The following is a 127565-nucleotide window of genomic DNA, read 5'->3' as shown; positions in this document are numbered from 1 at the left end:
TTTCTACAAGCCTAGGCCAAACTCCTCCAGTCACTGCACAGTCTGGGAGTGCAGAGAACGTACCTCCCTTTTAGGATGAACCTGTTGAAAATCACTGGTCACTCACAACAAACAAATGTAGCAGCACCTGTACTGACAAGGAACCGGGGTCTTTCGTCACCTTTCAGCTGATCCAGCCTCGCCCTGGGTGACCTATTTCTGCCATCATCATCTGATGAGAAATTCTTCCCTTTCCAAAACAAACACAGATCCAGGCTCAGCTCTTTGGACTGTGCCCCAAGCTGACACAGAACACACAGGTAACACCTCCTCACAAAGACTCAGGCAAACCTGTGCCCATTAGCACACACACACTCATGTTCTCCTTCCAGAGGCTAACCAGATGCTCCAAGGAAATGCAGTCCCAGTATCAACATCAGTTTGTGCATGTTCCAAAATCAGTGTAGGGTATAAACTATGAAAATTCAGCTGAGTGTCTTACAAACAGATGAAGTGTCATTTGGGCAAGTGGCTTCATATGAATTGGTAGATTTACTTGGGGAAACAATGTCTAAGACCAACCAAGACAGTTTGGAAAATAAGACCTGGAAAAGTTTTTGGGTATTTCAAAATAAACAGCCCTCTTCTGTTTCTGAATAGACCCTCTGGACACCCAAGTTTCCAATTCCTTTCGCTCAGCTTTGCCTACATCAGTCTCCCAGCACAAGTTTAGAGGTGTGTCCAAACTGTAGTTTCTGGGTAACAGCCAAGGAAGGAAAATCTGCTTAAGTTGCAACAGGCATGACTTCCAGGCCCAGTTTTTTCTGGGATTGAGTATAACGATGATTAGTAAATTGTTGTTACAGCTTGCTAGAAAAAGCATGTGGGTTTGTGGCTGTCAAACATGAACACTGGGTTCTACAGTGCTGTCTCATACTCTAGAGTGTACAAACCAAGTCAAAGAAAAAGCATCAGAGCCCCAAAAGCTCGCAGCTGAGGTTTTTTTTTTTTTCATTTTTGTAGTCTATTAAAAGATACTCTTTTATTTTTCCCTATATCCTACTATACATTACTGTCAGTAGCCAGAGCTCTGCCTGCCTTTCTGCAGTCTGCAGTCTCAGCTTTTCTGTACAGTAAAGGCCATAAGAAGAAGCATCCCAAAGTCCTGTTTAATAAAGGTTTTATTGTGAATATTTTATTTTATTAGCGCATTCCTTATTGGGCTTTTCTGTAGGACATCAAAACTCAAACATTAAATTTTAAGTAATATGTCATTTCAATAACTTTGGAATTTAAAATTATGCCCTTTAGAAATTTACAACAGGACAGTAACATACTAATTTTGTTATATTATGTTTTTTAAGTAGCAGAGTAGCACAGCACTGACTCATTTTTGTGTGGAAAGGCCACTGACTGAGAATAGGAGTTAGTTATTCAATGCCCAAATCCATAAGCAGATGACCTGCTGTGAACAGGTCTGAAGCACAGAACTTGTGTTTCTGGGTTTGATACCCAGAGGCATCCATACATTAAGGTAAGGTCTTTTGCATTTTCAGTGGGATCAATAGTTATCTCCAATATTCCAGCAAGATATCTATCACTTCACCCAAATTATTATTTTTCTTAAAAATGGGGAAACATAAACCAGTATATGTTTTTTAACAAACATTCTGTTCTTATGTTAGATATATAACTCCAGCATTTAATATTTTATGGTGTTATGCTGTTACAAAATATTAGTGGAAGGGAGCTCTTCTGAAAGCCAATAATTGATTTTCAGTTGCAGAGAATAACCTGAATTTGGATCATATAAGTGCAATGGAACATTTTATATATCCATACCATTAAAAATCTGCTAATATTTTATTTCATTAGTCCATCCCAATAGTGAGTTCTTATCTAGTAACAAATTTGACTTCTCTTGCAATCTAAATTAACTTTCAGTCCCATGAAAGATCAAAAATTTACAAAGTTTTAAAAAAATTCCATCTCTAAGCTGAAGGCATTCATCCTGATAGATCCAATTTGTGGTTTGAATTTTATATACATTTATGATAATATGGTTTGTGTCTTTATCATAAATGCTTTTCCTAGGCCAAAGAGGATCTGTACACCACAATACTGAATTACTTTGAAAAAACCCAACAAAGCAGTGTTTGCTTTTAAAGGAGGAAATTATGTGGATAAAGGACATTTGTTGCAGAATTCCAAAGGATTATCACAATAGCCTTTCATATAGTGATGGTTAAGTGATAAAAGCTAGGACATCAAGTAACACCAAAGTATGTTTTAACTTATTAAGTGTAGGATACACTTTTGCTACAGAGGACTTTAAATCAAACTGGATACATCATCTTTGCTGGTCTTCCTTTAAACTAAAGGAATAGAAGTAATTTTAACTGCAACTAAACAAAACAAAACAATAAAAAACCCAACAAACAAACAAACAAAAAAACCCAACAAACCACCCCCCAAAAAGACAAACAAAAAATCCAACAACAACAAAAAAACCCAAATCAAAACAAAAAACCAGATGCAAATGGCAGAAACAGATTTTTGTCCTATTGTCTTTTGTTCTACTGAGTCATACAATAGAAAATGTTATGAACCACTCACAACGTGACAGTGACAGGTAAATGGAAAACTGTGTACAACAGGGAATTAATAGAAAAATTATATTGCTCATGAGTCATTGCTATGACTAAGAGAAGTAAACACCTATTGGCATCCTAATAATCTCAATTTCTTTACTATTAAGGCAATGTCTCAGAAAAGAGACTAAAGCAGAGATGTAGTTAAGAGCACAAGACTTAACACTCTTGTTGGCTTTACTGTTAAATGCAGGCTAGATCCTGGCAATTAATACTGATTTCAAACACCATGACAACGAGATGCAAAACTGATCCAAACATGAAGGCTTGTATTTTGTAAGCTTACTTCAGTCTGGTAGTCACTCCAGGCTGGCAGCTGTTTCTGCATTGCATTGTAACTGGGCTGATTTTGGCTCATTTGCAGGTTTTCATCAGCCCCTTCCTGCTCCTTTTCACTCTCAGTTCTCCGAAGTCACAGGTTCTGTTTTCCTCAGCTTTTCCTCTTTCCCTTAAAAGCAAACATATCCTTGTTTGCATACATGTGCTTTCTGCGTTGCCTGAAGCCAAGGCACTGCCTCCAGCAGTCTCAAGCCCTAGAGCTCTACTTGCTCCTGCAGGATGACAGCGAGGTGTGACCATCACCCACGGACACACCAGATGTCAACCAGAAATTCTCTGCTCAAGTAGCTCCTTTCCAAGGCAACCAGCAGACAAAATTTAACACTGCTTTCCAAGCGTGGGCCTGTGTTCCCCAGGCACCAACACCTGCTCTGGGCCAGCTCCCTTCTTCCCTCCTCCCAGGAAAGATGCTGAGCTCTCCAGCTCTCACAGGGTAGAAGAGAAAGATATAGAAAATGTTTTTCCTAATTTTTGTGACTTGTATAACAGTTTACAAGCAATTTCTTTTGGAAATATCTCTGTCTTGATGAGCAAACCTGCATAGTAGGAAGAGCAACTATAGTGGAGGTGGAATATCATACTCATTTTGTGCATATGCATTTGAATGAAATGGTAAACACTTATCTGAATCACCACCACTCAGATGTCATCTTTTTCTCTCTATTTTCAGCTTGAGGGGGAGGAGACCTGCCAGAACAGAAACCTTGAAATGATGAGCTCCAGTCAACTGCTCCCAGATTAATTATCCACCAGTGATCCCATGTTTAACACACTACTTATGGATATTTTTGCTAACAGCTCAACTCATCACAATGTTAGAAAAGTAAGAACTTTCCAGGGATTACATATTTGGGCTTTTCTTCTTTAAATACCTTGAGAGTATCCTTTTCCATATGTGTATGAAGTAGTATGTGCTATATCCTCTTTGCCAATGCCTAAAACATTGCTAAGACCAGGAGAAGCTGAAGTGGTCTGATATGACGTGTGACTGAGCATCACTAATGCACTCCCATCTTCCCACATCTCAGTTTCACACAAGACACTCCTTATAGTGTTTCTCTCTCATTTCATTAGGAAAATGGGGATAGTAAATAATTGCTGTTATTAGTTAGTTTGAATTACTTCTGAGGTGTTTTTAATGTTCAAATACTTTTGAGTACACAGATTTTCAGTGTGTTATCCTTGGTCCACTGATTGGCTTTCAATGATCTTGAAAGTTTTGTCTCTGGGAATTAATTACTGATAATACCAAACTACACTTAATAGCACACCATCCAAGAAACGTACACATATCTTCAGGTCTGGCTGGCATAGAAAGTAATCCCACAAGAAGTTACTTCTAAAAACCAGGTTGATTGACAAGAATGTAGGGCTTTGTGCATGCTGTAATGATATTTATTAATGATTAGAGTATTACCTCTGCCAAAAGCAAAGGGAAATGCAAATATCCTTCTATTATTATACAGCTACTGTTTTTGATAAAAAGCTAACCTCAGATAATTCCTAAAGCACTGAAGTAAAGTTATGTGCAGCATAACAGGTCTCCAGGGTTTCCTTATTAGTAAGCACTGAGATATGCTATTTTGCTTTTTCAGAGACAGCCATTTTAGGCCCCTGGGTTAGTTTTGCTGTCCACAATTAATCCTTGTCAGAGCAGATTTTAGTTATGCTTTTGGTGCACAAACCAAGAACCTTTGAGCAGGGCCTCTTAGACACAGGCACTTCATCACCATTCTCATCTATACATATGTAGCAGGAAAGATGGTTTTAATTTTTCAAAGCAATTTGAAATAGAATCAAGGATAATTTTTTTTCCAGTCAGAATTAATCACTGCTTATACACAGCTTTTTAAACAACACATTTCAAAATGCCTCTTCTTGTCTCAGAGCAAGGAGGATTTGGGCATGATCCCTCTGGGAAATGATTATCATAGCCCTTGGAACAAGTGTCCTTTTGAAGTACTGACACAGAGCAGGCAAATAGAACACCCAAGGGTATTGTTGATAGGGAAAGGAGATGACCAAGTCCTTATCAGTTAATTTATAATGTAGGATAAGTTACAGTGCTGTGTTTTCCCATCCATACTAGAAACAAAAGAAGAGTATTTGCAAAAAGACAGCCCAATAGCTCTCTAAAGTAAGTATGTTGAGAAGTACTGATTGGAAGCCATAGGTAGGTTGGCTACCTGAGGAAGGCTGCAGGGACAGCTTCCCTTGATTCCCACTAGCTACCTCCTCCACAGTGCTTCAAAAACCTGAAGCTACAGATGGACTCAGCTCCAGCAGCAGTCAGGTAAATGCCCTGTTCTGTTTAGTCATCACAAAAATCCACTACCAACAAGTTAATAAGTGAACACAAGGCTATCAACCCCTGAAGAAATAAAAATGTATTTTCAGCTTCTTCCTACCTTCACCACATATGAAGGCTTTAAAAGCACATTTAGCTTATTTGGTATAATATATATATATATAATTTAAAAATAGTTTCATCAAAAAGTGGCCCCTTGTATGAATAGGTAGGTTAAAATGAAGCCCACAAGCTGCTGAGACTCATTTCAGTCCTTGGGCCAATTTTTCAAGTACAATTTTAACATTTGACTCAAAACCCCCCTACAAACAGCAGCGTATGCTTTGGATCAGTAGCATACTGCTAACATTATCTGAACCAGCAGCTTGACATCCACAGAAAATTTTATTCTAATAGGCATCATCTAATTAGGTAGAGTGGATAGGCAAAGTTCCAATGATACATAACTTATCACAATCCACATAAAAGCAGTTTATTTAAAAGGAAGCTGACAGCAGAGAAAAGATGAGCCACAGGGACAAAAATGGAGCCTTTAATGATTTCAGAACTGAGGTATTACCAGATATAGAAAATGGGTAGGCAGGCCCAGGAAGAACAGACTCAGGAGGAGGCACGACAAAGCCATTGGAGAATAGATATGCAAATGTTCCAACACATTTCAAGTATTTACATCACTAGTAGGATATTTCCTATGTATCCAGAGCACATGGCAGAAATGTTATGACCTATCACGAACTGTAATAACTCAGTTATGTATTCTGTATTATAGTCAAGATAGTCCTTTATTTTGGGTATTTAAACACTGTGATCTGCAGGAAACAGCTGTCTTTTTAGCACAGAATGCTTTCTAAACAATTTTTCCATGTCCTTAGTTCACGTCTGACTTATTAATCTGGTTTTCCTGAGTTTGTATTTCATCCCTTTCTCTTTTTTTAACAAGTTAGTTAGGAAAAGCAAAAAAAAACTGGAAGATTTGCAGTTTCATCAGGTAATGTTAACTACGCACTAGAAGCTGTTGGTTTGTTAAAAAAGCAATGACAAAGGCACTCAGATCCTGTGAAGTAATGCTTAAAATGCCATTTGCTGGAGTGAGCCCTACAAAGACACAACAGTTCAGACTTTCCCTTCAGATCCCCCAACTGTGCAGCACAGAATGGGCCTCCAATCCACACACACATCTTGCCTGTGGAAGGCCAGCTTATTTGAGTTTTTACAGGATTTTCCAACCAGAAAACAACTCTGCTCACTACTTCAAAGGTCAAGCAGAAAGGATGTTCACATGAGAACTTCCAGCTGCACTTGCAGATAAAAGGCAAGGACACACAAGTGGCATCATTGCCAGCACTGAGTGGGAGCTGCCTGCAGGCTCCTCTGTTATGGCTACCTGGCCAAGGTTTCCCTGCAGCCAGAGGACAAACACAGCACAGCACAAGGACAGCACAGCCCAGGCCTGGGCACATTCAGGTTAATTGTTAACTATTTTGTGGATCCCAACTCAGAAACATCTTAAGCATACAGTCAGGTCCCTGCTCCTTTCTTAAGTTTGGAATACCTTCCCAGTGCTTCTCCAATTTGTAAGCCTCACTATATATTTTTCTTCAATTTTGTCTCCTTATCCAAGCTTATCTTGTACCATTTTTATGAGAGGGAGGAGAGCAGCAAGATCCAAGCATTGCTTAACTCTGACTGGCTTCAGATGGAGCTTCTGTCTCTTGAGTCTAGAACAGTTTGCAAAGAGGCCATTTATTCTGTGACCACATAATAATGCAGGTCTCCTCTAGGGAAAAGTTGCCAGAGACACTGTATGAACCACCACATGAACCACTGCCTCATTTGACACAGCAATCCCTAACCCCAGGGGTGGAATTCTGTTTACTGGAATACCAGCTGCATTCACACAGACTGATTTGTATTTCTGGAGATGTAAAAGTATTTCAAAGCAATTATTAAGGACTTACTCTGGATGTCTTTATTAAGCACATAAGCATTTAATAACTTGAAACCTACAAAGCTCGTGACTTCAGTTCCAAGATTTCTACATTCTTAAATCTCTCCTGTTAGGACATTTCCATTCCAGATTTGTTTGTTCTTTTGATCCTTTTTACTAACCATTAAGACAAATTCTTTCAAATTTACAGCTGAGAGGTTCCAATTAAAACCCATTATTACTTCAGGTGAATCAGCTTCTGTTATCTCCTACATTATAGTCCATCTTATACCTTGGGAGTTTTTTATTTCATTTTTTATGACTGTGAAACATAAAGGGTGTCTGTCAATTGTTTGCTGAGAATGCTTTGTAAAGCATGTTTAGAATTCAGTGAGATATATTAATAGTATTTCCTCCCATGATATGTTAAATTCATATATTTCTGATTCTCTTTCATTATGTTGTCTTATGTCTCTGTGATAATTCTTCTTTGTTGAAGAGCCTAAAGCATTTTGTGCAAACATCAAATCTTGTCACCTGCCAGCTCATCTCAGCACCTCTATAGTCTGGGATGCAGTCTAAGTCTGAACTCTTTGGCATGAAAACATGAATATCTATCCTCTCTCATTTTTCTGTAGCCAGTTCCTGCTCTGTGGCAAAGCCTTTCCATCCTGTTCACACAGACTGCACTAGGCACACTGATGGGTTTACATGCAATTTTACCATCCAAATACAGGACTCCACAGATGAAAGCACACATTTCCCCTTTGTGTCAGCAACTGAAGCCACACTAACACTATCTTGTTCAAGAGTGCCCTACAGATATGGGAAAGCAAAACCAGGCAAGCACCAATACAGTGGATGGCAACACCAGCAATGGGATGTTGTATGTCACAAGAGCAAGAGCTGGCACCCAGGCATGAAACCAGCACTTGGGCTAAGTCTGACCAAGGCACCCCAGCGAGGAAGATTCAGCTGCACACTCAGCTTTACTGGGCTCAGCAAGTGCAGCAAGCTTCAACTGGGCAGCTGTCATCACACAAAGTTCGGTATTTTAGGCCAGCCCTAAAGCACATTTTCCATATAAAGAAAAAACTCCAGAGATAATTTTAATACAAAATGTTTTTATTGTTTTTGAAAACATTTAAAAAACAATTTTTGAGCACTTTCAATAAAAAAAATAACTGAAATGCTACTGCAATATTCAACTACTGTAGTTTCAGCAGTACAACAGACAACAAAACACCGGGGAAGAGGGGAGAAACTGGATTTCCTGCACTAAATGAAAATGTGGAACAGGGATTTTTTTTTTCCTTATGGTGCAGTAAATAAAGCACAGTATAGTACAAGACTATTATATGATCCTCAGATGCACTGCACAAGAAACGCTTTCCTTCTTTTCAGTTCGGAAGTCAGTGCTTATTGCAATTATTTGCAAATTATTTACTTCATGAATTCTTATCATGATAAAATGATGCAAAAATGTTTTTCAACACCAGAACAATAAAAAATAATCCAAGAAAGGAACATATTCAACAATAACTAAGCTGAATTAGTTAACATAAAAAAGTAAATAACTTGTGAATAACTATGCTCACCTGGTTAACACTGAACCAGCTTCAATACAGCAAAAGAATAAAAAAAATAAAAGTGGTTACAGGAATATATCTAGTACTGTACAAGATTAAGTCATTAACACTCATGCACGTTTTGTGATCATGTATTAACATGGTGAAGCAAACTAAACTTAATTTTTCCTGCTGCAATATTCTCATGTAAGAGAATCAAAAATAGAAATATCTCATTGAGATCAATGCACATTGCTACATAAGACAATTTCACCTGTCACTTTTAATGACATTTTGCCTTTTAATAATGAAACACATTAAAAAGTTTTTTTTTTTCATTTTGCCTTTTTTTAAATCTGTGGGCCGTATTTGTTGCATTTATCCTAAGGAATGTGCCTGCCACAGGTTCAACAGAATTTTAGTGCAATATATGAACCCAGAAAGTTTGCTGGACTAACCAAGCAATCAAATTTAAAGTGTTTGCTGCAATACTGTACACAGGGTACAAATTCACTAGTTTGTATACTTTAGCAAAAACTGCTATCAAAATAATTTATTTCTTATGTTAGAAGGAAGCCAATAATGTAAACAAGGGGTCAGAACTGTCTCAAATTCAAAGTTTTGGAGTATCTGACAAAGACAGGCTTCCATTTGTTAGGATCACAGAATTTTCCTTTGGGTATTGCATACTTTGGTGTGCAGTAGTGCTCTGTCTCAATGTATCATAAAGAACTAACTAGCACTAAGTACAGGGACCTAACATTAATTATAACACCAACACACAAACATCTCTAAAATGATACATACCAATGTACAAAGCTGTGCCTGTGCCTTGGATTTTACTTGAAACAATTCTTAGCAAATTTAATACTTTTAAAATTAAACATATATTTGCTTTAAACCCACTGATTATAGAATATTTCTGCTAATTAAGTCACATGTTAGGCCCAATGTAATGCTTGCATTTAAAGAGAATTTTAAACGCACTTTTAAAAACCTTTGGTGATGGCTGCATAATTTAGAATGCATCAACTTTAAATCTACTTTTGCTTTTGTGAGAAATCTTCTTAAAAAAACGAGCAGTTAGGCTAAACCTTCCTTCCCCCAAGCACTCCTCAGTGTCAGTGTCTGTGAGCCGAGGTGAGGCCAGCCCACCATGCGACACGGGCTGCAGCAGCAGCCGGGCAGCTCCTCCCCAGCTGGCTCCCAGTCAGAGTCACACAAGAGCTGAGCTGAAGGCTCCCTCCCCCTCCTCCAAGCAGGTTTCACCTATTCACAGTAGGGCTGGCACTTCACACAGGGCCAGGAAACAGAAACAAAAAGGTGCTGAGTGTCTCTCAGACCCATCCTCCTACCAGGGTGAGAGGATGTTCACCACATCCTCTCAAAAGGCCATGGGCAAGTACAGGATTCCAGCCCTGCCTTCTGCAACTTTAGTCTACAAGAAAAATGGTTCAAGTCTTACTGACAGACCTGGCAGGACAAGCAAAGGTTACTGTGCAGCTTTTAGTCTCCTCCCCATCGCCTTGGAAGAGTCACTTGGTCTTAAAGCAGACCACATTATCACAACATCCTTGTGCTTCAAGGAGGGATCAGAACTCTCCAGGCTCACTCCTGATGAAGTGGCAAAACTTCTGATGCAAGCACAGTGAAATCAGGCCCCTGTAAGGTGCTATTACTTGGCACACCTGTTTGTCCTTGCAGAACAATCAATAAACTGGTGATGAATTGGGGCAAGGGCAAGAGAAGCCATGATATACCAGCACCTCCAGTGCCAATGCAGCAGCACAAGTTGAATCAGCACTGCCAAAAAAACTGACCAGTACTGGGATCTCGAGTCATTTACAAAAACTGAACAAACAGAAGACCACCAAGTCACTTAAAGAAAAACACTAATCACGTGAAAAATCTGAGCATTTTCCCCTTAGAGAAATCTAGGGGGGGTTTACTGAACCTTCCCCTTTGTAAATTTATGACCACTCATCAAAGAAATGCAAAAGAAGAAAATTTTTCCTGCTCTATATTCTGCTTTGTGTCAGGTCACAGGAAAAGTAATCCATTTTATACTACGCTTAAGGGATAGTATTGTAGCATACTCAATGCACCACTTCTTTTGTAGAAATCTGCCTCTGCAAGTCCTCTTTCTAGCATCAAGACCACAGCTGGGTAAATACCTCTCTTTTGAACATTAGAGATCCAGTTATGCCATGCTGATAAAATAAAAGGTCTTTTTGGTTTGAGTGAACCAGTGAGACAGGAGTCTTATTCTAATTTTCCAGAGGAGCAGCATTTTTTTCCTTTAAAAAAAACCAAAAAACAGATTCATGAACCCTGTCAAATCACTTTTGAAAACTGAATTCAGGCTTCTAAAACAGTAAGTACTTTTAAAAGAAGTTTTACCAAAAGAATGATCACATGTCTTACTGTGTATCTGTAAAGTGCCTGGCAGTATTATGGCTCTATGAAATATTTTTAGATTAACCACATTTTCTAATATTTTAATAGTCTTTTGTTTGAGAGAAAGAGGGTGAGCAAGAAAGACAGAAAGGCTCAACCTACTGAAATAGAGAAAAAATAACATCTTCCTGTGCCCTCCACTAGGTTAAGAAAGAGCAAACATTAAAAAAAAGGAACTTTTAGAAACAGTATTTTAATGAGCTCCAGCAGCTCTCTATTAAAAAAAAAGGGAAAATATCATGTTCCTTCTCTAGCACTGATACACAGTACCTATTCACTTTAAAATACAGGGGTTATGCCTAGATTAAATCTCAGTGCTCAAAATCTTTTTGCATTAATTTTACCTAATATAAAAACATTGACATGAGAACTAAAATATCAAGTATGTAATGAATATCAATGGATAAAATAACTACATAGATTTATTTATCTTAAATAAAAAAATTTAGTGCATCTTTTTCCTTGATCATTCCTGTTAGCTTTTCCCACCTCTGTGTTTTACTGGAGATGCCAATGGCACCAATGCTACAGAGATTTCCTGAAGTTCACCATCGAGCAGTGCTCCAGACAGCTACACAATGATCAGGCATCTGCATGTCCCCTGGTCCACTTGTACCCACTCCCACCACCTTACCTACCTGCAGGCACCCTGCATTTCAAACCTGGATGACAAAGGTCAGTAAAGATCACCTACTAAGAAGTAACAACCAATACAAAGTATGGAAAGCCTACTAACAAGCTTGAATTAAAACCCTCCCAAAGCATCAACCATAGCTGTCATCACTGGCTGCCATTAACTACTTCTTTATTTGCTAAAACAAGAAATGTTGAATGGGAAACACTCCAAAATTCAAATTTTAATACTGGCTCTTTGATAGCCCATCACCTTCAGAGATTTGTTTAAAATTGGTAAGACTGCCTTTTCCTTACTGAAGAATGAGCAACAGGTACAGCAAACTTTTTTTAAAAATGCCACAATACATAGCAAGTGTTTCTGCTGCGGGAGGCACTTCCATTAAGACAAATACAATACGTCTGTCTTTTAGATACAGTGTGCTACATACATATTATAAAACAAGATTAACCCAACATTTCAACAGCAGGATGATCCTTACTCTCCATCCACTCAAAACCTGATGCAGTCATTGAGTTAATGGATTCATTGCAGATTTGTTGAAACAAGGGGTCATTTTTTAATTCCTCCAGTGTAGCATCATCATCTTGTCCCTGCTGACGACCTGGATCAAACAGTAGATTTGTGTCTAAAGTGTTCAGATCGTTAATGCTGCCTGAGAGCTCGGAAGACAACCTGATGTCGCTGGGAAAGACAGATGCAACGTTATTGAGATCTGATGCCACCTGATTCACCAGCTGCTGGTTTGTTGGCAGACTGTCCTCCCCTAAAAGGTCTTTTACAGTGCTGCTAAAATCTAATTGCTGCTCTCCGATGTCTGATTGTGCTTGGTTATCTCCAGAAGAAAAACTGATCTGATCGGTGCTGCTATTTTTTGTGAGGTAATTTGGTGTTTGGAATTCATAAACTGAAGTGCTGGAATTGATCATACTTTGCGGGTTGGCACTAGGAAAAGCGGTGGATGTCTCCAAAATTTGAGTGAGATTCATCCTGGCTGTGTAATTGGAGGGCATGTTGTTCATTCCCAAACCTCTCACTGCATCATCACTATCAGAATCAAGTTTGTTTAACAACACACTGGTTATTTTTTTAGTGTTTGTTTGTTTCTGAAGAGACGGGAAGGCCGTCTGCATCATCACAGTCAACGGGACTGACTGGCTTCTCTGTGCTATGTTATTGGCACTGGTGTCTGCATGGATATTAGCAAATACATTGTGAACTTCAGGAGTCACTGGACTTCCAAAAGGTGTCAGATTAGAACGTGGTATATTTGACACAGGGTAAACAGTGCTTCCACTGAGATTACGCTGGCGATGGACAGCAGGGCTCACACTCCGGCATCTCAGACTGCTGTTGAGAGATGAACCAGTTCCTTTGCTGTCCAAAGGAGCAGGAACAGCAAAGCCCTCCTGCTTGGTAGTGCTACTGACAGGGGCTGCCTGGTGCTGCACGGGTGAAACAGGAGTCACGCGACCAAAGTGAGTGTCGTGGTGGCGCGGCTGAGACTGGTACGACTGGCCAGGAACTGCAAAAGCATGAGGTTTCCTGAAGCGATCTTCCACCAGCTCCTGGTAGCTTGTAAGGATGCCATGGTTTGCAACTGAGGAATTCCCAACCCCACTGTAGCCATTATTCATCCACTCGAGCTTGGTTTTGTCAGGATGGGTAGCCATAGGCCGCTGCATTGGCTTCACAGGGCTACTTGATATGATGCTGGCATCGTGGTAAGCCATACTAGAGCTGATGGGAGTAAATGCAAACGGGTTTCGGCATTCCACAGGACTTGGAGGGACACTGCTGCTGCAGTTGGAATGGGGTGTGCCAATGGGCGTGTGCCGGCTGCTTCCTAGGGCACTGTCTACAGGAGTCGTCTGAGCCAGCCTTGAACAAGGGCTCTCTCGAGACATGTTCTGAGATCCAGCAATCATTTCGGAGGTGGGTGTTGGAGTCGGGGTGGGAGTGGGAGTCGGGGTGGGAGTGGGGGTGGGAGTGTGAATTGGAGTGCTGTTGTTATGGATCGAATGGTAAAAGTGCGTGCTGCTTGGATGAGATGATACGGGAGCTCCTTGAGCTGCAGCCTGACTCTGAAGTGCCATTCCTAGACAACCACTATAAGGATGGGAATTATTCATGGACATTTGCTCTTCCATGAGCACCAGCTCCTCCACAATGCTGTCCTGGGTAAGGTCGTCATCAAATGAAAAGAAGTTTTCATTTGACTGAGGGACTGTATGCTCAAACTCTTTCAGCTCAGACTGCAGAGGTAACTGATTTGAAGACTGTGCTTGTATTTGATCCAGGGAGTCCTGGATCTGGCTCTGTAACTGCTGGCTGTACACATCCTGCTGTATACCCTCGCAGTGCACCGGCTCCCACGCGGACTCCTGTAAGTCGCTAGAGCCAGAGTGCCCAGCAATAGCCACAACACTGATATCTTGCTGCTGGTCACAATTCACAGATGCAAAGTCAGAGGTTTTGGTGATATGGTGCCACGTATTTGGGTTAAAGCTGCCATCAGATTTTGAATCATTTTCTATGATAAACAAGTTTCCCTCCAATTTTACTTTTATATCTGGAGATGATGCTGATGCAAGCTGCTGTTCTAAAGCAGGATCACAGGTATTTAAATTGGTGCTCAAAGAAAGGTCTGTTGCTAAGTTTGCGGCAGCTGTAGGAGGTACAGGTACTGTCACGGGTACCTTGATGGGAACTTGAGCAAGCGTTGCTGTATTGTCACTGTTAGCTAATGATCCAACCTTCACAGCCTTCTTAACGTTGTTAGCTTTTTGACCCTCCACAGCATTACCAGCTGCAAACTGCTCCACTAGTGGCTTCTTTACAGGTGGTAACTGGGAATCCTGAAGTGTGGAAGGCTGTCGCTTTCTTGGACTTTTAGTGCATGTTTTGTCTTTAATCATAGACTCACCAGTAGGAGGTGAATTGATGCTGGTGCTGGACAAGTTTTGACTGGCAACTGTGAGCTTAAGAGTGCTTTGATTATTGCCTGCTGAAGAAACTGGTGTGATTTCATCAGACTGTGTCTTATATTTGGTCCCCGCTTCTTCAGCTTCCTGATCACAGCCCTTACCTGGTTTTAGCTCCATGACATCATCCGTTGAAACCTTCAAGGCTGCAACCTCAAAATCAATTAGCTGTGCAGGAGGCAGGTCAGGGGTTGCCTTTATGGATTTAGACACGTCAGAACTCTCTTGGCCCTGTGCAGAGTTCTCATCCAGCAATGCTTCTGGTTCTGTTTTGATCTTGACTGCAGGTGTAGCTGCAGCAGTGCTAGGCTTGGATCCTGGAGACTGAAGTGAGACAACAGACCCATTTTTGATCTGTGGACCAGTCCTCCCTTCTTCCACTGCTCCTGCACTAGTGCTAACTGAAGGCGTCTGTTTGACGGGCACACTACTGCTGCTCGGGGCAAGAGATATTGCTGTCATTTTTACCACGTTTAAGGAATTCACATGTGGAGCTGGCACAACAGTCTTGATTGGGCTACTGGTAAATAGCACCGTGGTGGGAGAGCGGATGGTGAGAGCACTGGTGTTTGCTGGCTTGGGTAAAATCTGCGGGTAGCGATGCCGGGCAGAGCGGTCACCAACGGGGCTAGCGGGAACGTTCTGGGGAGTCTTTGGTGGCTGCTTGACTGATTGCATGTGCTGAGTGACCACCTGAACATTGAGTGGCAGGACCTTGCTATCAGACGATCCCATAGGACTTGGAGAAGTCACCAACTGCCTGGTTCTTGGCACCTGTAAAGAGAGAAAATGAAAAGGTGTGGTAACAAAGCGAGAGGTCCCCAAGGCCACACATGACCTCAGCCCCAAGCATTTTAAAGGTGAAAGACAACATAGCTCAATACACCAAAGCCAGTGAATCAGTCTAAAACACAATAAGCTCTTCTACTTGTCCAAGACAATTTCTATTTCTCTGTCTAAGGATTGGTAGACAGACACATGCCTTCTATTTTTAAGGCATGAGGCACTGGGGTATACACTAGTCTGCTCTTCGGCTAATGAAAGGGTCATTCTCTTACAATCCTTCACCACCTGGGACAAAAAGACTGACACACAAAGGCTAAAGAGGAGAGGATGTGTTCAAAATACTGCTCATTATTAAGGTTTCAAAAGTGAGTTAAACACAAACTCACTATCCAGCAGAAAAACTGGCTTACCTATCAAAATGAACAGCACAGTGAACATCTTAACACCAAATAACCTTTCTGTACTCCCTAGCCCAATTTCATAAGGCTGAAAGACAAAAATATTCTGTGCTACAGACATTAATTCAAAATAAAATTGTACCTGTCACTAAATGCACTGGGCCAACAAAAAGCAATTTAGATTCCATATTAGGGCCTCAGTGACCCACACATCCGGTGTCAGCTCTCTCATCTGGTTAAACTTCATGTCAAGGCTCACTTTAATGACTTCAAAGATGAACTTGGCCTATGCTACATGATCAGAATTCTGCTGCCTCTGTATCAACCCTGTAACTAATGTGCTATAGCACAACCCAGACAGAAAAGCACCGAGGCACCCAAGCCTTTAATGGAAACTGTTCTAATCCACTGACACCACTGCTCAGTTCCTGGCAATGTACAACCATTCATAGGGTGGAATCTCTAGAGAATTGCTGCAGAGCATTACCGGTATGGGGCTGGGGACAGCAGCCACAACAATGCCAATAGGTGGAGGGGACAGAATGGCAGGACTTCCATTAGATATACTGGTCACACCGTTGGTTGCAGCGCCTTCTGTTTTCTTTACTGGAGACTCTCCTGGCAAAGGAGATTGCAGTTTCTGTTCCTGCTGCTTCTTCTGGATCTTACGCTGCAGCTGCTGCTTAGCATCAACAGGAGATGGCAGAGTTTTCACTTGTGGTTGAAAAGAATTACTTTCAGCAGTAGGTATAAAAGCTGAGGGCTGGGGGATCCCTTTTATTCCTGAAAACAAAAGAAAGATAATGAATTACAACCAAACATATCCTGTCTGCTGTGGTGCTACTTCTACATCTAAAAGAGAATATCTGGCAGGCATCTCCAAAACAATTCTGCGAACACCTCCTCCATGAGTTGCTCCCATCCACTTCATGTTTAAATCTATTCAGCTTCAGTTTATTCTCATATTTGTGGCAAAATCTCTGTCTTTTAGACAAGCTGGGCATTAGTTGCTAAAATACTCTGTATGGGCCTCTTGTTTCTAATAACGTGAAATGGCAACTTGTGTGTCAGCACAATCTCAGCCCCGTGCACTTCACTGGACTGGCAGCAGAGGGCGGTGGGCACGTTTCAGATGAGCCTTTAAAATCCAGCACCTGCTGTGGTTTTGCTACCTGTTCTAAGGCAGCTTTAAATGAAAAATGTTTCCAGAAAGCTGTGGGTCTGTGTAGCAGAGGAACAGCTTTGAGTAGATGACATTATCTAATGGCCAAGGCATTAAATATAGTGCATCTAATATCAGAATGGATCAAAACCTCTGTGTGATCAGGGCTAATGGGGGAAAACAGCAAAAGGATAAGTGTTCATGAAAAAAAGAAGAAAAAGTTCAAAAAACAATGGAAATTAGATTGGAAGAACATTTTTTTCTGGAGAAATTACTTTTCTGATTACAAAGCAGGCAAGTGCCGCTTTCATGGAGAAAACAGACTTTGTGTGTTCTGTGCAGCTACTACTAATTTCCCTTATAAAATCACATCACATTTATGATCTTCTGTTTATTAACAGTCAAGAGGATTAGCATGCTCTTTAGAGACCAAATAACCTTGCTGAACTACCCCTTTAGAAATGCTTTAATATTGTTTCATTTACACTTTGAGGTTACAGAGTTTTAAGATTACCCCTAATTACAAATTAATCAACACCATTTTACTACATTACTAGTTTTACTGACACTAATTTTACAATACTAAACCCAAGTATTTGATGGCCAGCACAAGCTTAGGAACTGTGATCTGGAAGCAGCACTCAGCATATACCACGAGAGGTTGAACATCACAACATGCCTCCACTTCCACAATTTCTTCTTCCCAGAGCAGTGAAATGCCCAAATATACTGCAATTACTGGCACACACTTCTCATATATGGGCAAGTAATACTGACAAGAAAAAAAACCCTCAAATTTTTCTTTGAGGGTAAAAGTTGTTTTTTTCTCAGTTAATGCACAGAGACACTGTAGTTCCCTGCAAGAAGAATGGAATTATTTTTGTCATGCTAGGAAGAACCTCTTTTAAATGATCATCCAAGCCATAAAGGCATGCGCTAGAAGTATCTGCCCTTTTCCTTGAAGGAAACCATCTTCCTTGAAGGAAGTGAGAAGGGGAAACTACAAGAGTTGAAGAGCTGTCCATACACTGAGTGTCCCTTCTAGCAGCATGGCAAGCAGAACCAATGCAGCCAAGGGGTTAGGTCACAATGGAGCACACAAGCAGCAAAACCCACCACTGCCACCTGTCAGGTCCAAGCTGGAATAAAGGAAAGAGAGCTGGAAGGAAAAAGAACATGATCCAGAAGGGGATCACTTGAACACCACTTTCCATTTAAAACTGTCTCAAGAGGTTGGCCTTGATCTGAAGACAAGCCTATTTAGCTTGATAGGCCTAGTCAGAACTCAGAGGCATGTTGTTCACCTGCATTTTCCCTCTCATCTTCATTTTTGTAATTTACTTTATCCACCAAAACACACTAAATGATTAAGTGACTGATTTTGAGCATGCAAAAGGAAACAAACCACACCAAAAAATCTGCTCTTGACAGAAAATTGTTTCCAAACTAGGGCAAGTTAGCATATAGAAACACAGCTACACCAGCACTCTATCTACAAACCAGCACTGCAGCAGCACCAAACTCCTGTTCTAGCCAAATATGTAAGTTCAGCATGATTACTCACACACCCTGAAGCTCACACACCCTAAAGTGCTTTAAAAGACCAGGATCCATATCAGAGGAATGGGAGGGTCACCATCTAAACACTGAGACCGGTGCTTGATTTTCAGATCTTTACCCAGACTACCAGCAAGAACAGTAATTTTCAGCAATGTGACTAAAATCACATAAATGAATGCTGAATGCTCAGAGTCAGTGTTAGTTTGCCCTGAAGAGAAGTGCTTTCTCAAACCAAGCTGTTACTGCTCCCCGCAGGAAGATCCCCATTTCAACATTCAGCATTATCCCATTACCTGCTGGTGCCCCTGCCATTACTGTTAAAGCTGCCATTGACTTGGTACCAATATAGTGACTTTTGACAAGGAAACGAGCCAGTTCCAAGACTGTATCAAAAGGCTGGCTCAGCACTTTCTGGGCCCATTCACACACAAGCCGGCAGGCTGCAGAGACGACTTCCTCATCGGCACTTTGCAGCTGCCCCGATGGCTCTGCTCCATCCAACTAAACCAAACAAACACAGGAGGAAAGGTTACTTTCATTAATAAGGGTCATTAAGGCATGAAAACAAAAATAGAAAGCAAATCATTATCTGAATCACACCAGAAGATGGAGTAGTGTGTTCACAGTTTTACATGAAATTATGAGAATGAGATCATCAGTATCTTTCAAAATTAAATGTCTTAATGATAATCTGTGGGTTCTTCCCAAAGGCATTATATGGAATTGACATTTCTGGAAGAAAATCACAGACAGAATCCCAATATTTGGAGCACCAACAATTGATTTCCCCTGTATCCAGCGTCTTGTCAACTTAGTAGTCACTATTACCCAGGAACTGCTTCTTTCACTGGGGTATCTCTTCCTAAGCACTGACTTAAAAAATACAGTAAAAGCAAAACAGACTCAGAGTTTAAAATATGTATACAGCCAACAGGAACACTGTGGACATCCACTTCACTTCCTAAATTAGTTTAAGAGTATTGCAATTCATTGTGAACTTTACAGAAAAAAACATTAAACAAAGATTCAGAATATAAGAATCATAAAGAAAAATCTTAAAAGCTGCACAGATCTTCACTTTGTTTTGAAAATTCCCAACAGAAAAACAGCATAATAAATGCTAGCTTGCAGAAATATATATAAATAAGCAAACATATATCATACCCCATCTCCAGTTTTATGAAAGTCAAGGTTGGGCAGTGTTGGCATATGCACAAAAGCCTTCTTCCTCAGTCCACTGTAGCAATATGTGAACAACAATTAAGGTCTATATTGTCTGCTTGTTAGCTGAGGGATAGGAGAGAAGAGCAGTAATTCCTCTGATAACCCTCATAAGCTTCAAAAGCAAACTCAACACAGAACTAAGAACTCCTGTCATTAGCATGATCTCGCAGCCAGTCAGAATCAAAGGTCTGTCAATGGCTGCATTCTTGGCCAGGTCATTGGGTTTTTCAATCCATGCAGAGATACTGGGTATGATTAATTTCATTTAATGACTTAGAACAAGCACTAAACCATTCCAGGCAGCTTCAATTAGCTACTCAACATTAAAATCATTAACATAAATTTTTATTAAACTCTCTTCTAAAACAAGATGGAAAATTAACAAAAAAAAAAAAGTTAATCACTTTTAAAAAATGCATTCTTAAACTTAGGTTCTACTTTGTTTCCTTCTCCTGAAAGACTTCCTCAAACTGAAGATTCCCAGGACAAGATAAAGAGCCCGATGAGTGCATTTCTTCCTAAGATTTCACACTATTTTTGAAGCACTCTCTCCTCATTCATGATAATTTTTCTGTAAAAATATAAAGACACAGACTTTTTCTTACACCGATCTCATCAAATCGGTACACAAAAATATGCTCCCTTTATTATTTGTACTCATTTGTTTATAGTTCTAAAAATCAAATCAGCCTCTTTTTTTTTGTCTCCACTGCATCAGCCTGGGAGCTCAGACACAGTGTCTTTTCTCCATGATAAACAAATCCTCTCCAGGATCACTAATTTTTCACATTCTGTAAACATGTCTGTATTCTTTCCTAGGCCATGTAGTTTGCAATTGCTTGCATTAACCTGGCTGGAGTATAGTTACAGTACAAGAAATCTAAGGAGCCTGGGAATTACGGAAGGTGTGAGACAAGGTCACATTTTGATCATTCTGAATTAGAAACATTGGAAATAGAGCTTAAAGAGATCCCCTGGGTCAAGCTACAATTACAACGTATAAGTTCTTCCTTAACACTTCTAGAGCTCTATCCATACATGAGCACTAAGTTTCAGATTTCACTGCTAGATAATCCAACACTGTATTTTACGAAACAGTTTAACTGACACATAACTTCTCCATTTACTACAGCATGGAAGGTTTTTTCCCTCAGTGGAAGACAAGCAATTCTGGGCTGCCTGCTAGCATTTAATTCTCTAAGTGCATGCTTCAAGTGAGACCTGGCAAAGGCCAGTACCACAGCACATCCCTATCATTACTGTTACTTCTTTTGAGTGGCTTTTAATTAGGGCCTGTGAACCTCAATGCCTTTTCATGCTCTCCCTCCCCCGCTTACTGCAGGAGCTTTGCCTTCCCAGCACGTCAGGATGCAGTGAGAGCCAGCCCTGGGGAATGCAGCAGGTAGGACATTACTTCACCATAGCATCTAAGGGCTCTCATGGGAAGGTAAAATTCTCAGCTCAGAAAAGAAAAAATTCTGACTGACAAAAAAACTGGTCTGAAAATCACTAACAGTTTTGGTTCCTTTATTCCAATATCTCTCTTTGCACTAAATTACAAAACTTTTTTGATGCCTTGCTGTTGTGACAACTAAGTGTCAGAACCTAAATTTAAATACTTGTTTCCAAAGTTATATCTTGCAACCTAACACTACTGCAACTAATAATTTTTAAAGAACATTGGAAAAGCATCGGCATTTTTTATTCAACATTACTTCTACATTTAGCTGATAGTTAAGCCACAACGACAGATGTTCTCCAGGCAAGAGCAGAACAAGCTACTGAGAAGCGTTCTAGCAAAGGATATTTTGATTTGCCTCTTGTGCCTAGACGACGGGCCTTCATATTTGGAAAGACATTTTTCATGATCTTTCCAAAATCAGCAGCACTTAATGGGTGGTAGCCAAGATTGTCACAATAGCTCCTGCAACAAAGAGAAAGAAAGCGTGAATGGAATCGTAGTTAATACCAGAGGCCAGCCTGCATGCTAGACTCCAAAGGCTTTCAAAAGAAAACACTTATCCTCGTCCATATTTAGAACCACATTTAACATTAATGAAGCTATCCACAACGAATTGAATGCATTAAAAATGTATAAACAGAGCTATTAATATCATAGTTTTTGCCTTGTTCTCTACAGAGTTCAAAGACAAGTCATGTGGAGACATAACAAGCAGTGGCACTATCTAGAGCACAGTTGAGATTTACTCCATGTCTCAGTTTGAAGCATATGTTTCGATTCACATTATTTCAGGACACAATAAAGCAGAGACCCTGCTCTAGCCAGAAGCACAGCTTGAGTGTGCTAAGTCCTGCAGGAATATTTGAAAAGCAGTAGGTAAGAAATGTGTTAGTGTCCAGAGAAAGATTTTGCATATATAACCTCTATTTCATAGACTTCAACAGAACTAAACTTAAAAGATGCCTTCCCAGGGAACCAGCTTTAGAGGTGTAACATAAGCACATATTGAGGACCCAGTCCTCCTGCCACTGAGGCTCTATTGAACTGTGAGAGCTGCTTGATTACAGACAACCCTATTTAACAGTCCTAAAGTCAACAACCCTATTCCAGTCCTAGAGTAACAGAGATTTGCTGCTGCAGATGAAGATCATCATGCAGCTCAGTATACAACCTGATGATATAGGGGAATAAAGAAACAAAACGTAATTATTTTGTCATCTTTACTTGTTCTAGTAAAATGGGCACTGTTACCTGTCTTCAGTTCTCAAAAACAGCAAAAGGAATTCTGTTCTGGCATATGAGACACTTAAAAAAATACATTCTTGAGGCAGAGAACAAGAATTGTTGATTTTGCTGCAAAAGGTGAATATTCTGGAAAATCAGAAACACAAAGCAAAAGGAGAAAAAAAACAGGACCTGCTCTGGAAGTGTGTAAGGCTGCACAAAGACAGCAACTCCTGCACTGTTGCACAGACACTGATGTGCTGTGGCCTAAAATGTACCAGTACAAAACCTTCCCAGTGAGACTCCCAACAGCCACAGCATGAACACGAGATAGCAGCGACCTCCTTTCCTGTGAGAAGTCCTCTCAGCAATACACAAAACCAACCTGCCTCTGAAAAGGTGACTGTGCATGATCAGTGTGGTTATCAGCAAGAGCACAGAGAAACAATGACTGCACACCCCACAGCAGCCTCCACTCTAATCAGGTACACACACACACAGCCCCAGAAACTCAGGCAGCTGCAAAGAAAAAGCAGCAGTGTGGAACAGATGCTTCACCCAGAGCATCACCCAGTAACAATCTGCATCCAAGCAGGCCAATCAAAATGTCTGCTCTTCCAGATGTAGCTCTGTAGAAGGCTGTATGTATTTCTTGAGATATTTCCACTACCTTTACTTTCTCAGTAAAAATATTGGTTACTACAGAGCAAGTATCTGCTGCTTTTACCCTGGCTGTATGTTGGAAAGCACCACCACAGATTTAATGATTTTGATGAAGACAAACAGCAACATTTATGCTCTTTGGTGCTGACACTCCCCTGCAGAGCCTCCCTACCACATCCACACCAGGAGACATTGGTACACAGGTACATTGCACAACTGGTACACAGTCAGGCATCAGTCTAATTTCTATGTGGAACATCAAGAAGCTTTATATCCAATTTATACACCAACACATTTCATTTCAATGTATGTCACTCACAGAAGCTGGTTTCTAGATATGTCCCTTTGAAATTACTACAAAGGAATTCTTTGCTGCCTCACTGTACCCTCATAGGAATCAGACATTGCTCCATGTTTAGTAAATAGATCTCTGTGTGCTTTTTGTCCCTTGCATCTTGCCAGACCTCCATGGATTCAAACTTTAGTCTGAAAATTCCTGAATGGAGGGTCTTTGTTGCTTACTGATGCTGATTACAAGACTTTAAATCTCAAATACCATTCAAAGGAGGACTCTCTGAATTTCTCTGCCATAGACAGCAGAAACTCAACAATGTCAGCAAAATAAAGTAAAAAACCCCAAAAAAAACAAGCTAGCAAAACACCAGGATTAGGGGCCTACTATTAACTTCAAAGTTAAAATTATTTCCCCCTTAAGAGAAACTAAATAAAGGCAATAAAATTATCCATTCCTCAAGTCTAACACATCTGCTGTAAGACGATCACTCGCTAGCAGCAAAACCATACAATCTAAATGGTCCCCTCGTATCCCCAGTGGAAGCTCCTGCAAGCCTGTAAATTCTGAGCTATCAGTATTATCATGGAATTTCAGGCTCCAGACAGATCATCCTGCATGGCCCCTCCTCCTCCTGGCTTGGAGGAGAAGCCTCCATGTCCATCTGTGGTCTCTCATTGACTTGACAGGACATACCAGGAGTCTCTCCCCTGAAGCTCTTCTCTCTGCTGCTTGCACTCTTGGCACATTGCTGAGCCCAGGAGCTGTTTTGCTCTTTGAAGGGAGGGTGGGAAACAGACGGGGGGAGGGAAGGTCTGAGCAGAGACAGGAATGACAACGGACACGCGGTTGCTTTGTTCCTTTGTACAAAGCTCCCCTACATGATAAGCAGAAAAGGCTTTTTTTTCTGGGGGGGGTAAGATCTTTGAATTGAATGTACTCCAGACATAAAATACACTGCCAGTGCACCTGAATTAAAACACACACAAAAAAATTAACCAAAAAGCTGATGAAGAGAGGCTGTGCAGCCCAGCTCACACAGCTTCCTGGGCAGAAAAAACCAGCACGAATAGCACATGATAAAGAACCTACAGAATGAAACAAAATAGAGTTCTGGGTTTGTCCAACCCCAAAACAACCGGTCTCCCAAAATCGGTTAGAGTCAAGAACCTCAGAAAGACATAGGCTCTCATTAGGCTGACAAATAATGCTGGCACATAAATGAGTCCTTATAATCAGGTAGGATGGAAACCAGATGTCTGAAAACCACTAGAGAAATGAAATTGCAGGTCAGACTCCCAGGAGCAGCAGCAGAGGTGAGAAACAACTGCTCTAAGTGGAGTTTGATTGGCTTTCAAAGGAATTACATAGGTAGTTGCTTATGACATGGGACTAGACTTTGCAACACAATAGGTCCCATCCTATTTCTATCAGGGAATTTTATATAAAAACCCTGGGTAAGCACTACCCAACAAGATTAGTATGTACCTTGTGTCCCTTATGTGTTCAACAGACATGGCATACCTATACCTACTGCCCTCTTCTGTGTTAACTTCTGAATATTCTTCTAACTTGTTGGTTAATATTCTTAACACTTAGTGCATATAATCTATGCATCAGGTGGCACCAAGTGGCCTAGCAGCCAGTAAAGCAAGGATTAATGATTTACAGACTAAAGGAAAGAGATACAGGAAGACTCAAAGACCTCCTAATCCATATTAAGCGTATCAAGTGAATCTTCAGGACACCAAACTTAAATATGAATGACTTCTGTCCCTTGCATCACGGCAGTAGAAGATGAGAGAACTCAAGTGTTTACTGAAGGCTCAACAAATCATTTTGTGGGCAAGTAAGGATTTTGCCTGCATAACTACTGCAGGACTGCATTTAGATGAGAAATCCTAATTCTCTAAACTCAGCTAAATCTACACATGGCTGTGTGCAGAAGGATGTTTTCTAATAGGGACAAGACATTGAAAGGATCTAATGGGAAGCAGCATCCACTCACTACAGACTAGATAACGTGCTGGTCACCACCCCTTGAGCTCCCACACTTTCCAGCCTGTATTCCCACATAACTCCCAGAGGAAGATGGCAGAAGAACTTTGAGCACCCAACAGAAACCCAGCCTCTTACAACTCCATGTATTCTGTCAGTACAAGGAGCATCACAGCACCAACAAGAGGTGAACCAGCTCCCATCTACCTCCTTTCTAAAATTCACCTGCAAGCTCTCAGCCTTCCCAAGTGCTACTGCCTTATATTGTGATGCATTTTTAATTTATTTAATCCTTTTCAAAAGAAAGATGAATCCACTCACTTTTATCCAGTTAGAAACATGAATTCACACTTAAATTGAAGGGTAACAATACAGAAAGAAGAGCCACTGTATTGAATAAGCCCAGTGAGAAGGGGCTACTGAAATGTGGACGAGCTGAAAACACTATCAGCACTTGCCAATGGTGAACTTGTGTGGATTGCAAGCTTCTGCCTTTTCCTCTTCATAGAAAAAAAATGGAAGGTGATGCAGAAGGCTGGTAGTTTTGCAAGATTTATTTTGACCAAAATTTATGGCAGTAATGAAGATGCTGGTATGATGCAGCAGTCTTCTGAAGCCTTGTACTTTTGATTTATACATGCAAAGTGCATAAGCTTGCTTATGTGAGCTCATGTAAAATCCATCTCTGCACACAGAAGAAAGCAATGGTAACTGGTTAATATAACAGAACTGAGCTTTGTGAGGTCTTAGCACCCTTAGGTAAAGAAAAAGGACATATCTAAACTAACTCACATATTTATATGCCTGTTCCCCACGTCCCACTCCAAGACTACTTCTCTTTTTGTGTGTAAGAATAGCTCATGAAAATATTCAAAGAAACTGAATGTTTTAAAAACAGAACAGAAGCTTTCAAAGGAGAACAGATTCCAAACATTTGATATTTTCCTGAATATTTGCTTACCACCCTTATTTTGTTAGGGGGAAAAAAATACAATACACAAATACTTGATGCAGCTACATACAAAGCCATCCAAATTTCACACTCCACAATCTGTAGATGATGATATTTCCGGGCATCTGCAGCTTGGCACAGCATGGAAGCCAAGCAGATTTGTTGCTGAAGCAGGCCATAAATTATTAAATAAGAAATATATTTAAGAATAAGGCTCCCATCTCTCTCGTGCACAGCAGCTGCCGCTGTTGCTGTGTCTGCGCGGGCGCTGCTGCACGGGGATTGGCCGCGCCGCCGTGCCGGTGCCATTGGCTGCACTGCCAGGCTGCGTCAGCGCCGCGGCCCTGCAGGAGCTCACAAATAGGTGTGTGCATGTTTAGCAACCCCAGGCAAGCCAGTGCCATCATGCTTCAGCTCAATCACAGTAAAACACTTCAGCAGAGAGAGTTAATTAAAAGGAGGTATTTGCGGAAAGCAGCCCTGCAATAACAATTACTATTGGGGTGAATCCTGTAGGCACTTAGGAGGTGAAGGGATTCGGCTCTCTGCAAATTACAGTAATCGTTCAGATTATGGAAATATTCATACTAGATCATAAATCTGTTATTCATCTTCAGGCAACTGGGCTGAGGATGATTATTTCTTTCCCCCTCCCCCATGGGGTATGTTCTGTAAATGAATTCAAATCCAACTTTCATCAGACAGCTCTTTCTCCCTTGCTTCTAATCGCTTTCTCATTACACGGTAGCTTTGAGACTTGACAACACAGACTCACAGTGGCCTTGGTTACTGGTTTCATACATATTCAGATATATTGTGCCTCTGTAGAAATCAGGTTTGCTGCAGGAAGGTCCAATATTTATGCATTATTCTGGAAAGAAAGGTGCGATGGGCAAGATCATATGTGCAAAACAGCTGCATCTATGGGGAACAATTCAATCCCTTACCCTTGTTGAGGCAGTCATATAGGTATGTAAACAAGCAGACCAACACATATTGTAACTGATGCTTTTTACCCGTGCCACTGCACAAAACAAACCCAATATTCATTCATTCACCTACTGATACTTGTTAAGAAATACCTGTACCTTTCCTTCAGTAACTGTACATGTAATGCACAATTTAAACATCACAGTCTTATCCCCAGAGGCAGCAGCAATGAATACAGTTTGCCACAGAGCAGCTACTGCATTCTCGGGCACAGCAGCGTGGTCCATCACGTGTCCACACACACCAGTGGGGCACCTGCAGAGTCAGTGTCACAGGGCACTGCACTGGCTAAAGCAGCAGCATGGCACTCACTTGTACTCATCATACACCTCCTGCTTGGGAAGGGACGTCTCGGGGTGCTCCTCCAGGGTGTTGCGTATCCAGGAGAAGGCGTGCATCTGCTGGGCACGGCTGGACGACATGGAGAGCTGATCGCTGCGGAGAGAACCAGCACGCTGTGAGGACACGGCTCTGTGGGACACTTCAGAACTGCCTGCCTGTACAGGTGGAGGGACACCACAGACAAAGAGGGCCTGCACTCATGGATCTACCTATTCCTTGAGCAGCAGTTTCTCCCTCTTTCATCCACAGTTTAACAGACTCCATACTCCAGTTCTTGACTGATACACAGCTGTGAGTACACAGTCACTCTTAAATTTATTATTCCTTACTGGCCATCTCTAAACTTTTGCCCACTGAGTTTGCCAGCTGTCCTTTGGGAACACCCAGTTTTCCCCGGAGATACTCAGTGTGCTTCCTGTAGGCATCTGCCTGCCTATAACCATCCTGCTGGGAAGGGGTTTATTCTGCGACACTCTGATCTGCAGGCTGGTTTTCTAGAACTTCCTTTAGTCAAATGAGTGTTACCAGAAATACCATCAGTTTTTTCTTTCACCCACCATCACATTGGTGTTGCTATTTTATGACTTCATACATAAACAGTGTAGGAACAATTACACAGACTGTGAAACACTTTCTGTGATGACTCTTTCATTTTAGGATATTTATAATCACAAGCTTTTCATGCAACAGAAGATTCTAAAGTTAAAAAAAACCCCAACATCTGATCCTCAGGAAAGAAAGAGTACTTAATGTTTAATAAAGGTTGCTTCTGCTACCAACATCATGTGAATGATTCCTCTGCAGTTAAATGCCACAGGAAGTAAAGCAAGTCATCAGTACTAACTGCTCACCTTTACACTCACACACATACCTTTTGTCTCCATTGTTGGGACCCGAAGGCAGCTGAAGGTAGAGGTAGAGTTTCTCTAGGTCTGTAAACTTCTCAACTTCTTGCTAAATAAGGTGTTTTGATTTGGAAAAAAAAAAGTGGAGAGGGGTAGGAGAGGAAAAAGCAAGTAAGAATAGTTGAGCTTGACAGCTAAAAACTGTTATCTGACAGTGTATTCCTAAATAATATAATTTAACAGAATATATTTATTTATGTGCAAGAACATGACTGTGAGCACTATGGGACTAGAAATGTGATTTCCTATTTTATTTGCACATCATCACCCACCAGAAAGCACTTGTTACAATTACAAAATTCACCTGTAATAAAAGCAGCATCTGGAAAAATGTTAACAATGGATTGCTTCTGTAACCAGACATGTAACATGAAAACTTGGTCTTGTCAGACAGAGCACACAAGAAGCACCTCTGAGAAAGCAGAATCACAACCAGCTACGCTGTAACAGCATAGAATGCCAGATGTGACCCTGCAATCCACTATATTTACTAATAGTTAAGTGTCATAGACTTTCATGAAGCCATTTTAAAATCTATCTATGTAGATATGGGGTTTTTTGTTTCCGTTGGAAATCACTTATTGAAACTGTTACTGCACACAAGCCCTTCAGCTAACATCCAGTTATGCCAGACTCCTCCTCCAGAGGATACCAGCTGAGGACCAGACACGAAGGGGAGTTTTACCTGTTGTATGCAGCCAATGATTGCTACACAGAGGCCAGCTTTTGGTCATCAGAAACCAGTACATGGACTTAGCAATAGAAGGAAAATCAGCTGTGATAACATGCTCAGGGCCTGCTCAGCAGCAATGCAAGGAAAGCCATGCAGCAGGAGGCACAGGGAGTTTCCTTCAGGAAAGTGCTACAGAAGCACTGCCTGTGCTGGTGCCCCATCAGTACAGAGCTGGAGACTCACACGATCCTTTCTGAAGTCAGAATACAGCTTCTGGATTACTGCTAATTCTCCTTGTCTTTACTGGTGTCTTACTGCCAGTAACATCTTCCAGAAGGAAGAGAAAAGAGGAGGGACCAACAGGCAGTGAGACCTGGCTCACTCCAGCAGTGAGCAGAATGGGGAGTGGGGAAACCAAAAACCTCAACTTCAAACTGGGGCTCCCTACCAGACCATATCCAGACCAACCTTGCTGCCACAAAACTGACAGGAGCACACAAAGAGGAGGTTCCACTTCCCCCTCCCTGCCCCCAGACCCTGCACAAGGACTGTGGGACACGGTGTGCAGGGAAGGGTGCAGGGAGAGCACGGGGTCTGCATGATCCCAGGCAGCAAACCCCACCCCAGAAATGCTGCACACAACGGGGCCACCAGCGATGGGACAGCCTGCCCAGAGCCAAGAGAAACACCTCCAGCAGCACACAGGTAACAGACACTGCATGTGTTGCTTTTATAAGCTGCAGCAAACCACAACATTTGGTTGGGGTTTTTTTCCTCTGACAAACTCCTGAAATTTGCTGACACCAATTTCTGTGTGGCTCTACAGCAGCTTACATAGCAGTGGTGCTCAGACCACCAAGTATCCAGAGAGGTATTTCTTAATAATAGGTGTATTTTGTCAAATTCTCTGTTCTGCCTTTCCTGTATGAATCACAACATTTAAATTGGTGGGTTTTTCTTTAGCAAGCTCATTACTGCAAAGTCAACATTCTCCAAAGAATGAATTTACAGAAAATTAATTATTTTTGAGAAGACAGAAATTTAACAAGAAAAAGTGTACTTCGGTATTAGACATCCTCTTATCCAAGAACTTAACTATTTTTGTTTTAAATGGCAAAAGCCCAAGCAGCACACCAAAGGGCACTGTCTGGGTGGGATTACCTTGCATGGTAAACACTAATCCATGAGACAAAAGAATCCCAGGCAAAACAAATCCCCCCCTCCTCTCCCCATGAGTCTGACACTGAAGTGAAAGACAAGTTCTCCCTTTCAAATCTATGTCCTAAGTGTAACACAGGAGGAAAGGTTTTAGAAGAAATATTAAACCTTTCATCAAAATACACTGCAGTAGTCTCAGTGCCCACTGCAGCTGAAGCCATTTCTGTGTCACATTAGGAGGATGGGGCTGTGTGGAAGGGCCCTGTCTGAGCCACTCTGCTACACAGGTCCCACCTGCAAACCCCCCTAATTAAAAAAAAAACAAAACAAAAAAACTCAACAAAGGAAAAAACGTGACTGGGACTGTGTTAGTAAAACCTTTTCCAAAGGATGTGAGTGAGCTGGTCACTCTCTATGAGTAAAACTGCATCCCTGCATCTGAGGATTACAGCTTCCTCTCATCCTTGGCAGAGGAGCTGGACAGTGATGTTATCTCACTTCTGCACTCAAACCCCACTCCTCTCCATGCCTGGCCTAGGCAGCACTTTCTGCTCAACTCCTTCAGCTTTCAGCAACAGTAGCAGGGAAGCCCTGGAAGGCAGGATCTCCTCAGCATGGGAGAGTTAAAAGAAGTCACAGGCAGTTCACAGAGGTAATCCTACCTGGCTGATAATTAGATAAACCTAAGCTTATTAGATGAGACTGAATCTATTTAGAGAAAATCATCTTAAAATTGAAGCAGTGACAGCAAGGAGATGGAGTGTGACAGTCAGTGCAAGTAGATTTGGGAAAGACTGAATTTTGTTTAGTTAAAATTTTTTAAACAGTGTTTTGTTTAGGCTGTTTTCTCTACACATTTCTGAAACCCTCAAAATTTGGTTACAGTCTTGGTAAGTACAGTCTCTTCAATCTCAGCTGACATCCACCAGTTCTCAATGCCAAAGGTCTGGTGAATCCAGTAATAACTGCAGTTGCTGTTACTGCAGTTGTTCAAAGCATCAATAATTCACAAATTTTTAATGCAATCAGAATCACAGAGTTTGGGAAATTGGAGGAGCACTTCAAGTGCTCTACTAACTGACCAAGAAGAAAAAGGTTCACTCATTCTGTGTTATTCTTTGTGCCAGGTTGGATGCACATGGAAATAAATAAAAAGGAACAAGAACACAAAATACAAATTCCCACCCCAATCCCCAAATAGGTCAACAGTGTGGAAAAAATAGGTCTTTCGAGTGGAAGAGAAAAGGAATGATGCCATTTGAGTGGCATCAAAAGGAAGAATGTGATGCTGGCACCATCTTGGACAAACTCTCCTTTGTGCAGCCTGTTAAAGCTTATGCTACTGCTGTTCTAAAAACCAGAGCCTGTGCAGTATCTGGGGAATCCTTCCTGCTACTTAAAAGGACCTCAGTAAAAATCCTGCCTGAAGTCTCCCGACCTTGATTGACTGGTTCAATTACATCAGATAAGATGGTGTAATTCTCCAAAGGCTATTTATAAATCATATTTCTTGAAGTTGCATTAGAAAAATGCACAAGCATGCTAAACTGCTTGCAGGACTGAGGTGTAAAGCCAGCACAAAGCATTGCCTCTGGTACTATTGCTCTTCACACATTACCTTTATCTCCTGCAACTGCAACCACATAAAACAAAGGAGGATTCAAAGAAGATGGGGAGCAGGCAGTGCTCATACTAATTTTTACACCTTGGCTTCAATTTAGTCAAAAATCTATCAAGCACTCAAAATACCTCCATGATCTTATATTCTGAGACAGAAAAACTAAGGACAAAGAATTAAAAACCTCGAGTCACAGCTAAGCAAAGACTTCAGTAACACATACAGGAACAGACATCTCTGCTATTTCTGTTTTGACAGTTTCCAAATAGAGATAGGTAACTACAGAAATGCACCAAATAAGTAGCAAACAAATTAAACCACACAGATCTGCTCCAAATGAATCTGTTCTTTTGCTGCCTAAGATAGACAGGGAACAAGATTTTCACTGAAACAGATGCAACTTTTTTATCATTTTAACAGGCATTTTGATTGAGCAAAATAAACACCTGTGGAATAAACCAGGATGACCAAAATTATGTGGGGTAGGGTTTTTTAAAATGCAAATAGCAGGTTTTGATATCTGTTTCCATTGTGGGAGACACTAACTTGCCACTGCAAGTTTCTGCAGCATAAAGAGACAAAGATCTATTCAGCACAGAATGAAGTTAAGGACTTAATCTGCACTATAGGAAACAGAGTTTATTCATGTTTCTGCTTGAAGCAGAGAACCTAAAGATTTGAACAGGAACCCCCAAAATCAAAGAATATCTTCCAAGGTTCCTGACCTTGGTGGATTGGTTCTCTCCTTCTGGTTTTCTCTGACTGCTGATCTACTGGCAGGTCACAAACATTAGTCAAGCTTCATTTCAAAGTTGTAAAAAGGGATTACCAGAGGAAAACTCCAAACAAAAAAAAACCCCGTGTGCTTCTTCTGGATTGTTTACCTAGTCAGGCCAAACTTTAAATAAGACAGAAGATGAATATAGTAAGGAACAATCAGAAGAGCTGCTACTTCTGTAATGTACACACTGCAAATGTCATTCAAATTTGAACTATTTCAAATTTCCATAATGAAAGCAGAATTACAGGTTATTTTTGTCCTCAAATTTGGATAAGGGGAGCTGAAGGCCAGGGGCACTCTGCAAGCTTTATGCAAGATAACTGTTTTAGAGAGCATAGACTGCTCTTAATATTTCTTTCCACATTTTGAGTATTTATAGAAGACTACACTCTAATCAAAGTGAAAAAGGCTGTGCCAATGGCAATGTAACCTGCACCTACTGGCAGAAAGGCCCTAAAATTTGTCATACTTCAGCAGAACAAACATCTATTATTTAACAACCAAAACTAAAAATAGCAAAGTAGTCAAGCAATCATCTCCCCATTCTATGAATAGAGAAACAAAAAGCAAAGGTGAATTACTCTAGGTCAGATGGTTTGTTGGAAATATCACCAAGACAGAAAATAACTAATACTAAAAACACCTTTTTAATTCTAGAAAGCAGCTAATAAATACATTTGATATGCTTTATCGGAGCAGAAACAGGAACATGTTTCACATGCTAAACATGCCAAACAAGCCCTAAAAGCACATGGCAGCTTTGTTCTGACAGTGCCCAAGCACAGCTGCCAAGGCTTCATGGAGCTTCTGCCTGTCTCCTGTAGGGCCCAAGAGACAAGTGGCACCTTCTCTGCCTCAGGACAGACAGACACTGCCTCAGCACACCCCACAGCACCAGCAGCTCTGGTTTCCATCAATCCAGCACTCTCTCACCAGCACTGACCTCTTTTCAGAGGACTAAGGAAAGAAACCTTGGCCTTCTCGCTGAGTGATTATATGGAACAAACCGTTTTAAAAATGGGGTTCAAAAGTTCACTGAGTATGTGGCTACAAATATAACAAGCGAAATCATAAGAGAATCTACTGCTAGACATGTTTACTACAGTTAAAAAGATGTTATAATGAATTTTTAATGACTGTTTACACCACAATTCTTGCTAATTATCTTTTTTGGATTGCACAGTACACAATGATTTCCTTATGATCTCCCAGAAAGTGACAGTATGTGGGAATGTGAGTGGTGCAGTGTAAAAGTTGAAGGCAGGTAACTCTGGACTCTTGCAGGAGCACTTGCAGTCTCAGTGCCCTCACACTGGCTGCTTTCCACAGCCCTGTGCTGTGAGGGACCTCCACACCAGACTGCTGCCACCACCTCTGCTTCTTCCTAGAGCTCTCCCTGCTGAACTTGGCAGTCTGTGAACATTTGTGTGAGCTCTGCACACAGGGGCTGTGACTGGTGCTACCAAAGGAGGGATTCAGAGCTGCACAGCCACAGCCTTTCAGTTCAACATGCTTGTAGATTCTTCTGGCAGCTCACAGCTTTCCAAAGCACTTAAAACCACAGAAACTGCTTTGCTAGAATTCAGCTAAATTTTGATTTCCTCAAGCTATTCTGATCTTGGATTTTTCTTTTTAAAACCCGAATAGCATTAGATCTACCTTTGCTAACCTAGAGTGGCTTTTCCACTGTTGACACAACTCCTCTGAACTCATCAGCACGACAGACAAGGAGGCATCTGGAACAGAAAATTAGACCATCAGGACACTGCTGCTCCATTCCAAGTCAAGCCATGGAGACTGCTTTGTGTCCAAGATTTCTCTGCCAATCCAATGCATGAGACCTGCCCAATACCCTCAATACAAACTGACAATCCCTACCTCAGTACACAAGGTCCATAAATCTGCAGAACTTAACGCAAAAATAGTCCTAGTGTAATTCCATTTTCTTAAAACAGAATGCCAAAAGTAGATGACTGGTGAGCCTCCTACTTGTTTACTCCCTCTCCAATGCTACTTAGAAACACCTACCCCAACTGCCATTTTTTTCTACAGAAATACCTGGTGTTAAAAGAGTTTTACAAATGCAGTTTTGCAATCTCTCTGTTACTGCTGAAGACTCACATACAAAATTAAGATCTTAAGGCACCTGCCTGGTGTTCACATAAGTCACTAAGGCATAAAAGGGACAAAAATTACATTCTGCATCCCTATTCCCACTGGGTGCATTCAAGAACTTTTAAATAGAGGTTAAATGGGGTGCAAAGTTTGTTTGAAACACAATAAAGCTTTAAATATTATACAACAATAATAGAAACATTTTAAAACAAGACCATTCAGTACCACCTGAATTAGCCTTTGACAATGTGACTTTGAACAGTATTCTTTGTTAGCTCAGCCATACTATTTGATAGTATCCAGATGGCTGTCTATGACACATTTTTGTCTTATCCACTGGTACTTCTGGATGAAGTGCCCAAGGTAGACAGTCAGGATAAGCAATCCCTTCCAGTCCTAAGATTTATGATCTCGAGATTCTGATTTAAAAAAACTTGCAACCTGCTCACTACTAAAAACAAATAAAACCTCTTTCTGAACTACTGCTTCCCAAAAATAATCTCTTATCACTGCCTAGATCCTGTTATTTTAATACACAAATGAAGATTTTGCAATTCAAGGGCCTTTCCTGCTTCAAAAAATGATCTCTCTACCCTAAGCAGCACAGCAGAGCTAACAGGACCTGCAGTGTTGCACATTTCTGGGAAGGTACCTGAGATGGTAACTCATTTTGATCACATTTAGTGGCAGTACCTTCAAGGGCTGCTAAGGAAAGGCTTCATAATAGCTGTCAGTCTCCAGAGCCATCTATTTTGGTCTTGCAGCTCATTAAATATTGAAAAGCATTCTGGAGTTGTACTTACCAAAATGCAGTCCACTTTAGATTGTACAGTTTTGCTAGATGTGAGGGAAGAAAGAGAGAAGAGAAATACTGAATTAGTCTAAAATCAATGACAAAAATATTACATATTAGAATTTCTATCACTGCATTACAGACTTTATATCTTACTCTGAAATATCATGCTAGTCTATGGAATAATAGTCAGCTATATTTCTGTAGAAAGTCACCCAAACTTAACTGCTTGCTAGAATTCTTGCTGCTTGAATAAGAACTTTTACATAAGAACTGCATTTTTTAATGAAATACCATTGCAACTGTTATCCCAAGCTGCAGGGCAGCCAGGATGGATGCCACTACTTTTATTGTAGCTCTTACACAATTTCCAATGCATTTGACTTGTTTATCTGTAAACACAATTAACATCCCCTTCTCCCCATGCTTCAGTAAATCCCACCACTTCAAGGCATGTATTTCTAGCTTTCCAAAGAGCTGCTACAAGGCACAGAGCTGTTACTCCACTGGCAACTCTGGAGTTTTCCAAGTTAGTCTCTCTACCTCCCAGCTGGCTTATTAAGACTACACTGGGTGGGGATACAATTGAAATATGCCAGGAATGACCTCAGTGCATGTGCCAGGGCAGGCAAACAGTATGGAACTTATTATACTTCCTATAAACACACCCATGAGCAGCTCCTGTGTTTCTTAAGGGTGCTGTGCTTCACATGCTTCCTCTGACAGCATCAGTTGAAGGTAGTTTATCACTGCTCTGAAGAGGAGCAGGAGGTTTCCAATACAGAAAATCCTAGCCTGAACATGTACTGAACAAGCATCAAACAATTATTTTTTTAAGTTCAGAGAGCAATTATTTTCCTAGTAAGATAAAACAATTCAATCTCCTTAAATAACAAAACATTTCATGGAAGCTATTTTGCTTTTGTACAGATGCTAAAAAAGCTAGACTAAGTCAGGCAGCTGATGAATCTCCTAAAACTCTAAGTAAGAAACAAGCAAAACAAATGGCTCTAGTGTCTGGTGGTGATAGGAACCAGCATCCACCGTTCCATCAGATGCCCAGAGGCAGGAGTCTGGTTGCCCTGCTTGTTACAGCACTTCCACTTTGAAACAAGACAGTCTAAAAATCTGTTTTGTAGAGGCTGCTAACACTGATGCCCCTTCCCATACAAGAATTGCTCAGGTTAGTGACAGAACACAATAAAAACTTTCAACAGGTAAGAACATTTGACAAGTTCACTGAAACAGAGCCCTCAGCAGACATCCACTTCAGCTGACTCTGTGTAAGAGAAGCCATCAGGTGGGTAGAGAGGAACACAAGGAGAAGTAAAGCAGAGCTGCTGGGGATTTTGAAGAACAGGGAGTGCTAAGGATGGTAATATGGAAGCTCTGCCTTGCCTTGGGAAAGATGCTCACATATACTGCAGCAGCTGAAGAAGGGAACCTAAATGTCATCTCACTCATCAAAAATCACCATCTTACCAGCAAAGCCAAGGACACCAAGCATGGGAACCTGCTGCTGCTACATGCTGCCAGTGCATCTGGCCCAAAGCTGAGCAAATTGATGGGGGCACAGCTGCCCCAGCAGCACTTCTCCACCCTGGACCCCACCACTGCCTCCAACCTCGAGCAAGGTCTCAGTCCCTGAGCTGCTACAGATCAACAGCCTCTCCTACAAAGCACAGGCAACAGGAATCAGGCACATGCACCCATTCCTGTACCCAAAGCTCTTGTGTGGCTCCACATGACAGCTTATGCAGAAAGGCTGCATAAAGGGCAAGGGGATGCAGGGTACAGACACAGCAAACTCAGCCCAAACACAGCCTCTACAGTCTTGGAGACAACACCATGCACTGGGCTTTTCAGGAGAGCACACTCCAGCCAGCACAGCTTCCCTTCTGCCAACCTGAGCATCAGCATGCCCATCTGCATTAACATCTTCTTCTTGCAAAGAGAAAGAGGCAAGTTGCCAGGAGGCAGCTGGGCAGGAGATTCCCTAGAGCTGTCCTTTTATCTCCAAGTATCAGTCTGAGTCAGGAAACATAAACTCTCAAATTTAGTTGAAGCTCTTCCAGTTGTGACCTCTGCTCCTACAGCACCGATCAACAGCACTGAGAAGCTGCAGCAGAGGAGCAATAACAGGGCCAGGAATTCAGCTTTGCTATGTTTCCTTTTTGTAAACTGGTGGCACAAAAAGGACAGTTGAGTTCATGTCCTCCAATTTGCAAGCAGATGTTGTGACATTTTAAAAGGCAAAGGTCCCACTGCTTCAGCAGGGGTAGAGTGTGATCTCTATTTAAAAAACAATTTTTCCATCTCCTGCTCCACACTCTTGAGTATACTGGGAGGACATCTTTAAAATTTGTTAGTGGTAAACTGAGGTTTCTTTTTTCCTAACCAGAGCACAGGTAAAAGTTGCTTCATTTTATGTAGCTTGTGCCTAAACAACAAAAATGCTCATTTTCCTTCAAGTAGAGGCAATCAAAGTCAAGCAATGGCAACCCTGAGGAATGAGCCCTTTGACTGGGACAGTACTGGCAGTGACCTGAGCACTGCACAGAAACACTCCATTTGGTGACACTGCAGGATACATCCCCAGCACATCAGGAGATAAAAGGACAAGTGACAAAGGTGACAAAAGGACAGACATCCCAGTTACACCTGCCACCTTTGTTTATTTTGCCCCCCTTCTTCTCTAGCAGGACATACATGCTTTGAAAGCTGAAGTTTCATTTACAAGTAAGTCAGTCTGCTTCTGTCCCTGTCAAATGCATCCCTTACCTAATTACTACTGCAATTACTGTGCCTGCAACCACAATCCCAACAACCAGGCTGAAGCAGGCCCTACACAGTACTATTTCTAACATCTGGAGGCCATTACCCACATATTTTTGCTACCCATGAGCAGCTGCAGGAAAGCAGCAGGAATTATGTTCTTTCTAATGAAAATAACCATTTGAATCTATTTGAAACCTAAGCCCCATTGGAAACTCAGAAACTGCACCTAAAGCCCAGAGCCAGCACTGCCCCTCCTGGAGGCTCACTGTGATTCACCCCCACCTGGAAGCACAGCTGGTGTCACTCTCTCCTTCACAGCTCTTCAGGATGACAGTCTCCCTCAAGTAAAACTAGTTCACTTACTTGATCCAAAAATTAATTCAGGCTACTTCATGCAGTTTTATGCAGGACAAGATTTGTGATTCTGGGGGTAGCTGTCTCTTGTGAGCAACAACAAATGTGGCTGCTTTTACAGCTGCCTTGGATTTGCCAACTTGTGCCCAATGACCCAACATAAGAACCACAGAGCATAAAATTTTGTATCAAAACCTTGTGTGTGCTCCTCTCCAATAAAAAAATGCAGATACTATCACAACCAACAAGGAAATGTTTATTCATTTATTATTATTCAGTTGCCATCCTACTGACTGTTTCAAAGTCAAGACACATGGAATGACTCAAGAGGGACCCTGCTGTACTGTCTACAGCTCCTCAAAAATGTCAACTCTGCCCTGAACACACCAATGCAGATCAATCTGGCCATTTCTGGTCACCTACCCACCAGCCACTCAAAAACATGCACCCAGCTTCTAATAATTAATAAAACAGCAGAGAAAAGGAGGTTTCTTAGGCTGTGCTTGGAGAAGCAGCACAGGGCAGCTCCCTGAAAAGCTGCTGTGTCTCATGGAGAACCCCAGACCCTACAACTTCCCAGAGTGTGTTGGCTGTTTTGGGTCTGCAGCAAAAAGTCTTACAGGAAGGGCCAAGACCTCTGAAGGATTCTTGAGGATAAGTTTCAAAGGCTGTAGTGATTGAAGCTTCTAAAGGCTGAAGACAAACTCCTGCAATTATCTTTGGGAGAATGAGATCAGGAGAAATCAGATGAAAGTATTTCTACAAACTGCTCTTCTACCTTCTGCCAAAGTATGCATTTCTGTTTTCCCTGACCTATTTTATGTATTTCTGCTCAGAACAGCCCTGACTTGGCATGGGCAGAATGAGGAGTGTGTTCTCTTCCCAGGTGAGCAGCTGAACTTACTTTGCACTGAGGGAGAGAAAGGGGAAAAAAGCAGAAGAATAAGGCAAGGAGATGCAGTTCTTTTTTCTAAGTGGCATAAAACCAGATGCTGCCAACCTTCCTCTAATTAAGCAATACTTTACTTTCAGGAAGAGGCAGCTGAATTGTACTGAGCAGTATTGGACTATTGTATTACTAGAAGTGGCAGAATTCAGTTGCTCTGAGCACGAGTACCTCCTTAATGCTGCAAATAAGAGAAGCCATATAACCACAAAGGGTAAGAGAAGCCTTCTGTCTGTGAGAGCAGAAAAAGGGAGGTGGTTGGGAGAAATAAAAGCAAGCCCTTGAATTTATCAGCTACTGCCTGGTTAACCCTGAGCCTTCCCAAAGGCTGCACAGCCCTGAAAACAACCTTTAGCAGCTTTGCAGCTGAGAGCACCCAGCCCCCATGAAAGGCAGCAGCAGGACCAACACTGGGGGCACAGGAACAGCCACCCTGCAGCACAGCTCCTCTCCTGGGACACACATCCCGAGCACAGCACTGATCCCTGGCAGAGGGCCCAGCAGCACCTCAGGACATCGCTGTCCTGCTCCCTCAGGGGAGAACCCCCAGCCCCAAAGGCACACAGGACACGGCTCTCACCATCCAGGCATGGCAGTGCACTCACCCCCCAAGGGGAGGAGGATGTAACAACAACTGAGCCGGTTCATCCAAACTCAGCAGGCAAGTGGAGCCACAGTTTGTTGTGCAGAATTTAATAATGGTTTGAGTAGGTGGTCACATGTGGGAAGCCCAGAGTGATTTGTTCATCAAAAGTTTGGTGCATTCTGTGAAATTGCCACAGATACTCTGTATCCCATTCAGCTCAAGACTGCAAATATTTGCACGAACTGAAACATCCTTCCGAAAACAGCCTCTGTATAGCTGTGCTTCATGGGCTTGGCACTTCTTGGACAACCTAGAGAAAACATTAATTTCTGCCAAACCATAATGCAATTGATGAAAAGAAACCACTTTCCATCACTGCTCATAACTGAGCCTTACATCAGGAAGGCAGGGCTTAACTCCTGACCAGACAGCAAGGGCTCCCCTCTGCAGGGTCCCAGTTTCCAGTACTAGAGTATTAAGTTACATTATTACCCAACATGCAGGACTTACAGCAAAAAGTTGCAACTAAAATGGAAAACCCCAGCGTGCAGTTACTTACCATGGGCACAGTTACCTAGTTATTCACCTCAGACTGCAAACCACCCTCTCTCTCTGAGAGAGAAAATGTTTACAAAGTTATAAAATAAATGTCCTTTGGAAAAACCAAAAACGCACCAGGGATGTTCAGGCCACAGGAAAGTTCTGAGTGGCTCAAGTGCAGTGCACACAACCCTGAGAGTGCATGGTGACACTGCTGCCCTGGCATTTCACTCACACCTGAAAACAAGCCTTCCACAAGAGAAGAATACCCAAGACAACGTCTGCCGAAGAAGGAGTGTCTTGTCCACACGTCCTTTCAAAAATGACTGCGATCTGAAAAGCCTCCATTTCCCAGTGCATCTGCTGCTCCTCAAACTGCTCGGAATGGCGAGGGGCACTCTGGAGGGGCTGCTCCTGTCGGCAGCAGGAGCACACCAGCAGCCCTGCCAGGCATGTGTCCCCAGGCACAGCAGGCATTTGGGTGGTGACAGCACCCAGGAACTCCTCCTCCTCTGCAGTGTCCTGCTGCCCCTTTCCCTCTTGCAAAAACCCACTTCAGCTCCCAAGGAAAACAAGTCAGAGTCCACTACAAAATACCAACAGCGACAGTTTTGGCAAAGTCATCTTTCTGAAAACCTTGTTAAAATAGGGAGGGTCATTATTAAACTGACCACATACCCTTTTGGAAAGATTCAGTCTGAATTCCACTACTCTGACAACATCAGGTGACATTAAAAAAAAAAAATCTCTATTTACTCTGTGTGCTGTGAGGAACCACTCAATAAAAGGATTACCAACCCCATTACAGTAAGTGGTACTATCAGAAAGGTACTATTATCACATCCTTACCACGACAAGCACTGTGTCCCAGCAGTGCCTGCAGCAATCAGCCCTTAATTCTTAATCTTACTGAATTAATGCTTCTCTTTCTTAGACTAACAGCTCTAAATATATCTTTATATAACCTTCCACTCAGAAGCACAAAGAAATGTTAAACTGGAGCCAAGGATCATCTAAGGAGAAAATTATGAAACAGCCGCCTATGTGTGCTGCTACTCAATTAACATCTTAACATATGCCATGTTACATTGTCTGGCTTGGCTCACTGTGATAAAGAAGTAAAATGGCTGTAAAAGCATTTCAATTAAATATTTAGAAAGCAGAGCTGCACAAGGTTGAAACTTGTTTGAATTGGCAAAATGACGACTATCCATACTGCTCAGCTAATGCCGTACGAGCTCCAGCCCAGGGCACCGTGAAAGCAAAGCACACCCCAGGCAGGGCCCTGCACCCCAGGGCCACGAACCCCCTCCCATCCTCACCTCGCACCCCCGGGCGTGCAGCAGCCAAAAATCAGGAGGCTTCTGATGCCACCTAGGGGCTCTGTCCCTGCCTGCACTGCTCCCTGCCCCGCGAGAAGCCAGGGTCCCGCCCCAGACACCAGGCACTTGAGCCTCGCACAAACACAGCAAACAGGCAAAACATTTAAGGCAAGACAAATTAGGTCTTTCAGGATTCAAATGCAGATATATTTTTATTCCATATAAAAGCCACAGGGACCACAATTGCATCCTAAAAGCACATGAAGTATCGCTATTTCCCTGAAGTATAAAAATAGAGGAAATGCAGAAAAGTGTCCAACTCCCAGGCCTCAAAAAGTAAACAAAGCGAGAATTCACCAACTGGTAAATATTGTCTCTTTCGGTCTGAAAGCAGATCCCTTCTCAATCCCAGGCAAACCACCCTTCTCAGCAAAACCAGGAGGCAAACGCTCAGCAAGCCAATAAAAAGTGCAACAAGAAGGGTGAGCTGCAACTCCTTCACCCTTGTAACCTAATCCACTCCTTCCACTCACCAGAGAGAATCAGCTAAACCAGTTTTCCATCAGACATAAGAAAGAGCAATGCTATATCACAGTGCTGAAAAGCATAGTGGTTCAGCATGCCTTGAAGTTAATGCAGGTTAAAGTGTGTCAAACATGTGACTTCAACACTTGTTACTAAAATAAATGCACTTAAAATAGTTCATAGAGAATAAAAATTTAATCCCTTCACCATTTCTGACACTATGATCATTTTATGAGTATAGATAATGCCCACTATACAAACAGCTGAACAAAGAAAGAAGATGAGACTGCTAATGAAATGCCCAAGTCTCAAATGTAGCCCATTGTAATGAACTGCCAAGAAATAATTAGCCAGCAGACATCAGAATACCTATGTCTGAAACATAGGTCTATAAACATCTCTTTCTGCTCTCTGAAGAAATCTAGTTGTCTTCAATTCTAAAGGCTTGTTCCACTATTCTTAAAATAACTGGGAAGAAGTTGCAACAACCACACACTGCCAGGTGCTCTATTCCAACAAGACAGTCATTTAAGTTACTGGGGTTGGGGGTTTTTTTACATTTATTTAAATTCAGTATATTGCCATAAGTTACTGTAATGAACTCTGAGAAGAGACAAAGAAAATGCTTTTACACAGCTCTCACCCTGGTTCTTTCAGCACTGCTCTGAATTAAAATCAGTGCATATTGTTACATTCAGGCAGGAGATTCTTTTCCAAGGATGCAGTGCCCTCTGTACAGGATGTGAGAAGATAATATGACTTCAGAGGAGACACATCCTGTATTTATTACTAACAATCTACAATCTCAAAAAACCATAATGAAGAAAGATTATTTCAGAAGAAATTTCATTTCAGGGATGTCCCACTGAAAGCAGAAAGAAGGAAACAGTCACCAGACATGCAGGTTTGTGGCTACAGAGCAAATCATCCATTGCAACAACTCGCGTATTCCACAATGAAAACTGCTGGGTTTTGAAACTAATTACGAAAAAATAAATCAACCTTTGGTTGCTTCACAATCCAATCTATAGGTAGCCAAGAGATCTGCCGTGCTATTTTCAGCTGAGGTCATCAGAAGCCCCATCACAACATTATTACTTAAGGGTCTGAACTGGAGGCACTGTAAAGCCAGCTGTGAGACACTGGGATTTTACTCCAGCCTTTGTTCCACATGGCTCCGAGAAAGGATGCCTAGTGAAACCAAGGGGGTGACACTCCTCAGCACAACTTAAAAACCAAACAGGAAATTCAGTGCATCTATAATACACGTGCACAAAATTGTTTCTCTTCCATGCCTGCAGAGCCAGCTAGCTGAGGAGGAGGAGGAAGGCAGCACTTTGCTGTGCATCACAGCCTGCCACAAGTCACAGACCTGGTCCTCCACTGCCTTTCCCTTGGGAAATGGTGGCTACAGACACCTGATGGCAAAGCAAAACAATATTCACGTGAGGAAGCAGGAAGAGTTCTACACTCTGCTTACAGGTAACACACACCCAGCAATGTACAAACCTGCACAGCGCCGTGTTTACTGCACATAGCTCAGAGCTCAGCTGAATCCAAGGGAACAGCTCCCAGTGTCAGCAGCTCTGCAGCAAGGCTTTCCCAGCACACGTGTTTCCCAATGCTGGCACAGGTGCCTGGATGGCAGATTTAAGCCTGCTCATAAAAACTGGGTTTCTTCTTCTTTATTTCACATTATTTCCTTCAACATTTTCAGGACCCACAGCTATCCTAGTTACATTCTCTTAACAGAGAGATTTGCTGCTACTGGTTGTACCTTTTTATTTTCCTATTCATTTGACACCCAGGGGCTGTCACCTGGTTTGCAGTACCACAACCCAGCCCCATTCAAGCTCTTCTGTGGCTTTATCCTAAGGGAGCAGATGAGACCCCCCCTGCCCTGCAGAGCCCTGCAAGCAGCCAGCAGCCAGACAGTGCACACAGCCATCCCCTCCCCAAAACCTGCAGGGCCAACAGCTGCAGGTGTCCCTCTGCCAGCCTGGAAATGAGCCCCAGCCTTCCCAAGAAGCTGCCATCTCGATGCTCCCTGAGCCTGGCACACCCTGGAAGCAGAGGAGCAATCCAGGGGCTGCCCTAGGCCTTCCACAGACTCTGCACTGAGGAGACTCAGCTTGACCTGCAGGGTTTCCCTGGCACACTCTTCGTCCCTCCTCCACGCCACAGATATCCTCCTCCCCCCTCCACATTGAACAGCTCCCCCATAGGTATCAGCCTGTCCTTCTGCAAACAAATTCAGCTTTTATCTAGCCCTCTCCTGCCAAGGCTGCTTGCAACATCCTATTACCCCTGCTTCTGCCCTGATTTCTGCACACGTGCATTCCTCCTTCTCCTTGCTCCCTCTTCTCTCACGGCTGCCCACCACACAGCTCCTCTGCACCCTTTTTTCCACTTGAGGAACCTGTACCCGATTGCTGACTCCCATGGAATGCAATTCTTGCAACCTCTTAGGTTTCCCTGTGCTGAGTAATGCCCTGAGTATCTACATGCACTCTCCAAGCATCTGCCTACTAAAAGGGTCACTCACTTCTTTCCTGCTAGATGGGCATGGCTTCACTACCATAGGAAAGGCAACTTCCCTCCAGCTTGTGCCATGTTGCTCACTGGCACATCCCAGAACCCTCTCCTGTCCTTGACTTTACCATCAGGTGAAAATTTAAAGCTGGACACATGCAGGATGAACACGGCACTGGTGCCTGATGGTGACCATACAACCTCCCATTTCAGAGGGCTCCCCCTTGCTCAGCTTCCACAGGTTCCTTCAGGCATCCATCCTCCAGCCTTGCACCCACACCAAGGCACTTCTCACTCACCTCTGCTCAGCAGCTTCAACCCACTCTAACACAGAAGCTCTCTGGTCTCTGCAAATAAAGAGCTGCAAGTAGCCAGAAGACTCTTGTCTATCTCAAAGGTCAGTTCACTAAATGCTAAAGCAGTGTAACTCATCAGCTTTCCATACTCTGCTTCTGGGGGTGAGAAAAAACTAATCTATGTGGCACTTTTAAAAATGGTTTTAAACCCTGAAGTAGGATCTTTAGTGGGAAGCGTTACAAACATGTGCTACTCCAATTCTTAAGGATTTTATGAAAAGGAGTTTAAACACAACTGCACTCACTCCTAGGTGGAAGATTAACTCTGTCAACAGGTACCTTCCATGGCCCTGCAGGGCAGGACTGGCTGCTCCCACCTGGGTCACGTTTGCCCCCCTCAGGCCAGCCCAGCTCCACAGCAGCAGCACAGAGCTCCAGGGCAGCACTGCAGAACCTGCAGTGTGGGGCAGGCCAACACCATGCACCCCACCCCACACTGCCTCCTTCCCTGCCACCTGACCAGCATTTAATACCCCACAACTTCAGGGTTCAGCTCTCTGTCCTCAGAACAGGGAGCAATGTGTGCAGCCAGTTTGTTGCCTCACCATCCTACTTCTACAAGCAATGAAGGGGACAGGACCCCAAAACCTAACAACTTAGCCATTTTCTTCTCAAGCAACACACCTGCTCTGCAGGCACAGCATCATCCATAGGCATTTTGATAGCTATTTCAGAAGTTTTCATATTGTCATGGTGTTCTTTTGAAAATGCAGCAGAGGGCATGTGACCTGTCCTAGTACAAAGTATTGAAGCCACAGCCACACAAGCCACTGAGTTTAGCACCCTATTCAGACAATGTACAGAACACCTGCATGGATTCATTATTCATAGCATGTATATCCTAAACATCCCAGGGAGCTGCACAGTTACACCACAACTTATTTAGTAAAAGAGTCCAAACCAGAAAAGGCTGTACTTGATTAAATCTAGATCAGATTTCAGAAAAGCTGCACTAAACTTCTGACTTTCCAAAAATCGTAACAGCACAGAATTATATTTCAGATGTATGCAGATAGTTCTACAGAAGTACTCACCAGGGTAACAGCGCTGTTGACATTTACCTGTAGGCTACCACACGTTTTCAGCATCTAACAATCCACTGAATTATGCTTCTGCAAAAGTCTCATGCTAATGGTACTCACAATTACTTGTCTGAGGGGTCCTTCCAGAAGCAGACATTGTTTAAGAACACTACAGAATTGACTGGTCTGGATTTTCCTGGTCCTGAATCACATCATGCGTAAACATTGCAGCGGGAGAGCAGATGTCTGCATTACGAGAATGAAAATGCCCTTTCCTGATTAGTAACACAGTTTGATTTCAATTTTCACAGTGAACTATATGCTGCTTTGCCACTCCTTTGCTCAGGAGCTGAACTAATCAAGCCAAAACTGCAGCTCACCTTTCTGAGTTAGACAAATTCCAGGAGAATACAACACACTCAAGCTATCTCCAGATCCTACACTGGGCCTCAAAGCCTACCCTCACCACAAAGCTACTGCTATTTAAAGCACTCAGCTGTAACTAAGAACTTCACTAAAGTGGCAAGAATCACTGTGAAGTAACAAACAACAATTATTAGTCCTGCACTGCAAACACTTACCCATTGCAAATATTTTCACCCTGAACAGCTGGAGCTGCTCACCGAGAGCATCCCAGGGCACACATGGGTGACTAAATGTTCACAGAGGGGCTTCCACACACAGAACCATGGTACACAGGAGCTAAATGGTGGTTTTCAATTAAATTACAAGTTTCACCAACTTGATTGTACAAACCATAGCAATTTATGAGTCCACAGTCCTGCCCCCTCCAAGAGAAGGAAGCTGCTAGCAAGAAAGATGCAGTCCATGCAGACACGCTCCATGAAAGCCAAGTGGGGACTGCCTAAACTCACTGGTACTAAACAAAACAAAGTATTTTGTTTCATGTCTATTCTTAGCCTTAGAGCTCAAGGCTATGATCATTTTTTTAGCTGCTATTAACCAAAAAATTGAGTATTCAGAGTGTATTCAGGCTTGGATCTACAGGGTAATCAGACACCTGGCTTCTACTCAGAAGTTACCAATAAGAGAGAGGTGTCTGGATATCTTCATGGATCACAGAATTAATTATACAGGTTACCAAATCTTAAGGGTCAGCATTTTAGCTTTTTTTTTGCATGATAAAATGATGCTCAAGATTAATTTTTAACTGAAGATTCACTATAAACTGCATTTAGACAAACCTTTGTCCAGCGTAATTAAACACACACAAACCACCAGTATTTCCAAATATTTTAATTGATTCAGCAAGCTATCTCCCAAAAACTAACAGATTATGCTCAAAATATCCTTTTCCAGGGATATTTCTTGCATTTTAAAACTATATCTACGATTCCCATTTCACTCACTTGTTGAAGGGAAAAGGCAAATACTTTTCCCTCAGCTGCCATTTAATTTCACAACTTTTTAGGAGTCAGTGATTGAACTATACCACTGGAATCAAGCATAATGAAGGTAATGCTGTAGAGCAGGCTCCTGGAGCCAAAAGCAGGCTTAGCTCTTCAGCAAAATGTGGTTCCAGGTGTGCAGCTTCCAATTACTGCCACTGAGTAACTTGACTGTCTTTTAAATATCAACTAATTAATTTCATTTATATGGCCACTAATAGCAACTGTAGGCCCTCATGATTTACCAAGCCAAAAAGCTTAATACAGAAAGAAAATCAAACCATAAAATTGACCAATCTTTTATACACCCTTAATGAAAGGAATTTTGTCACACTTTGTCAGACCTTGGATAAAAAGTTTCTGTGGCATAGTCTGACTCCTGCAAAAATAGTTCAAAATTATTTTTAGCCTTTTCTTCAGACAGTCCCATCACAGCAGAAGGAACTGCAGCTTTCATCAAGGGCTGGCTGGCCTCACCCACAGGCACCAGGTTCCACAGAAGCAGCACAAGGAGAGCAGAGCAATCAGGAGCTGGCACAAAGCATCTGCACCCAGCTGGAGGGTGATGCCAAGCACCAGGGAGCACAGCTCTCCTGGGCACGGCACCCTGGGAGCTCTTCCCAAGAAACCACTGCCACACACCCTCAGCACACACAGCAAACTGGTCCAGCCCTGACGCAGACACCTCGAGTCTCCATTTCTGACTGCCTCCACATTCACACAGGATCCAGAATCCCCTTGCAGAATTCTCCTCCTGATTTAACAAGGACCCAAGCCTCTCAAGTACTTTCCCCCACTGAACTAGCAATAAAACTAACGTGGTTCTGAAAGAAGGAGCTGTCATATTTTTTCAGAGCAGATTAAAAAACAAGACTAAAATTCCATCTACAAAAAAATATTAAATAAATGTTAAAGCTTTACAATTTAGAGGCCTTCAATGAGTTACCACTTGTGGTACTAAGTAACTTTCCAGTCTGTATTTTAATGTAGCTGTGGTTCTGAAGAGGAAGGGAGAAGGCACACGGGAATATTTCCACTGAAGTCACAAAGACTACTCCAGGCATTTTCAAGTGATTTCTAAACATGAGCAAGAAGGAGGTAAGGCAAACACAGGAGAACAAACTGCCCATCTTATTATCCAGCACACTTTTTTTAGACACTAATTTTTGTTTGTCTAAAGGACGCTCATGTTGATACTTACAAGGCAACCTCATTCATACTGAGAAAAAGTTCCAACAGTTTGCACTGCTGACCACTTTAAAAACAGCATAACCCACTTCTTGATATACAAAGCCACAAACTGTAATTTCTACAGCCCAGTGCAATCTTCTTCACCCACAGGTGTCCCAACAACCTCATAATGGCACTTGGGAATTTCTGACTGAGAAATAGAGATTGCCTGCATGCAATCTGTATCTGTGAGGCCATCCATCATGGACCTTGACATTTAACCACAAACTTTCTCTCAGGGGGAGATACAAATATGCCTCATTTAATAAACAAGTTCTCCCCAGGAACAAGATTTTCTTCACAAACTTGAAGCACCTGAGAATGGGCAAGGGCCAGCACTCCCAGCCAGCTCCAGGGAAAAGCTGAGTGGGACTCCTGACAGTGGAGGAACACGGGGACACCCCCAGACAGCCAGGGACACATTCCTGCCCTGGAGCAGGCAGGTGCTGCCCTTGCAGGGTGGCTGTGGGCTACAGCTGGTCACAGAGACCATGGGACAATGCCACTCACCAGGTGCCACCAGCCAGAGCCACCCCATCCCCACTGCTGCAGCAACCCCGGCCTCCCCACCCTTTGAGGCACGGTGTCACCACAGCAACCACAAGCAATTAAAAAGAAGCCACAAGGAAAATATTTGGGAAGTTTTGAATTTTTTTTTTTCCACTGTCTTAATGACTAAACATTCAACAACACAAAACACTGGGCAGCTTACTGAGAGCCTGTTGATGGCACAGCAGCCGATAACAAGCATCCTACTTGGTGAGAGATAATCCTTTTTCCATTAAATCAAGAAAGCATTAAAATTGAGATACTGGCTAACTCCATTTAGAACAAAACAAAACAAACCCTTGAAATTCACAAAGACCTAATGAAACACCTCAAAACATCCCACCACTTCCAGAATTTTTAGATTTAGGGGATTCTTCTCACTGCCTTGAAAACACCAATTTTTGCTGGCCTTTTGACAGGCTCTTTCTGGGCGACAGTGCACTCACTGCTTTTTCACCTATTCAATTTACCTTTTGAATCACCTGCTGATAGCTTTGTAACACAGTCCAGCATTCTACCTGGGCTGCTGCAGAGGGAGGCAAGGAAGCTACCTCCCTGCCCTCGTCACCACAGTTTAAAAATAAAGAGCTCCTTATTTATATATGAGGTTTTGTAATATTAGATATTAGAAAGGCTTGAACCAAAAATACAAATTTGGATCCTGATCTGAATTTTGCAGCTCTGGCCCTTCTCCAAATACTTCTGTTTGGCAAGTAGCTGAGTAGAGTAACAAGAGAAGGCAACATACATAACTTATGGGATCTGTATAAAAACATTAAGCTCAACCCCTACTCTCAAAACTATACACACACAGAGAAAAAGACTAACAAAACCACCCCAAGCTCCAATTAATTAGAAGATTAATCAGTGCTTCAGTATAAGTCTGATCACCCCAACCTGAGCAGTACTGTCATCTCACCCAGTTAAACTACTTTTTCTGATTAATTTGTACAGTATCCAGAAACTTTCAGGGGGAGTTTCCAAGTGTTCTTTTCAGGTAGAGATCTGGATTCCTACTTGCCAGTGGCATACAGACCCATGTAAATAATGCAGAACTTTCCTAAATGGCAAGCAACCCAGCTACAGAGGCCTGGGATGACAGCCCTGCAACTCTGTGCTTATTAAGGACTCATTAGAACTGCACTGAACCACAGTGTCACACCGTCTGACTTGCTTCAGTGAAGAAACTCCTGCAGTGGAAAGTAAAATGTTTATGAAACAAGGAATTACGTATGTTTGATGCTGTGAAGTCAACAACTGCATGCACCCCAAAGCATTCCAAATGAACAACAGTAAAACCTATCCAAATCTTTTATTACTTGAATAATGCTTTCCCCCCCCATATAGTTTTTTAGATTCTATTGTTTCAAGAAACACAGACAAACAAAACCCAGAAACAAGAGTGAAAAATCCACTCTTCCTAAAAGCAGGTTTATAAAGACCTTTTTTCTGCAAAGCTATTCCCTCCAACTCAGAGCCAGGATATTCAATAAAACCTCAGCTCCGTTCTCCAAAGGTTACATAAAGGTCACCATTCATTTTACTCAGGTTTATTTTCTAACCTTGTAAAAAGGCCTGCAGACCAAATTGGCCTGCACACCTGCTGACCTAGAAACTGCACCACCGTGGTGGCCGTGCCCCATAATGCTTTCTGCTGCTCCTGCCACGCCACTGCTGCCACGCCGCTGGCACCGGGCTTGGCCAGCAGCACGGGGATGCACTGCAGCACCAACTGCACGACGTTTGGGAAGCTGCTGCTCCTGCCACGCCACTGGCTGGCAGCCGCTGGCACCGGGCTTGGCCAGCAGCACGGGGATGCACTGCAGCACCAACTGCACGAGCTTCTCAGCCTGCTTCTCACCCTGCCTTGGATTCCTTGGAGGAATCCTTCTGGGGGGCTTCCCCACAAAAGGAGTGTCCTGCACACAGGAATGTGCAGTGACGGATAAAGGGGTACCTGGCTCTTGTTCAGAGGAGTGGAAGGCTTGTGAACAACCCAGGCAGGCCATCTCCAGGAGAACCAAGCTGAGAAAGGGACAAATGATGTAGGATTTATTTTGCCCAATTCATTAGTTCCGCACCACAGATGGTTACACCCTGGTTTAAAATTTGTGTGCAGTCAGAGAATTCGGCACATGAAGTGATGGGATGGATTGTTCTATGGATACATCTTCCCTCACCTCAGAAATGCCTTTTTTCCCTCCACAATAACTACGTGGGAACTTGTACAGAACCAGGTGGAGTGAAATGAAACAAATTCCACTTTCTGTTCCTATCCATTTGGGGAAGCAGAGTGTGAAGGAGAATGACAAGCTGCTAAATGCTTTGCCCAAGGAGGGGTGACCTTCCCTGAAATCACCATGAACCACTCTAAATTACAGTCCACAGGTCAATTTTTTCCTATGTATTTGACTGCTTATACATCACATCAGGAAACACATTCAGGACAGGCAAACCTTACCAAGACTTGGAATCACTGGAACCAAGAAGCCAGGGAAAACTGAGTCAGTGACAAGAAATCTCTGCAGTTTTACACTCTCATCATCTCTCAGCTAAGGGGCTCAAGGTTCTTTTTCAAAGCAGGTAAACACACTTCTGATGCTGCATAGATTAAGTGAAGTAAGTGCAGCCTGTACACCTGTCAATGACAATTTGATTTTCCTCACAGAAATCAGTAATCTGTCATTAAAGAATTATAACCTGTGTTTCCCACCTCCATGAATTAATCAGGAGGAAGGGGAGAATGATGGCAAATACATTTTGGGCTGGGGGCACAGAATAACCACAAGTACTCTGTAATCAGAGGAAATCTGGAGTTCTCCCAGTTTTAACAGGCTACTTAACAAAATAATGAAGGTTGTGTTAGAGGTTTTTTCTCTTACTTCAGGTCTCCCTCTTCCAAGCTACAAGAGAGAGAGAAAATGCAGATGGATTGATTGACACATTAGTCCAACCTGACCCAAGAAACACTTGTTTTAAAAAATTACATACAGAAACTTCAAATGCAAAAGAAAACTACCAAAAAGGTATATCCATCTGCATTTGCTAAAAGCCTGAAACACATACCCCTTAAGCTTCCCTCCTCATTGCCAGGCATTTAATTTAAAATATCAAGTCAATCAATATTAATTTTTATTTAAAATATCAAGTCAATAATTTTTTCTGCTGACCTAATTATACAAATAAGTAGCAATTCCTATTATGAAAAATCTCAATGGCATTTCCCAAGTTGCAGAACATTTGCTCTGCCAACAGCTAAGTGATGATCCACGCTTGCTGACAATGCCTAATGAGGAGTGATGGATGCAACTGCAGGAGGGAGCAGGAATGTTTTAAGTCATAAAAAAGAATGGAGCCTTCCAAAGATTAGAACCCATCGGTGTTACAATCAGCTAATCTGGTTTTCTAGCACAATAACAAGAGCCCAAACATAAGGGCACAATTCACCTCCTATTCCTCCTTCAACATGAGACAAACTGGGCATCAGGACACAGTGTCAGCACTGCCCATATTTGCTCATGTGGTTTTCCAATACAACTTGTAGCTAGAAGAGTGATTGGAGGACAAAAATTATGGGTCTGAAACCCACAGCCTGAAATGGTTGCAAATGCAGTGCTTTGTGTCTGCCTGGTCCTCAGCTTGGTTTACACATGAGACACTGGGGCGGAGAAGGAGAGAAATTAATCTCTCAAGCAGAACTGCTATATTCAAATCCTAACAGATGCCTTTAGGACAAAAAGAGCTGAGATGCAGGCAAGGTGAAAGAAGCTGGGGCCAACCCATGCACAGATGTAATCACCAGATTACTATTTACAATGGTAAACAAGTGCTCATTGCAGAACCATCACTAGTAATTTGCAACAGTGAACAAGAAAACAAACCTGTCTGCTCCTTCAATGTTCACAGCTACTGGATTTTGGATTAATACAGTGAGCAGAGGGATTAAATTGCCTAAAACTGTTGGTCTTTTTCTTTTATGCCAGCAATGACAGACCCTCAGCTGACACCATCCTTCCTTGGCCATCTCTGCATCTCAATCCTCGTGCCACGCTGCTTTTATATCCGTACTTCACTGGCTGTCTTCAGCTGCAAGACATTCCTTGGCAAGTCAATGTGATACTGAGGAGACTCTGTCTTCACCACCATATGTTTGGGTACAGAAACATCATATACAAATAACACACATTTGGTAATACAGCACCCTCACCCAAAGAAATGAGTGAAACCCCATTAGTCTATATGCTCAGACAGCTGACTAGGGAGGTTTTCCCGCCTGGGGCTCCAACGTCTGGACAAAAATCTATTAATAAATATGAAAGCTTTAACGAATCGAAAGAGAAATAAAACCAGGCAGATTAAGGCCCAGTGTCCAGCGAAGACCAGGGCAATTTACAAACCCGCCCATGCTGACACTAATCAGGCAGGCTGGGCTCCCAAAGACGTGTTCTCTCTGTCTAGACTTCTAATCCGTCAATGGGAAAAGACATCCAGTATTATTTCTGCCCGCTTCACCCACACCGTAAGAACACATCCAAGCGCCTCAGCAGCTCACACACGCAGCACCAAACAAAACCAGACATTTGCTGCATGGGTTCCAGTGGGGCAGCAGGACACAAATGCAGACGGACAGTGATGAGCTTCAATTACTGTAACCAAACAGCAGTTAAATACCTGCATATGATGTTATAATGCAAATAAATACTTCCTGATTTGTCTTTAAGCACTCTTTTATCATCCCCTCCTCAGCTCAAACTAGTGGTCACCTTATATGCCAAAAAACACCCCAACAAAAAAAAACCCCAAACATCAACAGACTGGACACCTAAAAAGCGTATTTTTAAGTCTTCAGTACCTATACTGACCATTCCTGCAAATGTAACCAGCAGGGCTTAAACTATTGTTTCAATTTAAGGGACTCCACATGTACACAATTACTTAATATGTTTTTGTCAAACTACATTTTAATTTAATAAACAGAATAAAATAAGTACGAGTTGAGATAATTAATAGCTCATTGTCCCACTCGTGGCCTGCATCAGTCTCTATATTTATATTTGTCTGTGAAGGGGCAGGACAAGCACAGACTTGTTTGTGATCCTCAAGTCCCGTATTTATGTAGCTGCTATATTTTGCTATACTATTTTCACTGACAATACAATCCGAACACTGAAACCTTTTAAAAAAACAACCAAACAAAACCAAACCTGTAACAAACACAACCAAAAGCATCCATCGACTATGTACAAACACGTGCAGGAAAAAAGGACGTGGAGGGAGAACAACAGAGAAGAGTACTGAGCTGGATGTGCTAAACCTGCTGGGAAGCAAAGGGGGAACTGAATGCACCAACCTGCCAGCACATGCAAACTGCACGGCAAGGGAAGAGGGGAGGAAGAGGAGGGAGGGAGAAAAGAGGAAGAAGCTCTGCTCTGCACATTACACCTCATTCTGTTACAGCAGGCACTGCCATTTTCAACCCGGCCTTCCACAACCTCTCCTGCTGTTTATCCATCACCAGCACTGAGCAGAGAGCAGAGCCCAGTGTGCCCCAGTTCAGAAGGAGACTTTCACTTTTTATTGGGGCACAGTGTGCACTGCACAACACCCCCGGCAGTGCTCCTCATCCCTGCTGCACCCAAACACCCACCACATGTCCAGGAAGATGGGAATCCACATTAAACTCCAACCTCAAAGGAAGACTGCTTGATCACAACAGAGAAACATAAGATTCTCTAAAGAAAATAAAAGGTTTTCTCATTTAAAAATAACCTTATCTTCAAATGCTGCATTTCAACCTGCAGGGAATGGATGCTGCCTGAGAGCAGCAGGGAAGTTGCAGCCCGGTGCAGAAGCAGGAAGCCAGGAGAGCCCTGTGGAGGTGAGGAACGCCTGCAGTGCCAGAGACAGGGCTGGGAACCCTCTGCCGGCCACAGGCACCTGGCACCAGGCAAGCCCCTGACCCCGGGCAAAACGCTTCATTCCTTTGTACCAAACACGGGCTTGGGCTATTCACCAAGTTCACCTGAATCAAACTAGCAGTTTTCATTTCGGAAGGTAACCTATGCGCTCTTTTCCCTTGAAAAGAAAAGCCACAATAAAAGCAGAGGTTTTACTTAGTAGCCATTTTGTCTTCAACTTGGACATGATACCTCCTAATCCGAATGCAATGTAAACATGCTCTCCGAGGCTCATTGCCACACAGCACGTTCATGCAAAGAGAAGGAAACGTGAAAAGGCCATCACTAAATACCATAATAAATTAGGAGGTGTGAAGATTTTATGATCCAAAAAGACAAAAAATTCTGCAGATCATATTCCTTCTCTAGGTCACATTGCAGAGAAGACCAAAACAAAAGGTAGCAAGTGTGGATGAAGGAGAATGAACTATAATTTACTGTTTAAATAAATAAAAACAAAACAACCACCATCCCAATAACATAAGCAATTTCAGTATGCCATACAATAAAAAAAATCTGAAGGCAAAATTATATTTAGATTCTCTTTATTTTCTAGCGACATCCATTCAAACCACACATTCTAACTGTAATATGACGTAATATGCAAGCTTGATCAGTATGTTTTTATTGGGATGAGTTTATGTATAAAATACACATGGTGTTTGTGTATATAAAGGAAAACCTTACATGAGTAACCTGTATTTACAACTCCCAACTTTCAGTACTCTTTACCAGTGCCCTCAGCCAAAAGCAGCTTTTAAAAACGTACATAAAATACAAATGCTGCAGGTGACAGCCTCTTGCAGATACTAAAAAAAAAAAAAAAAAACAAAAAAAACCAACAAAGTGCTCTATTTGCACCAACCTAAACTCGGTTCACCTCCTTCCACCAATACAAATGAAATAAAATTCTTAAATAAAATGCTGATTTACTAAAAAATTGAATTTTTAGGGAAAAAAATCAACAAAAAACCGGGATTCCTATGCAGAAACTTGAAAACCATCTCCAGCCAAAACTGCATTTGAACTGCCTGACTGGGACCTCAGAAGAGCAGAGCTCTACAGGAGGCTGGACAATCGCACCCTTCCAGCCCAGCTCCGCATCCCCCGCCGCACCGCGCGCTCGTGTGCGCGCTCCGAGCGCGGCCGGGAGCGCCGCGGGCCGCGCAAGATGCGCGGGGCGGCAGCGCCCGCGGCAGGTGACCCGAGCCCGCCAGCGCGCTGGCCTCGCCGCCCTGCAGCCCCGGCACCAGGGCCGGCAGGGCCCCGCCGGGCGCGGGGGTGCCGGCGAGCCGCCGCGGCGGCTGCCCCCCCTCCGGCTGCTGCTCCTCGGCCATGAGACGCGAGCGGCGCTGGCCGCACTAGGCCTCTGCCGCAGCGCTCGAGTGAGTCGCCTTCCCCCGCTGCCCGGGGGACATCACGGGCGGAACCCGTCCCGCCGCTACGCCGCAGGATGGCGAGCCCGGCCCGCGGCTCGGCGCATGGCGCCCGGCCCCCGCCGCGAGCGCAGCCCGAGCGGGGGGGCGGCCGCTCCGTCAGCCCCGGGACCCCGCCGCGGTGGGGAGGGGGCTGCGCTGGCCGGAGCGGGCCGGCGGCGCAGCCCACACGTGTGTGTGTGTGTGTGCGTGTCCGTGTGTCACGGCGCACGCCCCGCGCGGCACACGCCGCTGCCCGCTGGCCGGGCGCGCCGCAGACACGTGAAGGCGCTGCGGCGGCAGCAGCATTACATCAGCTGCGGCACCGCGGCCGGGCGCGCCCCGCAGCCCCCGCGCCCGGCCCGCCCTCCGCCGCCGCTCGAAACAAAATAACAAGTGCCGCCGAGCTCACATGGCGCTGGGGGAGCCGGGCAGCCAGGCTCCGGCACGGCGGCGCTAGGCCGGGCCAGCGCTCGCCCTCAGGCTTCCTGGTGTGTCCCCTAGATATAAGTGGGGCCGGGTTGCCATTAGTCCCGCCGGTCTTTACCCACAACCCTTCTGCAAAAACATCTTCCCAAAATTTAAATTGTGCGGCTACCGCAGCTGCTTTCTCTGAACTACAGGCGCAAGCCATATTTCTGCTCCTTGGGATCGTGGCTTTTAATGAAAAAAAGCCAGAGAAACTGCACAGCCTGGGATGGTGGACAGGTGAATACCTAAATTCAAGGACAATGATACAAGGTGACCATTATTAAAGTCATTATTAGGAGTTGGACTCGATGACCCATGTGGATCCCTTCCAACTCTGGATATTCCATGGTTATTGTTTCTCTTCCCTCTAGGGTTATGGTAACAAAGGCTGCTCAAGCTGCCCCTCTGTTGCCCCTCTTTTCCCAGCCACTCCAGTTCTGGTCTGTTCCCCCTGGAGTTCACACCTGGGACTCTCAGCCCACCTGGCAGGGGCATGGACATGCAGGTACCCTTCTGACAAGGATGCAGTGACTCCCCAGCTTGTGCTGATCACAGAAAATGTGGGCTTAAAGGTGACTAATAATATAAATATACACATGGAGACACAGCACTGCTAAATTTAGGGGATGAGCATTTTGTCATCAACCGAAGCAAAGGCCTTTCAAAAATAAATATTTGCTTACGTCTCCACGGCTCCAAAATGAGAACATTAATGGCTATGACAATGATGGTGATCTTCCCCTTACAAAACCTCTCAGAAGAATAAAAAAACCTAAGCTTTCTTGTTTCCTTATTAAAAATGTTTTTTAATGATAATTGAAAATTTCTGAAGGTCATTTAAAAATAATTAATAAAAGTAAAAATTTTAATCAGAAAAGTAATCAATTTTAAATCCTAACTGCTATGCTTTTTGCAAGAAAACTACATCACTATGCAGGTAAACTGGCACAGGAAGACAAGGGTGAATGTCCTTAGTGATATTTTTTATTTTTGTGGCAATTTCCACCTAATAGCAACTGTATCAACACAGCCAGGGTTGCTGTGTTGAGATCTTTTGTTGGGCTCAGTCACATCTGGCTGATCAGAATTTAACCCATAAGGATCCAAGCCATAAAATCATTCTGGCCAATGCCTATGTATTGTCCCAGATTGAAACTGATGGCTCTACACCTCAGAATAAGATGCATCAACAGATGTGCACCATGTTTGCAGGAGCACAGACCATTCCAATAAATTGTAAAAAATACACATGATTTCAGTGTTGCTTTCAGTCTAAACCAGCAGCTGGAAGACAAGTTTTTTATTTAGTTCCTCATTCATTTAGGTCCCAGACATGTCCTTTTCATCATGTTTATTTACAGCTGTATGGGCATCATATGACCCAAAAAAAAAAAAAAAAATAGTCACTACTCTTCTGCAAAATCTGCAATACCATGCCAGGCTGGCACCCACGTGCCACCCTGAAATCACATCAGGTGTTTTAGGGCAGAACGGGATTAAACTGGCACAGAGATTAAACGAGTGAGCCAGACTCCCAGGTTGCATTTTGGTGGTCAAAATGGTCCACGGGCTTCCAAAGTTATGTTTATGCTCCCATATCTAACTATCAATCAATTGTTCTATACGAAATACTTTAATTTTTTTGTCTGTGAGCCTTTGGTGTGAAGCCTTCCAAGAATAAGCCTGTTATTGCCGGGTTTGAGCATCAGGCCCAAAACAAAATTCCACAAAAGCCCAAACTTAGATCAGGGTCTTGTTTTGCATAAAGAAGAGATTTCCTTCTCAGGCCTAGCACAGGTTTGCCACGTGCCTGTTTCCACACCGAGCGGGGCAGTCCTGCCCTTTGCACACTCACAGGTTGATCAGTGGGGGCCATTTGGGCTGCCTCCCACACAAGCAGCTGAATTTGCCTCGTGTTTCCTACAGGCTCATGCACCTGTGCAAAATGGGCAAAGATGGTGGCAGCTCATGCACAGTTTATGTGGCCACGTGTAACTGCAGCAAAGAACAAACAGATCCAGAATTACTGTGTCATGCTCAGTGCTGACAGAATTAACTTGGAGATACTGAAGGAATTATTTAACTGCTAGGAGATGAACAGCTATGAGATGGACTGACTGGACATCTCCAGGGATTATCCACCAAGGACCACTACAACCATCTGCTGGAGTTCTTGTTGGTTCTGAAAACCATAATTTGATGCAGACATTTAGCTCCTGGTTAGCACTGCATAAGAAACACACCAAAAGTAATACATATGAGTTAATTTTAAGTCCCCTTACTGTAAAGAAAGACATGTGTGAAAGTTTAAGCATGTCAGAAATCAGACTAGTGTTGGCAGGACCAGGATCTTTCCTGATCTTCCCCATTTTCCAAACATCTGCCCTTGTGGAAGAGCACAGCAGCTGAACTGTGAGTAGGTGGGGGCTTCCTCTCTCCTTCTGCAGGCAGATTTTACTTGTCTAGAAAACTGATGTTGTTGTTCTAGTGCTAAAATTCATGTATTTTCTAACTCAAGAGCACTGCGAGTCTCCTGTACCGGACAGACATATTCATCCGAGGATGATGTTCAACAGAGAATGAAAGAGCTGCTCTGGAGAAAGAGCTGGCTGTCTGCAGGAGGATGACCTCCACTGTGCAGTCCTGACACAGGTGGGAGCCAACTCCATTTTGCCAGGTTAATTTCAAAAGCTCTGTTTATTTTCCCTCCATTTCTGGAGCTTCGGATCTAACACATTCCCTCTCTGTGGAGAAAAGTTGTGCTAAAGTACTGTCCAACCTATTTTCCAGGATTTTCTCTGCTGTAGTTCAGCGTGGCTTTGTTTTGTTTTGTGTTTTTTTTCCATAATGGATTGTGTCTGACAGTTGGGGAATACAGTGTCTCTCACTTTCAGGGAGGAATGCCTCGCTGCCCTTTCTCCAGCTGGCAGCCAGCACCGAGGGGAAGGCACTTTTCCCACTCTCCTGTCCATAGAGAGGGATCTGCTGCCTCCTGTCTAGCACAGGGCCAGGGACCTGCACGCTTGGAGGTATGAGCCAGATAAATTATGAAATCTCACTATCTTTATCCTCAAGACAAAAATGAAGCACATTCTCTGAGGATAATTGACTTTAAAGGTTTGCTAGAAAAAGACACTTCCCAAAAGCTTTAAACGCCAGTTCAGTGAACTCCATTTTGATGCCTTTTTGCAACTCTCCTTCCCCAGGGATGCCTGTCTCTGTGTATCCTGAGCTATGCCCAAGACATTTCGCTCTGGTTCTGTTTACTTTCTTATCTCCATTCATGTGTAGTATCTGTAAAATCAGAGTGCAATAACTAATAATTCACCTAACAAATTTTAATGAAAACTTCAGCTTTTATGGTATTACTAAAGGGAAGAAAAAAAAAAAAAAAAAAGAAAAAATTTTTTAAAAAAGCCAGTTTGCCCAGCTTCAAATTCACATCATCCCAGCTGACAGAAGAAAATGGTCTGTGTTCAAACCGGGCAGTGAAAAGGGGGCTACTTTAACTACAATGAAAGCATGCTTGACCAGAAATTTTCTAAGCTTTGCTGGGTCTTGCAGCATCGGTTTAGAGTGGGAGTGAGCATTGTCTGGTGCACAGTATGGCCACTTGACAAATAACAGGAAATGTTAAAAACGTGCTGGGGAAGTCTGAGGTAGACCCCATGATCATGAGTCCTTCTTGCAAAGGAAGAGCATTAACCACCCCTCTGCCTAGTGATGGAAACAGGCTTCAGACCTCTGCATGGCACCTTTGGGTGCTAATGAACAGGATTCCTCTGTGTGAATGTGGACAATCATGAGGTGCAAGGCAGCAAGGCCCAGGCTCCAGCCTGGCTATGGCTCACCAGGGCTGGTCAGAGGAGGATGTGACATTCTGTATCTTGGGTAAGACCAGATCACTTGCATTCCCTAAATAATGATGACCAGATTAAATTCCCAAGGTCTATCCATGTTCTTTGATGATACAGATAGTTTGAAACTTCATTTCTATAGACTGTCTTCTCTGTACAGTACAATAAATCTTTGGCTCAGTGTAATGTCAAATGGGCTCAGGTGCTGAGCTGTTAAAAATGGAATGTGGTGTTCCTAGATACGGCAGTCTTGACTTCAAGTTGGAAGTCAGTAAGGTAGAAAAAGGCAACTGCTGCAGCCTAAGAAAACGACACAGAAGAGGACAGTGGATCATGAAAGTGGTGATTCAGACTGTCCTGTACAAGACTGATAAGTAGGAAGGAAGGGCTCTCACTGAAAGAAAGTTAGTACTTGGCTGAATGAAGTTTTAAACCATTCCTTTCCCCATTTTTGGAGTTGTTGAATGTTGATGCTCTGCAGGTAGAAGCTCAGGGAAAAATATTTTTGGTTTGACCCCTATGCAGATGCCTGATCTTGTCAGTTGTCTCTTATACTGACCCAGAGACTCAGAGATTCTGAGCAAATAATGGCCAAGGAGGGAGAAATATATGCAAGTGACATGTAACAACACAATCAACACTTCAGCCTTCCTGGGATTTCTTTCCTTTTGGGATCCAGTAGTGAAGTGGAAAGGCACAAGCGTTCAAAATCCAACATTGCCTACCTGCAGATTGGCTGGAGTGCAAGGAAGGCATTGGCTGCAGTTCACAGGGGCCTTGCCACCTGCACAAAATCATCACCCAAATTAGCCTGACACACAAATGCAGTGGTTCCAGGTGTGTGATAGCAGGGAATGGGAGAGCACCAAATCCCCAAACACAGAGCCATATGGCATGGGGACTGTGAATTTTAGCTACATTGGTTCAAGATCCGAATCCCCAGATAAACTATGGATGTCCTTAATCTTACTGATGCCTGAAGGATTTCTGGAAGATTTCCAAGTCATACAGCCTCCTGAGAAATTTGTTTGCATTTTCTCCTGTACGCAAATTGCCACGGCAACAATCCAGCGATACTCAAGTGCTTGTGATTATGGCATTGCCCTTTGATTCCCCATCTTGAGAGCAGGCAGCATCTTGAAAGATCAAACCCAGCCTGAGGACATATTAAGGATATTTGTTCTGAGAGAAGTTGCCCCCGCCCCAGAAATGGGGGAAAGGAGAAGATGCTCCCTGCACACGGTGACTGTAGAGCAGGCAGGTAAACCCACACCACAGTAAAGCCTTCCATTTGGACCTTCTTCTTTCAAGTCTCTTCTTGACAAGGCAGAGGAGTGTCTGTCAAAGATCAAAGCAATCACATCTCCTCAGTACTGGTTTATGCCCATCTGGTTTTAACACTTCAGTTCCTCTTAGTCAACACTCCAGCTCTTCCCCTGCTCATCTTCTGTGTGACAGCTCCACCACTTCTGAGCACCATTTCAAGACCCTCTTTTCCACAAAGTCTTTTGCCCCAGGGGCTGCTTCATGGACTCTTCCCAACCTTCATGTCAGCAGTGCCTGCTCTCCAGCCTGGGTGGCTGCTGAAGGCATCAGAGCCTGGCCTGGGAGCGCTGCTATCAGTGCCTCGTCAGGACGCAGCAGGAAACGTCTGGCCTCCGCTCCACCACCATCTGCTGAAACCAGGCCTCCTCTGGCGGGAGTCCAACACAAAGTAAACAGAGTTTCACAGCCAGATTTCCAACAGCAAAATAACTGAGAAATATGGCTCACTGCTTCTGGTTTTCGAATTCAGAACACTGAAGTTCCTAGAAGCAAAAATCCTTTATGGATCTTAAGACTTCTTGGTTGCCAAATGGATCCATTGCAACTAACACTATGGAGAACGTGCAGTGATGTAGCAATTTTAGTTAGTTACACCTAATTAGTTCATTGTATGCATTTGGTAATTTTTAAGATGATTTATTTTTCAAGATCAGTGATGCAGAAAAATAAATTTGTTAAACTGCAGATTTCAGCTTGCAATATTTGTTTGTATGGGTAACAGTAGAGACAAATTCTGAATCTTGCTACTGTACAACATTTTTCATGGTATAGGAGACAGAGAAGGACTCAATGAAGTGTGAAAGATTTTTTAAAAGAACAGATTGCCATGTCTTTTAAAATAGGTCAAGTTTTTGGCCTACTTTCCTTTAAAGTATCCCTTAAAGCAATGGGGTTGGAATATACATGACAGTGCCATTGCTTTTTTGTTTTTAGCCACATCTGTGTGTGGCCCTAGTTGTAAGGCAGAAATGTTCCAGTGTAAAACTACAATGGCAGACAAAGACCACGTGTCTCCAGGAGCATTTGTGAACAAGTTACACTGAACAATAACATTTCAGCAGTGGCTGCATTTAATCCTTATTTGTAATATTATTCTGAAACATGCGACTGAGAAAAAGCAAACTATTAAATCAGGTGATGGCCAGTGAAGACAAAATCTGCAGACACAAACCTGTTAAACCTAATTTATTAACTCTCCAAATTTCAGAAGGGTTTGCACTGTTGTTTGCTTTCCATCTTTAAATTAATTAAATCAATTGATTAAGTTGATTTAAGTAGAAAGGAGAACTATAATAATGACAGATAGACTGAAGATACACAAGATAGCACTTATAAGAACAAACCAAGGCCACCTATGTTGAATGGAGAAAAAATACAACAGTCAGCTGTCAAAACAAAAATAATCTGTATGTGTACATTTAAATTTTGAAAACGGATGTTCAAGATATTTAAAGAGGGAGGAAATTCTGCATGCAATATTAATTAATAGGGAATAAATACCATCTGTCTTCTTTGTACAGAGCAGTCTGGTGCGTATTTTTATGGCTGCATCTTTGCTCTAAGAACATAACAGGTATAATACACATGTATTTATTATGTTACATAGATGTAATTAGTCTGCATAATACACTTACCAGTAACTGCAGTTGGCCTTATTGCAGCTATATGGAGTGAGGCAGGACATGAGGAGGATTTCCTCTACCACAGAGGCCTGGAAAAAGGCCAGCTACAAATCAAGAGTGGTTGTGTTTGGAGACTACAAGGACAGGACTTGCCACTTTAACTGCTCTCCCCTGAGGCTGAGGTGGTGCTCAGCACATCCCTACTAAGATGCAGGTTCTTCTCCCCAGTAAGCTGATCCATAAGGGATAGTGCCCTTCATGCACAGCCTGTACCAGAATGTACCTTGTTGTGGTGAAACTCTGCACTGACCTATTACACAGCCAGTAATAAACATCATTGGCTTACAGTGTTGTACAGTAATAAACACACTGAAGAGCTTGTCAGTGCACACTTTGGGAAAGAAGTACAGTCTGGAACAACAGGGCCTGTGCACACACTTGGAATACAAATTTTTTGCAGGCTGTATACTTCATTATGAAAACTGTTTGTGATTCCAGTTAAGCTGTGAGCGAAGGCAATGCAAAGCCCTGTCTGGTATTCATCTTATTATAGAGTAGAAAGATAAATCAGCCTTTAACAACAGAGACAGTTTTAAGAATACCTTTCTTTTAATAATTATCATTATTTTGCACTGAGATTTGTAGTTGTAACCACCATCATGAGTGGAACCTTTGTTTTGTACCTGATCCTACTCTACATCCTTTGCTGAGCAATCAGCGTGAGGTGTTACACACATGCCTTTATGTGCACAGTTTGTGACATAAAAAGGCTCAAGAAGGGGAAAGAGGAGCTTTCTTTTAGCAGAATATCACAAAATGCAGGAAGAGTCATCTAGAGAGCTCCTAAGGATTCTGACTTGTGAACAACTCTTTTTGCACATATTACTCCCACCACTTCCTGTGAGACAAGAATATTACACACACAGGTCTGGTGTGAGTTTTCAAACTGGCAGTTCCTCCCAATGCTGCTCATAGATCAAAATAACTTTCACTTCATAAGAGATTATAAATTCTTCCAATAATAATTTGAAGAATATTATTTTTGTGTGCTACACTCTAAATGATTGACAAAGATGCTGGGCAGATTTGTGATGCATTTGATATGGAGCAGGAAAATGTTAGTGGCTCTGCAATGATCACACTTCCAATAGCTGGCAAAGAACTTATCTTGAAAAAAAAATCACTGAAAAGTTTTCCTCTGCATGAATATGTGACTGCAGAATTACTCATAAGGAGTGGTGGACTAAATCTCATTGATTTATAATCTGAATCAAGGTGGGAACAAGTCATATTATCTATTTGCATGAATTTATAAGCTTCACACAGAGTTTTACTCACCAGCACAGAGCTCAGTGGAGCACAGACATTATATTCTCTTACCATCGTGAAACATAAGAAATGAAGGATGGTTTATTTAGCATACTGTACAAAGGTCCAGATCCTTAATGCCTTCATCTGCCTTTACAAGGCACTGTGGTGTCCTGATGTCAGCAGCACATCCAGGTGCAAAACAGAAGCAGTGAGTGGAATGCCTTCTTGGAACATGCACAACAACTACACTGCGTGCTAAAGTAGGCAACTGCCTCAGCTGTCTGAAGGACAGGACTTTATTCTGTTGGGCTAAAGCAACCTTCTGTGGGGTCAGAGCCAGAACATTGAAAAGAAAATGTTCATAATCCACCTGGCTGAAATCTTATCCTATCTAAGCACTAGCTGTAGCTCAGAGCCAAAATTAGGGTATTGAGAGAGGTAGCAGTGAGATGGGGATGAAGGCAGAGAGCTGGTGAGAGATGCTGGTCCCTGGCAGACACCAGCCTGGGAATGGGGTGGGAGCAGCTCCCGTGGCAGCGAGCACAGCACTGCATGAGGCAGCAGGGCTGCTGATGCTCTCAGTACCCCTGGTCTTAGCTGTGCTCAGCAAGAAACCCAGTATCAAATCAGTTTAGATAAGAGAAGAATGGCATCCTTTATCAAGATACTTTATCAATGTCTTAATTAGCTGAACAGTTCTGTATCGGTGCTCTTACAAATCAATACCAAGTAGAGCCAAAAACCAGTTACCACAATGAGGTTTCTAACATTGCTCCAACAGTTCAAAAGAAAAAAGAAAAAAAGTATAAATTTTTATACAAGAGAGCACTTTATGTCCTCTGCTGTTTTTAAGTGAATGTAAGAGATGAGTCACGTATTTAAATACCTTTTAAATAAATATTATGTGTGAAATTATGGAAATTTACCTAAAAGCTGTCACTTTATGACTTATATGATTTGGGGATAGGAGGAAAGCATGGAGCTTATAATTAGTAAAATACTGGACTTTACCATTTGGGATGGTGCTCAGGATTTTTCAGCATTTTTCACCTGAACAATTTCTAGTGGAGTGGCTCAGTTTACAAACCAGTACACTTTGCAGCTGGATCTTTTCTACCACCATGCAAAAAGTAAAATAAATAAATTGGTAGGTCACCTTCCTAACTCAATTTCCTGACACAAATAATTTTCATTCCTTCATGAAGCAAGGAACAGATCTCTTTCAGCATTAAGAAGAAAGGAAGTAGGGGCAGCTTCCCTCTGCTCATTTGCTTTAACTTTGAGAATGAATTAATCACGTTTTGTTCATAAAAATTTCCTACGTTGGGGCATTTCTCTGTTTGCTTTTTTTCTTTGTTTTTTCCCTTTCAGTTTTTCAAAAGCCTTCTCCTCAAATGCTAGCAGAACCCAAACTCAAAAATTCTAACTGTAGTTTTAGAATATTGCTATTTACACAATGCTGTAAAGGCCAATTAGCCCAGGAGTAAGGCTTGTCTCAGATACAGGCTGTGTTCTGTCCACACACAGGAGGTAGGGGAAATAATGTTTGGTCCTTTTATTAACTTAGCAGGCACCCAACTTAGAGCTGTGCCTGCTCAGGCATCTAAAAACAGCTAGCACTGACCTCTGGCTTCCTGGCAGGGCTACTCCCATAGCAGTAACTTGATATATTCACTCATGGTCACCATAACACCAGCCAAGCACATGGAAAGAAGAGCATCTTTAGAAAATACTTCAATGGGTTAAAAAAACCAGCAGATCTCAGCTACCAAAGCCATGTCTGGGATTCTTCCCTGTGCAACACAGAGAGGGGGCTCAGTACCTTCTGGCTGTTTGCTGCTCGAAGAGGAAAAGGATGATTGTGCAGATGGCAAGTTTGTGCACAGAAAAGCTGTTTTCAGAATTGCAGCAATTGACTAGTTTGAGTTGCTTTATTCCTCCAGCACCAAGGTAGGGGAGAGGTAGAAAGGTATCAGCTCTGCTACTGGAACACAGTTTGATTACAGAAATGCAATCAAACAGAAATATTACAGGCCCAGGTTCTGCCCTCACTGTGCTGGTGCAGCTTAGAGCAGGTGAAGCAGTTGCACAGCCATGCCAGAGGATAAACACTGTCAGGGCACAGTTATAGAGCTTTATTACCAGTAATTTAACTGTCAGAAAGGAAACAATATACTGCATAAATGCCTGGTAGGTGGTTAGAAAAGATTACCTTTTTAACCTTATCCACAGTGTATTTAATCTCAAATTACAGACACAGATATAGAACACACTGGGGTTACTTTTAAACATGCAGACCTGCCTCTCTGTAAGAGTGGGGTTTTTTCTTACTTTTCTTTCATTTTGAGGGATTTCTTGAATAGAAATTTTAACATCTGAGCACACAGTTTTCTGTTGCAAAAAATACTATTCTGCTTTTGAGTAATTTCCTCTCTTTCTGAAAGCATAGACAAATTAATGAAGGATAATCATAGCTTACTCATAACAACAATCTGTCAATATTTACATGGTGCTCTTTCATTTCTTGGTCTTTCTTTGCTGGCCTGATACTTCAGCTAAGCCCAGTACAACATCACCAAGCTCTGGATGTAATAACTTTGGAAGATGGTATTTTGAGATGCATTTGCATCTCAAATTTAGAGGAAATCCAAAGGGGGAGAGAAAAAGTGTGCTCAGCATGATTAAAAATAATTGCTGAATGAGAGGTCAGGCTATAATAGGATGGAAAAAAAATGCAAAGGAAAATAAAGCAGGTGGCCAGAACCCAAGTGGTGAGTCTGGTGAGTCGAGCTGCTATGTGCAGCAATGAGGAGGCCTGTGGGTGCACTGGCAGCTTCCTCAGACACTGACTGTAAAACCCGAAATTGATTTATACTTCTTTTCAAATAAGATGCAGCAAATACATAGTTATGTCAGGTCCATTTTAAATTCTTCTGCTCTTCTGGGGTTTTGATATCACTCTTTAGGGCCCAAAGAAATTCTTCTGAGAAAGAAAAGAACTGGGCCTTGAAAACTCCCAGCTCCAACAGCTGGTGCCAGAGGCACCGTCTGGAAGAAGAGCAGTGTAAGAGCTTTCAGATGGCTTTTCCATCTCACTGCCATTACAGCTTCATAGTTCTGACTTATTAGGGATCAAACACAGATATTGATAGCTATTTGGGCATACATACAACTTCTCAGAGCACCTTTTAGTGCGACAGGAGCAGCCCCACTGCTTTAGCAGGGCACTGAAGCGGGGAGGGTGAATGCTCAGGCTCCTTTTCATGGCAGGAACGTGAGCGCTGCTGCTGCTGCTGAAACCCAGCTGCTGTAGGACTGCAAAGAGTAACTCAGAGCAGGCATGGCACCAAAAATACTGCCACACAGACACAGCATATTGCTTTCAGAAGTTTTTTACCCAGAATTATGGTTGCTAGCTATAAAAGCCTTTCTCATAATGCTTTTTCATGTTGGCTTGGTTTGGTATTTTTTCATCATTCTTGCAAACCTGCTGCTTGGGGACTAAGCAAATAAATTTTATAGTGGAATAGTTTTATCACAACTGATTAAATGAACATTCCCTTTCTTTCTTCACATTGAAGGTACCTCTCAAGATTTTTACAGTTACTGGGGCTGGCAGTAACACAAAGTCACAGAAGGCACTCGGAATACAGCATGACGGGGATGCTTTAAGGGGCAGCATACCTGAACTCACTGACTGAGCTGGTGTCTGAATCCTCCAGTTTAGGGAACAAAAATATGACACACAGCTCCTAAATCCTGTAAATGGTTCCAAATAGTTTGTTTTCCAAATATTTTTAAGTGGCTTGCTTATTTTCAATTTCTGGGACACTTCTGGATGACACAATCTTAGCATCAAATTATTGCCAAGTGTGCACAAGCCTCTTCCCAAAAGATCTGGCCTGGGGGTGAATAATGTACTTGGTGCATTTGCAACACAATTACAAGGCAGAGCACAGAGCATGCATTGCCCTGCTCTCTGTTTGCCTCAATTCAGACACTCTCACTCCAGCTACTCTAGTAGAAGAAGCAGCTTTACAATTTTTCCCACAGTACACTTCCCTCCTAAAAATCTCCCACACAAGCATTCTTACTCCTGCAGCCTCACCAATGCTAGAGTGTGTGGGAGGGCTGGCATTTTTGGTACAAGAACATTTGGACCCTCTTTACAGTGTCTGCTCTGCTCCCTTGAATACATTTGCACTTAATCAGAGCAACATATGACAAAGGGTGGTCTGCTGTGAAAGGTACCCAGTGCACTTGGGTTTAATATCCCCTCATTTCATGTGGATAATGATGCTCTTTCTTCCCCCCAGATTCCCTCTTTTCCTCAAAAGTGCTGAGTGAGAAAGACTGGAAGTTCCGTCTGAGGAAACTGAAAACAATAAAAGCTCTGGTCTACTTAGGAAAAGTGCTGTAAGAGAGCCAGGCTCTGTATTATTATACTGTTGAATATATTGTAATAAAACACGATTAAAATTGAAGCAGTTGAGTTCATTTTCAAAGAGATGATGTGTGGAGATAAATGCTCTTCAGATAATTCTTACTAGTATTTTCACATATGTTATCCTGGTTTTCATATAAAATTTGTATGATCTTATGTGGTGTGCATCAAATAGCTGGAATCCATTAAAAGCATGCTCCAGCTGTGCAATCACTGTCCTCACAAAGATACATTTTTATATGTGGTTAATGCCAGAAAGAATCTGCAGCTTCAATTATGAGAACAGCAAAATATGTTGTTTATTGCAGAAAAAAAAAGCATTTGCAGCAATTTAAAATATCCAGTCAACACCACATTGCTAAATCTAGATAATAGAAATCCCAGAGAAATTTGAGCTAAATCTGTCTGGATTATAGCCGTGGGATTATCTGAATGCTAAATTACTGTATATGTTTAACTCACAAACATGAGCACAGACAGTACAGGAATATGGATGACTATGCAGATTGCAATAGAACCCATCCCCAAGGGACTATTTCATACACTAGGTAAACAATCCCTCTCAATTTATTAAGCATTCTGGATTGAATTGATGCTGTCATTTACTTTGCTGTTGCTGTGTAGAGGAATATGGTTTAACATGAACAGATTTAGCACTAGAAAAATAACAAAGGTTTTCCCTGTGCATCCTTCACAACACAGAGAGTGCAGGAATATTAATTGGCTGCTGTGTTTGTATAACTGAATTAAAGAAAATACAACTGTTGTTTAGTGTATAATCAGAAAACCAAATTACATGCAATATTGAGAGAAAAGATTAACCCTGATTGTCTTATTAAACCTTCCTTTCCCCTCCCCCCTTGTTTACACACCAGTGTTTCTGGCTTTCTGAGGATAAACAGTGAATGAACCTGGGCTGACCTGACACACAGTATCTCTCAAACTTTCCCCTTGGATGATTCGCACATATGTGAGCTGGGACCAAACAAAGCAAAGAAGAAAAATGCAGGATACTGTACAGGCTGAGCAAATTTGGAAGAGCTGAGACTGTCCAAGTGTGCCATGCCAAGCCCCTGCTCCGCTGCAAATGCACAACTACTGATTACAAACACACATTCCTTCCCTTGCCAGCTTAGCTCGGTTTGACAACTGCAACTGAAATTAGCCTCAGTCCTGCTCATGTGGGAATTATTGTCATTCTTATTAATCTACCCCCCCAAAGTAGTTTTTATTGCTCTCTGGTGCTTTATTTGCTATTTTGTCTGGCCATGCACGGCGCAGCTCCATGGCACAGGAAGCAGTCAGGAGGGCTTTCCCAGGGAAGAAAACTAGAGTGTAATTGCTGCTTCCTGTGAACAGCTACCAGCTGAAGCAGATATGGGCACTTTCATTTCCCTCTTTCTCATTCCAATAATATATGTAGCTCTGTTAACAGATTAAATACAATTTTGGATCCTGGGAAACCATCAATGTAATCCTTTGGTCAAAGTACAAACAAGCAAAGAGATCGGTCTTAGCCGGGAGTTCAGCTGAATCCACATTTTAAGATACATAGTTTTCGGCAGGAAACAAATTCTGAAAAGTCACCAAAACCTCACTTTTTTACTGCGAAAGAGGGATTATTATGAATAATTGCAATGGAAATTGGGCATGCTAGCTGTTACTGTCAGATGGTGCGCATGTGCCAACACATTGCAGCATCAGCACTCTCTGGCGTTTGAGATAATAAAACGCCCATTCCATTCTTCAGTTTTTCTCCCTCTACCAAAGGAGCAGTTTCTCACTATTTCTGCCACTATTTTAGTGGTCTGCTTTAGTGATGAATGTCTGAACACCAGCTGACCTACAACACAAAAGTTTGGTCGTTACATGAACTGTCTGTGGACTAAAGCTCTCATGAAGCTGAACCAGTGGTGGCAACAATGAGATATTTTAAGAGTAAAAGCTCAAAGTCAGACGCAAATACCACAGCATGAGTGCAAAGCTGAGTTTATGTGCTCAGGTCTACCCTGCATCAATGACTGCAATATGCATTGCAGCATGCATTGCAACTCCTGACCACACAGCACCAGTCCCAAAGTGGGTCTCTGCATCTTAGTCTCTGCCAGAAAAATTATATAGAGTTTGAGAAAGAGATAAGGCAAGTGAAGGAGTGCAAGTAGAAAACAGTTAACATGAACACTTTTTAAAATGGAGCTAAACTCGTGTAAAAAAATAAATTCTAAAAGAACTTGGAAAGAGACAGTAAATACCATGTTACCAACTCAAGGAATTTTCCCAACTGAAACATTAGGAACAGATTTAAAGCAAAAGGAGAAATATTTTTTCATTTCAAACAGTACAGCATAGCCATAGTTAAAATAATAAAACAGGGTGCCTCATATTACTTGCTGAACTAGGTATGCCTCTCAAATCTCTTACATATCCATTACAAAATTTGTTCTACTGTAGTCCAGACACAATTTAAACTATCCCTTCCGCCAGGAGAAACCAAACTTTAAAGGCAAGCACTAACTCAACTAGCACGACTTTCTGGAAAAATAAACAAATACATTTTTATGAGCATAAGCAGTATTGCAGAAGATGGATCAATTTCCAGTCAAAAAGAGTTGAAACAAATCTGATCAGCAGCCTAGTTAGCTCACATGCTTATTACTATATATGAGCTTAACCACTTTTCTGAAACAGAGTTCCAACATTAGAATGAAGCTCCAACAAAACTCAAATCTTTGTTAGATAGATCTACAAAAATATTACACAAATTGGGAAAAATATGTTTTCAGATTTACACAAATATTGCTTTCTTCAGCATGGCCCCTTCAGGTGGACAACTGCCCTTGTCAGTTGAGTAGCTTTGTAAAACTCCTCTGACACAAACCTGGGTGCTGCTCTGTCAAACACTGAATGCTCAGAAACACAAGTGCCTGGCACTTATCAAAAAGTTGTTCAACACAGCCCAGAAAAGAGAAAGCTAATTTTAATTTCCTATTGGACAGCTGACTACATAAGGAAAACCACAATTATACATAGCATGAAATAACATTACGTGCAGCTTCATGGTTAATGTCATCACAGTTGGAAAGTCTGGAAAATAAACCAAAGCTTTAGTGGAGGGGGTTTCTCTGCTACAGGCCAGCACTTGGTCATGGTGCCAGAGGAGCACAGGGAAAGGATGCATGATTGCTGTTCAGGCTGCACTACTTCAAATCAAAAAAGGAAAAATGAACTAATTTACACTGACATTACCTGCTTTGTCCCTCTTTCACAAGCAATACATTACAAAGATTTTTGAAGTCCCTAATTTTCCACTGTGTGCTGGTGAAGTGATTTCTTCTCTTCATGTGCTTGATTTGAAAGAGTCATCAGGCAAACCTCCACTAACTCTGCTCATTGCTCCTCACAATTTGTGCGCTCAACTCTTAACAGCTCTCTTTGCTATCCCAGCCTGGCTTTTGGAGACCCTTTATTTAGATCACTCACCAAGGCTAAATGAGCTCTGACAACCCTCGCTGGGGATCTGTCTTCCTTTTGCTCAGTTCTAGTGATCTCTAGCATCATCTCCCAAACCAGCCAAAGCTCCTTCTCCGATTTCCTCTGCACATGGGACAGACAGCATTGTACTGTGCCCCAGGCCAGTGCATGGAGCACAACACAGGAGTTACTCAGGCCTACTGCAGAATTGTTAGCAGGAAAACAGGAACCAGGGATGCTGTGAGCAAAGCCCTGAGAGAACTGTCTGAGATACTGTCTCAGCAACCCCTCTGCTAAGTTGGGTTGTTACAAAATATTAAGGTGATTTTATTATATTCAGTATTCCTTAACCTGATTTTAGTTTAAAACTATTCCATTTCTACTTGAACTAATCTTCTAATATTTAAAAAGAAAGATTTATAAACAACTTTATCGACTTTCCATGACCAGCATCACACATAAATTTTAACTAGCTAGTTCTAGGGAAAGTCTCGATGTTTGTTGTCACTGAACTCATTAAAATTCAGGTCAGAGATAATGACTCCTGCAAACAGTGCCTTTACAGTGAGTACAGTAGCTTTTCATGTATCAGCTGTGTGAGGTTTTAGTGCACTTTTGGACTAAGTGCACTAAAATTTTGCACTAAGGCTATCTTCTGCAATACAGCTGTTAGTTCAGCCTGGTTAAGAAATGATAGGTACTTGATCTTCACAGAAGTGAAGTCACTGTTCTGGAGGTATCATTTTATGACACTCTCAGTCCAGAATTTATTATTTTAAGTTTTAATTCTACTTATGTATCTCTTAAGACTCAATTTACAATGAAAAGAAGTACTACAGAATTATGCTTATAACTAGAGCTGTTTAACATGCATTAAAAAATTATTAAATGCAAGTTAACACTAAATGTTAAAGGTCAATTTTCAGTTTATTGATATGCTCAATCATTTTACAATTAATATTTTCACTCTTCAAGTTATCTCTTTACAGTAAGAATTCAACTTTTCTTTGATATTAAACAGTTGCTTTTATCTCTACATCCCACTTGCTGCTTTTTATGCAGTGGCATGATCTTGCAAAATCTGAGCTGCCAACACTGAAGAAGAATGTCCAAATCTAAGTAAACAAAATAGCTGTTCTAATGGATCTTTTCCTTTTGATCAGGTCTTACAGAAAAGAACCCACAACCTAGTCTCTGAATTTCAACACTGGAGTGCTTCTTTTACTCAGGAGAGCAAAAGGTGTAAGAACTGAATTCATTCAAAATTCTGCCAGTTTTTGATTCCCTCCTACCTTCTTAACTAAAGGTTCAGAACATTTGAACACAGACATTCACTTAATAATGCTAATAAACAAACTGACAATAAATTTTAAAGTATTGAAGAATCCTTTATCTGTCACTGCATGCTTGTGTATCTGTCCTAAAACACTCAATGAATATACAACACTGAAATTAAGTAGGGATTAATCTCTGCTTGAGAAAGGAAATAGCAAGGTGTGATGGGATGGAAGTAAGGTTGCATTTTATTTGCAAATGCAATTAATATACTTTGTATTATGTACTTGTTTTTGTTAGGGATTTGAACTCCTAAATCCTTTGAGTTGTGGTTGGTTTTTTTCAGTGTTTTTTTGTTTGTTTGTTGTTGGTTTTTGGTTTTGGTTTTTTTTTTAAAAGAAGACTTTCTCTATTAACTATTACCTCATGAGGCACAAATCCTGGGCAAACCTTAGCTGCAATATGGGAAAAAGATCCCCCACTTTGAGCACACAACAGAAATCTTTAAAGTCAGAAGGGCCTAGCCTGGGAATGGAGCTCAGTGTTCAGTCTGGGGCTATTTTTGCCTTAGATAGTTTCTTCATAGGACAGATGTTTCCCTGTGCCTGAATGTGCCACAATAGTTATGCTGCAATCCCACCTCTGCATTCCATCTCACAAAGCAATTCCATTAGAGGAATCCTTTACTAAGTCTGACTGATGAAATGGTAACTTCACAAGTTTATGAACACACCCAATACATGTACCTTCCAAAAGACCCAGTCCAATTTGTGTTCATGTACAGAAAACAAAGCCTCTGTGCTGTTCCTGGTGACTGTGCTCACATCAGAGATGTTCCCTAATGTTGTACTTGGATCTTGAATCTGAGGGACTCCTCAGAGTGCTCTGGGGCATCTGCAGCAAGAGCTGACTTCAATAGAAATTATGGGGCTCAGCATGCCTAAAAACTAGGCCTTGTATTTTTAAAAGCTATCAAACATTCTGTTGTTAAAATAACATCTCTTTTTAGTGTGGCAGTACAACAAAAAGAAACCCCCTATGAATTTCTGCTGGCTCTGCAAAACAACAATTGCTGTCGGCATTTGTTTATGAAAACAGGCAAAAGATAACAAACCAGCGTTCTCCCCCAGCTGACAGGGAGCTACACATCTTTTCCTCCAGCTAGTGAAAAAGCTCCTACCTCCCCTAAGCCAAAATAACTTTTCAGTGCAGTTTAATACTTGACAAACAAGTCATGTGTGCTCATATTGGAGATCTACACAGGGCCACTGAGCTGGACTTTTAATTTCTTTTCTTACACTGGCACAAGTTTCTCACAGAGGGCAGGCATTATCAGGGAAGCCAAGGGCTGAACTGGCACTACAGACTCAATGAGCATTTCTTTTATCAAGCAACACAGTATACACAAAAACATGTGTTATTCTAGTTTAAGGCAACATTGAATGCTAACATTAGCACATTGAAAATGTTAGAACTTGTTTACACTTGATACGTCATATTAATTTACTTGGCCATAGCCCACTATAGTCACTGAATATTTCAGAATATTTCACTGAATGAAAAATTAATCAAAATATCCAATTTGATAGTAAAGGCCAGATCTGTTGTAGTGCTGTCAACACAGCAAAGTAAATTTGAAAGCCCTCACCTGCATTCACCCTTGATATATGCACTGCAATATACAAAGTGACAAATCCCATGAAAGCAACAGTATAAAACGTTTTTTTCCAAATGAATTTTAGGCTGTGTAGCAGAACATAATCTTCCAAGCAAAGAGGAACTGGATACAAGTGATGACACAGCTATGCAGATAAAATATTCATGATGAGCACAAGAGTATTTGGCTCTTTCAGGCTCTGGGGTTTTGGTTCTAAATACCCAGTTGGATTTCTTACAGACAACAGCAGGGACAGGAACAATAAACACAGCCCAGCAATGAAGGCTGGAATGAACAGGAATGGAGAGATTTGAACTTGCTCCTGTTATAACTGCAGGGCCCTCCATCTAGGTGACAAGACAGTTTCTTTTTCCAAATCTGCCCCATTAATTGAAAGCCTCTCTGTTGAAAATGAGTGAGTTTTTCAAAAGCACCTTGGTAGCTGTCTTTAAACCAGGTGGGGTTGTTTTCCTTAGACAGAGATCGAACACATAAAGTAACAGCCTTTTGGAATCCCAGTGATCAAATACAGTCGGAAATATTCAGTTTAATTTTATTGCTAGTTTGCAACAAGTAAAATGAAATTTGTGGTGGAGGAGTCACTGATTTGTTTCAACTTATGTAGCCTTTGTTTAAAACAGGACAAGAAAATTATCTCATTTGGGGAAAAACTGTGTACTTCCAGAGCAGACCAATGAACATCTAACAAAACTATATGGCAGGAGGGTCTAAGTAGATTTTGGTCCATAAGTGACCGGAAGAATTCTTTCCTTTTTTCTATGTATTTCACACATGACAGTACTTCAGGCAGGAAATGGCATAAGATTTCCATTTGCAGTGAAATGAAAGGTCACTCTGCAGCTTTGGTAACAGGCTCTGAAAAGCCTTTGTGTGTGCTGCAGCAGCTCTCTGAGGGTACCAGAGAGGGTACCAATCTCCATTTGAAAAGTTGCCTCTTACACAGTAGGAGGAATTTCCATCATCAGTGAAAGATATTTCTCCTTTACTTTGACATTGCCATGTTCTCAAATCCTCTGAACCTCTACACTGGAGGACCACATACTTTTTTAAAATTTTCAGTGTGGCAGACCATTGCATTGATAAACTAACTTTGTTTTTTCCAAAAATGCCAACTACCACTACAACAAAAAAATATACAATTGTCATAACAACCTGGTAATATCACAGTGGCCACTTTGAAGAGTGGTCTAAAGAGTATTTGCCAAACCTTTTGATCCCTAGTAATCAGAACAGAAGTGCCCAAAATCCAGAGATTAAAGGATTAGGCCTCAAGAAAGACTTGTGGTATTTCAAGAAAATGTGACTGATGCTCACCACTTATTTTTTACAGTGCTGATGAGATTTAGTGTTTAAGGTCCTTTCCTATTCAGACATAAAAGCTGCTGTAATCAGAGTATTACTAGGGAAAACTACTCTGGTTGGGGATTCAATATGTTTAAATTGTTGAGCCAAGGTTATTGTTTGGATTAGGTTAGGAAGGATGACACTGAAATAAGTAAGCCCCAATACTGTAGTGAAGCAGAGAAGAACAAAGAAAAATGCTTATATTTATAAACAGGAATCTGGATAGCACAGGTATGCTGGTTGTAGCTATATATAGGCCAGCCTAGAAACTAGGAGAAACTAGATATTGTAAATGTCTACACAACTACTACAAACAGGAAAAAAATATTTCCATGGCACTGAAATCTATATGAAAACAAAACTGGAGACACTGGAGATGGAAGAGACTTAATAGAACAACCTGCCCACCTCCCAGCTCTGTTGTCCCTCAAAATCTGTGTACCTGGTTCTCACACACCTCTCTGACTTCTGCCATACAAAGCTTGGCACTCGCCACTGACATCCATCAGGGTTATCCTGCCAGGAAACAAAAGACACCAGGGTATAGTGGTGCTAAACCAGCTTAGGATGTCTGTCAGAAAGGGCTAAAGGACTTGCACACACTTCATTTATTCAAGCAGCAGCTTTTTCACAGGATATCCATGGCTATGAATAATACTTGGTCCTCTTCATATTTTAGGGAGCCATTAGAGATGCATGAGAAAACATCAGCATGAAAATACCTTCCAATATACAATCATGCCATTTCAAACACCATTGGATTAATATCACTGATTAGAGGAAAATATCCAACAGCTGTCTGGGGAATTCCCTCAGTGTCTGGATTATTGATTTAATAGCTACATATTGTCTAGATCCTATCATTCCACTAATGTCTGAAAATGCTGTACACGAGTTTGGTTTTGCTTTTTTCCCCTATGATTGCACAATAATAATGTATTTTAGTCTAATTTTCAGGTGAATTCAAGATTAGCTATAATACACTCCACACAACAGAAATATGAAATAGCAATTTTTACCTTTTAAAGTAAAAAACAAGATGAGTATTTAAAGCTAACAAAAATCAACCAAACAAACAACATCCCCCAAAAAACCCAACCAAAACAAAACCACCAACACATCCAGGTTTATAGAAATCTGCTAAATATTAAAATTAATTCCAAAATTTTGCTCTTTCCTCCCTCCCCTCCAGGAAATTGAACTAGAAAAAGGAAGGACAAATTTAAGGTAGGGAAACTATTCAAGCGTGAAGTGGCCGTAATGGTTACAGTTGCTTAGGTTACAGTGCTATGCCTTGGATTTAAGTCTGACATGCTCTCTGGCACATTCAGAATAAATAAGTAAACAAACAACTGCCTGCTAGCCCGGCATTATTTGCCTTCGCGAGTGAGGCTGCAGTGAGCCTGTCTCTGGTTCCCTGGCTGAGCCCGCCCGGGGTTTGTGCGGCGGGCGCTGCCCGTGCATGCCCCGCTCCAGGAGGTGCCGTGAGGAGCCGCTCCCGCTGAGCACAGACCCGGCAGCGATGCCATGGAGCAGCAGTGCCATGGAGCAGGGATGCCATGGGGCAGCGGTGCCATGGAGCAGGGATGCCATGGGGCAGCGATGCCATGGGGCAGGATGCCATGGAGCAGGGATGTCATGGGGCAGCGGTGCCATGGGGCAGCGGTGCCATGGGGCAGCGATGCCATGGGGCAGCGACGCCATGGGGCAGGGATTCCATGGAGCAGCAGTGCCATGGAGCAGGGATGTCATGGAGCAGCGGTGCCATGGAGCAGGGATGTCATGGGGCAGCGGTGCCATGGAGCAGGGATGTCATGGGGCAGCGGTGCCATGGAGCAGGGGTGCCATGGAGCAGCGGTGCCATGGAGCAGGGATGTCATGGGGCAGCGGTGCCATGGAGCAGCAATGCCATGGAGCAGGGGTGCCATGGAGCAGCGGTGCCATGGAGCAGCAATGCCATGGAGCAGGGGTGCCATGGAGCAGGGATGCCATGGAGCAGGGATGCCATGGAGCAGGATGCCATGGAACAGCGGTGCCATGGAGCAGCCCCCACGGCAGCACACACAGCACACAGCCCTGCCAGGCTCCGCTCTGCGGCCCCGTGCCGGCACCCAGGGCTGCTCTGAGGGCAGCGCCATGGCCGGGCCTGAGGGAGCAAACGTGCTTTGGGAAACTGCCCTGCTGCGGCTGCCGGGCCCGCGGCACGGCCATGGAAGCAGCGGCAATGGTCCTGGGCAGACAAACTTCTGACATGACAGCATAAACACTTTTGAGTCATACTGCCTTGGTGAAGCATCCCTCTTTCCCAGGATGGAGGCCCAGCACTCAGCTGCAAGTCCTATGGAAGACCTTTTCTTCCAGAGGTGGAATCAACAGACGTGTAAATGGGAGAGGCCTGTAGTGACAGCAGGTTAATCAACTTTAGCTCTACCACATACCAAAAACAATATACAGCCCTTAACATGACTCTTGGTCTAAAAACTGTAAGCATTTGTGGCATCTATATGTGCTATTTATTTGTTTACAATGGGCCCTACAATAAAAAAATCCCAAGCAACCAAAAAGTTTGAGCCAGCATATCAGCTGTTATCTCTCTGGCCTGATACATTTGCAATAATTTTTATGGAAGAAAAACACTGTGCCAAACCACTACTGTTCCTCTGTTTCTGACAAGTAATGTGATATACAATGAAATCCTGTCCCTGTTGATAGCATTCTAGGTCTCTACTAAACATCACAGCTTTTATGAAGAGAGAGGAAAATTCTGTATAATGAATCTTTAAGCAAATAAGAAGATATTATGAACAAATATTGCGTCTAAAACCATGAAGATATTAAGCTCATGTAAGAATCTCATGCTTTTATATTTTTCTTGAAGGAGGAAAGAGAGATCACAAAACTTGTGCCTGTAGAAGGAAAAGGGCCACAAGCAAGAAAGCCATGGGTAGCAGTTAAATAGTGCATGTGCTTTGGTTTAATCAAAAGTAAACACTGCCTATTGATCCTCAGCAGTCTTCTGCAGTAAACTATTCTAACATCCCAGCAGCTACACACACCCTTCTGTCCCAAGCCACTCCTAACAGCTGTATTGATGGAGCTCGTCTGTTCTCTGAGCCATCTCCTCCTTTGTTGGAAGAAAACCAAAGGCAACATAGAGAACAACTTCATTTTGAATTTAACATTTCTGTTGGAGTAATTTAATTTTGTGATCTTATAATCCTCAAAAAACAAAAGTTGAAACACTTGAAAAAAACTGAATGATGATGTACTACTCTAATCACAGAGGTCCCAAGTACAGATCGTTATGATCACAAATATCACTCTGGTTAAAACCTCTCTCTAACCTGCTGTACACTTCACCTCAAAATGACAAAAACATTTTCATTTTACAGACACTATGTTTGGGTCAACCCTTAAAAAGGATTAAATGGAAAATGGGAATTTGCTAACAAATATTGTTGGCTAAATCTTATACCATATACCAATGTTATGCTTTCAAATGCCTTTTTTTCCCCCAGATAAATACTGAGATAAATTTTCCTATCTCCTTATGTATCTCGCTATTGGTTGGGGTCTCTAATATAAGCCTATTCTCTACCCAGTTACCAACTATGTATTAGAGAATTAACCACAACTGTTAAGGTCACATCAGGTCAACTTTAAAGTGATAAAACCTTAATGGAGTAAGGGATCAAGAATGTAAGAAAATCTCTTATTCTTTCTAATTTTGTTTTCAACATCTCTGGAGAAATACCTTAAAGTTCACTGAGAAATACTTTTCCAAATATACTGATATTTTCATATATACTTCAAATATAGGTAGCTGAAGTCTAAAACCAATTGATATAATATTTCAAAAATAAATCATATTAAATAAATCATGCTGTGGATCTTTGAAATATTGTGCAAATTTGCAATCCTAGCATGTATGTATGTTATTAATCTCAGGGGATTTTAAACAAAAAGAAATTTGTTGCTGTGTTTGTTAACATATTTAATAATTTATGATATAATAAATTACCCCTCTTTTGTTTATTAAGTCTTAGCAAAAAGCTGGCTAGAAAACCAGTTGCTCTAATCTCTCTAATCTCAACCAGTGATTTTGTTGCCTCAGTATCTAACTAGCAGAGATCTTTTAGCTAATACTTTTGTCATTTTAAGGTGTTATGCTCTAATAGCAGTTTTGTACAAGAACTTTAAAACAAGTAAAAGTATCAATAAGATGATATTTTAGTTCTGCAAAAAGAAATAGTACTTTTGGGGAAAAAAGTTCCTGTTTGGAAAGAGCATATTTCTCCTCTTAGCCTTCATTCCACCAACCTTTGTTTCCTTCTCTAGTTCCCCCGTTTCTCTTCAAATCCCCCAGGATTTCACTAGAGATATTTCTAAAACATTACTTTGGTTATGATGGTGTTAATGTCTCATACAATCTCTAATTTATTTCTTAACAAAACCAGTCTTTTTCCCATAGAGGTTAGATCTCTGCTATTGACCTTACCTTTTTAGGTTTTCCAAACCAAAAGCACAAATGATGGAGTTAAATTCTGGTTGGTTTTTTGGTTTTTTTGGGGGGGTTTTTTGTTGTTTTTGGGTTTGTTTGTTTGTTTTTGTTTGTTTGTTTTAATGCCACCATTAACCCCTTGCTATTCTCATTAGTAAAAACATAAAAATTATGGAAATGGATTGACTTCTTGATGGATTTTTTTTCAAAGTCCCCATAACATTTTTCATAGGCTCACTCTTTTCCCTCTGTGTGCCAATACTTTTGAATCAACATTAGTGCTAAACACTTTCATTTTCTATATTGATATTTCTATATTGATATTTTGCCTTTCACTAATCACATTTGTCCTGTCTTTCATTTCATCTTATTTGTCCCATTACATTGCCTATCTCAATGCTCAAAACCTTCAAGTATTTCTTCTGCATCACAAGTAATACTTCTGCAGAAATCCTTCAGCACAGACCTTCTACTTGCAGCCAGCAAAGCTCTTCTGATTTCCCTTGTGCAAATCTCTTAATTGAAATCACATGCAGCCCACATCGCTCAGTATAGACCCACGTTATTCTTGCTGTGTAGATACCTGGTGCAGGACAGTTGGGCTGTTGTCACATGCAGGGGCACAATCCACTAGGAAGTTGGGAGAGGAGATGGGAGTGAAAGAGCAGGTGAGCGGGCAAGTAATCCACAACCTACTCTGTGGTGCTGAGCAACGGGACTCGAGGCAACGGGCAGAAACTGAGGCACAGAAAATTTCTGATCTGAGGAAGAACTTCTTTACTGCACAGTGAGTGAGCACTGGAACCACTGTGAGCACTGGAACCTGCTGTGAGCACTGGAACCCACTGGGAGAACTGGAACCCACTGTGAGCACTGGAACCCACTGGGAGTACTGGAACCCACTGTGAGCACTGGAACCCACTGGGAGCATTGGAACCCAGTGTGAGCACTGGAACCCACTGGGAGCACTGGAACCAGCTGCCCAGAGAGGGCGTGGAGTCTCCCTCCCTAGAGATACTCCAGAAGCATCTGGATGCAATCCAGTGCCATGTGCTCAGGGATGACCCTCACTCAGCTGGGAGGGTGGACCAGAAGACCCTGCTGTGCTTCCTTCCAACCTGACCCGTTCTGTGTTTCTCAGACTTTGTGACAGATGAGAGTGGCAACAAGCTCATGGGCGACCGGAAAGAGAAATGCAGCAAAATCAAACTGTGGGCGGGTGAGATACAAAAATAGTGGAGGGATTCAAACAAGTGGCAGAGGACACGGCTAAAAGCAGGCGACAATCACAGAAATGTGTGTATAGGAAGTACAGAGGGATGGCAGCACCAGAGCTGTACAGAGGGTGGCACAGCTGCCGTCATGCCACAAACAGGGGATTAACGCACTGAAATGAGGGGACGCTGGCAGGACAAACTGTAGCAAGGTCAGAAGGGCCGTAATAAATATTTATTACACTAGCAATGGTAATGGCCCCCTCAGCCCTTTCACCTGCCCCTCACCTGCACCCGTGGCACCCCAGCGCCCTGCCGGGTGCCAGCCGCTCCCTGCGCACGGGCCCGTCCCCGCGGCTGTCGCTGGGGCCCTGCCATGGACGGAGGGGAGGAGAGAAGGAAGCAGGGGGGTGGGAGCGAGGGCGGGCGGCCGCCGGTTGCCCGGGCGAAGGCGACGCCACAGCGGCCTCAGCGCGGACAAAATGTCGGCGGTCGGCGCGGCCCGGCGGGGCGGGGATCTGCCCGGGGTAAGGCGACGGCTCGGGCCGGGCTCGGACTCGGGGCAGCGGGGCCGTGCCGAGCCCGCCCCGCTCACTGTCGCATCCTCCCTGCAGGTGCAAAGAGCGGCCGGCAGCCCCCAGGCGCTGAGCGGAGCATGGCTGGCCAAGGAAGAGCAGTACAAGTAAGGAGGCCCTGCCCCTGTCCCCGGTACCCGGGTGCCGCGGCCCCGTCCCTGCAGAGGGCGGATGGCACTGCCCGGGGCCGCGGGACAGCGCCAACGCCCCTGGACACCGCCGCCTCAGGCGGGCTCCAGGCCCGGACGGGAGGTTCTTCTGTACTTTGAACATTGACTTAAGTTCTAAATTATGACTGTATAAAAGCTTAAGCCTGTTAAAAACAGCTTGAAAGCTGTAAAGGTTTTAAATGGATGCCCTGTGTGTTACCTGTTAGTGCCCAGCCCCGGTGAGTGGTGAGGGCGCACAGAGAGCCACGTCTCAAACTCTGGCAGTCGCAGCACCAGGAGCTGTATGAGAACACAGGAACACCTCAGTACTGTAATTGTACATCCTTACAGCAACACGTCCTGAAATACATGATAAGCAATGCTATCCTACATGAGTCCTTCCCCAACCCCTGCCCCTGATATATATGGTATACTGAAAGGAAGGACTGTGTTAAATGTGGAAAACCTTCAGGAAATAAAGACATACAATGTGTATTAAGAAATGGCACGTCCAAAACCAAAGACATCCTTCACCTCTCACAGTTATAGTCTAAACTGTGGTTTTTAATGGATATGTGTGTTTTATTACTATTCATTTGGCTGAAACACAGGAAATTGTTGAAACACAACTTTTTTAATACCTTGAAGTGTATTTCAGCATTCCTTTGTAGGAATCATTAAAATGTCACTTTGTTGAGGCAAAAATACTGTCACGCTGACATTTATTCCTTTTAAATTTTTCAAAAACTCATTGATAAAAAATTCTTACTCTTTTAGGCGACTGAATGCAGAATTAGAAGCCAAAACAGAAAAACTGGTGCGTCAGGCTGAAGAACTGATGGTGAGTAGCAGACTGTTAGGTAATTTAGTCTGGATTCACATGCACACAGGGTTCAGCTTCAAAAGAAATTTAGACCTTGACTACTAAAAGCATGTTGCTTTCAAATGCAAGGTAAGCTTTAATTTAGTTCTTTTCGAAGTTGTAAACTTGTATTAAAATACATTAAAAATAGTTTTTGTGTAATTTCATCAGGTTCATTCACACACCTGCCTACAGCATTTATGCAGATACATACTTAAAACCACATTAAAAACTTGTTTAGTTTTTTAAGAAAAGTATCTGTAGGTGGTTTTATGCCTTAAATACTAAAAATTAGTATTTGAAAACCAGATACTGTTACAGTAACCTCCTAGTGAAATAGGATCTACATTGTTCAAGCTGAAAGAGATACAAAGAATAAGCAACATCAATAGAAAACATGAACTTAGTAAGAAGGAAGCTTTCTCAAAACAGAAAAAGTTGCTGTTTATTATCAATGTTATTGTTTAACCAGATAGAGCCAACACTTCATATGAAAGTTGGACAAATGAATAAAAAGGGAATGGGGCAGGTATGGTTTATACCCAAAACAATTTGGAGAAGGTGTTCTACATATTAGAAATATTTATTATAAGTACAGTCATTCAAATAAACAAGGCTTAAAAAGCAAATTACTAAGTATTCTGGAAAGCTGTACTTGTATGCACTTTTCCTACTGCTGAAACTTCAGTTTTATGGACTGTGAAAACATATTCTTCTCTTGAGCAGTGACAAGCTGAGGCTAAATGCTTGGCATTTGAACAGGAGCAGATGAAACAGCCAAAATAGCATCTAGTCTCTTTCCTTTAGAAAACAGCAACAACAAAACCACTGTTCTTTTCTTCTCTAAACATAGCAGAAAATGAAATATTTTTAGGGTACTTAATATACCACATGGCACTGCCAGATTGCACAGATATACATTTAACAACAAAACAGCAGTGGCATTTTCATTTTTAGGCATCTCTTCCTGTGTTTCAAAAGTTATTTTCCACAGAAGACTGTAGTTTCCATTCTTTTCCATAGTAGACTGTAGTTACTGTGATTTGTGATTTACGGATAGGTAATTCATCTTTAATGGATTAGAGTCTCCCAAAATCAGCTTTTTTTTTCTTTTTTTTTTAATGAAGAAAGGCCAACAGAAGATACTATCTCAGCCAGTTTCAGCACAGAGTAAGTCACCTGAAGATGACAGACAGAGGTATGTGCTTTACAACTGCTGTGTATAACTGGTGGGGAACCTCACACTGATCCTGCATGCCTTGTGTCCTAACCATGCTCCTGTTTTATCTATCTTTGCTGCATACTGCATTGGTGGAGTCTAATTTTTTTCCTATTACTAAAAAAAAAAAGTGATCCTAAGCAAGCGTTATTCTTTGTTATTACAAGGAAGGCTTAATTTTGCTGGAATGTTCTATCTAAGATATTAAGAAGTGCTGACCTTTGTAAAAGAGCAAAGTAAGGTCACAGGTTTCTTTGCAATACCAAACCGTAGGCACTTGGCAGTGGATGGTTTCTAACAGTTGAGCTGACAAAGTGAAGGAATAGGTACTGGTTCACATTTGACTTGGCCTAAATGTTCCTGGGACAGGAAATGCCTGCTGAAAACAAACACAAAGCCGTAGGACAGGCAAACACTGAGCTGCCACCCTCTGGAATGTGGATACCATTACAGTGCTGGGCCTGCATGCCTTTGGCCTGGATATCACAGCCCGAGTGTCCAAACCCCACAGCTCCTGAGCGGGGACAGGGTGTATTCTATTATTCATGCAAGGGCATTATTATTTCCTTAGTTGTCCTAGGGTTTGTGTATTGGTAGTGGGGGAAATCGGTGAATTTAAGATAGACTATTACACAGTTTATCGAGGATCTGGTCTGTAAATTCATAAATTTATGATGCCACTAATCTGGATAAGAAGGATACAGGAACAGACAGCAAAATGCTTCAAATGTTAAGCTGCAGTTGGGAATCTTTTCAAATAGGGTATATGAAGGTGTGATAAAGATGATCAAATAGTTACTTTTGTATAGAATAAAAGAAAAGACATGGGGTTTTTCTGAAAGTAAAAGGGGTTTTCAGTACACAAAAAGTGTGACACCAAGACAGCTTCTATGATAGAAGCCTGACTACCAGCAAAAGTTTGCTACTACAATTAAACTGATTCCTGACCTATTTTAAAACCATAGCTGAGGGAGTGAGGGACTAGAAACTTAATGTGTTATTAGTCAGTATAATCATGCTTTTAAAATAAATTCTGGATGTCACTTTAGTTTTATGTTCTGTTAGATGGATTTTTAACATTAGACAGAATTTTTAAGAACTTCAAACTGGAGTTGGGTTTTAGGGCTGTTTTATGAAGTAACATGATTGGAAGATTCAGCCTCACAAAGGGAATTATTAGCTTTGATGGTACACATTAGAAATAAATTGAAGTGTTGCAAGAATTAAAAAAAAAACCAACAAAAAACAACAAAAACCAAAAAGGGCAATTAGCATGTCAGAGTATCAGCTGACCTACCAATTACCAACATAAATTAAAACACCTTAAAACAACCACAGTCTGGTAAACATAGTGTTCTGGTAAACGTTTACATGAGAGAAGACTGGAAATGCCATGCTGTAGTGAAAAAAATCAGAAATGTGTGCTAGGAATTAGGCACACTGATTATCCATGAGTGAACATTGAGGCCATTTAATTAGATTAGTTCAAAGTATTTAATATTTAATTAAAAATTCTTTTCTTTCTAAATTTTGCAAGCAGATAGGCCTTAAATCTCAAGGAAGCACTTGAGATATTTTTGAACTATCTCATATTGATTCCTTTAAGGAGAATGAACACTAAAGCATCTGGAAGGAAGGGAGGAACTGAAGCAAAGAAGGAGGTGGTACCGAGGGGAAAAAATAACAAGATGAAAGGAAAAAACAAATGAGTAAGCAAAACAGAAAAAAGACAAAAAATATTTAAGTCAACGTATATTTTAAATGAATTTGTTCTGGAGTACGAGCAGCATGTTGTCTGCAGGGAAATGTGAATTACTTAGCAACAAAGCAGCTCCGGTGAGAGGCAGTGCCATGAGCTGTTGTTTACACTTTCTCTCGCCAGCCTTGGCCCGGCTGGCGGCGCTGGGCAGGGCCGCGCATGGGCAGCGCCCGAGCCCGGCTGTGCCCGAGCCCGGCTGTGCCCGAGCCCGTGTGAATTACTTAGCAACAAAGCAGCTCCGGTGAGAGGCAGTGCCATGAGATGTTGTTTACACTTTCTCTCGCCAGCCATGGCCCGGCTGGCGGCGCTGGGCAGGGCCGCGCATGGGCAGCGCCCGAGCCCGGCTGTGCCCGTGCCCGAGCCCGGCCGAGCCTGTGGCTGTGCCCGAGCCCGGCCGAGCCTGTGGCTGTGCCCGTGCCCGGCTGAGCCTGTGCCCGTGCCCGAGCCCGGCTGTGCCCGTGCCCGTGCCCGACCGTGCCTCCTCTCACGGACCGTGCGGCCGCACCGCCGCAGAGGGGGCTCGCAAAATGGGGTGCCGTGGGTGGGCAGGGAAGAACCATTAGGAGAAATTGAGAGATGCAGTGAGGTTATGTTTTTTTGTTTTGCTTTGTTCGTGTTTGGTTTTTTCCTTTTTTTTTTTTTTTTTCGTATTTGGTTTTTTCCTTTTTTTTTTTTTTTTTTTAAGGCGACCCTAAGACAACAGATACAGTAGAAACAAGCTACTCTATTGAAGGAAGGAATAGAATGGTTTTCTTGAGTAGAGAGCGTGTTGCGTTTTGATATTTCTCAGACTAACATCACTGCTATTTCTGTGGCAGCAAATCCTCACCCTCTGCATGCTCCTAGAGCTAGCCAGCCAATAGGGAGAAGGCTTGAGGAAACTGGGGTAAATAGACAAAAACTAGTCATCCTATTCTTGAAGTCTGTTGCCAGCCACACACAGATGATTTCTCCAGGTTGTTTTTTTGTGTTGTTTTTTTTTGTTGTTGGGGTTTTTGGGATTAATAAAATACAGGGCTTTGTGCAGATAATTCTTGTTGATGAATGTCTATGAAATTTTTAAAGGCAAGATCTAAACGTTTGCTCAAATCAGCCTGGCAAAAAAATTAAGTGACTTGATGAGCCAGAAATTTAAATTTTATTCAAAATCTTCTATAAACTGGCATTTTAAATGAGTAAAAAATTTATAAAGAGTAGTTTAAAAATAGCCTTTCATTGCAATAATATATATTCACGTAACTCATTTTGAAAGCAAAATTATATCTACATATCTGAATAACTATCTGACAAGGAATTTGACCTGAATAGTATGCAGCATGCTAAAACTTTTCTGCTTAATTTCAATAGACTTGAAAAATAATCACTTAACCTGAAATTTAGTTACTAAGAAGCACAGTTTTCAGCCAAACAAGCAGATAAGAAAGCTGCTTTTTTTTTATTCATGGTTTATTCATCTGTAAAATAGATACCATATTTATAATACTTATTTCAGAGAAAATTCTATGAGGCTTAATTTATAAATTGCTCCACCTCATATTCCTCTGACAGTCCCTGTAAGTTGACCTGAGAACAGTCAGTCTGATCCTGCTAGGGCAGGTGGAGGATGTAGAGGACACTGGTTGTATCCTCACTGTGTTGTATGAGTTCTGGGGTTTTATGTGATGTGTTACCCAGTGAGCTGCTGGCAGCCTTTGGTTCTGGGTTGTCCTGGGGAAGCTGTAACTCTGCTTCTTGGCTGAGTACTCCTTGCTACAGGGAATCATTGATCTAACAAGCCAGCATCCTGAATTCCAAGAGAGAAGATCAGAATTCTGGTACATCAGTACTGTTGTATTAGATACCACAGACTCACCAGGTGATTTGGTTGCAGGTGAGGTAGACTGGGCACACCGTGGATGGGACTGAATTTATGCTTGAGCTCAGTATATGTTCTCACCTTAGCTATATTGTTTATTGTAGACATATAAAATGTTATTCTCCTGATTCTGACAGGGGGGTAGTATTTTAACTGCAGAGTGTTTACATTATTGTAGATCAGTGAATGTTTACTTTTTCTTTTTTTTTTTAATTGCAGAGATCCACTCTGTCCCGAAGTTTCATCTCTTACACACTCGCTTGCAAAGGTACTAAAACTATCCTGGTTAAATTCTCTTCTAGCATAATTACAAAAATATAATGGCTCATGGTTTTGAGGCTACACTGGGGACTTAGATGGGTGCCAAGCCAAAGGGCAGTGATGCCCAGAGCTGTGCTACAGGGACAGTGTTACCAGAGCTCCTCAGTGCCACTGGTGGTCAGGTGGACTTACAAAATGTTTAATTTCTGTGTTCTGTTTTCTCCTCTGCATTGAGAGAAATGTTCAGTGTTTTGAACATCAAATTAAGAATTCCAAGTGAAAACTATTAGAACATAATTAGTTTCTTGCTCTCTTCCCTCCCTCACCTGTATAACACTAAAGACAGTGCTAGTGTCTCCTAATCATAACTGTCTAGATAATAAACAGAGTAACTGAATTTAGAAGATATAATGGGAAAATGATATTAAGAACAATCTCAATAGTCTCTAACTACAACTACATTGAAACTTTTATGAGGTGATCTGAAGCTTCTAAAATACCATCTGCAGTTATTTATCAGAGTACAGTAGAAAACCCTTTAATTTTTTTAGAATATTTGTGTGAAAGTAACAGAAATACTGTTAAATCTTCCTTCAGTGGGGACTTTATAAGATTAAAATAATGCATAAAAAAGGTATGATGACATTCCAGTGATGAATACTGATAAAAGCTCAGAGCCTTGCTTGTGCATAGATTTATTATAAGTATGTGTGGAAAAACTCCCACGAGCTATTGGGTGTATTACAGTTAAGGTGTAGAGACATAAAAGTTGCAAGCTAAAGATGAGTGCAAATAAAATTGAGAAGTCATTTGGAAAGATTGAAAAGCATACTTTGAAAACTTCCTTTAGTTTAGATATATGAAGAAGGAAAAAAAAAACATGAAAAAACTAGAAATAAAGTAGTTCAATCATAATAATAATACCCCACTAATTTTTGAAAAAAACTTTTAGGTAGAAAACAAGAAGAAATTTCCTTCTGTGCCCACAGCTCAGAACAGACCATACTCTGCAAGTAAGGGAAAAAGAACAACTTCAAGGTATATCAAACATCTCATTTCATTTGTCATGAAATCTTTCAGTTGCTATTTTTCTCTATCAAGTTATTTCATGGATGTATGCTTTTATATTTATACAAATAAATGTATCAAACTTCCTCAGTCATTTCCAGCAGGTGGCTATCTCTGTTTACTTGCACCAGAAATTATCAGTGAACATATGTGATTAATATTGCAGCAATGAAACAGTTGCTTTCTGCTTTAGCACTTCTCAAGGCTGACAGTTGAATTCTGTAAACTCCTTCAGTGAAAGGAGGCCCAGTGAGCAAGAATGGAGCACCTGAGGCAACCTGGGCCAGCACCCCTGGGTGCTGCAGCCTGATTTGTGATCAGACTGGTGCTGGGGAGCAGGAGGCCTTCAAGGGCCTCCTCTGTTGTGAATTTGGGCTCACAGGACAAGAGGCTCAGTAATACAACAGATTCCAGGGGCTCCCAGCTGAGAAGCTTCGGCTCTGGAGGCAGCAAATTCAAGGTTGTAAAACCAAGAAATGGAGATCTGGACAAAGAGAGAAAAGTCAAAAAATCGATAAGAGCCTGGGAGCAAATTGAAAGAGCCATGAATTATGGCATAATACCAAAATAGGATGAAAATTGTCTGCAAGGTGGCAGGATATGGAACTGACAGGCTGAGGCTGTCTTACAGCCCTGGGGAGACCCTTCAGACCTCCCTTCAGGGCAGTTCAGGGGTGGTCATTATGCTGGCACCCCATCATGAGGTTTGGAAGTGGAGTTGTGCTGATACAGAGCCTGTGGGGCAGCCCAAAAGTTGTGGGAGAAAGTTAGGAGCTAGGAGGAGTTTGGAGGCTGGAATGAAGATATGTTGGAAAAAGAACTTAAGAGTTTCAGATCCTGTGAGAACTGAGATCACCTTTCTACAGGAGAAAGCTGAGGAGATGTCCTGTGTAGGTGATGTGTTATCTTGCATTTTGGTTTCATGACAATGTTGATATGCAGCTTCTAGGATCAGTGAAGTTTCCTAGGCTGAATAATGATGCAGAAATTGTCATAAGGCAGGAGTACTGCCAGGGGCAACAGAAAATGTGGCAGGGAGTGGAAAGAGCAGAAACTACAACAAAGAATAGAGGATCACCCCAGGACAGTAGCCAAAGCCAATAGAGCATTCCTCTCTTTCTTTGCTTTACTCTGATTTAGTTATTCGTTAGATGAGAAGACTATGCCAGAATCTTCTGAGCTGAAAATGGTAGTGGTTTCTCTGCCTTCTACATTATGGTGTGTAAAATCTTGTAATTATTTATGTGGAATATGGTAAAGGTATCTTGAAGAAAGTAAATGAGAAATTGCCATTGATGCATCTTTCCTATGAATGCAGGTAATTAAATTGCATTAAATGCAGGTAAATAACTGTACACTCTTAGCAAATACTAAAAATATTTTACAAAAATATGATGTATTATAAATTTAAAATCTAGGGTTTTCTTTTTTTTTAGTTCAAAAATAAGAAATGTGGAAGTACAAAGTGCTGATGGTGTTGCAGTACTGGAAGACTGCATAGGTTTTTCTTTAACAAAAACAATTAGCAAAGTTGAAGAAAGACTAAAGAAAGGAGCCTTACCAGACTGTCAAGATGATGATATTTTTCCAAGGGCTGGAAATGAAATGGGAGCAGGTAAGTTTCCTTCCATGGTTAGTACGTTTATTCTTGCTTCGTGACTGTTAGAAATGGGTTTTCCTGGGGAGAGAAAAAAAGGAGTTTCCGTAAAAATTACAGAGAAAATTCTATAGCCCTTAACCTGAAGGAAAAGGGAAAGAAGGTTTTTCCTCTCTACATAGGCCTAGAGGAAGATCAGGTCACATGTGACTGATTATGTGGAAAAGTGAATTTTTATCTTCCTTTCCACCTCTGTAGGGAAGTACTTGAATGGTTACATGTGTTGAATAAGTGCATAACATTTGATTCATTTCACTGGGGAAACAGAAGTACAGGATGCTAAGCTTGTATTTCCAAAAAGATGAGCTTCAGTCTTTGCACAGGCTCTGCCTTTGGAGGCAAAAGCCTTTCCTCAGACCAGAGCTGTGGATCTCATCAAGTGGCTGAAACAAGGTAGTGTTTCAGCTACAGTGCTTGAATTAGAATCCTCCAGATATTTTCCCATTGCAAATGGTGTGTTTATGTCTGTCCTAGAAACAGAGCAGGGAAGGGATTGCAGCATTTGCCAGCAAGGCTCAAGGCATGACACACATCTGTCTTTTTGGCTCTGGTGTGATAAAAGTGAGTTTGTGTAGTTCTTTACAATGCTGAAGTGAGCATGAAGTCAGAGATTCACCCCGGTAGCTGGAAGTGCCGGAGCCCTCTCCTTTTAATCTAACAGCTTGATGTCAACGAGCATGCCAACACAGAAATAGCTTGGTTTCTAACCTCATGTAATTCTATGCACATCTTCTGTTACCAAGTCTCCCATAACAGATCCTCAGATAACTTTTTTATAGTTTTCTTCCTGAACCAAAACTTCTACCAAATCAATGCAAGGCAACTCAAGAGGAGTTATTACTGGTGCCTTGTAATCAGGGACCAAAGGCATGTATGGGAGTATTGAGGATTGTTTCTGTAACTTTAATGATGAAATAAAAATCCTCTGGATATTTTTTGCATTTTGAATTTTGATATTGACTGTTTCAAACACTCTGAGTGCCTCCTTAATGTGGTAAATAAGCTATTGCAGAGCATTCCAGCAGTGTCAGACTCTCAGGACAGTTAGGGGGTTCACAGGGAAGCAGGCACAGGTATTAAGCAGGCCCTGTTACAGAGAAGGTTCAGTGGGAGTCTTCCTAATGGATTCCTTAGGCCTGTGTGCCTGTGCCCAGCTATTTAGGCCAACATGGTGATAAGGTTCCATAGTATTGTCCTTTCCTTGAGCTTCTTGCAGCACTCTTCCTGGAATTGGGTTCCCTGTCTTTATTTCACAATCACAGGTTACCACAGTGCTGCCAAGACAGTAGCTTAGACATTATTTTAGTCTGGGACTGTTTTGGAGGGGGTTATAATTAACTCTGCAGTAACCAGCAGATAGAAGCACACAGACATAAAGAAGGCTGAACATGAAGCTCTATTTTTATCTAATATACCCTTACACATAGGAATAAAATACTTGAATATATTGTTGCACTTCATGTTAATCTTCATCTTATCTCAAGAATTCAAGAAATCTGTTCTTTCTTGTAGGGTATCAGAGTCTCTGTGATGTAATTTTCTTGTTTATAAGGCCCTAAATCATTGGTTATTTTATAACCTAAGCCCATCCTATGAAATTATACTCCCCCTTATCAGCCTCATCAGGTGATTAAAATTGACCAGTTAGGAAGCTAATTGTTTAATTATCTTTACCCCTTGTCAGAATTCAGATTATTTGGATCATGGGCACCTCCCAAGAGTGATTCAGTTCTAGTTGTGTACTTGAATTTTCACAGGTTTTACTGCTAAGTGCTCTTAATGACACACAGCTGAATAAGACAGAAGCTGTCTATGGACTAATAGCTGAGTAAAAGAGGGAACAAGATGGTAAAAAGAACCAGTTTTTACAGGCAGTAGTATAGTCCTAGAGGAATCTGTCACAGAGCTTACATTGATAGCTGGTAAAGAAATTTGTCTATGTAACAATGATTTTAGGGTAGTTAAAACTGATGAAATATTGCAAAAGAATCTCATAGTACTGAGTGAGGTGGTGGAGCACAAGTTTTTATTCTGTGTTAAAGATGCAGAGTAACACTGACAGAAAACACAGCTTTCCAATCCCACCTACTACACAACTCCAGCCACACTTACTACTGAGCTGGCCTTACCTTAATTAGTGATTACTAAATATTCTCCAAAAGCATAAACTTACTGCCTGATCACAGTGGAAAAGGCAATGAATTTTTAGAAATCCTTCAGAAGATAGCAGAAAACAGAATATTGTACTGTTACCATAACACTGTTATATAATTGATGCTACCCCATCTTGAGAATGGCACAGTTCTGTCCACCCCATCTCAAATCTAGGATGTAGAACTAGCAAAAACACATGTTCAGAGTGTACAGTGCAATGAGGAGTGCAGAAGAGCTTGAATTTGAATCTTCCGTTTGAAAACAAAACAAGTAAAGACAATTTGAAAGTTCTTTAATAAAAACAGTAATGGTAAAGGGAAAGCTGTCTTTCTTTAATGCAAACACTAGTAAATGCCACATTAAATTGAATTTAAAGTAAGCTACACAAAGTGTTTCTCTTTCACATAAAGCATAATTAAATTAGCCAGCTCATTGCTACAGGGCATGGTAAATGCCAAACTACAATATGTTTCATGAAGAAAATCAAATAACTTAATGGTATAGAAGTACCTGAAAGGGGATTAAATCTGAAGGTTTCATTATGGTCTCCATGTTGCCAGAAGCTAACAAGGGTATAAAAGGAGGAGTAAAAGTCAGCCTGTATCTTATTTTTTCATGATGTTTTCCTAAACTGTACTTATTATTGGCCTCTGCCGAGTTAGAGCTTAAGCTGCAATTGATGAGGGAAGATGGGTGAAATTAAATTCCTGTTACAGCAAATGAACACATGTACCCATTCATTTCTCCACCCTTAGCTCTAGGTCCTTATCCTTCACAATATTATTTTCCTCTTGTAACTACTGGGAATAATGGTTATTCCTGTGTTAGTCAACTTGATCCTCAGACTGTTTCCATGCTTGATGCTTCTGGAAGTCCAGAGGAAGTTCCTTGTGCATGACCTGGGGAATAGGAAGTATGAGAACAGACTGTTCCCACACAGCTTGTTTTGTCATGCCAGTCCATTTCTTAGCTGTCCAAGAGCAAGACAGTATTTCATTTGGAAAAAACCCCCATCTGATTACATGGATTTGATTTTAAACTGTTAGTTGAAGAATGTTAGCAGTGTACTTTTAAAGAGCATAGAGTACTGTGTGGGAGGGATGTTTACCTGTTAGGAGGGGTTTGCAGCCTACTTCAAATTCCTTGTTATGCACAGTTTAAAATGACTTTGGCTGTAACTACAGAAGTTGTAGCTCCAGCTGGATTGCAATGTAGACATACAATATAGTTTTGTTGCCTTCAAACTCAAGAAGTGCTGCCATGTACAGCATGGTATGATGCAAGTTTTCAGTAAGTTTCGGTGTTGAGAATTATGAGTCTTTTACAATTTAAAGATGTCAAGTTCAGTCATTGAAAGGATAAAAATCTATACAAAGCTTTGCCTAAGAATGAGAAACCTGCAAACACTTTTTTAGAAATCTGAGTTTTTATTTGCCTATAAATTTGCCTCTTTGTCTCTTCAATAATTATAAACAATGTCATATGGTTTTAAATAGAAGAAGATGAAAGTGAGTTCTTGCATCAGTTTTGGTTCTTGTCTGCATAGAATAATGAGTACTTGTGTATATTAAATGTAACTTTTTATGCTCACAGAATCTCAAATCAGATTTCTTAAGGCAAAATTACGTGTGATACAGGAAGACCTGGCAAATATAGTGTTTGAATGCAGGAAAAAGGTAAGGGATTAATTTTTTAATCTAGAAATTGAATAGGTTCCTCTTTAACAAATAATCTCAAACCAGAATTCTCTCAACTTTTCTGTTTCAAGTATTAAGAGTTAATGTTCTATTTTTTAAAAATACCATACAAATTTAGAGTCGGGGTGGTAATTTCTGTATTGGGAGCCTGAGAAAAAGGAGGAGGAGGACACAGCAGTGGTGAAATGCAGATGGTGGAGTACAGAGAGAAGGGGAGTGGTGCCTAGAGTGGGCTGCTGGGCTGAGATGGATGTTTAGAGTAGAATGAGAAATAGACCAGCTTGAGAAATAGAAAATCTTGAGAAATACAGTCAGGTGCTTTCAGTGTCATCAGTGGATCAAAGTGTGGAAAGAGCTTCCATTTTAAGTGGAATATTATAATCAAAACAGAAATCAGGCTTTCTCTGTACAACTGTTGCAGAGGACAGTACTTGGAATTACATACCTGGGCAGATCAGCCTGAACTTAAGGCATTGTGAAGCTACACTGATATTTCACTGGTAGATTGTACAAGTGAGTTTTATGATCTGCACTGTCTGGCAGTATATTTTAAAGTGATGCTGAAACAGCTCTTGAACTGTAAAAACTTAAGTAGTTCATATCTGTCTGCCAGAGAGATTCACTTCTTATTCATGTATTTGTAATCAAGCAAGGTTTTTGAACTAACTTTCCATTTTACATAACTGCACTGTTTTTATTTGTGGTCTCTTAACTTCAGAATGCTTTCCTCCACCTATTCCCCAGGCCCAGAAGTGATGATGACATTAAGAACATATGGCAAAACACCTATATATTTTCTTACAAGCCTTTAATTTAGTGTTAAGGAGCAGGATGATAGTAAACAGGCTTTTTGAGATAACTACATGAAGAAAATCTTTAGAAGTAATTAGATTTTGATATTTTATATCTGTATTTTTATCAACACAGGTTCTTCTGCATTTCAATACTTCTATGCTGTGGTCAGAAGAAAGTTGGTACATTAGATTTTAAAGTAATTTTCAAATCAAATATATTTTTGTCAGTAGCTATTGAACTTCATCATTCCATGCCAAAATCACGACAGAATTCAGTTACTGTAGCAGATGACAGAAGACAACCTTGTACTTTTTCTAGTCCAGCTCCCTTAGCACTTTGTATGTAAATTTATCATTTTGGGTTCTAGTTTCTCTGGTGTGAAAATAACTATTACATTCAGAAGGTCGCAAAAATTTCATTTTTGGCAAAGCCTTGAGATAGATTCTGGGTTTGGTTCCAATTCACAGTCCAATTGTTATAAGGAAGCAGTAAATCTGTTTAAATTTAAAGAGGTGGGAGTTTCTGAGGTACATGAAGTCATGAGAAGCTTAGGATAAAGCATGCAGATTTCCCAGGTGGGAAGCTTGTATTCCAAGGGGCTGAGAGAACAGCAGAGAGAGACTTTTTTCACAGAAATTCCATTTCTGTATATGCCTTGGTTCCTTTTGCTTAAATAAAAGCAGGGCATAATGTGTCTCTGAAACAATCTACATTAGTATTCACTTACAATGTTTGAAAGGCTGTAAAAGAAAAATGCCTTGAATTATAATGCTTAATGTGGGATGTAATTGCCAGTAGGTCATGAATCTAAGACAGGACTCACTTCATGTTAAGAGAATCTTAAATTTGAATACTTGATGTATCCTGGATCATTAGCCTGCTTTTAAGTCACAAGCAGATAATCTCCTGAAACATAATGGAGTGGTTTATCAGTAATTATATTCTCTTCTTTTCCCCATAATTTTTCCTAATATGTGCATTTAGCTATTCTCACAAAAAAATATATGTATCTATGTCACAAAATATCTATGTACCACTGTTATTCATATAATTCCATAACATTTTGATTATTTTCAAAACCTTTGAGCTGTGAGAAGTGTTTTACATACTGCTACAAGACAGTTTCAAGTAAAAGACAGCCGACTATTAAATGAGAAGTGTTACTGCTTTTTAAAGTATTATCTTGGTAAAATGGTGTTTTGTTTTCTTAGTCTTGTTGCAGTTTCTAAATCTACACACATATATTCTTACTGCCTTTTATTTACAAGACATTATTACAGTATTATCCTCCTGCTATCCTTCCTGCAATAATTTAGTTGGGTTTTTTTGCTAATTACTGCCATACAGGATGATGAAAATCGGAATTTGGGAACTCGGCTTAAAGATACTGAGGAAGAAAACTCAAGACTGCAACGAACAATCAGCCTGCAGCAGTCTCAGATTGAGAAGTACAAAATGTTGTCACAAGAAGCAAACAAAAAAGCTGAAGGGTTACAACAAGAGGTCACTGCACTAGAAAAGGTATTGCAGATATTAGTCTTATTTATCTCAAAAAGGCTCTATCACTGATGGAGTGATAGAGCCATGTCCAAAGATCTCATTAGTGCTTCAATGTCTGCTAATTTATAAATAGTATTTTTAAATGGCCTAATTTTTTTAAAGGAAGAAATAATATATTTTGCTAACTTCTTCTTCTGCTTTTACAGTCATATATTTCTGTGCTTTGAAATTAAATTCCTATGTAAAAGACACACAAGAGCCAAAACCACCTTTTCAGCAACTGCTGTCAAATTTAAAAACTTATCCTGAAAAGTACAAGGAAATTCCATTTTTTGGATTTTAATTATAATTTTTTTAAAATTGCTTCTTTAAATTCTACTGTAAGCTGTTAACCGAGTGAACATTTTTTTTAAAGCACCTGCAGCTTATCATGGTATCTTGTGCAGGTAAAGGAAGGGATGTGCTTGTTGTTGCCCATGGAAAAACAGGCCCTGCAGTGTGGCTGAGCCCAAGTGAGCGTGGCTGCTGTCCCACAGCAGATGGCTGCAGACACAGCTTGCTTTGTTTGGAACTTAATCTTAAGGGCAGCATGTGTTTTTCTTTAATTACTCAGAGCTAGAGAGGTTGACTTCAAAACCATGTAATGCATAGAGTGTTGGGTAGTACTTGTAATGCAACCAGGAGAATGTTTCAGTTAAAAAATTGGGGAAAACAGAACACAGCTCAGCCCATCAAAGGCTCATACTTCATTAAATCATAGTATGGATTTATGGGGGCATGCTTGTATCTTAATGTTTCATAGTTCTGGCATTTTAAAACTAACATGGTCCATGTGGTTTTTTGTGCAGATACTTGGAGGTTTTAAATCCCCTTAAACTGATTGTGATTCTGTGAGGAAAAATATTCACTAGTGTTTATGCTACTCATCAGCTCACAGTCAGTAGGGCCTAGAGATTTACAGTAATTTAGTTCCTTCTCTTAAAGCAAGACAGGACAAATTATATTCAAACCATCCGGGTTTGAATAAATTTGTTTAGCCTGTACTTACAGCCTTCTGGAGTGGCAATTTCCACCACTTCCTTGCACACAGTCACAGTTAGAAAGTAGTTAGGCAATGGGATGAAAGGTTTATTCACTTCCCCTGTACAGGTACCATAGCCAGAATATGGTCTCTTCCCTCCCTGGTCTTTGTTTTGGATTTACCATCCTCAGTTGCTTCCTTATAGATGGTGTTTTCTAAAATTCCTCAAGGTTGCCAATCAGTCATGGTCATGAAAAACAGTGGTAATCCTTTAAAATACTAAGACAGCAAAAAAAGGCAAGTATATGTAATGAAAGATTTTCTGCTAATTCAGAAGTTATTTTACATATTTTCTCTGCTATAATAAATTATCTAACTGCAAAAACCATGCATATAAAAATAATTTTGCAGTAACTGCTTAAATCTCCAGTGGATTTAGAAGCCTAAAAACTGCTCTATTTTTTTGATATGAAGTATTATTCAACCCTATTTAATTAATGTAGTGTAGATCAATTCTAGACGTGTTTAAAAGCAATTTCCTGTGAGCACAGGCTTGAAATGGTGCTACTGTGCTGCTGAACTCTCATGACTCAGTCTAGAGAAGGTTTTCTGTATAGCTGAGAGCACAAATGAAACCTCTGATTTTGGGGCTTGTTTTTGCTTTTTCTGTTGTTGTAGTGTAGATGATGGTAGACCTAAGATGTGATACATGCTTCCCCAAACTCCTTAGATTATCAAGTGTTTTAAATTCATTAATCCCCCAGGTACTTTTTGTATGTGCCTAGGCAATGATTCTCACCTGTTTTTCACAATTTACATGAAACATGGCAACTATTTCATTATTTTTAAATTTTCTTCTTCTGGTGTTCAGTCTCTGTAAACATTACTGCTGCAGCACCCACCTAAGGAAGTAACTGAATTCTGATGCTCCCAGAAATTTCCATCTTTTTCTTTCCAGCATTTCAATTTTTCTCTCTAGTTGATCTCATAAATGCTATCACCTTTCTCATCTGTTTTTCACCACTGGTCTACAAGAATATTCTTTTCTTTGTGTTCTCTCTCACTTACTCAGCGAAGCTTTAATGTTAGATAGTGGTCTGGGAAACACCAAAGTTGTACTCTTATTATTTTTAAGCTGTTGTGCAGGAGGTTACCACTTGCCTTGAAGAAAGGCTTGATGTTAAGTACACCTTCTCTCAGAACTGTTTTTTGGGGAGGTGTTGCAGAGCTTCCTAAAGATAGCAGTGCTGCCTGCACTGCTGCTGGTGAGGGTTACTCGTGGGCCATCACAGCCCCTGCTGCTACTCAAGTGCCTCAGCCACGGCAGAACAGTGGGGAGAATCCAGAAACTGAAATGGGATGCAATTTTAAAACACAGTTCTTTATCCTCCCCACTCTTAGAGAAATATTATATGATAAAACTAATCCAGCTTTGACTTAAAGTATTGAAGAAATGGCAGAAATCTTGCCTAGTTACAAAATAAAACATCTATTTCAGGCATTTTTAAGATTAAAAACTTGGAGTCTAATATATTTAACAATGTACCCTCACTAGATTACTTGCAAAAGTCCTTGATAAGGTATTATGTGTGACAGCAGATGTCAAAAATCCCTAAAAGGATTCTTAGAATTCTTTCATTAAATGATCTGATTAGCGATAAATCATTTGCATTGCATGTAGACTATTTTTTTTGGTCATTAAATGCTTGAAAGACTATTCCAAAGCTTTTCATATTAATGCAGAATAAAATATATAGCACAAAAGATGTAATAGACTTCATTCACTACTCCATCATCTTGATACAAGACAAAGAGGTCAATTAGTATGTATTTCTTGGATAAATGATGTGGAAGTCTTGAGTAACCACTACAGAACAGGTGTAGAATTGAGAAAATAGAACAGTTGCTCAGAAATGAGGCAGCCTGAAGGCCGCCTCATTATCAGCAAGCCCCCTCTCTACCCTGATGAAACTTCCTGTGCCCATTACTAAAAATTTGATACTTCAAAGAAAAAGTCTATTTCTTTTTCATAAAACACACGATGTGCTCTTTCTGCCAGAGCTGTTTATTCCTTTTACTTTGTATCTGTATTCCCTGATCTTTAGTCTCATTATTCTGTTCCTCAAGTTGGTTTCTTTCTCTCATTTCCCCACTTACAGCACTATGAAATAGTGTCAGCAGAGTCAAGAGACAACTGCTTTGATTGGTGCCATAACACTCGAATTATTTTCTGCCAGATGAAATAGTTACTACCCTGAGCCATCTGCAGTAGGCTGCTTTAACTTCTTGGTGGTAATTGCATGTACTAATCTCTGGGGCAAAGAGGTGAAAGGAGCAGGTGGGAAGAAGCAGCTGGGAACAAGACCCACCATTCCAGAATCTTTCACAGAGTGACATAGTGATATTTTTTTCTCTTTTTCTGACTGATCATACAAGGTTTTTCAGTCTTATATGATCAGCTTCACAAGTTACCTCAAGAGAAACTTAAAAAAAATAAAGATGAGTAAGATCCTTTTTCAAGATTTCAAAGGAAAAGGGGTTGTTTTAACAGTAGAGTTGTCTTTGAGACAGATTCTGTTACAGGCCAAAGAAGTTCACAGACTCTTCAGCTTTCAAGGGTGAGCCTTTTTGTGTGTTGTTGATACAGGATTCATTAGAACACCATAATTCATAATGTTTTTATTGGTTTGTCCTTTGCTTCTTAAATAGGAATTGGAGAGTCTGAAGCGTGCCCAGAAGCAGGCTGCAGCCACTCAGAGTGCAACAGAGGTTCGCTTAAACAGGGCCTTGGAGGAAGTGGAGAAGCACAAAGGGGAGCTGAATAAACTGAAGCAAAGCAACAAGGTACTAGCTTAGGAAAGCAATTTCCAGTCTGTAGGCACTCAGAAAGCCTAGAATGAGACAAAAACCCTGATGGCCTGGAAGCTTCATATTTCTTACAGGCAGCCTCAAAATTTACTTGGAGCAAGTCACATAAGGCCTCAATAAGTTATCTTAGAGGATACTACTGCAGCCTCTGCAGGAAAAGAAATGTACAGAATGAAGTTAAAGACTTTCTGATTTTCCTCATTTGTGTGAAAATGAGACATGTTTAGAAAGAGGGAGAAGTACACATGCACACCTAACACATACAAAGGCAAACCATGGCTCTTACTGCCAAGATTTTCTTTTCTTTTTTAAGCTTTAATGTGGGAGTATTTTGATTAATCCCATTTATTTTCAGAAGTGTCATGTGTGACTACTGTTTGTCATTTTCTTATGTAATGCCAGGTTTCATTGGTTAAAGCACCATTTTCACAATAAATATGTTTCTCCCTTTCTTCCCTTGGTAGGATGTAGCTAACCAAGAACTCAAAACGATCGAAGAGTTAAAAACAGAAAACAAGAAACTGCAGAAACAAAAAGGAGAGCTAATTACAGGTTTTAAAAAGCAGTTAAAGTTAATTGATATTTTGAAGAGACAAAAGGTAAGGTGCAGACTATGGGTGTATTTCAGTTAACAACCTCTAGCTAAATGTATCTACTGTCCAGTAAAGTAATCCTGAAAATTGTGAGTTTACATGGAAGGAAATTAAAATGAGAAGAATGTATACTAAGAGATATTTCCCAAATCAAATTATTTTCCTCTTACTAGTTCCATCACACTTTTCACTTAAAATACTTGGGATGTGTGCAGTCATTTCCATCATTGCATCTCCTTCTGAGGCTGCATGAGACATGTAGAGCTATGGGCTGGACAGGACCTTAACACCACAGAGTGGGACACTTACAATTACTTACTCTGCAGAATCTCATGGGACTCATTTTGGGATGGAGTCGGTGCACTTGCACTCTCAAACCAAGCCTGTAAGACAGCTAAAGCAAGCAATGTATGGTGGCTTGTTGAGCAGAACCCCCTTTAAGAAGGGCCAGCTTTAGAGATAAGAAAATAGAACATTTTATTTACCCTTTGAGTACTCAGTGATCACCAGACATTTAGTAAACACTTTTGAAGCTGTTGAGCCCCAAGAGGAAGAATAGTTCTGTATGAAGTGGCAACTTAAGTGTGTGTATTTTGCACCCTGATCATAAGAACTGGGAATTGCAATATGAAACTACACTTTTGAATCTGGAATACCTCCCCAGCACAGGGCAAAGGAGGACAGGTAAGTGGAATAAGAGGGGCTGCTTATGTATTTCCAGTGCAAGAGAATTTTTCTGGCAGTAACAGGATGCAGAGAAGATCCTGGGGATTCACCTAGCAGCAATAGTGCTAGCTTAGCCTTTGGCTGGCCATTCTAGCTCTGCAATTTTATTGTGAGAATGAAAACTACACAGCATTCACTCAAAATATGTTCTTCCAGATGACGTAGCTCGTTGTCCTCTGGATCATGAATTCACTGAAATGGGTGTCACAGAGCAGCATTTCTGTTTGACTGGGAACCAAACCCATGGTCTCAGACAGATGTCACAAACTGCATTAAATACATTTCTAAGCAATTACAAATGCTGTATCAGAACCACAGATGGGAGAGAAAGCCACTTACCTTTTCATACAAAAAGTGTTACTCACAGAAGGATGCTGTAAGTTGTTCTTTCTGAAGAGACTGGAGCTAACCCTGCCCCTTGCAGCTTCTGGCAGAAGGCACTGAGGAAGGGCAGCTGAAGTTCACATGTACTCAGTATTCACAAAGTGGAAGGACTTCAAGTCTGCTTCAAACAGGCCTTTTGTTGAATGAATTAGAAAAACCTGATTTAGGCTATTTGTGTAGTGTTTGTGTGGCAGGTTCAGATGCACAGAGCAGACAGAGCCTGAAGAATGATAGAGGGAAAAAATTCCCCAAAGACATTCAATATTAGGAGTAGGATGAATTTTGCTTTGTAATAGCTTTAATGTTAAATTGAATATTGATCAGCTTGAAAGAACGTGGACCAGTTTTCTTACATGTGTTCTTCAAGAGAAGTCACAAGAGTTGTCAGATTTTCAGGAATTTTTGTGCTTTATTAAAATCCATAAAATATCCCAGTTAGCCAGGATTTTGTATTGGTCATTCATACTATTTCACCTTCTGCTCACTTTTTTTTTTTCAGATGCACATTGAAGCTGCCAAGATGCTCTCTTTTACCGAAGAGGAATTCATGAAAGCTCTTGAGTGGGGAAATTATTGATCCCATTAAATAACTTTTGTTTGAAAGATGAGTCAGATGGTACATTATTTTGAGACTGTATATGAGTCCTTGTTAATAGTTAATAACTGTATATCCCACTGAATTGATTTTGTTGATTTTGCTTCTGTTTAAATAGTTAAACTTCTGTAAGCCTGATAGCTTGTGTTGTAATGTCATATGAAACACAAATTTCTACTTCATTGTCAGGCCAAACTGCCCATTCTGTAAGGAGCAGAGAAGCACAAACCATGCAAGGGAGATTCCAACAAGTGAATTTTCTTACCAGTTTGCCCTCTTCTAGCATTTAAAACTGTACCTTACCTATGGTCATATTCAGTTCAATGAAGTCAGGATTTAGTCTCAGAAAATTCCTCGTTGCAACAGAAATAAACTAACCAGTGATCCACTTGAGAAGAAAATGTCATGTCCTTTTTAAAACACGTGGTTGGAAAATTGGCCTTGTCTGTTCTCTGTAACAGATCTCCCCTCAAAGCTAGCTGGTCTGGCATCTAATTTAAGCACCAACAGCACTTTTATAGAAATGACCATAACTTGTTTTAGTGATTACATCTGAGCGCCCCTGGCTGGCATAGCCATACATGAGACTTTTGCCCCTCATCACCCAGACAGACTCCACAGTCCCATGGAGCTGCATTGTATAAAACTGTTCCTTCAGTCAAGGTGAAAAGTATTAAACCTTTCCCTGGCCATCAGCTGCTTCTTTGGGATACAGATGGGAGCAATGACTCCTTATTCACATCCATAAAAATTTCATTATTCATCATTGTAATCAGTAACTAGAGAACAGATTCAGGGTAGATGAGCTGAGCCTATTTTGTGTACATTAATGAACAGGATCAATACAAGCCTGTGTTGCTTCCATGAACCTCTGCCACACCTCAGCTATTTCAACGAATTCATCCCTCAGAGTAAGTGAGTAAGAACATGGGACAAAACCAGTCAGTTTAGGCACTGAAAGAAAGGTATAAAGAGTAGTTCTGACCTCAGAATGACACAACGTATCTGTTTAGATCCTACCAGTGAAGTACCTCAGATCTGCCTCGTGGAGATGAGACACACTACATTTGAATGAGGATTGTAGTAGTGTAGTGCCAGTGCAGCCACATCTTCCCAGAACTAGTGCATTAGGAGAATTCTTCAGTCCAGACTGGAATACACATGCTAGGTGAGGTTTCTGCTGCGTTGCTGAAGAAAACATTTCTAACATTACTACATGACTAACTGAGAATAATTGAGAACTCCAAAAGTTTATTGGTGAAAAATGAAAGTGGAGCACACACTTCTGTAAAACTAACTGCTTATCCGTTTAGAACTTGGTTTTAAAATGAAGGCTGTTAATGCTATTAAAAAGGAATTCCTCACTGTTAAAAGCAAATGGAAGTTTTGACTGGGAATCTGATGACACCTAGTGGCAAAGCAGGAGCTGAGCTGGGGGAAGGTTCAGCTCTCTTCTGTAAGTTCATTACCTCTTCTCTGCTGGTAAGCCAGCCTGAAATCTTCTCCAAGCATGTTAATGTCGTTTTCGTCTTTGAGTATTCCCTACATTAACAGGAAAGAAACATCAGAAGGTAAAACAGAGCAGTGAGATTACTATGGATCTCTGAAATTTTCTATGGAAGAAAATATGGTATCTATAATACTATAGTAACTTTAAGGCAAGCCTCAAAACGGTCACAAAACCTGAACAGGTGAGTTACAAGCATTCTCTTGCTCACAGGAGTGATTAGAGTACAGCATAGGGGCAGATTTAGTAAAATGAAGCAACTGCAGTAAAAAAAGGCCCTGGCTGGTCTGGGGCTCTGACACCCTCTTTACCTGTGTTGGAGTTAACTCATACAAAGAAATAACTTGGGAGACCAAGTAATGCTGGACAACTTAATAAAAAACTGTGTCTTTGAGAAGAGAAGCTTCACACAGAAATCTACATTTCTAATTCTAATTAATTTTACTGCTAAAAATGTATGACCCGCAGAACATACCTAGCAGCATTTAAAAAAGAGGAAAAAAGTTAAAAACTGCATTTATATTGGAAAGTTTCCTGTTTGGTAGCACTTTGCTGTTTAACCATTTTGCATGAAGTAATGTGATGTAGGAACACCCAAATCAAGACACAGTGCTGAAGCAAAGAACAGAAAAGCAGAACATCATACATGGCACACGTGTGAGCCTTGGACACTGAAATTGCCAAGGCTTCCTACAACAGAAAATTCAAACCAGAAAAGTTTATCAAAATGTTCTCAATATGGGTTATCCTTTAATTAAATCTACATTAGAGAACAACTCACTCCAAGTGTTACAAATTCCTGCACCAATTCTCGTATTAATATTTGCACAAAAGTTAAAGTCTGCTCTACTTAAGTTTTTCCAGTATTGCAGGATTTCTTTAACCAGCTGGATAGTTCCCCCTCTTCTGTAAATGCATTTTTACATCCCTAAGGCAGCTCTCAGTTCATTTGTGTACTATTAGGAGATCTTTCCAATCATGAAGCACAATACAAAATAAAGTGTAGTTTATTCCTATTGCAATAACTGCTTCCATCTTTTTAACTTTCAAGAACACCAGTATGAACAGAGCAAGCTCTGCAATGCTTCTGTAAATGCTGCAGTTTATTGCACTGCTGCAGAGTCCATAGTTATGGAATATTTGGCAGACAAGCCAGAGAGCTGCAAGAAATTGCTGCCAAAACCCCAAATGAGAAATTTGGTGGCAATGGGTTTTAAGATGTAGTGGAGCCCTTTCTAGCTAGAGAAGCCCTGCTGTAGAATTCATGTTCCATATTTCAAACACTGGACGTGCAAAGTGCTGTGGAAGCTTTCAGCAAGTTCTGTACAAGTTCTGCATCAGCAGTGCAGAGAGCCCAAAGCCCCCAGCAGAAAGAGCAGTGCTGTAAAGGGGTGCCAGCTCAAAAGCAAAAGGAAGAGGTGAGCACAGGTGAGCTGACACAGTAAGGACATCCACTGACTCTGGGAACTGCCACAGTTCTGCAACTCACCTTGAACTATCCAGGAGAAAAGCAATTTACAGGACAGACATTAAAGGTATTTAAAATACAATTCACTTACTCGAGGAAGATAACCCAGCAATTTCCATGCATGCTCTTTCAAGAGTTTCTGTCTCTCCTCTTCAATAATTGCACGGATACGTTCTTGTCTTCTCTTTTCTAACTCTCTTTCTTCAAGTTCACGCTCCTACAATAAACAAATTTTCCTAAATTCTGTTTCAGTATTTGTTTCCACCACTTTCCACAACAGCATAAAGAGAAAAAATTTAGTGGAGTAAATTTTGAACTTCCTAATTCCTGGTCACAGGAAATGCTCTTGAAAAGGAGAGAAAAGTGTATGGAAAACCCCACAAAGCATTGTTTAAATAATATCTGTCTGGCAACTGGAAAACAATCTCAGACAAAAGAGAAAACTGAATGGCAAGTCGTGGGGCGAGTCTGCTATCCAAGTGTTTGGTGTCAGAAGCCCTTTTGAAGGCAGGCAATGTTCAGTCCTGGTGGCTTTTTGGCTCTCAGATGAGTTGGTCTGTTCCAGCCCTACTGCTCTAATCCAGGAAAAGGAGCAATAGGTATGAATTCTCACACTGATGACTGGAAATTGCAATTCACATTACACAGGTGATTTATACCTATACACAGGTTTCAAAACAGCAGTATGGGATTCCATGTCTTGCTTTCAGTTTACACCTTTTTGTCCTCAGATCTCAATAAAAGAGACTTAACCTCAAAGCAAGGCTAGGCCTTCCCCGCCTCACGCATCATTATCAGTGCAGCTGACCAGCAGCTGTGTTGCTGATCTCATGCCTCCTGAAGAGGTATTTGCAGTACAGCTACACAGGAGGGCAGGAATGTTGTTGATCCCAACCTCTTGAGCTACAAAAAAAGTTAGCTCTAAAAAATACCTTTTTCTTGTTAGAAATTGAAACAAAGTCCTGATTCCCCCCGCTATTCTCTGCAATTCCTATCACCTTTCCCTACCAACACCAGCATTGTTCCTTAGAATAGCACAAGTATTCCCATATTAAACACAGTGCTCAAACCAAAGGTGCATGTGAAACTCTTACTTTTTCTGCAATACACTGTTTGCGGCGGTCCTCCAGAATTTTTTCCATGGCCATTTTGTGTTCAAGCTGTTTCATCCTCCGTTTCTGCGCGTTCAGCTGCTCAATGCGATCGTCCTCGGCCAGCTTGGCCAAGATCCGCTGCCGGAGAGCTCTGTCCTCTTCTCTCATAGCTTCTTGTTCTGCTGCCTTCAGAGCAAACTGCTTTTCATATGCTTGCCTTAAGTCTAGGCGCTGCCTTATTCTCTTTTCAATTTCTGCCTAGAAAGGAAATTGAGTAAAATGCAGCATTACTGAAAATACTTTGAAAAATTCTCAGCAGCAGCAGTCAATCTACTCCATTTATCTTGGAATAAATTTACTGTAGCTCTTAACTTCTAGCATAACTAACTGGAGCAAACATTCCATATCTGACAGTGCTCTCCACTATTAATCAGCTTGGCAAATGTCACAAGACTCTCAAAATTAAGTCCAAAACCAAAGGGATTTTTCTTCCCACTATGATGAAGGGAATCAACAAGACAGTCATCCTGAACAACACTCTAAAAATAGCAGTGTTTGGTATCTCAACAGTATGTTACATTTTGTTTGTCACCCACAGCAAGGTAAGACAGAGTGTGTCCAGGCCCATTGGATATAGACTTGCAGAAAAAAAAGCAGTTAATTAAACTGCTTAGCTTAAATCTAAACTTGAAAGTTACTGCTATTCTCCTTCACAAGATAAATAAATGTATAAATGGGGCCACAAGGGTATTCAAAACGTTTACTTGCCTTCCTGGTTGAAATGAAATACATTAGGAACAGAAAAGGAAACTCAAAGTACAAAATCTTCCCTCCAAAACCTAAGCTAATCTACAAACTGCCTGTCTGATTGAGAACTTTTAGAAAATAGAGTTGAAAATAAATACTTTGTGCTAGAACATAACCGGAAACCCCAATGTCACAAACAACACTGCAGACGTAAAATCCACAAGGGTATTCAAAACGTTTACTTGCCTTCCTGGTTGAAATGAAATACATTAGAAAGAGAAAAGGGATCTCAAAGTACAAAATTTTCCCTCCAAAACCTAAGCTAATCTATAAACTGCCTGACTGAGAACGTTTAGAAAATGGAGTTGAAAATAAATACTTTGTGCTAGAACATAACTGAAAACCCCAAAGTCACAAACAACACTGCAGACTTAAAATCCAAAAAAAATCCTTCATGTACCTGCCAGCACTTACCATCTCCTTCTTCCTTTCCATCGCTTCTTGTTCTTCCAGATACAGATCTTGGAGGATTTGTTCCTGTTCTTTACGCCTCTGTTCTTCTCTTTCCATGGTCTTGGCAACCTATTACAAGAAGGAAAGGTTTCTAAATGAAAGACAAAAACATACAACAATTTTTTCTACAATTTCAATTATTGATACCATTTCTTGAACTCTCTGTTTTTTCTCCTCAGTGTCTCGAACTTTAGCCATCCAACCATCTTCTCTTTTTTGTTGCATGTTGGCAAACTCCATAATTTTTCTATTTTCTTCTTCCATCTCTTCCTGTTTCCTTTTCCTCCAGATAGCTTGTTCTTTTATAAACTCTTCAATATATGTCTGAGTTTCTCTTATTTTATCTAACTTCCGTTGTTTTTCCCTGTAGAAGATGGGAAAAAACTGCTCAAATAATTATTTAACATACTGCAGATTATTTAACCAGATGCTCACCATTACCAACATATTCCTGAGACTAAGATTCAAATGACTGTCCTTAACCATTCAGCTAGAAACTAGATAGCTAAATTGGAAATACTCAGTAATAAAATGCCCCAAGAAGGGAATCTCATGTCTAACACCTTTCTGGAAGGCAGACTGTACACAAAAGTACACGCTGCTGCTGCATTTTATACATTCAAAGAGAAAGAAGAAAAGAAAGCCCAACAGCACCACAACCCCTGAACTCTCCCCACCTCCACACACAATACTCAGACCTCAGAAACCTCCTTCCCTGTTCCTAAGACATGCAAATAAAGCAACTGTTGGAAATGTGAAATATGCTGTTGTGTCCCACATGATGGGCCCAATGGAACCCCTCCTGCAAATAAGCTGGATTTCATATTTGGGGAAAAAGGACACAAGAGTGACTGGGACATTCTGAGGTTTCAACAGGAAAATTCATGCAAGTTTCTTGTTACTAAAATGTGACCAAGGGGAACTAAAATGGGCCTTAGTATATGGGGAATAAGTGCATGCAAATTAGCTTTCTGTGCAGAATTATATGAGTTGCCTTGTTTTAAATTAATAAATAATAAAAATTCAAAGTAACTAACATTTGGTCTTCTTCATAGATCTTTTTTACAATTTCATCAATCATGTGTTTCTCTCTTAGAAACTCTTCATAAGCCTCTTGCTTCTTCTTCTCCTGTTCCTCAACCTGTTTGTCCAGTTCTTGATGGTATGTTTTCTTCTCCTGGTGTTTCCTCAGTTCTGCAGACATTTCTTCTTTCAGATACTTGTCATACTCTTCCTTCATCTCCTGGGCTACTTCATCCTCCCATTTCTAGGGGGGGAAAGGCAATGCAAGATTCCTTTTCACTCCCACTACTACAGCTTGTAAGGAAAAAATACACAGTATGGAAAGGAATTATGCAGCATCACCAGAAATGAAAGCCTTCCACCTCAATCTATAAATATAGAGCCTTAACACACTTAATAGCTTAATCCAGTCAGTAGAACCCTTGAAGGGCACCCTCAACATCTGACCAACTGGAGGAGCACTAAAAATACTTAAAGAACAAAGTATTGAGCATTTGAGCTCAGGTGTGGAACTCACTCACATCAGCACAACGACTGGAATGAGGCTGGGCTACAGAGAACACCCACAACCAGCACATTGCAATACAGCAACTGCCTGCACTGCACCCTGTACAGAGCATTAACACCATCAGAATCTCTGCCTGATCACCAACATCTTTGTACAGATAAATACAATTTGCAAGTCTTTCTGAAGTTGTTCAGATCACTGCTTGGAAAGAGTAACATTGTTTTCAAGAACCAGACTATGAGGTAAGGATTCACCACTGTAAACACTGTACAAAGGGTATCATAGTTTTGATTTGGGTAAATACTACAAAACCAGTAAAATAACAACTATAACCAGTCATACAACAAATTCAATCACTACTCCTTCAATTGCAATGGTAAAGTAAACCTTTTTCTTATAGCTAGTTATTACTAGTTAATTAATCCTTCATAACACAAAATATATTTTCAATAACACTGAATGCTTGAGCAATATTTTAGATTAAAAAAGTCTAAGGAAAAATCTTCTACACAATCCATACAAAGAGTTATGTGACTCAGGTGCTGGGATACACTAATTACCATTTTCTCATTGTATATAGCTTTTTTTTCAGCAATCTGTGCAGCTCGTTCTTTATTCATATAAGCAGATTTCAGCTTTCTTTCTAACTCTCGAAGTTCAAGACTGGAGGGGAAAAAAACAAATTATCCTATTACAAGGGGGTAGGTATCTAGGGGAAGAAATTACGTTTCCATCACTATTTAAACGTAGTATTTTTCATTGGGGCAACCCTGATGAAAAATATTGCTCTAGTTAAAGGGCAGAAAAAGAAAAAAAAAAAATCAATTTAAAACCAAGGGTTACCTATATTTCTACATGTGCTATCAACAGTTCTGCATACTTCACTTCTAACTATATAAGCACAGGTACACATGCATACACACGTATGCTCACAGATATGCCAAAGAGTACACATACATATATTCAGAATGAAAATTTTGTGGATCAACGATTTATATTGACACAATTTGCTTAAAATTAACTTATTATTGTACTCTGATCCCAAAGTAACTTTTCCTTCCAGGTCTGAGTTGTCTGCACTCCTGCTACAGCTGTCCCAAATCTGATAACAGGAGCAGCCAGTTTGATACAGCTTGGAAATTTCTGAATTACCTGTTTGCTCTGACTTGTTGCCTGATCTTCTCATCTTTCATTTTCTCCAGGTCCTGCCTCGCCAGCTCAGCCGCCAGCTTTTGCTCTCGCTCCAGCTGCAGCGCTCTCTGCTTTCTGTTCTCTTCTGCCTGATGAGAGCAAACATTTTCCCTACCAACTCTCGCACTGGGAGAAGGCAAAGAGACTGTGCACTCAAGCAAGACTTTCCAAGCCAGTAAATGATTGTTAATGGGGACAGCTTTTGACAGGCAAAGGTAAAGCCAGGCGAACTCTTGTCCTCCCCTTCCCGCTCCCCGAGCGCGGCCGCCCCCGCAGCTCTTACCGCCCGCAGCGCCTCGTCCAGCCGCCGCTCCCGCTCCAGCTCGGCCCGCAGCCGGGCCGCCCGCCTGCCCCACTCCCGCTCCTCGGACGCCTGCGGGCGACAAGGGAGAGGCGGTGCCGCCGGACAGCCGCGGGGACCCGCTCCTCATGCCGCCCCCGGCCCCGCTCCTCCCCGGTCCCGCTCTCCATCCGCGCCCAATATCGCTCCCCTCAACAGACCCAGTCTCCCTACAACAATCTCGCACCCCTCAGGGTCCCAGTCTCCCCACCCCACTCTCGCTCCCCTCAGGCTCCCACTCCCCATGCCGCCCCCAGTCTCCCTCCCCTCAGAGTCTCACTCCCCTCACAGTCCCACTCCCCACCCCAGTCTCGCTCTCCTCACGGTCCCACTCCCCATGCCACCCCAGTCTTGCTCCCCTCAGAGTCCCGCTCCCCTCACGGTCCCACTCCCCATGCCACCCCAGTCTTGCTCCCCTCAGAGTCTCGCTCCCCTCACGGTCCCGCTCCCCTTGCCCCCCCCAGTCTCGCCCCCCCTCAGGGTCCCACTCCCTGTGGCGTCCCAGTCTCGCTCCCCTCAGGGTCCCACTCCCCACCCCGGTCTCGCTCTCCTCACGGTCCCACTCCCCATGCCACCCCAGTCTTGCTCCCCTCAGAGTCCCGCTCCCCTCACGGTCCCACTCTCCTTGCCCCCCCCAGTCTCGCTCCCCTCAGGGTCCCGCTCCCCTCACTGCCCCCCCTTTACCATCCCGCCGGCCGTTGCCGTGGTAACGCGCGTCGCCGCCGGGCTCCAGGACGCGGTTTCACTTCCGGGGAATCGCCCTCGCTGATTGGCCAAGATGGCGACCCGACCCCGACGCGTCGTAGCTGAGTGGGCGGGGCCACGGGAGCGTGACGTCACCTTGAAAGGTGATATTTAATCGCATTTATTGAGTCGTGATTTTAAATGAATGCACTTGCCTCACCTCTAAACACAAACCCCAGGTGGCAGCGTTTAATTAATAATTTATCTCCTTCACAGCTATGACGATGAATCTGCAGCAGGTGTGGGAGATAGAGGCTCAGGGCAGAACACAACAGCCGGAACATGAGCCATGATCACCAAAACAATGATTCTGCTGAGGCTGCTTGGGACCGTGTATGCTTTATTTAGGAAAACGCAGCCCTCGATATCCTTACACAGAGCACAGCTGCTCCTTACAGGTTTCCCGGATCGACTCTTCTCCAGGAAGGAATCAACGTTGTGGCACCCAATTCCCAAAACTCTTCCCACCCACTTTCCTCACCTTAATGTTATTTTCCACATAGCTGAGTAAAACTAAAGACATTTAAGCTTATTTAATGCAGTATTTCAATTTCATTAATGTCACCTATTTTATAAAATTAATTAAAATTAATAGAGTTTAAGAGAGTAACACCTCTGAGAATGAGGTAACAAGTGTGGTTGTTTCTACTGACACAGTGCTGGCTATAGATGTATCTACATCTTCTTGGGATGAGAACACTTATTGTTTTAAATCTTTTAGACATTTTCCCAAATTGGTGAAATTCTTTCTGGAGCTTTGGTTATTTTCTGTCTTTTTAATGAGAAAAGTGTTTTCCCACAATGTTTGGGGAAGGGAGGAATAAACTACAGGAGACCATGTCTTTAAAAAGATACAAGCAGAGAGAGATGAAACAGAAAAAGATCATAAATGCGCCCTAATTCTTCTTTGCAAGTGGTGTTACCACTACACTTCTCTTTTCAACATTGGGCAAGCAAACAAATAAATGTCAACCCCCCTCAGTCCCCCAATGATTCCAAGGCACTGACTTAGAAAGAAGGAATCTTCTAACCACTCTGGCACAGCAACGACTTGGAGTGCTCAAGGTTTGGAGGTGGCAGGACTGGGGGGAGAAAGATGCAAAAGATATTTTTGCTGTCCCTTCTCCTCAGTAAACAGCTATGTGCCTCACTGGAAATAAACAGAATTTTCTTTCTTGCCAAACAAATGAACAAAATTAAGCCCCTGCCCTTCACTTCAGGAAACAAGAGCAAATAACCTCGAGATGTAAAGTGTCATCTTTGCTCACATGACATCCTCCTTTTGGAACAGCAGCCCTCTAAAAGGAGAGCACAAGCATCCCTTGAGTCAACCTCCAGGAGAGCAAGGCACTCGGACAGAAAAGTGGGAGTAAAAATCCTTGAGCAAAATGTATACCAGAGAACAATGGGCCAGTTCACAAAGTTATTTTTAAAATTAAGAGGTGGCTTGTATTTGCATGTAAAGTATTTGTTAGCAGTTTATCTTTCACAGAAGAGACAGAACACAGGGCTAATACCCTGAAAGATTCCCAATGGAAAAATATTTTGAGGTTTCCAGTCCTTGGAGCCTTTACTGTTTTTTTCTTTCCCATACATTTCACATTTGCTGAAGTTTGCTTAAAATACAAAGAAGAAAAAAAATGCAACAGAGAATTATTTTGTCCTCATTACCTTATAGCAGTTTGTGCTCAGAATCTCTTACCTTTAATGGCCTGATATTTTCCCCCAACAGAAATTAAGCACAGGGATAGCTCAGCAAACTGTGCCTGCAGATTTCCAAAGGAAGGTAAGTAACCTTCCAGCACATGTCACTCCACACAGAGAACAAGGAGGGGAAAATAACCCAGAAACTCCACAGAAACACCCAACATGCCTTGCCTTGTTCTTCCATTAAATGGAATATGTAAGAGATGGAAAACAATTGTTTCCCTCAACTTAGACACAACTGCTGGTTGCATCTCTTGAGAGCACCCCCAGGAACTGCAGGCTCCTCTCCTAAAGCTTGGGCATCTTAACTGTCTTGTTCCCTCCCTCTACATGCAGCCAGAAGCTCTCCTTTTTCAGTTTGCAACCACGGCTCTGACTGCACCTCCCTGTTGGTTCATACTCACCTGCCCCTGGGCAGCATTTCTGTGCCTGGCCCTCCTGGCACATCCTGTCCTGCTCCTCAAGGTCAGTGGGGTGCTCCTGCTCCACCTGCGAGGGAAGCACCTGGCTGTGCTGCTCCTCCTCCCAGCAGGTCACTTCTCATTTGGGAAGGAATCGAGCCCCGTGCTGAAAACACCTTCCCTCTCCTCCTGTCAAACAGCAGAGCTCCTGGATGGCACTGATTAATTTCTCAGTTAAAGACCTAAGAATTTCACACTTGCAGAGCAGAGTTTAGTCCAGGCAGAGTTGCTCTGCTCTTCTAAAGAAGGAGAATAAAAATGCACTGTTTTAGCAACCAGCTATGTCAGACTTCTTGGAAATCCAGTGTGTTTATATGTAAGTTTTGTTTCCATTATGGAGCTTTTAGAATAACAGATAATGAACTATCTACCTTCCTGTAGTATGGAAAGGTGTGAGTCCCAGCTGCGTAACTGCTCTCAAACTCTTGTTGCATACAGCATTTCTTTTTGCAGCAGCCTGGTTACAGCTATAGGTCAGTGACCTGATTCTCAATTCTTTTTCTAAGAGCATTAAACCCTTCTAGAGCCTGAAAAGCTTTTAGGTAATCAGCAGCCAACTGTACAAATGTAGAGTTAAACTCAGCAGTCCTTTCCCAGGGTTAACACAGCATCTTAATAAATGAGTCAGTTCTTAAACTCAGTTCCAGCACCCACTGATGAACTCCTGACAGCAAAGGGAAGACTGCTGAGAAATGCTAATGGTAAAAACAATGAAATGGAGCATTAAAGGGAAAAAGTAAGTTGCCTTTTTTAGCAGTTTCAGTTGAAGGTGATACAGGAACACATAGCAGGAAAGGTCATTAAATGAAAATGGTGAAGCCATTTTGCAGGTTTACCTCTTTTCTAGGGCATTTTACCAGATGATCATAACACGAGACAGTGACAAATGCATTCCAGCTGAGATAAGATATGTGGGTCATGCTGACTTTGCAACATTATAAACCACTATTGGGATAACACAGCTTCTCTGTGAGGTAATTTACCTTCTTTGGATGAAAAGATAAATGTGAATTAACAGGGAAGAGACTGAAACATCTGAGCTGTGTTATTGATCTACTAAGGACCTAGATAAGTCACAGAGAAACTAATGCTTGCTTTGCTTGAGATTAGTGATGGATGGGACAGCAGATTTAGCAGCTAAGGGGCTATCACTGTCAACAAAGCCGTAGCACTAATTTTTTTTTTTAAATTATCCTGGAGTAGTAGGGAAAATATGCCCCATAGCAGCAGTAGGCAGAAGCAATCTTTTACTCATGACATTGTGGACTCTAAACTGAAATATTACAAGGAACAAAAATACTCAGTGCTTCAAATGTGTTCAACTGTTCTCAACTGTTTCTGATGAGACAAATGTGGGTTTAACAAATATTTAGTTGTAGGACTCAGTTTTCTGAGGGGAAGCATATAAGTACTTTCTGCTGAGAATGCCAGGCTTTCTGCTTCACCTCTAAGATTTTTTTTTTTTGAATACCTGGTCTGGGGACAGCAAATACAGTTCTTCTGCAAAGACTGTTGGAAGACACTGCTATAATGACACTTCTGTTTTTTGCAGCAAGACCTTTATCCACTTACCTATGATAACCAATTAAATAAACTAGATATCCTAATTTCAAGCATAAGGACTGAGTCCTTACTTAGGAAACTGAATGGAAATGATTTTTAGAAGAGAATCTAAAGGTTTAGGAGTATGAAAATTCTGTTTGTAAAAGGTTTTTTAAAAAGTATCTATTTACTGAGATTTTGACATGGGACCTCTTATACAAGTATTTGTCAAAAAGTGCTGTTCAAGATAACAAGCTTCAGTTGTAGCTTTTCATTTGAAAGGAAAGATTAGATTTTTTTCTATTCTGGCCTATCCCTGTCTTTTCTGTGAGGAGTGTAGAGGAGGCTTGTGAATAACCAGCCTGCAAGCTTGTCTGCCAAAGTGCCCAACTGGATGGGCAGAGGGAAAACTAAGGCCAGTCATGGCCTCCACCCAGTAACCATCCCCCCAGCTGATTTTGGCTGGAATTAAGCACTGAACATGGTTTCCTCTTCAGTATTTTGTATGCAATGCCATCAGAACATGCACCTCTGGAAGGAAGATTTGTAATTTCCAAACCTGAATGACATATTGAGAAATAAGCTATAAAGTGCTCTTCCCATAGCAGCATCATGAAAAAGCATATAGTGAGCAAAAGGGTGAGATGGCAGATGCTTCCTGGGGACTGCCCACTCCTGGGAAGCACCAAGTCCAGGTGCTGCCATGTGTTCTAACTGGAGTGCAGACTTGAAAGCACCAGGAAATGTACTTAGAAGTAAGCAGAACCCCCTTCAATCCTGAACATACTACCAAACACACATTCCAAAGAGCTCAGTTCAGCTTTTGTGAATAATTAAAAAGCTGAGGAGCTCCAAAGGGGAGCTTAGCAAAGAGCAGAATACTAAGAAAAAAAATGTCTGCTGCCAACAAGAGAGTATTAAACAAATTAATCTGTAGCCGTAACCTCAAGCCAACGAATGGAAAGGGCAACTGAAGGGCAGTAACAGAAAACAAACATCAGTCCCAGAAAGGCTGAGAGCAAGGTGAAAGTCATTCTGCTGCCTGCATCCATCTCTTACACTGGCATTTCCTCGTGCCCAGCAGCCTTGGCAGAGCGTTGTGATGAGCCCCAGGCTGGTGGAGGCTCTGCTTCCCTGCCCCACACAGGGATGTGTCTGGAGGAGTCCTGGGGCATGATAGTCAAATCACTGATGTTTTATTCAAGAGCTTTTAGAGAGGAGAAGAGAACAGAGATTTTGCTGCTGCTAAAACAGCAATTTTGCGCTCCAACAAAAATCCCTCAGTGAAGCGGTGAATTGGCTCTGCATTGCTGTGGGCCACACAAAGCCCACAGATTTGTGTCTGTGAAATGTTCCCAGCACAGCATTACCCACAGGCTTTGCTGTGCATCTATCCTTGTGTCTCGTTCAAAAAGTGTATGCTCCTGTATGCCAAGCTCATTGGTAGTACCAAGATGATCACAGTTGGTACAGAGGCACCAGCTGACTTTGGTGTCAGAGCTCCTGCAGGAAAGCAGGGCCTTTCTCCATGTCTTGACTAAGATGAGGGAGAAAGTTGTCTTGTTTCAATGAAAAAATGTGAGATCATCATATAGAACTGTTAAAAATAAGAAAGACAAGATTATAGAAGGATTTCCACCAGTGAGCAACATTTGTCTCCCCCTTGGTATCTTAAGACAGGTTGCTTTCTTGCAATCTGAAGCAGTGTTACACACATGTACAGTAATGAATAACTACAGAGTGTGGCTGTGCTTACGCCTTGCACAAGAAGGAACCGAGTTTTGTCTCCAGTTATATCTCTAGAATTTAGAAATCAAACCTAATCTAATTTGCTACAGCTGGACACCACCTGCAGAGTACTGTTTAAGTACTTTGAACATTACATACTTATCTTTTAAATATTGATAATGCCATTTTTCATTTATGTGACATGAAGTCCCACAGGGAATAATTATGCTAATAAACCTTAATGATTCTTGCAAATAAATGATCAAACAAAATTGCTACTGTTGATTTATATTAATGGATGCCTTCAGGAGAAGATTTGTCAGGATGTGCTGCTTCTTGAATCCCAATTCATCTTATTTAGCAGAAGAATGTACATAGTTTGTAAAACAGATTAAGTGTTTAAAATATAATGCGTTCATGCAGTTTCTGCAGTTCATAACACTCAAGAACTATTATCTTGCCTTATGGCAAATCTTCATTAAAGGTTTCTTTCTATACAACCTTTGTCAGTCCTTTTTTCCCCTCCTTTTGTCCCCTATGGCTAACAAAGTCCTCCTTCAGGAGATCTCTAACTTAACCTTTCTGTCACTCATGCACAAATCACTGATCACTATGCTGAGCTAACAGATAAACACCACTGTTCAACAACTGTGCTTTTACTGTAATTAGTCCAGAAACACTTGGTGCTTTAATAAGGGCAAACAACCTGAAACTGGGCATACAACCTGAAACTGGGTGACCTAGAGAATTTTAAAAGGTATGTCAAGATGAGCAGTTTCTACTTTTCCTCTACTGTCAGATATGCTGGAAATTCTCATTCCCAGCCACCCATACTTCTGAAATTTTAACTAAGTTTATTTGGAAAACATTTTACACAGGCTAGTCCTTTAGGTAGTATGGATGTTTGAAAGCAATACCCATGGACTCTTTGCTTCAGCTTATATAAATAACCATTTCCTGACTCCATATCTATTCAGATGTTTATTAGAGATACAGCCGTAGTTAAGAACCTCACTGTAGTATTTTCAGAGGAATTATCTCTACCCTCTCTAATTTCCATTACCTGTTTAGTATTTTCTTCCCATCCCACAGGTATCTGTAGTACAAAGTTCTTTTTTGGGCACTCCTATTCTTCAATTTTCCCTCTGGTTGTAAAGCATTTTTCAGGGCTTGCCTCACTTCATTTACATGTGAGTACTATTACTCCTCCTCTTCCTTCCCTGTCAGGGGGTTTGGAATGACATCTCTCATCAGGTTTCTTCAGGATCCAAGAGCTCTGTTGAGACTTGATTTCTGCAGACAGAAGAATCAAAAACTATGACTAACCCAGTATCTCTGTTAAAATTCGATTTTTCATTGCCCCGCCAATATAGAAACTTTTCTCTTAAACTGCCTCATGTCTTTGCAGGTTGTTTTAATGTGTAGTGGTCAGGTGAATCCCATGGCACATGATTTCTAGTTGCTTGCTACTTATTTGAAATCCAGTCACTTCTTATTCTCACACCATCTGGCCAGACATGTCTGTTTTTATATACTGTAAATATTGTAATTTAAGTTACTTTATCCTTAACAGTTAGTTCATGCATTTTAGTTAAAATGTATTTACAATTAGATGATGAAACATTCACTTACACCTTCTTCATGAATGTAAACTGAGATTCCAAATGGATGTCACTATCAATTTGCCAGGAACACATACACATTCCTTAGTGCTTATACAGTGGATTAATTCTGGTTTAATACTCATTTATTTTTATCCTGTGTCTTCTAAATAATTAATGTAAATAATTCATGTTTATTGACTTTCAAGTTACCACTGCAGCAGGACTCTTCACTGGCAGCTGCATAAAACAAACCTGCTTATATCTAGACTGCAAGATTAACCTTCTAAGTATTTTCCTCTTTTTAAAACTGACTTGAAAGGAACAATTCATTCTTATCTGCTTATTAGGGAATGTGTAATAGTTTCCTGAAGGACTTTACATTTTTATTTAATTTCTTGGGGGGGGGGGGCCTTTCTTCTCCTGAATTTCCATATTTTGCTACTCAGAATTTGAGAAACTTGCTGTCTTTGCCTTCCAGGCAGCAAATATCCATCTTGCCTGGCTCAGCAAGCCATGGCAAAGTTACTCTGCACACAGGCTAGGATGGGAAAGGTGTCCAGCCAGGCCAGACCTAAGGTGTTGAAGGGAGTCCCCCTGTGCAAATCCTTCTCTGGACACCTTCAGCTTGAGGACAGAAGCCTGCGTCCCTGTAGCAGTTTGTCCTCAAGTGAAAGCAAGAAAGCAAGTAACAATCAAAATGTGCCTTCAAAGTGGGATGTGAAAGTGTAGACTATAAAGTGAGATATACCTTAAATAAGAGATAATGCTAAATAACCAGTAATTTTGGATATAGAAGATCCACCTTCTATGCCCTCAACTCCATCAGATGGAGAATTTGTTCCTTTTCCCTCCAGAAACCATGAAAAAAAGAGATGCTTTTCATCCTAAAATGTATGGAAACCCTCCCTAAACAGTAATTTTCTGGCCAGTCCTAGTCAGTGATAAATGAATATTAAGGTTACATTTACAAGCTCTACTAAGCTGTATTTTATTTTATCTACGATATGAACAGTTTAAATTGATCTGAGTAAAAGCTGAAAAAAAATCCTGGACATCTGCGATAGTTATTTTCTAAATAATATTGCTAAAAATGTATACTTCAGCAATAAAATAGGCAGAGCTTACAAGAAAACGATACAATAATAATGCTAACATAAACCTAGTCATGTCATACTGTAAGGCAAAGTAATAAGCAGATCTGTAATGAACTCAAAATGAAGTATGGCAGAAATGTAACAAACAGACAAGAATAACAATACCAGTATGTAACAAATACCAAATCACACATTTTTGTGTCATCTCTACCTACAAACAAAAGATGTTTACTGTGAATTCTTTTTTATGCTCTGCAGATTTCATTTACACAAAGTTTTGAACCCTTTTCCAGTTGGTAATCTTCTAAGTGTAAGGAGATGTGGTAATTAAGATGCTTAAATGTAAAGCCATGAAATAACATGACATTCATGACATACACCCAAGCTATTCTGTAGGTCTCTTTCAGGTACCTTTTTAATTGTTGATACCCTGGAAACAGCAACATTTTAAAAATAGGTCAAGTAAGTTTTAACCATAATAAATTAGAGAATTAACATATTTATAGCATTCCACAACGTTGTTCAGGTGGAGGAGCTGTCTCTCATACCTCTCTTCAGTACTGACAGAGAAAAGAAGGGTCTCCCCAGGCCACATTTTGGAGAGTGTTGCCCAGGGAGCCAAAGTCACAGTGTACAAACACTGGTTTACCAAGGAACAGAAAGGGAAAATGAGCTTTGGCACCTGCTTGCATCAGGCTGTGTCCAGCCCTGCTAGAGGATCCTGGCCTGGGGAGAGCACAAACCAGAACCTGAACAGCAGAACCACATTCCTGGACACCACCCTCCCCACCCTCAGTTCTCACTCCAGTTGTGTGTTGTGACCTGGTCTCAGGCTTCGTAATCAGCTGCTTTTCTCACAGTAACATCAGGCACGTGTCCTTCTTGGACCTGGGAGCAGAGGCTGCACTGAACACAGATGTCTGAATGTAGTCCTGCCTAGGATTGCCTGAAAATGACCAAAGTGACTGCTGTCCTACACAGTATACCTTTAAAATTCACTATTAGAAGACACTGAAATACACACTCTAGGCCTTGGCTAAATTTAAGAGTTTGCTGTACCCTGCTCTTCCTTTCACACAAGTGCCTTGTTTCCCTGGACAAGTGTCTGTATGACTCACCATTTCCATAACCTCAGCCTCACATTCATGAATGCACCAAGGCTATTGAATATTTATCAGATTTTGGACTTTTTTTTTCCCCTGAAAGATTTGCATTTAAATAAAGTACAACAAAAGAGAGAGCTGAAAAGAGTCTTCCAGAACTCCCCCACATTACCTCTTTCAACTTTTGTACCATCATTGCAGTCATTGTCTACCAAATCTTCCCAGGCAGACAGAGAATATATTACTGTTGCAAAAAGCAAGATGCAGTTTGGGAACAATAACTGCCAGTGATTACATGAGTTTACAACATGCATATTGTTATGATACTTGTAGGTTTTTATTGCTATTATTAAAAAGTCTACATATTTGCTTAATCCTTCATTGAAACTAATGGTGAATTTGCTGTTTAGAACTTTTTTTTTAATTTGATTTTGTTTTCTGGCAGATGCTCTGCAGGAAAATCTGAACTTTTCTTTAATTCATTTAAAATTAACTTCCTCAGCATAAGCATAATCTTTTTCTATCCTCTCCCTAGGTGATAGCCACTCTTCTCACAAGAGAGTTTTCTGGCAGCATTCCCTCTTCATTTTCGGTGCAAATGCCACCAATGAGGACCTGCCACTCTTTTTGGTGCCAAGAGAACAGAGATGTTTCTGTTGGATTGGCTCCAACAAGGGTGAAAATCAGAGCTTCTGCATGTTCCTTCAAGCCACAAAAAAGAAGCACCACGATCTCGCCTGCCTACTCTTAACACAGGATTTTCCTTTCCCACAGGCATCCCTGCAACACCAAACATCCACAGAGCAGTGAATAAGCTCAAGACCAGAGACATGGAGCCTTGTGCTGCCAATGGAAAAGGCTGCTTAGGACACAGAGCTGTGTGGAAAAGCTTGGAATCCATTTTCACTTCACCTTCAGCCAGTAATGCAGAGACAGGGAAGACGAAAGTGAAGGAGAAAAAAAATATTTAAAAAGTAATTGCACAACAGTTTTGAGAGCTTGAAGCTGCCTCTGAGGGTCTGCAAAACAGAGGCAACCTCTGCTAACCTCAGAGCAACAACTGAGCTCATCTTCCCATCCCTACCACTACCCAAACTCCACAAACAGGAGCAAACTGAGCCTCTTTCTCCCCTCCCCATGGCCCACCTGAGGAAACCTGCACCAGGTAAAGGCAGCACCAGAGGAGGGACCAGAGGCTTTTGGATATGTGATGCCATGTCCCAAGTCATGCTTGTAAACATGATTTCAAAGGCAGCTTTTGCTTTTGCAAGGGATTTTTTGCCTTGCTGTTACCATGATGTGTTCAGAGGGTCAAGAACAGAGCAGCAATGACTCCCAATGTCACAGCTGGGGAATAGGACGTAAGAACCAGAAATCCTGTCCCTTTACTGGTCATTTTACCAGTCCTAATGCACCTGCAGCTGCTAAGCTGCAAGAATATTGAATTTGTACAGTTCCTTCATGCTGCCAATTGCAGTAGGTATAGAAAGGTATTACAAAAGCACAGGAAAGGCAGGATCCATTCAGCTCCCAAGGGGGCACAATAAGAAACTTCAGTAACTTCCAGACTATCACACTGCATTTGTTCAGGTGGCAAATGCTAACATTGGGGGTTTTCACCTTATATATTTACTAGAACTAATCCATACCTTTGTAAACTCAGAGTAATTTCTATCCCAAGGAATAGCATCTTCCCATTTGAAATCTGCTTTAATGATCACGCCTACCCCGTTCCACTGAGACCCTTCAGAGGAAGAGGCTCTAATCTATTTAGCTCCACGAAGGGTTTCTCTCTGACACGTGCTCTCCTAATAGACCATTTATCAGGATGAAGGGTGATCCCCAGAGAGTGCAGACAGCAGGACCAGCCTAGCCTGAGTGACAGTCTGTCCAGCAGAGATTGACTTTAATGAAGCACAGAATAAACAGGAAGATTAAGAGAGTGCAAAAATCAGTGACAAGTTTTGAGTCCACCTGGGCAGCTTACTGTGCAGCACAGATCTGTCACTGAGTTACAAATGTTATGTATCTGTTTGGTTGCTAAGGATCAAACACAGCAATCCCCCTCACATTACAAGAGAAAGCTTTCCCCTTGGTGCTCACCCTTGAGAAAGGGTACCTGCTTTAAACCCAGAAACACAAGCTGAGGGTGGGCTGGACTCTGGCAGTTGTCTGGTCTGACCCTTTGCACAGAGCTGGGCCAGTTTCCAGTACACTGCTCAGGGATTTTCCAAGTAATTCATTTTCAGTTGACAATCTTTTGTAAATATTCATGATGCAGTTTGTTTCTCAGCGACAGAAATGCAGTGACAGTATGGCTGTATTGCATGGGATCCATCTTAGCAAAACTCAGACCATAGCATCTCCCAAAATCTTGTTACTGACAATGGATAGAAGGCAGGTGTGCCTGCCAGTCAGAAACATCTACCTCAGGGTGAGATCATGTCAGCAGCTCTCTGCACTGCCTCTTAATGGAAAAAGATCAACTCAGACACAGACATCTTTGGACAATGACTTGCATCCACAAACATCAGGCATGTAGCCCCGAGGTGTAGCCAAGGCTCATTTTTCATTGTGACAACTGTGACTCTTAGGCCAGACATCTCTCCAGAATCTTCAAACCTATTTATTTGTTGGACTTGGATAGAAATTCATAAATGGAGGCTGAAGCCACAAATGGAAGGAAGTTTTTCACCTAGTGGATAAGCCTCAAATATGGACAGAATTCTTACTACTACACCATCTCACAGCTAGAAAAGCCCTATTACAGTGTATATATCTACTACCAGCAAGTAAGAATCATGTTAAATCTTGTCTCTGGATGATCTGCTGGATGTAAAGACTTCACTTGGGTAAAGCAAAGAAACCAATCATTTTTCAGCAGAAGCTAGTCTTGAACAGAACGCACATTATTGGCAAGATACTTTACCCCCAAAAACCTGGAGTGTAAGCTCTACTTTCTAGAGCAGAATTAAGTCACTATTAACTACTTTCAAATAGTTTTGCTCATGCAAGTCAAACTCTTGACTGATACAAAGCAGAGGTTTCCAAACAGAAAATTAACTTCAATACATACTGTTGCTGCCAAATATCAGGACTACCTATAGTATTTGACATAAAGTGGCTATGTAAAATCAGGTTTACAGATGTAGTTCTAGAATTGACACTATCTAGTTTATTTCACTGTAAAAAGCCAGTTTTGTCTGTGCCAATATTCACCTATGACATCCAGCCCAACTGACAATGGCTGCTCCACTGTATAGACATCTGTGTGTGGTTTTTTAAAGCACAATACATAAGGTGTGAGCACAAGAAATGAAGCTGGATGTGAGACAAGCAATACAAGAAATATTTCAGGATTCCCATCTGCCCATGTTGCAATTGTACATGGCCAACAGATGATGGCACCAAAATTCAGTCTGTTAGCAAATGCTGCTTGGGAATTGACAAAGTGCTTTGGCTAATAGATCAAAAT

At 41.5% G+C, this 127565-nt stretch overlaps 4 protein-coding genes across 8 annotated transcripts; 2 read left to right on the top strand and 2 right to left on the bottom strand.

Moving 5' to 3' along the window:
• Nucleotides 1-8310: 8310 nt before the first annotated feature.
• RFX7 (regulatory factor X7) lies at nucleotides 8311-84940 on the bottom strand. Of its 2 annotated transcripts, none has more exons than XM_039723266.1 (9): nucleotides 84923-84940; nucleotides 35954-35987; nucleotides 28772-28854; nucleotides 27871-27993; nucleotides 21785-21901; nucleotides 19918-20002; nucleotides 19047-19254; nucleotides 16519-16814; nucleotides 8311-15621 (listed from the first exon to the last, which is right to left on the bottom strand). In XM_039723266.1, the coding sequence occupies exons 4-9, from the start codon at nucleotides 27978-27980 to the stop codon at nucleotides 12310-12312; spliced, it is 4128 nt and encodes a 1375-aa protein (XP_039579200.1). In that variant the 5' UTR covers nucleotides 27981-27993; nucleotides 28772-28854; nucleotides 35954-35987; nucleotides 84923-84940; the 3' UTR covers nucleotides 8311-12309. The 2 variants fall into 2 exon arrangements, with proteins under 2 accessions (XP_039579200.1, XP_039579201.1); XM_039723267.1 differs by lacking the exon at nucleotides 84923-84940 and adding an exon at nucleotides 78706-78722.
• LOC120508916 lies at nucleotides 57503-58501 on the top strand. The gene is made up of 2 exons (XM_039722991.1): nucleotides 57503-58205; nucleotides 58307-58501. Exons 1-2 carry the CDS (start codon nucleotides 57503-57505, stop codon nucleotides 58315-58317), a joined length of 714 nt encoding a protein of 237 aa, XP_039578925.1. The 3' UTR covers nucleotides 58318-58501.
• Nucleotides 84260-106111, top strand: TEX9 (testis expressed 9). Of its 4 annotated transcripts, XM_039723277.1 has the most exons (12): nucleotides 84260-84505; nucleotides 84593-84660; nucleotides 85480-85543; nucleotides 86692-86762; nucleotides 90617-90665; nucleotides 91611-91696; nucleotides 93163-93341; nucleotides 97131-97213; nucleotides 99377-99550; nucleotides 103260-103394; nucleotides 103883-104017; nucleotides 105621-106111. In XM_039723277.1, exons 1-12 carry the CDS (start codon nucleotides 84461-84463, stop codon nucleotides 105696-105698), a joined length of 1167 nt encoding a protein of 388 aa, XP_039579211.1. In that variant the 5' UTR covers nucleotides 84260-84460; the 3' UTR covers nucleotides 105699-106111. The 4 variants fall into 4 exon arrangements, with proteins under 4 accessions (XP_039579211.1, XP_039579212.1, XP_039579214.1 ...); XM_039723278.1 differs by lacking the exons at nucleotides 84260-84505; nucleotides 91611-91696 and having other exon boundaries at nucleotides 105621-106039; XM_039723280.1 differs by lacking the exons at nucleotides 84260-84505; nucleotides 84593-84660; nucleotides 85480-85543; nucleotides 86692-86762; nucleotides 91611-91696 and adding an exon at nucleotides 89019-89128.
• Nucleotides 106112-106915: 804 nt separating this feature from the next.
• Nucleotides 106916-114972, bottom strand: MNS1 (meiosis specific nuclear structural 1). The gene is given in 11 exon segments (XM_039723276.1): nucleotides 106916-107258; nucleotides 108783-108908; nucleotides 109786-110043; nucleotides 111007-111114; nucleotides 111193-111409; nucleotides 112083-112312; nucleotides 113137-113239; nucleotides 113729-113856; nucleotides 114051-114140; nucleotides 114792-114917; nucleotides 114919-114972. Coding segments are annotated over 11 exon segments (1539 nt in total). The 3' UTR covers nucleotides 106916-107159.
• Between the last annotated feature and the right edge of the window lie 12593 nt (nucleotides 114973-127565).

This window comes from Passer montanus, unplaced genomic scaffold, assembly GCF_014805655.1.
Source record: "Passer montanus isolate IOZ18808 unplaced genomic scaffold, ASM1480565v1 scaffold5, whole genome shotgun sequence".
Lineage (NCBI taxonomy): Eukaryota > Metazoa > Chordata > Aves > Passeriformes > Passeridae > Passer > Passer montanus.
This window is presented reverse-complemented; position numbering and strand designations above follow the sequence as displayed.

Excerpts from the sequence above, each read along its gene's own strand:
- TEX9 (XM_039723277.1), top strand. The coding sequence starts at position 84,461 with ATGTCGGCGGTCGGCGCGGCCCGGCGGGGCGGGGATCTGCCCGGG. Across the intron at positions 84,506-84,592 it reads GGGGCGGGGATCTGCCCGGG|GTGCAAAGAGCGGCCGGCAG; the intron begins GTAAGGCGACGG and ends TCCTCCCTGCAG. Across the intron at positions 91,697-93,162 it reads GGAAAAAGAACAACTTCAAG|TTCAAAAATAAGAAATGTGG; the intron begins GTATATCAAACA and ends CTTTTTTTTTAG.
- LOC120508916 (XM_039722991.1), top strand. The coding sequence starts at position 57,503 with ATGGCGAGCCCGGCCCGCGGCTCGGCGCATGGCGCCCGGCCCCCGCCG.
- RFX7 (XM_039723266.1), bottom strand. The coding sequence starts at position 27,980 with ATGTCGTCCAGCCGTGCCCAGCAGATGCACGCCTTCTCCTGGATACGC. Across the intron at positions 16,815-19,046 it reads AATGGCAGGGGCACCAGCAG|GAATAAAAGGGATCCCCCAG; the intron begins GTAATGGGATAA and ends TTTTGTTTTCAG. Across the intron at positions 15,622-16,518 it reads CTGTCCCCAGCCCCATACCG|GTGCCAAGAACCAGGCAGTT; the intron begins GTAATGCTCTGC and ends CTCTCTTTACAG.